At 36.9% G+C, this 144,179-nt stretch overlaps 12 protein-coding genes, 1 non-coding gene and 1 pseudogene across 16 annotated transcripts; 8 read left to right on the top strand and 6 right to left on the bottom strand.

The window, feature by feature from the left end:
• Positions 1-2,263: 2,263 nt before the first annotated feature.
• LOC119986923 lies at positions 2,264-6,016 on the bottom strand. Its single transcript, XM_038831612.1, has 4 exons — positions 4,837-6,016; positions 3,921-4,113; positions 3,358-3,719; positions 2,264-3,111 (listed from the first exon to the last, which is right to left on the bottom strand). Exons 1-4 carry the CDS (start codon positions 6,014-6,016, stop codon positions 2,264-2,266), a joined length of 2,583 nt encoding a protein of 860 aa, XP_038687540.1.
• A 66-nt stretch (positions 6,017-6,082) lies between these two features.
• Positions 6,083-7,588, bottom strand: LOC119986921. Its single transcript, XM_038831611.1, has one exon. It carries the CDS (start codon positions 7,586-7,588, stop codon positions 6,083-6,085), a length of 1,506 nt encoding a protein of 501 aa, XP_038687539.1.
• LOC119987592 lies at positions 6,969-7,077 on the top strand. The gene has a single exon (XR_005465480.1). It is a non-coding gene; the product is annotated as a small nucleolar RNA R71 (small nucleolar RNA).
• Positions 7,589-17,980: 10,392 nt separating the features above from the next.
• LOC119987251 lies at positions 17,981-18,567 on the bottom strand. The gene has a single exon (XM_038832110.1). The coding sequence runs from the start codon at positions 18,463-18,465 to the stop codon at positions 18,223-18,225; it is 243 nt and encodes an 80-aa protein (XP_038688038.1). The 5' UTR covers positions 18,466-18,567; the 3' UTR covers positions 17,981-18,222.
• Positions 18,568-37,966: 19,399 nt separating this feature from the next.
• LOC119987232 (protein JINGUBANG) lies at positions 37,967-39,379 on the top strand. Its single transcript, XM_038832086.1, has one exon. The coding sequence runs from the start codon at positions 38,157-38,159 to the stop codon at positions 39,360-39,362; it is 1,206 nt and encodes a 401-aa protein (XP_038688014.1). The 5' UTR covers positions 37,967-38,156; the 3' UTR covers positions 39,363-39,379.
• Positions 39,380-41,229: 1,850 nt separating this feature from the next.
• LOC119986722 (ribosomal RNA small subunit methyltransferase G) lies at positions 41,230-46,816 on the bottom strand. The gene is made up of 7 exons (XM_038831396.1): positions 46,510-46,816; positions 46,114-46,306; positions 45,874-45,983; positions 43,138-43,216; positions 42,963-43,030; positions 41,999-42,065; positions 41,230-41,506 (listed from the first exon to the last, which is right to left on the bottom strand). The coding sequence occupies exons 1-7, from the start codon at positions 46,741-46,743 to the stop codon at positions 41,394-41,396; spliced, it is 864 nt and encodes a 287-aa protein (XP_038687324.1). The 5' UTR covers positions 46,744-46,816; the 3' UTR covers positions 41,230-41,393.
• Positions 46,817-50,935: 4,119 nt separating this feature from the next.
• Positions 50,936-59,938, top strand: LOC119987471 (alpha-mannosidase I MNS5). Of its 2 annotated transcripts, XM_038832395.1 has the most exons (15): positions 50,936-51,201; positions 54,075-54,117; positions 54,215-54,280; positions 54,358-54,419; positions 54,561-54,660; positions 54,821-55,003; positions 55,826-55,874; positions 55,964-56,143; positions 56,372-56,492; positions 57,504-57,585; positions 57,677-57,762; positions 57,930-58,030; positions 58,811-58,952; positions 59,083-59,233; positions 59,537-59,938. In XM_038832395.1, exons 1-15 carry the CDS (start codon positions 51,074-51,076, stop codon positions 59,765-59,767), a joined length of 1,725 nt encoding a protein of 574 aa, XP_038688323.1. In that variant the 5' UTR covers positions 50,936-51,073; the 3' UTR covers positions 59,768-59,938. The 2 variants fall into 2 exon arrangements, with proteins under 2 accessions (XP_038688323.1, XP_038688325.1); XM_038832397.1 differs by lacking the exon at positions 54,075-54,117 and having other exon boundaries at positions 50,941-51,201.
• Positions 59,939-67,879: 7,941 nt separating this feature from the next.
• Positions 67,880-74,988, top strand: LOC119986734 (calmodulin-binding protein 60 A-like). Of its 2 annotated transcripts, none has more exons than XM_038831413.1 (8): positions 67,880-68,021; positions 68,269-68,368; positions 69,158-69,224; positions 70,521-70,573; positions 70,722-71,212; positions 72,637-72,797; positions 73,472-73,678; positions 73,773-74,988. In XM_038831413.1, exons 2-8 carry the CDS (start codon positions 68,286-68,288, stop codon positions 74,385-74,387), a joined length of 1,677 nt encoding a protein of 558 aa, XP_038687341.1. In that variant the 5' UTR covers positions 67,880-68,021; positions 68,269-68,285; the 3' UTR covers positions 74,388-74,988. The 2 variants fall into 2 exon arrangements, with proteins under 2 accessions (XP_038687341.1, XP_038687340.1); XM_038831412.1 differs by having other exon boundaries at positions 67,896-68,158.
• A 281-nt stretch (positions 74,989-75,269) lies between these two features.
• LOC119986735 (UDP-glycosyltransferase 74B1-like) lies at positions 75,270-78,097 on the top strand. Its single transcript, XM_038831414.1, has 2 exons — positions 75,270-76,025; positions 77,109-78,097. The coding sequence occupies exons 1-2, from the start codon at positions 75,387-75,389 to the stop codon at positions 77,856-77,858; spliced, it is 1,389 nt and encodes a 462-aa protein (XP_038687342.1). The 5' UTR covers positions 75,270-75,386; the 3' UTR covers positions 77,859-78,097.
• A 6,204-nt stretch (positions 78,098-84,301) lies between these two features.
• Positions 84,302-85,455, bottom strand: LOC119987496. 2 transcript variants are annotated; one of them, XM_038832419.1, is made up of 3 exons: positions 85,076-85,455; positions 84,886-84,992; positions 84,302-84,696 (listed from the first exon to the last, which is right to left on the bottom strand). In XM_038832419.1, the coding sequence occupies exons 1-3, from the start codon at positions 85,353-85,355 to the stop codon at positions 84,580-84,582; spliced, it is 504 nt and encodes a 167-aa protein (XP_038688347.1). In that variant the 5' UTR covers positions 85,356-85,455; the 3' UTR covers positions 84,302-84,579. The 2 variants fall into 2 exon arrangements, with proteins under 2 accessions (XP_038688347.1, XP_038688348.1); XM_038832420.1 differs by having other exon boundaries at positions 84,886-84,989.
• A 20,026-nt stretch (positions 85,456-105,481) lies between these two features.
• Positions 105,482-113,773, top strand: LOC119987414. Its single transcript, XM_038832316.1, has 4 exons — positions 105,482-105,938; positions 108,269-108,640; positions 108,717-113,154; positions 113,303-113,773. Exons 1-3 carry the CDS (start codon positions 105,804-105,806, stop codon positions 113,112-113,114), a joined length of 4,905 nt encoding a protein of 1,634 aa, XP_038688244.1. The 5' UTR covers positions 105,482-105,803; the 3' UTR covers positions 113,115-113,154; positions 113,303-113,773.
• Positions 113,774-121,807: 8,034 nt separating this feature from the next.
• On the top strand, positions 121,808-126,673 carry LOC119986397 (protease Do-like 9). The gene is made up of 9 exons (XM_038830943.1): positions 121,808-122,535; positions 123,046-123,245; positions 123,337-123,517; positions 123,653-123,844; positions 124,294-124,526; positions 125,785-125,886; positions 125,975-126,025; positions 126,120-126,224; positions 126,326-126,673. Exons 1-9 carry the CDS (start codon positions 121,974-121,976, stop codon positions 126,428-126,430), a joined length of 1,731 nt encoding a protein of 576 aa, XP_038686871.1. The 5' UTR covers positions 121,808-121,973; the 3' UTR covers positions 126,431-126,673.
• A 1,520-nt stretch (positions 126,674-128,193) lies between these two features.
• On the bottom strand, positions 128,194-130,135 carry LOC119987508 (WAT1-related protein At3g28050-like). The gene is made up of 7 exons (XM_038832434.1): positions 129,901-130,135; positions 129,733-129,795; positions 129,512-129,628; positions 129,188-129,428; positions 128,922-129,080; positions 128,654-128,805; positions 128,194-128,532 (listed from the first exon to the last, which is right to left on the bottom strand). Exons 1-7 carry the CDS (start codon positions 130,086-130,088, stop codon positions 128,382-128,384), a joined length of 1,071 nt encoding a protein of 356 aa, XP_038688362.1. The 5' UTR covers positions 130,089-130,135; the 3' UTR covers positions 128,194-128,381.
• A 5,252-nt stretch (positions 130,136-135,387) lies between these two features.
• Positions 135,388-141,961, top strand: LOC119986920 (annotated as a pseudogene).
• Positions 141,962-144,179: the final 2,218 nt, after the last annotated feature.

Here is a 144,179-nt window from a genome sequence, read left to right as displayed (position 1 = left end):
AACATATGTAATGTGCAAGTATAATTGTTAACTAAAAAGAATAAATGAAGCAAGACCCAGCCTAAAGGGACCTAGATGTGATGGTGTGTTCCCAACTTTCATTTATTTGAGTGCTCACAGAACTAAATAACTTCAAATCTGTAAAGAGAAGACACATGATGTTATGCATAATTTTTTTCTTATTTTTTAAACAGGTTATCCACCCCCACACCTAAACCGTGCATTGTCCGCAATGAACCATAACTGAATCGCAAACAAAACAGAATGTAAAGGGAGGAATGGTACAACCTGACGCCAACAATGTAGGGATGCAGGTGAAAAAAAACTCAATCGTTGCCCGAGCGATTATTCACATTCCTAGGTTCTTGCAGTCGGGCGAGAATGGTTTGCTGGTTCCGGAGAATCTGTTGTTGCCCTTCTTCTAAAGCCTTGAGTCGCGTGAGAATGTCACTCACATAAGGTGGAAAATCTGGTACAGGGGCATTAGTGTGTGGAGCAGCTGGTATGGTATTCTCCTCGGCCACTGGATCAGGTTCTCGAGCGGATCGCATATGTATTATGCTGGATTTGAATTGGGACTCCTCGAACAGGATGGGCTCATAATCTTGGACTGGAGTAGGAGTCGGCAGTGACACTCCCAAATGGACAAGTAATCTGGTTATCAATCGAGGGAAATAAAGTTTACCTTTCTCGGTTGTTTTAATTCGAGCAACCTTGTGGTGAATTTTGTGAATACTGTCAAGGTAAACTTCACCAATATTGAACCAAATGTCTTTGTAGATGTAGTACAAGATAGATAGGTACGGTTGATGACGCTCCTGCCCATGACCAATGGGACAAAGATTATGGTGAAGTAAAGTATCCATGAGCCACATGTCTGGAGGCAAGTGAGCTCGCCTGCTACCCAATCCATTCTTCGTACGGCGACCCCCACACATGTCTTGGATCATCTCTTCAGTGGAAACTTCACGTGGAGGGCCAAAGCCAGTCTTGCGAGAATATTCAGGTAGTACCCCTAAACAGAGGCAAATGTCTTTCGCAGTGAATTGCACCTCCTTGTCGCTTATGCGCACCATATAGCGATCAAATGCCGTATCCTGATTTCCAGCTTGTGGTAATTTTGTGAATGTCTGATAAAATGTGCGCACTAAACAAGGATAGACAAGACATTGGCCATATGGGTCTGGTTCGCTGAGAAAGTTCATCCCATGTGTAAGTAAAAAGCGTAGGGCCCAGCGGCCTTCGTCCATTTGTAGAATTGCTGGGTCAATCGTCAACTCGGGGATGATTTCTGCATTGTGGAAGGAAGATTTGGTAGATTTTCCAGTAGGAGAGGTCGGCTGCTGTGGTGGGGCTGAAGGTGCAGCGACATTCCGACGTCGTTTGGACATAGTACCTAAAAAAAATACGTCCATTACTATCACTAATTAATCAGTTGAAGCAAGTGACAAATAACATGAAATGTGCTGGCACACACAAACATCATAATCAACACAATGTATGACCCACAACATAACTTTGTTTCTTATTGGCATTTCTACGAACACATTATGGGCATACAAACACTGGCCAACTCTGCTGCACAAAATAGGAATAGGGTCCCACCAATATGATCCATGCAGTGATGCAAGCAGGTACTTATTCTCTGATTAGTCATAAAGTCGGAACACATGGAACCATGACTTTCTTCAACCGAGCCGATACAACCAGTGCTTACGGTAAGGCAGCATGAAGGTATGATACTGGTTTGTGATAATGGAATTACAACTAGATCGGAGAGGAAAGTGGCACATACCTGAACGAAGAGTGAACTTCTAGCAAAGAAAATGACAAGCGAAACTCATGGCAAGGTAAAGACTCTTAAGTCGGAGGAGTGCCCGGGCTGTGAAAGACTAAGGGTGCTGTGTGTGTAATAATGTTTAACTTGACTTAATTTAAACCCATCGACAGCCTTATTGTGAATGTATAGCTCGAGCTATGTGTACATTATATTACCACGTCCAAAAAGTGACTCGAGCTACTTGTTGTAGTGGACTCAGTACCACAAGTAATACCCAATACCTTACACTTCCATAGACTCGCCTTAGGACCAGTGCAAAGAAAAACCTGCAACACCCCAAATTGAACATGTCAGGTCTCTAAAAAAAAACTACAATAATAAAATAGAATACAAATAAAAATAAATTAAAAATAGAGGAAAGAAATTGGGTTGCCTCCCAAAAGCGCTGGTTTTATAGTCCACAGCCGGACTCTGATAATGAGACTAAGTGAAATCAGTTGGCTCACTCAAGTAGAGTGAGGTCTTTTCTGCATCAAAAATTCCTGGGGTTTCAAGATACGGCTTCAAACGATGGCCGTTAACTTTGAAGATTGTCCCGTCCTTTACATTCTGAATTTCAACAGCTCCATGAGGTAATACCTGTACAACAAGAAAAGGGCCATACCATCGTGACTTAAGTTTACCCGGAAAAAGACGTAGTCGGGAATTGAACAACAACACCTTTTGTCCAGGTAGAAATTCTTTGCGAAGGATGATCTTATCATGAAAGTGTTTAGTTCTCTCCTTATAAATATTTGCATTCTCGTACGCATCATTACGAATTTCCTCCAGTTCGTTAAGTTGCAATTGCCGCTTCTCTCCAGCAACTTGATAGTCAAAATTTAATTTCTTGATGGCCCAGAAAGCTCTGTGTTCCAGCTCAACTGGTAGATGACATGCTTTCCCATACACTAACCGAAAAGGGGACATTCCAATGGGTGTTCTGTATGCTGTCCGATAAGCCCACAAGGCGTCATGAAGCTTCGTAGACCAATCCTTTCGAGAACCATTCACTGTTTTTTCCAAAATCCGTTTGATTTCCCTATTCGAAACTTCAACTTGTCCACTTGTTTGGGGATGATATGGCGTGGCCACCTTGTGCAAGAAGTTATATTTGGACAATAGAGATTTGAAGGCCTTGTTGACAAAGTGTCGTCCGCCATCACTAATAATTGCACGAGGAATACCAAATCTTGGAAAAATGGTGCCTTGTAAAAACTTTAATACAACCTTGTGATCATTAGTCGGGGCAGCCACTGCTTCTACCCATTTGGAGACGTACTCAACAGCAACTAATATGTATTGATTCCCACACGATGACGGCAAAGGTCCCATAAAATCCACACCCCATATATCAAATAATTCAACTACTAAAATTCCATGTTGCGGCATTTCATTGCGACGTGATAAATTGCCAGCCCGTTGACACTTATCACAAGTGCTACACCATTGATGAGCATCCTTAAATAAGGACGGCCAATAAAACCCACTCTGAAGTACTTTGTCTGCTGTCCTCCTTGGTCCAAAGTGACCTCCGCACGCATGGTGATGAGAAAACTCCAGCACACTACTTTGTTCAATGGCTGGTACACACCTTCGGATTATTTGGTCAGCACAATACTTATACAAGTATGGTTCATCCCAAAAATAAAATTTCACATTAGCTAAAAATTTTTTTCTTTGCTGAGTGCTCAGATTAGGTGGTAACCTGCCACTAGCCAAGTAGTTGGCGATATCTGCATACCATGGTGTTTCATGTTTAAGGACAAACAATTTCTCATCAGGAAAATTTTCATTCAAAGGTAAGGTATCCTTTTCTTCATTGTGAGTGAGTCGAGATAAGTGATCCGCCACTAGATTCTCAGCACCTTTCTTGTCTCGCAACTCTACATCAAATTCTTGCAACAATAACACCCATCTAAGAAGTCTTGGCTTGGCATCTTTCTTAGTCATAAGGTATCTTAATGCTGCATGATCGGTGTACACGATAACTTTAGACCCAATTAAATAGGACCGAAACTTCTCCAATGCGAAGATCACAGCCAACATTTCTTTTTCAGTTGTGGAATAATTTTTCTGGGCATCATTCAAAGTTCTGGATGCATAATAGATCACTTGTGGCAGCTTGTCTTTCCTTTGGCCCAGCACAGCACCTACTGCAAAATCACTAGCATCACACATTAGTTCAAACGGCAAGTTCCAATCTGGAACTGTGATAATAGGAGCTGAAATAAGAAGTTGTTTAAGAGTGTGAAATGCATGCAAACAAGACTGATCAAACTCAAACTTTGTATCTTTTGCCAACAAATTGGACAATGGTATACTGAGTTTGGAGAAGTCCTTGATAAACCGCCGATAAAATCCAGCGTGGCCAAGGAACGAACGGACCTCTTTAACAGAGGTTGGTGGTGGTAAACCAGCAATCACATCAATTTTTGCCTTGTCCACTTCGATACCTTGGCTAGAAATCAAGTGTCCTAACACAATACCATGCCTAACCATAAAATTACACTTTTCCCAATTCAAAACAAGGTTAGTATCTCTGCATCTCTCCAACACCAAAGCTAAATTTTTTAAGCAATCATCAAAGGATGAACCAAATACCGAAAAATCATCCATAAAAACCTCTATTATGCGTTCAACCATGTCCGAGAAAATACTGAGCATGCATCGTTGGAATGTGGCTGGCGCATTACACAATCCAAATGGCATCCTTCGGAATGCAAATGTGCCAAATGGACAGGTGAATGTTGTCTTTTCCTGATCTTCCGGTGCTATGGCAATTTGATTATAACCTGAATAACCATCCAAAAAACAATAATGTGAGTGACCAGCTAACCGTTCTAACATTTCATCAATGAAAGGAAGGGGAAAATGATCTTTGCGAGTGAAAGAATTCAACTTCCTGTAGTCGATACACACTCTCCACCCAGTTGCTTTTCGGGTAGGCACCGATTCCTTATTTTCGTTTTCGACCACCGTGATCCCTGATTTTTTTGGAACCACTTGTGTTGGACTCACCCATGGACTGTCTGAGATAGGATAAATTACCCCAACATCTAGCAGCTTCAAAACTTCGGTTCGCACAACTTCCTTCATGATCGGATTCAACCTTCGTTGTGCATCAATTGTTGGTTTGGCACTTTCCTCCAGATAAATTCTATGCATGCACATGGAGGGACTTATACCTCGTATATCTGCTATAGTCCACCCGATTGCCTCTTTGTGCTCTCTAACGACCCTCAAAAGTTTTTCTTCTTCAGTATCACTCAAATCAGAAGCGATAATTATGGGTAGAGTCTCTGCATCTCCAAGGAATACATATTTCAGATGAGTTGGCAGCGGTTTAAGTTCCAGCTTTGGGGCTTGTTGAATAGATGGTACTGCTCGTGGGATAGGTGGTCCTAAAGGTTCAGCAGTTCGTTTCCATTTAAGAGGCGGAGTAGAACTTAGCACAGCCACCACGTCTGACACTTCATCAGCTATAGCTCGAGTCAAATCGGGATACTCAATACTGGTTTTTAATTCATCATTACCAGCTTCAGCGATGAATTTGCTTTGTACAAGCTGATCAATTATGTCCAATCGGTTGCACTCCTCTATGTCCATTGGTCTCTTCATGGCTGCAAATACTCGAAATTCCACTGATTCTCCTTCAACATTCATTGTCAATAACCCCTTTTTTACATCAATTATTGTTCCAGCAGTGGCCAAAAATGGTCTTCCCATAATGATGGGAATATCTCGATCTTCTTCCATGTCCAAAATAATAAAGTCTGCTGGCAGCAAGAATCGATCCACTTTTATTAAAATGTCTTCAATAATCCCAAGTGGAAATTTGATGGAACGATCTGCAAGTTGTAAGCTTATTGATGTTGGTTGCATCTTTCCGACACCAAGTTGCTGAAAAACAGATAATGGCATTAAGTTAATACTAGCTCCTAAATCAATCAAAGCTTTTTCAATTTGTAAATTGCCAATAACACAAGGGATTGTAAAACTCCCTGGATCTTTCAACTTTGGAGGCAATTTGTTGAGGAGAACGGCACTGCACTCTTCGGATAGCATCACTTTCTCATGTTCCATGAACTTTCTTTTGTTAGTGCAAATATCTTTGAGGAATTTGGCATACGATGGTACTTGTTTGATTGCATCTAACAAAGGAATGTTTATATGAACTTTCTTGAACAGCTCCATGATATCCAGCATATGTCTATCCTTCTTTTGCTTCTGAAATTGTTGAGGGAAAGGCAGTGGAGGTACTTAAACTCTCTCCTTTAATGGTGCTTCTGGTGCTGTATTCGGAGAAGTTCTTTCAGCCAGCTTTGGTTCTTCTGGTTGCCTCTCTCTTGCTTCGACAGATGGTGATTTTTCTGCTGTATCTTCAGCTGTTGTAACCTCCATATTATCACCAGGGTCTTCATCTCTTATGTCATAAGGCTTTCCACTACGTAAGGTTTTAATTGCCTTTGCTTGTTCTCTCCCTCTTGGATTTGCTTCAGATTGACTAGGGAATTCACCCTGCTTCTTCTCACTCATCACATTAGCTAACTGTCCTATCTGCATCTCAAGTTTCTGGATTGAAGCCTGTGTAACTTGCATGAATTGAGCAAGTACGTCTTCAATCGGAGACTGTTTGGGCTCAGGTGTTTGTGGCGGTTGTGGAATTTTGGAGAACTGTCCTTGCTGATTTTTCCATGAAAAATTTGGATGATCTCTCCAGCCCGGATTATAAGTGTTAGAATAAGGATTGTATCCTGCTCTATTCTGTGAATATATTCCAAATGCAGATTCTTCTTGTCCTATAGGATTGTGTGGACACACCTCAATAGTATGCATAGTGCTAGAACACATAACACATATCTCCTTCTTTCCAGCTAGTAGTTTCAGCTCGTGTCTCAATTTTGCCACTTCCGCCTCAAGAATTGAGTTAGAATTAATCTCGTAGACACCTCGCTGTTTAGGGGCTGCTACTTTCTCTTCTGCATTTATGTCCCATTGTTGTGAATTCAAACACATGGTTTCAAATATTTCAGTAGCTTCAGCTGAAGTCTTCATCGACAAACTACCTCCAACCGTAGCATCTACGGTTTGACGAGTTTGAGGTGTTAATCCTTCGTAGAAAAATTGGACCTTCTCATACTCATTAAAACCATGATGAGGGCAGCGAATAAACAAGTCATTGTACCGATCCCAATATTCATAGAATGGTTCCCCTTCGTTCTGAGCAAAGTTACGAATCTCCCTCTTCAAAGCATTGGTTTTCTGAGCTGGAAAAAACTTAAGAAGAAACTTTTTAACCAGCTCATCCCATGTAGTGATTGATCGAGGAGGAAGGGAATTTAGCCATGCTTTTGCTTTGTCTTTCAATGAAAACGGGAAAAGACGGAGTCTCACTTGTTCATCTGAAATCCCTGTGTAGTGAAAAGTGGAACATAAATCAAAGAATTCCTTCACATGAAGATATGGATCATTATTGCCATCTCCTCTGAACATGTTCAACATCTGGATATGTTGTATCTTTAACTCGAATTGTCCAGTTGCTGGAGCAAGAACAATACATGATGGAGCATTGTATACTATTGGCGCTGTGTAATCACCAAGAAGTCTTCTTTCAGGTTGTCCTTGGTCAGCCATGTCTTCCTTAATGTCCTCTTTATTAAGCTCGTCTCGTTCTTCTCTTTGCTTCCTTCTTATATCCCGAAGTTTAAGCTCAATTTCAGGTTCAAATTCAATCAGCTCGTTTCCCCTTGGTCGAAGACCAGTCATCCACGAAAGGAATCTGTTCGTTGGTCGTATTAGCACGAGCTATAGAATTTTGACTCGAGCTAAAACGCACTGATTTTTCCACTGCAAAGAAAAATTTAACAAAATTAAAACTAAGTAGAGGACAATTAATTAATCAAATTGAATAAACAATCCCCGGCAACGGCGCCAAAAACTTGATAGCAATTTTCGATCGCTTAAAATAAGCAAACAAAAATCCCAAATTAAATTACTCGCAAGCGCACAAGTTCGTAGTAGAATAAATTACACAAGTACGAGGTCGTACCACAAGGATTAACTATTCAACGCAATTAATCATTGTACTTATTGAAATAATTCAGAATGATGATTGTTTGTGATTTCAAAAAACATAGAAAATAAGAAAGTCGTAACTTGTCAAGCTGGGTTGTAAACAATGTGATGAAAGCACTAGGACGATGAATCCATCTTAATAATCCTCTCTAGTTGTTTCTCACCTTACTCTTAATTCACTCAATTGATGTCGTTGACAGATTCACTAAGACGTGAACTACCTATGGTATCTAGGCTAGTTCGTTTATCTTAACATGCAACTTGGTTATGGTATCTAACTCAAATATGACCATGCAAGACGTCCTTAAGTGCAAGAATCCCTTAATATGCCATGTAAACCCTAGGAGTATGGTATCTACCCTGAGTGTTTCCAATTTCTAATCACTAGAAGCTGGTCTCAAATCCCGTATGGTATCTACGTGAATTTGCAACAGATTACTTATTTGAAAACCTAGTTGGTGATCAGTCATCTATGCATTCAAACAGTATAACATGGTGATTAAAAATCCAACATCAAAAGAGTAATTAAGAATAAAAGCAATAACAACTAGAGTATCATATTAAAATTTCATCATGCCCTAGCAAACGTATTTAGTTACACATCACCATAGAAGAAAACTCAAGGAAAAACATGAAAAGTCTAAGATTGCACCAAGGTAGAACTGCCGGCTGTCGTCCAAGAAGTCCTCCAAAAATCCCTCTTAAATATCTTTTCTCCCCGTTACCGACCTTCTAGGAAATTCTTCCATCAACTTTAGTTTCCTTACTAACAACAGCTAATGGGAGATCTCAATCCTTCATTCAACGAGATTGGTAACAACTGTTTTTATTTCCAATTTTGATCATGTTTCATTAATTGGAAAAATCCCTAAAAATATGCAATTTGAAGCTTGACATCCTGGCTTTCCAAAGCTATATCCCGTGCCTTTAACAAAAATCTGAGGAATCTTCTAGACCCAATTCTTTGCAGGCAGCACAGTCTTGGTGATTTTGCACTTCAGCTCAACTTTTCTTCAAAATCTGAGTTAATTGGTTCCACGAAAATTTCTGAAAATATTCTCCAAGAAACTTCAAGGTCTTCACTTTGTTTTCCAATTGACGGTTCTTCAAAATACTCCACATTGGCTGTTTTTCACCAAAAACCATCCAATTGCTCCAAAAAGCTGAAAATGCGAAAAACAAAGTATTAAGCCCTTTTTAAAACCAATTTCCCAGCAAAGACATGTTTAAAAGGTATTAAAATGTAAGAAAATATGAGCTTATCATCTCTACATCATTTGAATTGAAGAGGAAAAGAAGGGAGCAAATTTACTAAGAGGAGATTGAGCCAACAAGATTTTTACTTTAAAAGCACTAACATGTGGGGCCAACTTTGTACTTCATTCTAAAATTCGTATACTCGATGTTTGTTTGCTTAGGAAAGAAGACATATTGATGTGAAGAAGTTCAACATCTCTCCAAACAAGCCTTACCAAAAGAAGATATTATTTAATTCTTGAAGCCAAGATGGATGATCAAGATTTGATAGAACAAGTGCATCAATGGTTCAAATTTAAAGATGTACATGATGGTCCAAATTTGAGCTTTCTTTTAATCAAATGGTGGAGCTTGTGACGACCTCTTTGCTTGTGCAATTGGACATCCTACTCACACACACCAACGGCTATATTGTGAATGGACGAGATTTCATGTTGCTTGAATTTCAATGGACAAGATTTAATGGAAGATTGAAGGCCAAGATTGAAGCTAAAGTTTAATCTAACGGTCAAGATCATTTGAGGATATTGAATCAAAGGAGGGGTCTTTCTCTTTCCTCCTTGGAGAAGCAATTTGTGAAAGTGTGAAAGAAAGAAAGCTCTCAAGCTTTACAAGCATCTATACCCGAAAATTCATTGTTGTCAAGCTTCTATCCTTGTGTTTCATTAGTTCTTCTCAATCATTTGCTGCTGCAAAGATGAGAGACTATACATCATTTGTTAGAGAAAGCTTCTCCACCCAAGCCTACTACTACAAGTTCTCACCATTGATTTGCTTAGTGCAAAGTGTGAGGGACTCTATCTTTAGGCTCTTGCCTTGTTGATTTTTCAAACACCTCTCAAGCTTGGAATTCCTATTCTTACCCGTGGGTTTTAGAGGTTGTATTTGTTAGTGTTCTCCACCATATAGTTGAGTGCTTGCTGGTGAGAACCCTATTTCATACTCTTTGTAAAAGTCTTTTATTATGAGGGTAAATTGTAACCTTGTGAGGTTGAGTTTGAGAGTGTGCTTTGAAACCTTAGGAGTTTGAGGAAGCGCTTTGACATCCTAGGAGTTTGAGGGAATGCTTGAAACCCTAGTACTTTGATGGAGTGGTTTCAAAACCCTTCGTGTCAGAGTTTTGTCGAGGTCTTAGAAAACCACACCTTAGTGGAGGTTGGAAAGTCCTAGGTTGGTAAACCTAGGTAGTGGACATAGGAGAAGGGTTTTTTTTAATGAAGAGAACGATATATTACCAAAACAGAAACAGAAGACATAAACAACAGGGCATCAATATGGATGGCCTGACAACAAAAAAAGAGCAAAGCAAGTGGTAAAGCAGATAGATGAAGGAAAAATAAAACAAAATAACAAAATACAATGGAGATTAAAACCATATAACAGAGTCAGATGATCTCTGCACACCTTCCTTGACAAGCAAGTCTGCCATATCATTTCTCTCCCTTAATATGTGATGAAACTCAAGGCTCTGGAGTTGCAGTTTGCAGAGGTTGATCACATTAATGGTATGAGATATCTTCCATGGGACTTCTCCAGTGAAGGTGATCCATTTATATGCATTTAGGGAATCTGTTTCTGATGCAAACTTACGTCCCATTACCTCTGAGGATGAAACTGATAATTCTAGGGCTTTTTTGATGGCTTGCAACTCAGCCTCATTTGATTCATAGATGCCAATATTGCAGGAGAAAAGACATATTAAGTTTCCATGCCCATCTCTTAGTACACCCCTAATACCTGTCATACCCTGCTTTCCCAAAGATGAACCATCCACATTCCACTTTAGTTTTCCATTAGATGGAGGAATCCACTCCAATTGATTGGAGTTCCTGGATTTTCTGATAGGGTTTCTAAACCACTCTAAACTACTTGTATCGATTTTCTTGATTGCTTTGCTTGTTTATTTGTTTCTTGATTGACTAAGTGTTTATAGCTTTCAAAATCAATTTTAGGTCTTGGAGGACCTTGCATTGAAATCAATTTTCTGTCCTTATGTGTTGAACATTTGTGTGAGGTGCTTTGCACTCTTACAACTTGTGCTATCTCTTACAAGTTGTGCTCTCTGTTGTACTCTTGCACTCTGTTGTACTTAAACCTGGCAGCACAGAACCCATCTCTGTTGTCAAAACTGGGTCCATACGCTTCTTCTCATTAAGCATTAAAGCCTAACTCCTATTCACTTGCACACGAGATCACTTGTGAAGCTTCCAAACATTATCAACCATTTATGTAGCATATTTGCTACTAAAATTGTCTAGCATTTCTGCTATCACCATTTCTACTTGCATATATACTACTTTCAATATGCTTTACCAAACGTACCCTTAGATTGTGTTTGGATTGAGGGATTTGGGGGAAGGGAAAGGGAAAGGGATGAAAGAGAATGGAAGAGAAATGAAAGTAGAATATTTTACCTTCTCCCATGTTTGGATAGATAAAAAAATGAAAGGAAATAAATTTGGTTTAATTTACTAGTTTATTCTTATTTTTATGTTAAAATATTATGTGCAATGGTGAAGTAAGTCTTTTGCTTATAAATAACTTAATTAGTCATCTTTTCCCTCCAAATGACCCCATTTTGGGAGGAAGTATTTTGATAAAAGTTTAATGAAATTTTCCCCTCAATTCCCCCTAACCCCTCCCCTTAATTTTTTTTCTAAACTATCCAAACAATAAATTTGGAAGGAAACTTCATTACTCTTCTTTTCCCTCCCCCAAATCCCTCAATCCAAACACAAGTGTATTTGGATTGGATTGAGGGATTTGGGGGACAGGAAGAGAAAGGAAAGGGAAGGGAGATAAGGGAAGAGAAGGTAACATACATTTTTTTCTCATGTTTGGATAGATAAAAGAAAAGAAATGAAAGAAAATTGATTTAATTTATTAATTTATCCTTAATTTTTATGTTAAAGTCTTATATACAAAGGTAAAATAGGTTTTTAACTTATAAATAACTTAATTAGTCATACATTCCCTCCAAATGACCCTATTTTTGGAAAGAAGTATTTTGTCAAAAGTTTAATGAAATATTCCCCTCAATTCTCCTTAAATCACTCCCCTTAACTTTTTCAAAACTATCCAAACAATATAATTGGAAGGAATATCTATTTCCATTCTTTTTTCTTCCCCCAAATTCCTCAATCCAAACACACTCATAGTGTTTGAGACAATTTTGCCTCTTTCCCATTGTTCTTTTTCATTTCTCTTTCGATAAATGTAATTTAGGGAAAATAATTTTTTTAATAGAGAGGTTCCACATACATTGATCCAAACAAAATTTTACTATGCTTGTTCATCCAATGAGATTTTTTTTAAAGGCCCACAGGCCACACACGCTAAGCCATGCCCGAGGGGCATGAAGGCCACCACAGCGAATGGAAAACTACCCAAACCCAAACCCTCTGGTAAGAATAGAACCCTGGACCTCAAGGTCCTGGGCAGACAACCTGACCAATCAGGCTATCTCTCATTCTCTCCAATGAGGTTAGTTACAATGTCAATAGGTTAAAACATGAGTTTTATGCAATAATTTTGCGTGTTTGTTTGATGGATCCGGGGGTCGTCCGGTTCTTATCTTTCGGTGCTAGAGACTGGTACTTGTTTCAGCCATTGGATTTGTACAATTAAATCCAACGCCTGAATGTCACTTGACCCACTTTTAGGGTAAAAATCTCAAATTCAGATATCCATCTCTCTCACCAGCTCTCGTCGGAGGCAGCAACCGAGGCGGCAGCCCATCTCTATCCTTCTCCTCGTCGTCGATTGAGGCAGCAGCTCATCACCATCCTCATCTTGTTTTCATCGTCAACAGTACCAGGAGTATAACCCAACATTGGATACTTTGATTGGTATGAACAGTGATCACCAAACATAAACAAAACTCATATGGGTCTGTGAATAATAGATATATATCCAATTATCCAAATGGTCAACTACTTTTTTGTTCTCCAAAATAGACTAAGGGCTAGTTTGGTAGAGCATTTGTAAAGTAGTAGATATGCTAGCAGAAATGGTGGTAGCAGAAATGCTGGACAATTTTAGTAGCAGATATGCTGCTTGAATGCTGGGTAGGTGTTTGGTTGAATTTTCACTGTTAACATTTGTACTGTGTAGCATATTGGATAAATTACGTGCAGGGGTAGCATACATTTTACTTGTATACGTTGTATCTAAACATACAAATTAATTCATAAAATTAATATAATGAATTTGAATTAATTAAAGATAATAATAAATTATCAATTAATCAATTTAATTTAATTTATTTAATAAGCTCAGGGTTACGTATTATGCATTTAAATTGTAATAAATGCATATAAATATAAAAAATTAATAATTGATCATTTCTAAAATAAAGTTAATTAATTAATATTTTATAAACATTTTAATTAATTATCTTTATTAAAATATGAAGAGAGAATGACTTTTTAGGGATAATATGGAGATAACACTAAAATAATGGGGACAATATGGGAAAATAAATCAAAATGCTAGTAAAATGGTCCTTCAAGGTAGCTTTTCCATTTGACAATAAAATGCTAGCAAAAGTGTCTAGGAATTGACGCTGGAAAATTGTTGTTTGGCAAGTGAGTAGCATTTAGGCTACATGCTAGTATAAAAGCTGGTAAAAAAGCTTTGCCAAACGGGCCCTAATTGTTATTATGCCAAGAGTGAACAACTACAATATCTTTTGATGTAGAAAATAAGCTTTTCACTCCATATGGGATTCAATCTTTGTATTTCACTTGGGTTCTGAGACTCTGATTCTGAATCTCTTATTTGTGTCTAAGAGATAGACTAATTTTGAGAGGAATGCGTGGAGAGAGAGGAAGATGAAACAAAATTATGGGGAAAAAAGTGAACCGTTGGATTTACTTTGTAAAGTCTTCCACCTTTATTAGATCACCTCTCAATTTATTTTCATTTGACATTTTTTTTATTTGGTTGTCTTTTGCAGGTAATTTTTTTTAGCATGGATACTTCTATTGGCACACTTGATCCTTCAGTGATGGAAGATCATTAGGTTTCTCCAAATCTCCGATACTAAAACAAGTATCGAAAAGGTATACTCCTAGATTTTTTCATCTCTTCAAAGAGGAATATGGTTGTGTTGATTCATTTATAGTGAAGGATGACATACAAGAGACAAATCTCTATATTGTTTCTCCACATTGGAAAAAGGAGAAAGAATATAAAGTATTTTGTGACACTAACAATGATGTGATGACTTGTAGTTGCAAGAAGTTTGAAAGTGAGGGGATGTTGTGTTGTCATATATTGAGAGTGCTTAGTCGACTTAATGTAATGAAAATTCTGGAGAAATATATTTGCAATAGACTTACGATGGTTGTCAAGAGTCGGATTGTATCAGATGAAGAGAAGCCAAATGAAGAAGAAGATTGTAATGATTGGATTCGAAGAGTACAATCACAACTCCTACGGTTAACATATCAAGCTTCAATGAACAAAGATTCGCGTATTTTTATGAGGTGGAAGAAACTTGAAGATTTTACAATGGGTAAGGAGGTGGAAACCGACAAAGTGCTTGAAAATAAGGTTAGCGATTGAATGGAAAATGTCAAAGGATTGAAGAAGAAGGAAGGTTGAAAGAGAAAGAGAAGAATGAAACCGCAACATGAGACGCGTTCAAGAAAAGTTAAAAAAACTTCAAATTCTAATGTGGTAATTTAAAATTTAAATGCTTTTATTGTACATAATTGCTTTTTTCATGGTTGAAACTTGAAAATTTATTTTTTTTTACATGTAGCAGGATTGCTCGAGTCCACATATATCACAAAGTGTTCATTTACCAAGACCACCAACTTTTGACCTTAATTTGACATCAAGTCAAGAAATGATGAGTCTCTCACTATTGATGAATTTGCTGCTAAGATATTTTGCCCAGATGTGATAAATTTGTTGCTAAGATATTGAACACATTTTGCAGGTAATATTACCTTCTGTTGTCCCACCTTATGGTGCATCATCTCATGGACAACCTGAAGATTTTGCCCCACCTTATGGTGCATCATCTCATGGACAATTGAAAATATTTTGAATGCGTTAGAGTTGGAGGAAGACTAGATGTTATAGTCCTGGGCATGGATTGAATGCATTAGACTTAATTTTTCATTTGTTTATGTTAAGACTTTAGCTGGATGGATTGCTACTGTTTATTGCTAATTTTGTAGCTGCTTAGCACAACCGGAATGAGAATTGCCTTAATACTAAAATATTTTTTTGTCAGTGGTGTGTTAAAATTTATTGGGTTGTGGGATGGATTACTTAAAATTGTTCTAAATTTTATCTCTGTAAGTGTTCATTATAGTTGGAGTAAAAATCTTGTTATCTTATTACTCATGTTGATGATAACCATCTCACTACCCCAATAGTACATCCAGTAATTTGAACAAACTCTAGTAATTTAAACAAACTCAACAAATACACAAGGAAACCTAGGAAAGATAATCCTTAATATGAAAGCAAGATGGACAGATTATAGCACAAGAGGGGCAACGAGAAGATTACAAAAAAACCTCAATATGATAGCAACATGTATTAACTGTTTTGGATCTCCTAATTCAAGGCAAAACAAACAGAGAATCAAATACATCATTCAAGACTAGAATATAAATAACCCAAAATCAAATACATCATGCAAGACCAAGATTATCAAACTTGAGAGAAGATCTAGTCATAAAAATAGAGATACAGATGAGGAGACGCTGTCTTCAACTACGCAGAGTCTTCAACGAAGGTGAGTCTTCTTACTTCACCGATTTGTCTTCTATTCAAGAAACTTGAGAGGCGATCTGACTTGAGAGGAGATCTGGTTTGAGAAGGAGATGTTTGAGAAAGTGGACCGGATGATGAGAGCTGTGTGCGTGAGAGAGATGATATCTGATTTTGGGATTTGCCCTAAACTAAAAGTGGGTCAAGTGACATTCAGTCGTTGGATTTAATTGTACAAATCCAACAGCTGAAACAAGTACCGGTCTTTAGCACCGGATGATAAGAACTGGACGAACCCCGGATCCTTGTTTGATACCATCACCCTTATTGCCCACTTAAACACATCAAAACAAAAAACAATTAATATCATATCTTCTATTTATTCCAAATTAATTAACTTCGTAGATATCGAACCACAAAATAGTTAATGGATATTAATAACATGTGCCCTAAGCGCATTTGTTAAGAATTCACTATAGCAAACCTGTGTAATTAATACTCTCTCACCTAATTTTTAAAACTTAAAATATATATCTTTTTCACATTTCAATGCACATTTTTCCAGCCTTATCTAGTACCTTAAGGGCACACATTATCATTTTACTTAGTTAATTACTCAACTAAATTCCTACCTTCAGAACTTAGAAAAGATGATGATCTACCCACCAGTAACCCAACAATAAAATACATTACATATTGTGAAAGTTGGGCTCAAGAGTTAAAGACTGTGGAAGTCAGACATAGGCATAGGTGTCGATCGATCAATATCGTTTGATGCTGGTATGCCTCAAGTCAATGGTGAAGTTGATCGATCGACATCGGGACCATTTGTTTGACAGTTGTAAATTCAGTAGAATTCTTATTAGATTTTGAGTTGAAAACCCCAAAACGAATTAGAGTTTCCTTCTCATATGTTTCATGTAACCTATAAGAATTAAGATTAGTGCAACTTTCTAATATGTGGTTAGGTAGAAGGGTTTGAGGTGTGAGAATGAGAGAGTCCAAGAGAAAAGAATTTAGTGGTTAGTTCTTGAGTTCAAAAACTCATCTTTTTTTCTGTAAATATTCTTCATATTAATGGAATTCTTTGTTGTTGTTCATTCGAGAACGTAGCTAAGGTTTGTCAAACCTCGTTAAATATTGTATCTTGTTTCTCTCATGTTTTCGCATATTTTTTATATTCGAATTTTGTTCGTTGTATTAAAGAATTATGACTTTGGCACTGGACATTCCAAAAATAGATAGTATCGAGTCAGATGAATTCAATGATAGATGCATATTGGTATTTCAACCTTCTTCCTTCCAGGATTTATCTGAAAGTGAATCCAATACTTCTTGGTCATGAGTAATGAAACGCCCCATAAATATCTTTACTTTACAACAAAACTAGGCCCGATCAACTGGAATGTGTATTATCATATAACACTTCCCCCACAAAAATAATGGATTCTAAGATGCAAGCAAGTACATAATATGGATTTTGAAGACGTAACATCATTACCAATTCGAGTTTTTTTGAACATGGACAGAACGACACAACCTTATTTGTTGACATTTATGTTTAAAATCCCAAAGTCTAATGTATTGTTGTTTTGGATTATCTTGATTGAAATATATTATATAATTATTCAACGAGCCAACGTCTCCACACCAACTTTTTTTGAAAATCCTGAAATCGAGTATCCGTGTCGAGTACGTATCCCGTTTCCGTATCCGTGCTATATAGCTGCATATATGCTAGCACTTATAACAACATATATATTATTTTTCAAATTGTATATGGAACCAAGTCCATGTCTATATATATTATTTCAAGGCTATATATATTTTTCATCTAGATGTACGTTTGTTTTCGAATAAACAGAGCAACATTTTTCCGGAGCCTCAATTTTGAAAAAATGTTGGGAAAAAATGAGATGATCCAAAGATGGTTTATAGAATCGAAAGACACCGCGAGTTACTAATTTTTGGCCCATGGAAGCAATAATTTATTTATTTCTTGTGTTTCTGTACCAATTCAAGGTTTCACAAATTAAAAAAGGAGCATGAACACAAAATCATAAGTTGATCCCATAAAAAAAACAACAAAAAAAATCAAGAACAATTGAGCAAATATGAATAAGAGAGAGAACAAATCCAGGAGATTTTGACCAAAAAAAAAAAAATCCACACAATCCTATAAAATCCAGTAAATCAATTATCTGTACTACAAGTATAAACAAACAAAGGAAAAATTAAAGAAAAAAAACGATCATAATCAAATATGAACAAGGAGCGATCGAACACAGAGTAGTCGTAAATGAAGGCATGATCATCTCTATATATAGAATCAGCTATTATTTTTTCTGAGTAGTTTTGTGATACTTGTCTTTGATCCACTGAAATCCGACGGCGGTCCCTTCCTTGACCTTCTTAACGCCAATCGACGCCACTGCTTTGGTCTTCCCGAGGCCTTCTCCGACCTTCTGCTTGTAATTACTCGTGTTGTTCCCGCTCTTCTTCTTGGTATCGGGTACAGAGACCGGGTCCGGGTTGTAGTCCCACTGATCAGCCCACGTAGCGCCTCCGTTCTTCTCCATCGAAGCCCTAAATCACAAGATTTCAATTCGAAATAGAGAGAGATTTGCCGATTTTGGGAATCTGTTTTGATGAGAGGAGAAGACGAAACTGCAAGAGCATGAGTCGTCAATGTTGGTTTATATAGTAAAAAAAGAAACACGACCAATCTAGGCATTACACGTGTCAATCAAACCCATTCTTTGTTTCTTAATGGACAAGAATACCCTTCTTTTGATTTTGTCACCAGTTTTATAAAAAAGACTTGTTTGACCAGACTTTTTCGACTAATATTTAGTCTATTAAAATCATCCCACGTCAGTTCGAAGAAATGCATTGAAATCTTATTTTATTTGGATTAAATAAAAATGTTTGAAAAGCGTGGGAGAGTGTCTAGAAGTATCTAGAATACTCGGAAGATTGGGTTGCCGTGGGCGAATCATGGTGGGTTCCCAGAAGCTTCTCCTTTGAATTTGTGCTGGTGGGGGACATGTATTTACATGTCATGACGTCAGCTGTTAGTCTATACATTCGTTTTATTTTTATTTTTTTAAAATCACCGATGCGGTCAAACTTACACAGGTGAGCTACCACGAAATTGAATTTTTTTTTCCTTCTTCTTCTGGATTTTAGTCCGGCTGTTTTATTTCTTTAATTATTTCATTACCTTTGCTTCTTATGGTTGGCTTTAACTTCTTGTGAGCTGCATTCCTTTGACAAAGCACATTGTTAGTGATAAAAATGTTTTTTTTCTTAATAAATATTTTGAATTTTCGCTAAGGATAGTTAGACACGGAAGAGTGCTGGAGAGTTTGACATTGTGGATGGATGGCGAGAAATTAGAAAACCAGATTCTTCTTCGATTATGAGACAAATTGTCGACCGGCTAAGGAAAACAGAGAGACAGGCAAGAATCGAGAGTTGGAAACGAATCAGAATATAGTGCTTGTTTGTTTGTTTCTTCATCTCAACTACTCTAGAATGGTCAAAGTGATCATGAACTGATCAAGTCTCTCTAATCTCTGTTCAGAAGGGGGTCCTGAGTCTGATTGAAGCCCAATATGGCATAGTTTGTGGGCTGGATCCGTTGCCGGGCTCGGGGGTTCGAATTTTCTGTGAGTACTATTCAGTAGTTTCCTCAATCAAATTGATTAGTCCATGGATCTCGAATTATGCATGATACCTGGGGAAACTTAAGCCCTAGGTCAACTATGGCTGCGATTAACTCATGTACTCATTAACACTAAGGCCGTTCTCTAGCGGCTTGGAGGCCCTAGACAAGTTAAGAAAATGACTCCCTCATTCCTCAAAATATTTTTTTTTTTATAAAAATGAAATCCAGCATATCTAATAAATTCAAAATACAATATAATTAGTTCTTGAATACACATAAATTATCACCAATATCCAATAAATTAAGCAACTCAAACTTATAAATTAATTACATCAAATGAGACCAAATAACGTTAAACTAAATCTAAGAAGAAAGGATTGATACTCTTCTAGCCTTTTGGTGTGCAAAATTGTTAATTAAATTGTTGTGATCAAGTTTAGCTATCATTTTTTTCTCGATAGACAATATGGCCAAAGGTTCAATCTATCTTGTGACATAGTTGATCGGAGATACTTTTTTATTAACTTCAGCTTGGAGAAACTTCTTTTTGTAGTAGCTACTGTAACTGGTATAGTCAATATTATCCTATAAGCTACCCAAGCATTAGGAAAAGCAAGACGTAAATTTTTTATATACTCCAACACTTCAATTGGTTTTGTTAACCTCTCCGGCAATGATTTTCTCAATAGCTGCAATTCTGAAAATAATTCAAGCGTGTCAATATCATAATCATCCCCATGTTTCAAAAAATCTTCAAGCGCGTCAAAAAATCACATTCTCAGGCAAATTTTCATCATCATTCACAGAGTTCAAATTTTTGGCATTCACAATCACATTCTCAGGCAAACTTTCACCAGCAGTCACACTCTTAGTTAAATTTGGTAGCATATTTCATATTTGTAGAGTTTACATACCTATTCATAGATCCCGTGAAAGATTGTGTGAGTTTATCTTGTCTTTCTTTCTTCTTCCTCTTCGAACTTCCCGATTTGAATTTTCTTATACCTGTCATGATTTTCTAATCACACGCAAACCTAACAGAAAAAAAAGAAAAAGAAAAAGCAAATTAGGGTTTAGAGAAACAAATAACAATTTACAATTTCTAATTAAGTGTGCCAAAAAAGGCCAAAGCAATAGAAATATATGATAGGTGATTTACCGGTGGTTTCCCTTTTCTTTCAATCTCTGACTCTCTCTCAAAACTCTCAAAACCTTTTTTCAATAAGACTAGTAGACCGTAGACGACAAACAACAGAAGTGCATAACAGGTTTTCTTAGTCTTTGGTCTTTACTAGTGTTCTTTCAATTCTTTAATTCTTATTTTACAATTATGACCCTCACTTGTCATTTTGTGTTTGGGTTAATGGGCTTGTTTTCTTAATTTGCTAAAGATTAGGATTTTTTTTCTTATATCAATTCATTCAATTGATAAGTACACTGTACTGTCTTGTACACACCTAAAAAACTATACAATTTAATAAAAAGTGAGGCCCCTCCCATGAGAGGCCCTAGGCAACTGCTTGTCTGACCTCCCTTTGGAGTCGGCTCTGATTAACACCCGATTACCCGAGCCATTAATTGGAGTGATAAGGATGGTGTGTATCACTCTGTTGACCAGGGTTCGAATCCTTATTCTCCGTTTAAAAAAAAAAAACTTATATACTCATTAAGTTAGATATATCGTGCCTCTTATACAACTGTGAGCATCCACAGTAGTATAATATAATACAGTACTTCAAAATTATTCTCTCTCTTCTCCTCTCTCCTATGTGGCACAATTTAATTGGATGAGTGGGTCCCATAATAATACTATTCATCAACACTCCATAAATTCCAACACTCTATATTCATTTTCTCTATTTTCTCTCTCTTCCTTTTCATCATCTCTCTCTTCCTTTTCATCTTCTCTCTCTTTCTTTTCATCACCTCTCTTTTCCTTTTAATCTCTCTTTCTTCATTTTCATCACATTTCTCTTCATTTTCATCATCTCTCTCTTCACTATTCATCAACTATATATATACTCCAACTCTCAAGTATCATTTTTCCACAACTAAATTTTCAAGTGTCATTTTTCACCCATTGTGTGCATGTAGCGCTATATTTATCAAAAAAGTAACATTTCCAGTACTTGAAATACACTCCATTATATCTATTGTGAGAGTATAGCACTATATTTATCCAAAAAGTATTGTTAACAATGTTAAATATAACACCATTGTGGATGCTCTAATGTACTAATGTGTCATTGCTAGTTGTCACCTTATGTAAAATACTGAGGACATGTAATCCGCAATCGTAAACACTAAACAAGTTTGTCATTTGCACATTCAATATGAGTCTAAACTCGAGCCGTCAAGTTTGTCATTGCTAGTTGTCACCTTATGTAAAATACTGAGGACATGTAATCCGCAACCGTAAACACTAAACAAGTTTGCCATTTGCAAATTCAATATGAGTCTAATCTCTAGCCGTCAAGCCTGTGCACACAGAGAATTCCCACCAGACGACAATGTAAATTAGGTCAAAAATCCAACATGTGACCACAAGAATATTACTCCACGTGGAAACAACCGTAAACACATCATGATCAATCTATAGAAGCATACGACTAACGGTGAGTGATGGCTGTCATTCATAATACATGAGGGCTCTTGATTGTAGCCCAATATGAGAATGTTTATGGGCTTAGGGCCCATTATTGAAGCCCATGGACTTGGAATTATAGCAAACAGGAGCTTTAGGGATTTTGATCCACCGGAAAGAAGAATATGATTGATTGGTTTTGTTTCCAATTTTGGCAAGGCTAGTAGCTGTTTTTATGGATCTGGCAGCCATGTGAATTCCAAGAATTGTGGTCGTACGTACGATTCCAACATTACTTTTCTGGTGCACGTTGTTTGTTTTCTACTTCTAAGCAGACAGACAAACTCATGGATTCCCAAAAGGTTGGTCTTTATTATTCATAAATTCCATCAACTCACATGCACTGTAATAAATAATTTCTGTGAAAGCGAGGGGATGCGGGAGACCTGCAGTAGTATTTTTTTTTTTTTTTATAACTGCAGAGTCTGAAGTTTTAAGCACAACGTTTCGATGTCATTTTTGAATTGAAAAACTCATGTGAGTCTCAGAATAGAAACTAACATCAACGGATATGATTAAGAATTCAGACTCTACAATTATAACAACAGGCCCAGAGGGAGACCCTGACAATATGATCAAAGGACAAAATTGTAACAGTAGTGAAGGGATTGAGAGCAGGGACGTAACTAGGATTCAGAACGAGAGGGGGCACTGTGAGGCCCCATAAATTTTTTCTTTTTTTGCTTTTCTGTATTTGTTTGTTAGTGATAAATCTGATAAATATAATTAGTTCTTCAGGATTATAACCCTATCAAACATAAATTATCATATTGATATTACTTATACAAACAGTTACAAATTACAATTTTTGTGAACATTTTTCATTTTTTGAAAGTGTTGTATGATTGATTCATTACTGATATTATTGGCATAAAAATCATATGTATCACGTTTACAATCAAAAGTAATTTCCATTATGATAATGCTTGAGACCCCCAAAAGACCCCCAGTTAATATGGAGTGTTGGATGTAAAGTGGGCCCTACATGTATGTTTTTAATCAATAGCTATTTTAATGTCACATAGATTTGAGATACAGGTCAAATTTTGGAGGTCTCTAGCATTGTTCTTTCCATTATAGTGAAATCTTTGGGATAAAAAAACATATGAGTTTTTTAAGTTGCATATCTAACATAGTATAGAATAATGCAATTGAATAATAATGTAAATTGGATCGGACGGTATAAACAATGTCACAGTACTTGGGTTACAACATTTATGACTAAGTTCAACTAAAACTCTTGGGTTTGGGTTGGGTCACAAATTCACAATGTTTTTTTACTGGGGTTTAGGATTTCAAGTCGGACAATAACAGGTGTTTACGAAATATTTACATAACTTGCATTCGATTTCGAAAATACTTAATTGACCAAACCTGGATTGGTTTAAATCTGGACAAGTTAATCGGATAATAATATAATCCGGGTTAGGGTTCAGACAAGTAAATCAGACAATATTTTTGTGTTTGGACTTGGATTTTGGACATATAACTGATGTCTAAATTTGATTTAATCCAAGTCGATCGAACATATTCGGTCATCCGAACCGGACAAAATTTTGCTACCTCTATATATTTATATATATATATAATTTTTTTTTGAGAAAAACCAACTTGCTCTCCATATAGCTCCGCCCATGGTTGAGAGCATTAATGAGAATATAATTCATGAATGAAATCATCATCAACGTCTATCAAGCCTTGCTGATCCAATTGGTGTTGTTACCAACAGACAACGAGTGGATAGGTCTTGCAAGTTGTATTAGTGAACATACAACGAATGGAGTCCTTACAAGAACCCATTATCATAACATGCATCAATGAAAGTTGATGACGTCAAAAGTAGGGCTGACCCTACTGGACGAATCAGTTAGTCAAACCAATACCTTCCTTCCTGATCGATTGTCTTCTTTCTTGTACATGGAGCAAACGTAAGCTGCTGTAGAGCCCCGAGGGTGTGCTTGGGGGACCCCTCCGAAGCTCAAGTCAGTTCTGAACTTAACTAGGGAGAATGACTTGCTATTTGGAGCTCTGCCTCTTACCCATTAAGTAATTTAGAGTGTAGGAGTTAGAATGTTTACATGATGGTGGAGGTCCTTTTTTTATATGAGCTAAGTTATTTGAGTTGCAGTAGTAGTTAGACTCTCTCTCATTGGTTTTCCTGAGGATTTCTCGGATGGTAGATTCCCTCCGTATTCCTCTCCAAAAGGGAGTTGGATCCTGTTAAGAGTTGGTGTCCTATTGGGACATTAATTCATTAAGATTGTACTTCACCTTGGTCGGATGGGTTGGATCCACCTCGTTCGGGTAAAGGAAACCTACCTCGATCGGGTAGTAATTATTGAGAATTTGGATCGGGGGTGAGCCTACGTTACATGGGCCTAACACATGTGGGTTTACTTGGCATAGAAGAAAGTTCATCTTTACTCAAAAGCTTAAACCAATGAGTTGGATCTCCCAAAGGCCTTTTAAGCCACACACTTTATTTCTATTTTTTCAATGTGGGACTTTGTGTGAGTTCCAACAGTAATGATGTACGCAGGTCGGTGGTGAGCGAACATGCTCTTAATTTGGACAGTCTTTTCGGACAGTGTCGAGCAAGGCACTTCGGTCAATTCCGAGATACTTTCTCATTCTTGCCTAATTGGTTTACAGGTGCCACATGACTATTTATAATTGGTGGGGTTATTTTGGTATTATCAAAAGCCTACCATATATATATATATACATATATATATATATATACATATACATATATATATATACACACACACATTGGTTTTATTAATTTTGATAATTCTTCGTTAATTATTAGTGATGGCTTAAGAATGAACTCACGCTTGTTATATAATTTTCCAAATCTTTGACTCGTAATTTCCATGTCTCTATTTCTAATGCCAAGAGAACGTGAGATGCCTTAAACCTTTGAAGTCAAATTGATAGTGATTGCTAACCTAATCATTTGATATATAGCTTAATAATGATTACTTTGAAAATATGAACCAAAAATATCGTACTCTAAAAATCTACTATCGGGAAAATTATGAACTAGATTAGGTTGCAGAAAAGTTGTTTCAGAATTCTTAGACTGTACAGGAAATTAAGGATGGTTCGCGACAGTTATGAAAGAAATGATTTTGGAGAGTTTTCATAGAAATTATATAAATTTCTATTAAAACCCTTTCCTCCCCAATCACTACGAATCATTCTCCGAAATCTAGCCTTAAAAATTGCATTGGATGGTTCGTTTAATTCAGGCTTTGGCTTAGTTTGATAGTTTCTTTATTAATAAAGTAACCGTGTTTTTTTAACTATGGAAAAATCTTTGACTACTTTTGAATTATTCTATCCTTTTCAAGTAATTAGACAAATGACTAGATGTTAATGTGAAAAATCGTACTCTAATCCCTACTTAAGAGGTTTCTTTTTTAGTTACTTAATTACTCCTAGGTGGATTAGGTTATGTAGTTAAATTAAGAATGTGGTCCATTTGATTGCATAAAGTAAATAGTTTGTTCTTAAAATTAAAAATTATTTATACAAATTAATCAACAATAATGTACTCCCCACAATAAAATATCTTGAATCAATGGCCATGATTCTTTATCTTCTTGTCTGTACATTTTTTTTTTGAAACAAGAATTTGGGGAGGGGGTAGGATTCGAACTCACGACCTAATGAGTGGATGATATTTTATATGCAATGTGATTGTCGTTCAATCAACGGCTCACTCGCTTGTCTGTCCATATTTTAATGCAGTGTCTTGACTTGTAAATAGTATCTAGCTATGTGTACAGTTCGAGTTTTTTACCAAAATAACACTCTCACTCAAAATATGTCCCAATATAACAATCGGGTGAAAATATTTCCCAAAATAGCACTACACGCCACTGTTAGTGGCGTGTTCTTTGTAAATTTTAGACGATCACGCCATCAAAGATGGCGTGAATAGTGTATAAAAACCAGTCACGCCAACCAAGTTGGCGTGACTGGTGGATTTATAAAGGTCACGCCAACCTTTAAAAAAAAAAAAACTAGTCACGCCGTTAGTAACAACGGCGTGACTAGTTAATATCTGATAAGAATTAACCCCAGTCACACACGCAGATCTTCTTTCTCCCTCCTCTCTCCCGTTTCTCCTCCCAACCCGTACCACACACAGAAACCACTACTCAAGCCTCCGACCAGTGAGACAACCACCACCAACGACCAGCCACTGCAAATCCGACCGATGAAGTAGCCACCACACCCTGTCGGACTGCCGATCCGTGAAGGTGGAGTGCATACACACCTCACACTCTTGTGATCAACAAGAGGTGAGAGAGAGTTTATTATAAATTTTGTTATTATATAAAAAATGTGATATTTGTATATGTGGTATTTGTGTATATGTGGTATTTGTTCATATGTTTATGGATATGAATGTGAATTTTTGTTTTAATGGTTATGCTCATATTAAAATATATAGAATTGATAATAATGTTTAAAAATGTTGGACAAAATACACAATATTTATTTGTTTTATGACACAATTATTATAATCTAATGTAGATTACAGAATATAATGACGTCAAATTGGAATCGAAATGCAAACTTCCAGTTTGAGGATGATTCTGATAATGACGAAATGCAAACTTCTAGTTCATATCAGCATTTCTCACCATCCGTGAATCTAAATTTAATCCCAGAAATGTGTCATAATGAAGATGATAGTCAGTTTGAGGGCGCAATTGGGATGATAGACTAGCTCATATCGCGCAGGAGCGATTCCCTCGCACGAGCATTGGCGAGTATATGCATTGGTATTACTCGATCACCTGACGGATTATTAGCGCTACATCGACTGATAGGCCACAAACAAATTTGGATTATGCGCCACGGGGGAGTCGGATACGACAAGTGGTAAGTACGCCGACATTTTCATATTTTATTTATGTAAGTTATATTATATTGTAATGTAATAAACATTAATGCAGGCTGCTTTGGCATTAGAGGGAGCAAAAAAAGCTGTTTCTGCATTGCGTGATGCTCTTAATAACTCTACTGCTGCCATTGCAAATAATTGGTTGGGAAATTGTCGTGACATTCTAGACGAGGTTGGTGAGGGACATCGATTTGAAGAAGTTATAGGCCCTGATGTTCAAGCTACGCCCCAGCATGGTGGTAGATATCCTCTTGGTCCATCACACCGACGTGGTCACATTTCCCGAGCAATTGACTTTACTATGCATCCATCCCAGTTGACGCAAGATGATGTTGGTCCATCAACTACTCCTACCGAATGGAGTAGGCACAGGACTATATGATTTCTCCAATTTGCTTGAACCATATTACTATTTTATGTGTTTATTTTTCATATGGATAGTTCGTATTTGATGAAATATTTTGCTGGATATGGATTTATGGATATGGATATGGATATATATATATGTATGTGTATTTTTGGCAGGTTGATTTTTTTTTTCATTTTTTGTTTCTGTGTTTACTGATCACGCCAAAATCGTTGGCGTGATCGAACAAAAATTGATGATCACGCCAACTGTGTTGGCGTGATCATCATAAAAATATGATTCATGCCAATATAGTTGACGTGAATCAAAGTATCCATTGGTCACTCCATTGGCAATGGAGTGACCAATGTTAACTAGATCACGCCATCAGACGTGATCGTTTAAAATTTACAAAGAACACGTCACTGGTAGTGGCGTGTAGTTCTATTTTAGGAAATATTGTCACTCAGGTGTTATATTGATTGGGTTTTGGTTCCAATTTTGGCAAGGCTAATAGCTGTTTTTATGGGTCTGGCAGCCATGTGAATTCCAAGAATTGTGGTCGTACGTACGATTCCAACATTACTTTTCTGGTGCACATTGTTTGTTTTCCACTTCTAAGCAGACAGACAAACTCATGGATTCCCGAAAGGTTGGTCTTTATTATTCATAAATTCCATCAACTCACATGCACTGTCATAAATAATTTCTGTGAAAGCGAGGGGATGCGCGAGACCTGCAGTATTTTTATTTTTTTTTATAACTGCAGAGTCTGAAGTTTTAAGCACAACGTTTCGATGTTATTTTTGAATTGAAAAACTCATGTGAGTCTCAGAATAGAAACCAACATCAACGGATATGATTAAGAATTCGGACTCTACAATTATAACAACAGGCCCAGAGGGAGACCCTGACAATGTGATCAAAGGACAAAATTGTGACAATAGTAAAAGGATTGAGAGCAGGGAACGTAACTAGGATTCAAAACGAGGGGGCACTACGAGGCCCCCGAATTTTTTTTTTTTGCTTTTCTGTATTCGTTTGTTTATGATAAATATGGTAAATATGATTAGTTCTTGAGGATTATAACCCTATCAAACATAAATTATTATATTGATATTATTTATACAAACAATTACAAATTACAATTTTTGCGAACATTTTTCATTTTTTGAAAGTGTTGTATGATTGATTCGTTACTGATATTATTGTCCTAAAAATGGTATGTATCAAGTTTATTTTCAAAAGTTATAATTTCCATTATAGTGAAATCTTTGGGATAAAAATATATGAGTTTTCCAAGTTGCATATCTAACATAATATAGAATAATGCAATTGAATAATAATGTAAATTGGATCAGACGGTATAAACGGTGTCACATGGACTTGGGTTACAACATTTAGGACTTAGTTCAACTAAAAATCTTGGGTTTGGGTTGGGTCACAAATTCACAATATTTTTTACTGGGGTTTAGGATTTCAAGTCGGACAATAACACATGTTTGTGAAATATTTACATAACTTGCATTTGATTTCGAAAATACTTAATTGACTAAATCCAGATTGGTTTAAATATGGACAAGTTAATCGGATAATAATATAATCCAGGTTAGGGTTCAGACAAGTAAATCAGACAATATTTTTGTGTTTGGACATGGATTTTGGACATATAACTGATGTCTAAATTTGATTTAATCCAGATCGAACATATTCGGTCATCAGAACCGGACAAAATTTTGCTACCTCTATATATTTTTTTATATATATAATTTTTTTTTGAGAAAAACCAACTTGCTCTCCATATAGCTCCGCCCATGGTTGAGAGCATTAATGAGAATATAATTCATGAATGAAATCATCATCAACGTCTATCAAGCCTTGCTGATCCAATTGGTGTTGTCACCAACAGACAACGAGTGGATAGGTCTTGCAAGTTGTATTAGTGAACATACAACGAATGGAGTCCTTACAAGAACCCATTATCATAACATGCATCAATGAAAGTTGATGACGTCAAAAGTAGGGCTGACCCTACTAGACGAATCAGTTAGTCAAACCAATACCTTCCTTCCTGATCGATTGTCTTCTTTCTTGTACATGGAGCAAACGTAAGCTGCTGTAGAGCTCCGAGGGTGTGCTTGGGGGACCCCTCCGAAGCTCAAGTCAGTTCTGAACTTAACTAGGGAGAATGACTCGCTATTTGAAGCTCTGCCTCTTACCCATTAAGTAATTTAGAGTGTAGGAGTTAGAATGTAATTTAGAGTGTAGGAGTTAGAATGTTTACATGATGGTGGAGGTCCTTTTTTTTATATGAGCTAAGTCATTTGAGTTGCAGTAGTAGTCAGACTCTCTTTCATTGGTTTTCCTGAGCATTTCTCGGATGGTAGATTCCCTCTGTATTCCTCTCCAAAAGGGAGTTGGATGACATTAATTCATTAAGATTGTACTTCACCTTGGTCGGATGGGTTGGATCCACCTTGTTCGGGTAAAGGAAACCTACCTCGATCGGGTAGTGATTATTGAGAATTTGGATCGGGGGTGAGCCCACGTTACATGGGCCTAACACATGTGGGTTTACTTGGCATAGAAGAAAGCTCATCTTTACTCGAAAGCTTAAACCAATGAGTTGGACCTCCCATAGGCCTTTTAAGCCACACACTTTATTTCTATTTTTTCAATGTGGGACGTTGTGTGAGTTCCAACAGTAATGATGTACGTAGGTCGGTAGTGAGCGAACATGCTCTTAATTTGGACAGTCTTTTCGGACAGTGTTGAGCAAGGCGCTTCGGTCAATTCCGAGAAATTTTCTCATTCTTGCCTAATTGGTTTACAGGCCACATGACTATTTATAATTGGTGGGGTTATTTTGGTATTATCAAAAGCCTACCATATATATACATATACATACATACATATATACATACATACATATATATATACATATATATATATGTGTGTGTGTGTGTATATATACACATTGGTTTTATTAATTTTGATAATTCTTCGTTAATTATTAGTGATGGCTTAAGAATGAACTCACGCTTGTTATATAATTTTCCAAATCTTTGACTCGTAATTTCCATGTCTCTATTTCTAATGCCAAGAGAACGTGAGATGCCTTGAACCTTTAAAGCCAAATTGATAGTGATTACTAACCTAATCATTTGATATATAGCTTAATAATGATTACTTTGAAAATATGAACCAAAAATATCGTACTCTAAAAATCTACTATCGGGAAAATTATGAACTAGATTAGGTTGCAGAAAAGTTGTTTCAGAATTCTTAGACTAAACAGGAAATTAAGGATGGTTCGCGACGGTTATGAAAGAAATGATTTAGGAGAGTTTTCATAGAAATTATATAAATTTCTATTAAAACCCTTTCCTCCCCAATCACTATGAATCATTCTCCGAAATCTAGCCTTAAAAATTGCATTGGATGGTTCATTTAATTCATGCTTTGGCTTAGTTTGATAGTTTCTTTATTAATAAAGTAACCGTGTTCTTTTTACTATGGAAAAATCTTTAACTACTTTTGAATTATTCTATCATTTTCAAGTAATTAGACAAATGACTAGATGTTAATGTGAAAAATCAAACTCTAATACCTATTTAAGAGGTTTCTTTTTTAGTTACTTAATTACTCCTAGGTGGATTAGGTTATGTAGTTAAATTAAGAATGTGGTCCACTTGATTGCATAAAGTAAATAGTTTGTTCTTAAAATTAAAAATCAACAATAATGTACTCCCTACAATAAAATATCTTGAATCAATGGCCATGATTCTTTTTCTTCTTGTCTATCTATATTTTTTTATTTTTTTTTAAACAATGATTTGGATAGGGGTATAATTCGAACACATGACCTAATGAGTGAATAATCTCTTATATATAATGTGATTATCGATCAACCAACAACTCACTTTTTTGTCTGTCCATATTTTTAATGAAGTGTCTTGACTTGTATATAGTGCCTAACTATGTGTAGAGTTCCTATATATTATTATATTTGTTTGGGTCAAGAAACACTATGATTTGGACGGCAGAGTTAAAGCAAATGTAATTTGGATAAAAAGTGGCGACAACAAAATTAGGTTGCTTTTGGCTCTTTGATTGATCCCCTCAAGTGGGAACAAAGTCAATGTCCGTACATATTTCAATTAATTAACAACAACAATAATAATAAAAAATATATTTTGGTTTTGATTGTTAGTAATAACTAGCAGTTAACATTTGGTTATCATGTAGTAATTCGTTTTTTTTTTTATTCTAAGATATTACATAAATTTGGGACAAAAAGTACTTTTCATCACTTATTTATAGGCGTGGTTTCATTTTTGTCCATAAACCTTTTTTTTCCCCAATTTTGTGTCCCAACTATAGATAAGTACCCCAATTACGAAAATGATATATAGTCCAACAATTTGTAGCCTAAGAGAGCCCAACAGGTTTATTCCATTATTTTATCTCAGAATTTATTGTTCAAAACTTATTGTTTTAATATAAATTCCATTGTTTTTTAAAGCACAGTCTAGAATTCATTGTTTTAGTTCTGAATCCATTAAAAAAAATAATAGAATTAAGATCCACCCGATAAAACTTATTGACAATGCATCTTGTTAGAAAGAGATTTATGCGTTAATTCTTATTTATCAAAAAAAAAACTTAATACGCTAATTCCGAATATGTAATTTATTAAAAATCTAACATATATTTTAATAATTAAAAAAGGTTAGTTTTAAAATTCCCTAAACCCATGTGGCTCGATTCCTCCTATCTTAATCTATATAATATGCACAACTAGGGTTGTAATTTTCCAAAAGGAAATGTGTGACACTGCCTTCCAATAGGTACCTCTTGCCCAGAAATATTAAATTCGTGAACATTTCAATTGATTTCAGTAATTTGGAGGTACCTGCCCAACTCTCCAAAATTACCAAAAAGGGCTTCTCTTTTTATGATATGGATGGATGGCTGTCTTCCACTAGTTGAACATGTAGGTATAAAGGTTTGGAATCATGAAAGTAATCACATCATTATCAAATTTATATGATCTGCCAACAATTCAACCACATCATGTCCTCCTTGGCCTATCCAGGGATGTCTCCTTTCTTTTTTTGTTTCTCAAGTACGTACATGGGCTTCATTATTGCATGCCTCACCTAGTATATACGTCCATGAAACAAATTTAAGAAACTCATGTATTTATTGTTGTAGATGAAAAGGATAAAACTTAAGAATTTGTTCATAGGAGCCACCTCCAACCTACAAAAAGTATAGAGAAAGTGACAATCAAAAAGTCTTTGACCTCCGACGGTCAAGTTAGTATCGACCGTAGACAAGGAATAAGAGATTGACAAAGAGAGTAGAGTGAGATTGTCATGACCGTCATGGTGGGCGCAACATAGAATGTTTCGGTGAGCATCTCTGAAGAGAGGGTTGCGTAGAGTGAACATGATCGAGGGAGTGCTAGGGGTGTCCCCTAAAATGTACAAGACCAAGGGAGTGCTTGAGGAGTTGCATAGAGTGAACATGATTGAGGGAGTGTTAGGGGCATCACATAGAGTGGACATGGTCAATTGACTTTTATGGGCGTCGCGTGGAGTGAACATGACCGAGGGAGTGATAGGGGTGTCACGTAAAGTGAACATGATTGAGGTAGTGTTATGAGTATCGTGTAGAGTGAATATGTTCGAGAGAATATTATAAGTGCCTTTGCAGACTGTGTGATAGGGTTGCCTCCGCGTGAAGCGTAGCTAAATGAAGTGATATCGAGTGTTTTCATAATGTTTTGTGGTAGTCCATTGATGTACGTAGATCAAGAAAGTATATTATAGAGAAAGAGAGCTTGTTAGCCTTCTGGTCTTGAATAAAGTTTTCCTCCAGATCTTGTCAAAGTGTGAATCCCTCTATTTATAGGTATTTTGTGGGACCTACTAGGTGATGTAAGTCATATCAAAACCTTTGGGCCTATGAGGTGACGGTTTGGGGTGTTGGACTTTGGCTCTGGGCAAAGCCTTTGTGTAGTACTCGACCAGCTCCCGTGGGCAGGGCCTCAAGTCTCTGCATAGGCAAGCTTGGGAGGGTGTTGTCAAGCTGCCGAGTGGTGAGGGGGCTACATCTCATAAATCCCAGATCACCCAGGGGATGAGGGGAAGTGCAGAATATAATAGGTCAAACTCTCAAACAACCGGTTTTCCTTGGAGTGATGACATTACATCTCATAAAAACTCTGCAGTTAAGCATGCTTCTGCCAAAGCAATATTGTGATAAGTGACCTCATGGGAAGACAAAGCCGTGAGGGCCAGTTGGGTCCAAAGCAGACAAAGTGTTATTGGACTTGAGGGGGTGAGCTGTTACACTTTGAGCCTACGGAGCCTCGTGAGGCCTATGAGTTTGTCCGTACTTGACCTAAAGAGAGTTGTTGAGCTAGACTTGGGTCTTGTACCAAATTTGGCCAAAACAATTTATCTCACTCTCTAAATTAAGAGGCTCTTGGCTTAAAGAGCACTTTCACTGTTGCTATAGAGCGAGTAAGCCATGGTCAACATACTGCATCATTAGCGTAGATATGGGCAGTAGGGCGGACCATGTCTGTCGAGATGCATCAAGTTGTAGGGCGGTTGGATGGTTAGATAATAAATTTTATGACCAGTCGAGTTGACTGAACATAAGGGATCAGTTGAATGGAATAATAGATGCTAGAGGCATGTTGGGATGCATCTGAGGCCATGGACCTATTGAAGTGATGGTTGCCTAGGCCTTGAGCTTGTTGGACTTTTGTGAAGATCGTAGACCTGTTGAGCTCTTGAGAAGGTCATGGGTTGTAGAATGAATGCCTACTCCACGTAGTCGACCAAGTGTCGAATGGTGATCACGGCCTCCATGTGTCTCCCATGGGATGTTGTTTGTTGGGATAAATTAGGCATTTTCAGAGCATGCTTGTCTCTCGATTGCTACTCGTCAATTTGAAACAAATGTTAGGACAAGCGATGGTAGAGCCATCGATCCTCCGACATCTTAGTCAGTCAAAGTTTGATGAGAGATGAACTAAGCATCAAAGGTCGATAATACTTATGTGTCAATTGAGGGCACCTGCGGCATCTTCGGTCTATTGATGTTGGATGTCAATTATGGCTCTACTAGTCAAATGACGGTGGATGTCGAGTGGAATCAAACTCTACTAGCGTGATGATTGTCAGGACCCCACGATGGGTGTCAATTGGACAAAAATCTACAATCAAGAATTTATTGTTTGGGGGTCATCGACAAGTGACAATCTACAAAAAAAAAAAAAAAAAAAAAAAAAAAAAAAAAAAAAAAAGGTGATAGTCGAAAAGTCCTTGATAGGGGGTGCTAACCAATGAACCTCCCATGGTTAGGTCAGTATTGAGAGTAGGCAAAGAACACAAGACAAAGAAAGTAAAGTGAGATTAGCATGACCTTAATTATCAAATTTATAAAAAAAAGTAGAACATCATTATTAGGGGTGGAAGTTCGATGGTTCAGGATTCGGGTTCAATCCAGGTCCAGTTTTAGCCAAACCGAATTTTTTGGTTTCATTTTTAAGTAAACTAGACCAGATCAAATAACATACAGAAACTTAAATAAACCAAACCATATATTTGGGTTTTCGGTTTAAACAGAAATTATAGAAGAGAATTCAATTAAAGTGAGATGACGGAATTGTAAATAGAGGAAACTTTAGGATAGAATGGTCTTTTGAGAGAGAGACAAAGAGGGGAGAGATTAGAGAGACGAGAGAGAGAAGACCTGACAGTAAAGTAATCAAGTGTTTTTCTTTTTTTGAGGAGTAAAGTACTCAAGCGTTGTAAGATATTTTGGTTAAAATAATATTATATATACTATATATAAGTAATAAAATAAGACATGTCATTTAATTTCAATTGTTCGGTTTATAACCGAATTAACTTTTTTGAGACCGAATCGAAATCGAAAAACACCAAATTCCAAAAACCGCAAACCAAAAAACCGAACCAAATAAATATTTTATGTTTGGTTTTCGGTTTGGATTATGGTTTGGTTTGGTTTTTACAACCCTAATCATTGTCAAATTTATATAATCTGTCATCCATCCAACCACAACATGTCCTCCTTGGCCTATCTATGGATGTCTCCTTCATTTTTTGTTTCTCAAAGTGCATGGCCTTCATTATTACATGCTTCGCCTATATACGTCCAATTAAAATCCTCAATATTTCTTCTCCTTTTTTCTTGAGATATGTTCAACTTTAAGGTTCTATTTGGATTAAAAAATATGGGGGTTAAGTGGGATTAAGGGAATGAAAGTTAAGTGAGGGCTTAACTATAGTGATAGAGTTGTTGTCAACTGCAGTTGAACACGATCCCTCATTGAATGTTGATTGAGACATTTCACGTTTTCTGCAATGTCGAGTGGAATCGAACTCTACTAGCGGAATGATTGTCAGGATCCCACGGTGGGCGCCAATTGGACAAAAATCTACAATCAAGAATTTATTGTTCGGGGCCATCAACAAGTGACAATCTATAAAAAGTAAAAAGAATGTGATAGTCGAAAAGTCCTTGACAGGGGTGCTGGCCAATGAACCTCCTATGGTTAGGTCAGTATTGAGAGTAGGCAAACAACAAAAGACAAAGAAAGTAAAGTGAGATTAGCATGACCATTATCAAATTTATAAAAAAAAATAGAACATCATTATCAAATTTATATAATCCGCCAATCATCCAACCACAACATGTCCTCTTTGGCCTATCTATGGACGTCTCCTTCCTTCTTTGTTTCTCAAAGTACACGGCCTTCATTATTACATGCTTCGCCCATATACGTCCAATTAAAAACCTCAATATTTCTTCTCTTTTTTCTTGAGATGTGTTCAACTTTAAGGTATGTTTGGATTAAAAAAAAAATATGGGGCTAAGTGGGATTAAGGGAGTGAAAGTTAAGTATGGGAACCACCCTTACTCATTTTTGAAGTTATTAATGAGGGAAGATGATAAGAAAAAACGAGTCATTTATTTATATACTCTCATCCCTAATTTAGATTAAATAAGTACTTAAAAAAATTGGGGGACAAATATGAAAAAATAATACTATTTTCTCTCACCTCACAAACACCCTAATTTAGGGGTATGAAATATATACAAATGAGGATAGTAAAAGGAGGAAATTCACCTTTTTATCATACCTTACTAACTCTCCTCTAATTCAAGCAAATCTCATAAAATGTTATCCAAACAGAGTGTAACAGTCAGAAAATTTTGGATTTGTTTGGAACTTTGATAACCAACTTTGTAAAGTTTGTATATTGCACGTCAATCAAAACTCCACTTATTTGTCCCATACTTTTACCCATTACACGTGAGACAAAGTTGACTCGAACAACTAGTTATGTCTTTTCCTTATAAAAATGTTTTTAACCTTGGGCCCTTTATTGAGTGATAGAGAGCGAAAGAAAGAAAGGGGCATTATTCCTAATTTTGCGTAGGAAAATAGAAAAAAAGGAAAAGAAGAAGAAGAAGAAGAGTGATGATTACCAACTAGAGTTGGCTTGATTTTAAATCAATTGAGTTAGGTATACGTGTGTCCAAAGTTCAATTCTAACTACAAACATAATTCTCTGTGATATTTCAAAAAAAAAAAAGAGAAAGAATACAAGTTAATCAAAAGAGTTACCTACCTTCTTATCTCTTTTATAAGAGCATCCACAATAGATGCTACGTTCAACACTTGAAATTACACTTTATTGTCAAAGTGTAGTGCTAGAGCACCACAATGAGTGCAAAACAACACTTGTGTCTATCTTGAAACCTTGTACATACTCCATATATCAAGTGTCTATTCAGTTACCAATTTGGACCCACAAAACCAATAGAAAAATGACATGTAGGGTGGGCCCTTGACAATATAGTTATGCACAAACACCAAGATAAAATGGAGAACTTGAAACTAATACCCATTGAAGTTGCTCTAAGCTATGTAAGTTTTTGATTGATGGGACCATTCATTCAAAAAAAAAGCCAGTTTTATTTTTATTTGGGAGAAGTTTTCAAATAGCCCTTGTACTTTAATGAAATGATCATTTTGGTCCCTGAACTTTATTTAGGATCAATTTAATCCCTCAACTTCCAATAATGGAGTCTGTTAGCCCTTGAGCCAATTTTCCGTCAATTTTTGTTGATGTGACAGATGTTTTTTGTTACTTATATGACACATGGTTTTCAGATTTGCTACGACATCAGCTAAATAGACGAAAATTGTAACGGAATACAAGTTTGAAAGTTCAGGGACTAAATTGATCCATTCACGAAAGTTCAGGGGTCATCTCAATACTTATCCTTTTTATTTCTTTAATTCATAGTGGAAGGTCAAACAAGCTTATGTCAACACTGAAGACAAAACTACCCTCACAAATTCATATATTTATATATATTTATATATATGTGTGTGTATATATGAGAGAGAAGTTAGAGAGAGAAGTGCAACAAATGTTAACAATAATGGCCTCTGATTGTGCACAACCAATGCCCATCCTTCACCCCTAAACTAGGGCCATTATTTACTTCACCACTATTTGAGAGACCTTAAACCACCATTAACAAATCCCTTTACTTTGCTAAACCAGTACTTCGATTCTCTATAAATTTGGTCCACTCCACACTCTCTCTCGCTCACTATATCACAAAACAATGCATTTCTACCAAACCACTGTTCCAAATTGTGATTCTGAATCACACTACTCCAACTACCTTTCTTCACAGCCTAGCCTGCCTTCTGTTCCTTCTCTAACTTCACAACCCCAACAACTACACTACTTCTTCACCAATGCTTACTGTTCTACCACTCTCAAAGGTCACAATAGCTACATATCCTCTCTAACTCTCTCCGGAAAATTCCTCTACAGCGGCTCCTCTGACAACGAAATCCGGCTGTGGAACCAAAATCCTTTAAATTCTGAGCCAGATGATGATGAGGAACAAAGGTTAATCGACAACGTTGTCGCAGTAGGAAAGGGTGCTGTGAAGTCATTAGTTGTATTGGCAGATAAGCTATTTAGTGCTCATCAAGATCACAAAATCCGGGTATGGAAGATCAATAATCAAGAACAAGATTGCCCAAAATTATATACCCGTTTAGCGACGTTACCGACGCTAAATGACCGAGCATCGAAACTTCTTGTGCCGAAAAATCATGTTCAGATAAGAAGGCACAAGAAATGTACATGGGTTCACCATGTTGACACAGTCTCTGCACTTGCTTTGTCAAGTGATGAGACTCTGCTTTACTCTGTTTCATGGGACAAGACACTCAAGATTTGGAGAACAAGTGACTTCAAGTGTCTGGAATCAGTAACAGATGCACACGACGACGCGATAAACGCGCTGGCCTTATCGACAGACGGAGATGTTTATACAGGATCAGCAGACAAGAAAATCAAGGTGTGGAGGAAGAACAATTCAGTAGACAAAAAACACTCTCCTGTTGATACACTTGAAAAACACAAGTCTGGGATTAATGCACTGGCATTAAGCAGCGACGGGTCGATATTGTACTCAGGTGCATGCGATCGATCAATACTGGTTTGGGAGAAGGAAGATGGAGGCAGTATGAAGGTCACAGGTGCACTCAGGGGACATACAGAGTCCATATTGTGTTTGGTGGTTGTTTCAGACTTGCTGTGTAGTGGTTCTGCAGATAAAACTATAAGACTCTGGAGAAGGGTTGATAGAAACTACTCTTGTATGGCAGTTTTAGAAGGACATAAAGGCCCTGTCAAGTGCTTAACAGCTGCAGTTGACCATGGTACTAGTATATCTAATACTTCTTATGTTGTTTATAGTGGTAGCTTGGACTGTGAAATCAAGGTATGGAAGATTATGGTTCCTCTTCTTTAGAGGATTTTCTTTCTTCTCCTCCTCCTCACAGAGTGGTCCATGAATTACGTATCACTGAATCAAATCTAACTATGTGTAAAACTATTTCTTCATGAATATTTGAACAGCCAGGAAAGACAGAAGACAAAAGAAGGGCTTGAAGGAAAAAGATAATCAGATTATCAAATCAGTTAAAAAGGCATTCCAATGAATTTCTCAAATAAGTGATGGGTATGTGTGTGTTAATGAAATAATAATAAGAGGATGCATTGAACAGTTGAACTAATAAAGCCACAAGTGCTTACATCCTCTTAAAGAACATAAAGTTTAGAGTAAAATGCAACAAGATCCCTTCCGCACATAAAGTCGATGGAAGGAAGATATACGGAGAGAGTCTCATGATGTAGTTCGAATAATCCAAGAGCGCACAAGGGATTAATTAGTAAACTCGATCAAATTCAGGGGATTTAGGTACTTTTTTTCAACAAAGAAACCTTTTAACTGTGTAAAATATGAAGGGGCATATTAAAAAAATATTCAAAGGCCAGCCAAACTAAGTAGAAAGATGAAAAATGCTTACATCAGATGTCATTTTATGATATATAAAATTGTTAACAGAGATATTCATCACATACCTGACATCAAATGAAGCTTTGTTAGAAACTTGAGTGTCATCTAAAAACAAGTGGGAGTAGTAGGTAAAGGTCATTTTTCCCAAGCCAAACCTCTGTTTAATCACAATCAACGCTTCTATATTATCCAAAAAGCAATAAAATGACCAAAACAGAGAAGATGTATAAGATCAATCTAAGACAACTTGAATATTAAGCAAATAATGGTCCCGAAAGGGGCGTTGTGTCTACATATGTTTTTGCCACGTTAGTTAGCAGAACATAAAAGATAGATGCTTTGACACTTAAAAATACCTAAACCTGGAAAACTTATGCATGAGAAGAACTAGTCAACACAAAGGTATGAATCATGAGATTCATATATGTATTTTTTGGTAACATGGAACCCACTTAGTTGCTCACCAGACAACTGACTAGTAAAACCCGGGTCACATGAAAGACCCCACAACCCCCATGGACCAATTGAGACTTGGGCCTAGGTTTATAAATCTCCAGAATCTATTGGAGATTCATATATGTTAATCTAATATAAATCCCTTAAAGTACGGACTGATTTCTGATGGACAAAGAAAACTATTTAGTGGTCAATGCTTTATTATATATACATCATCAGCTACATACACTGGTCCCTAAGAAATGATGGATTTTTCACCCAATTTGGTTGCCCAAGTTAATGAGCCAAAGGGCAAATAAAAAATACCAGTAAGAATAAGAGTCTCAGAACCAGACAGAGTTCAATATTGGCTCATAAATATTAATGCAGATATTGTAAAGCAAATCAAGAAATAACAGCTAATAGGCTAGTTTGAGGCAAGATTCTCCAAGATGTTATATGTATCCATCACTGCTAGACTTGACTATTTCTAAATTATAATACCACGAAAAAGAATTGAAAGTCTGAAATGGTAGCTGAAACAGTTGAACTAATGACTCCTTACAATACATGCTACCAAAAATGAATTTACCCAGAGACTCATTGCATTGCAGGATAGAAGGTGAACCTTAATCACAACGTAAGCTGACGGCTCACTCTCACATCAAATTTTTATTTATTCTTCTTTGTCACAATTTGTCTGATTCCGTAGTCCAGGGCAAAGAACGATGAAATGTAACCCATAAACTCACTCACCATGGAAAGAATTTAAGTGGGTTAACTATGAAAGCTCATTCCATACCAAAGAGATTGAACTTCAATGGCTGTTGCACATCCTAACTTACAAGCATATCCACAATACCTTTGCCGAAGACACCAAAAAGAATGGAAAAGGCGAAACTTCACAAGGAGGAGTTACCCAATTAATAAAACATAACATTTGATTTGCAAATATCTAATTTGCTAATTGTGTAAAGGATTCAATATACAAAATATTAGCACAGGAAAGGAAAGTAGAATACAATAAAACAGAAGGTGGAGAGGACATCACAGAGGCTCTTTTGCTGGTGTACCTGGATCACGGGGATACCTCCTAGGGGTAGGGCGATCTTTGAAACATACCACAGCAGTTCGTTGTCCATATGGGCTGTGAGATTCAACTAAATACAAAAAAGAAAAAAAAAAGACCACCTCAGTCGAGAACCATATGGATAAAGTTAAATAACAAGGCTAGATTCGTATTAAGAAAAATAAAAATAAAAAATTGCAAAGAGGAGGATGATACTAAGAATGATTCTATCTAAGCAGTCAATAAGGTTCTGTACTGTAGTTTTTCTCAACATCCCAGCTTAATAGTTTGAGGACAGGGCACATCTATTTCTACATCTTCTCTCTTCCTTCATCCTTGTTATTAAGCAAGTAAAGCATTACCAGTTCAGGCTTTGAAAATCGTCTTAAGCCAATAATCAATAACAAGAAAGGCATCTTAATTTGGTTAATCAATATCTGCTACTATAGCAAAAACTGCTAAAAAGACAAAAGTACAACTTGGGCTACAGTTCTTCATTTAGAGCAACTAACAAGCTTGATATAAATGAATTAACATGTCAAATGTGTGTGTCTGTGTATGATGCACAACCCCACACACCCACCTGAGCACAGTTGCAACACAGATGCCCCCATCAACTGGATTGCTCTTTCAGCATTTCTAACTTCCAGCTGTCAAAATAAACAATTTACAAAAATGAGAGGAAATGAGAGACAAAATGGAAAAATATTCATGTTTGTGGAGGCATTTCAAAAGTCTAGATAAATCCCAACAGATATTTGCAAATCCCACAATAACATTATGGCTATAATAAAAATATTTGAAATTGACTCAAAATTTATTATGCAAATCAATTGAAAAAAAAAAAAGAACTTTTATGTTGCATGTATAATCTTAAAATAAGGGGCACTTGTTGTCAACATTTCAGCAAGTGATGTATGGCACATCTTGTTTTCACTAAGGACTCTTTCACTGAAGTTTACCCCACAAAACACACAGACAAACATCAACATTTCATCTTGAAGTAACATCCTAACAAAGTCAACCATACATTAATTGCTCGTCAGTTCCAGTAATTGCAGTATAATCACAAACTAAATCCCCTTAGCGTATAACATTACAGCTCAAGTCCTAAGTCAGCCTGTTTTCTCTCCCTTCTATCTCTTTCAAATTTCTTCCCCTTTTCCAAATTTCTTCTCGTTTTCCAAATTTCTTCTCCTTAACTAAAGTTCTAGCTCTTAATCTAAATATCTATCCATCCTAAATCAAGAATACGAGTTAAAGTTATTGTCTTATCATTTTCCCTATTAAGAGTCAAAGTACTTATTTACAAATTACAATATAAAGATTAACAAGCAATACATACATAAACATGCAGCCTAATTTTCCAAAAAATGTAATGAAGCTTTGTAAGGCAATCAACTTTTTCTGATGGGTACGAATATTCTTCTGTTATGGCTAAACAAATCCAAAAATACCACCATATTAGAACGCCATCATATAAACAATACACCAGAAAATTGTAATCATCATGTGGAGGACAATTCGAAATAATGACATGTACGTGCCTGAGGGTCATGGCCCTTTGCTGCAACAAATAGTCCACCAACACGAACAAGAGGAAGACAGTACTCGGCTACCAATTAGAGAAACCAGAAGTTACAAATTAGAGTGATCAGTCACAATGTTAAAAGTTGAAGATACATAAAAGCATTATCGAGATAGAAGATTAATCAAAATTACCTAATATTCTCATTTCAGCTACTGCTCTGGCCACTGCTATATCATATTGTTCTCTGAAGGAAAAATTCTGCCCCAAATCCTGCCCTATCACAAGTTTGGAAACATGATTCTGATAAGCACTGAATCAAACAAAACACAGAAAACAGTAGCTAGCATATGGAAATAAAGAGGAAATTGATAGAACTATGATTGATGTAGAAAAACAAGATAGTCATGGCCACGACCAGCTAGCTTTCAAGGAGCTAGCACGGTAGCACCTCCAATTCACAAGCCAAATGATAATTCTAGAATCCACGATGATCCTCCCCCTCCCTCTCCCCACACAACACTCTTTATCCTAACAACATCCACCCTCATAAAAAAACTCCACACTGCTCCCTTTTATCCTAACAAACTACCCTCTATCCCTCCTTGTGTAAGCCTGCAAGGCTCTATCATTACCTCCTCTACAAGAGCCACCTTGTCCTCAAGGTGGAAATGAGGAAATTGTTGGGAAATGGTGTCAAATCCTCACGTGGTATCACAAGCAAGGGAGATTTTGCCCCTGTATGAGCACTTCACGCTTCCCATTCATCAACCACCGCACCAGAGAGCCTCTTATGTCGTCAGTGAGTCCTGCTCCCCTTCCATTCCGCCACCCCCATCTTTTTCCCCCGAGTCCTCAGAGCAATAAGTAATTAGCTGTCGATTCTTGCAACGGTGCCTGGGATGGAATTTCTCAAGGCAACGAAAGCACAGCCCATGCTCACACTTGTACTGTTCCTCCTTTGTGAGACGTTGGAATGGCTCTCGGCGGTGGGTGACGCCAGAATCAGCCGAATGGACTCACGCTCCCTTCTCAAACCTCCCTTCTCAGCATGCTTCTCCACTGGGCTTCCGTAGGTGGCCAAGCCTTCACCAAGAGGATGGATTCGTTAGTAGGGGCAAAACGAGTGATTCCTTCTCCAGTCCCTCCCTTCCGCTTTATCGGGACCATAAGACTTGGCCCATTTCTAACATTCAGCCCGGGCCTCTTCCAAGGCCATATTTCTTTCTTCGACTTTGTGAGCTATCTCCACTTCACTGAGTGTTCCCAGCCTCACCATCCAGATTTCTACCCGCACCTCCTTCAATCCCTTGATGAATGCTCCCTTCAACACAATGTATGGTGCATCGTGAATGGGAGCCGATAACATCTCAAACTTCTTATGAACCTTATCGACCGTCCCATCCTGCCTTAAAGCCATCAACGCTTCATATCCCACCTCTTCTTGCGACGAACAGAAGCCATCAGAGTTCTTGAATCGACCCACTGGATAGTAAGGGCCATAACCAGCTAGCTTTCGAGGAGCTAGCACCTCTAACTCACAAGCCAAATTATGATTCTAGAATCCAGGATGATCTTCCCTCTCTCCACACTACTCTCTTTATCCTAACAACCCCCACCTACGTAACAAACTTCCCTAACAACCTACATGACAAACTTCCCTAATAACCTCCACCTTCATAACAAACTCCACACTACTCCCTTTATCCTAACAAACTACCCTCTACCCCTCCTTAAGTAATCCTGCAATGCTCTATCAGAGTCTCAACCAGAAGAAGTAGAACAACTCTAATGGATAATCAACTGAAAACAATAACTCGTGGTTTTTAAAAAGAAAAGAAAGGAAAAACAAATAAGAAAGAAAGATTATAACATCATGGGGAAACCACTCGTTTTCACTTGCTCTGAAACAGAGAAGTCCCAATTCAAGCAGAGAACAAAACTGCTTAAAACAAACTACAAATGCACCAGATACGGACATTAATTTTTTGAAATACAAGGAAAATCAAATGTGAATAGCGAGGAGGAATTACACGAGCCAAATTGAACCCTAAACTAGGAAACATGTTGATGCAGAGTGAAGGTAGATAAAGTCACTAAAGAAGAACCTTCAATCATCACCAAAAATTGGACCCAATTTGGAGGTAGATCAAAGGGGTTCTTGAATCCACTGTTACCATATTGCCAAAAGCAAGTGAAAATTTTAGAAGAAAACCATCAACCTGTCTTGATCCTCCTTGACACATCTTGCGTAATTCTAATGATTACATTCACTGTCAAAACTTGCTTCTTTAGAGTTTGGATTCATAGGAAGTTTAGAAGAAGTCATCTCCAAGGAAATTCTTCAATATCCTAGGAGCCACAGCAATCCCATTTTTCTCCTTTTCTTACGCCCATTTCCCATCTTTCAATGTCATTTTAGAAAATTTATAAAACCCTTGAAATCCTTTCCCTGAAAAGTTGCCCACAGCTGGCTGTTGAATTTCAGAAGTACTTGTACCATTTGGTGGTTCAGCAGCAAAACTACCAGGGGCAATTTTAAATCACTCAGTAAATTTTTCAGCAATATCATGTACTAATCTCCCTCTCGCTCTCTGTCTCTATACCGATTCTGAGAAAACGTCTTAGCTTTTTCCCAAAGTAATTGTTAGATTGGTAAAAACTATCCTCCCTCTAATTGTCCAAGCGGGACTGACTGATGCAAAATTCCAGTACTATATGTTGGTGTGTTAATGGTGTTTCAAACAAGAAGTGTTAATAATCAGGAAAAACTAACCACCCTCCAATTGTGGGAGAAGAAATGACTAACTGCAATTCCAATACTTTATTTTGGTGTGATAATGTGGTTCTTCAAACAAGTAGCTTGTAAATAATCATAGAATCACATATATGTAAGAACATTACTGAAACTAGGAGGGGGGAAACGGTACCTCTGCTCTTCCCCTCACAACTTGGACATTTGATAATCCAGTAAGATCAACCACATGCTCCAAGAAAACACAGCGCTTGTTCATCGATTCCAGAAGCGTCACCTCCCAACCTACCATTTGAAGATTGAAAAAAAAATAAAAACCTCACCATACAAAATGAAAGCAGATTCAAAAATAACAACAACAAGCAACTGAACCAATGCCACATAAATCACTTTGGAGTAAATCAGATTTGCTCACCAGGGAAAGCTATAGCTAAAACTAATCCAGGCAGCCCCTGTCCACTTCCAACATCAACAAGGCTGAGCTTGTCACATGCTTTCTTACAATGTGAGATATAACAAGACTTCATAGGCGGCATGATTGCAAGTGAGTCCTCAATATGCCTTCCCATGATTTCAGTCGCATCTTTAACTGCGGTCAAGTTCATTTTCTGCAAGTTGTAGAACACTATGAACCTCTTCGTTCACTATTACAGTAAAAGAAATGATATTTTTCTGCACCCAAATTACTACAATCAACTTGTTTACGAGAAATCAAATTCAAATCATACAAACAATAAAAGGAAAAAAAATCAATAAAACATTTTTAAAAATAGATACTAGAAGTGAGAAAACAAAATACAATACAAGAGACCTGGTTCCAGTCGAGAAGAGCGTCGACGTAGAGATGAATCTGTTCTTTTTGACGGGAATTTAAGTTCTTGAAATGGGGAGAGCCTTCAACGCTGATGATGGATTCGAGTTTTGAGCAGATTTTGTGAGTCTGTGAACGAAACGTTATCGGTTTCGAAACCGGGAAATGTTCGACAAAAGTCTTGACAGAAAACGAAAATGGGAGGGTAGGTACTCTGCTTCGCCAGAGCAACATCTCAACCCTCTTACTTTGTCTGTGGTCGGTATGTCCGAAGACTCCGAACCATGTAACGAGAAAATTCTCACATGGAAAACTAAAACAAATAGTAGAATATATATTTGGAGACATCTATGCAATTTTTAAAACAAATCAAATACGAAAATGATTAAAAAACCCCAATAATTGTTATCCCAATAAAGTTTATTTTTTATTACAAGGGATGAGGATAAAAATGCTCGAACTATAGACCTCTATGAGATACTATACATGAATGTCATATAAGTTAGGTTCTCATCCTAACAGTTGAGTTTGACGCACAAGATGCAAGTGAATTTGTTTGGCTCCATGTATCTCCAACATGATTCACATAAAATTTATGTGCATACAACTCAATAACTGGGATAACTGGAATACAAGCTGTTGGGATCTGTACCATTATTGAATATAAATTGAGAGACATCTATGCAATTTTTAAATTTTTTTTCTTTTACATTCAAGTTGGGAATGAGGCGTTTAAACTTTGAACCATACAAGAGATGATGGAGGGTTTTTTTCTTGAGAATTCTTGATAATCGATTTTTGAATAGGCATTGCACAAAAAATTTCATACATGGTATGCGATGCTGTGGGGGTGCGCACTCGTATGTGTCATTACAACCCATACGGGCACTATGGAAGTTGCCACCAGTTGATATTTACAAACACAATTGAATGTCTGATAATCAAGGCATGGCCTGTGTGTATACCAGAGATATGTGAGGGTCTGATTATGTGTGGGGAAGGTGTTAAGCACCCATAACATCCGTTCAAATAGAACGGTTGCCATCCGAGATATGGGGCATCCCGAGTGCTGTCGTTACTACGAGAGATAGTATATGTATAAATATGCAAAATAAAAACGCATGGGGAACGGATTGATGTTCCACTCCAAGCCTGTACAACTCTATGGATAGAGAGTGGACGTGACTTTCAAGTGATGGCGCAGGGTCGTTGTTGTCAGGGGATGTTTCGGTATCGGATGAGATGATGTGCATGCATGATATGGTGGTGATAGGGAATGAATTATGAGTAAAGATTGTAGTAGAACCATGAAAGAATGTTGGTCTCGCGAGACACTGTCTATACCCAAGTGGGTGAATAGGGGAAACGGACGCAAGCAATGCTTGTCAGGTGCCATCTACCATGATGCTGGTATATGCATAGGGATATGAATATGTGATAAATGTAAGGACGATAGAGAAACCATAGGAGAATGCTAGTCTAGTGAAAAGCTGCCTATACCTGAGTGGGTGAATAGGAGAAACGAGTGTCCGCAACGTTCCTTTGGTGACATCCACCATGATGTGAATATGTGTGTTCATATGGATGGAATGTGAATGCATGATGTGATGATGAGTGATGCATGGATGATAGCGTAGTCATCAAAGGTTGGTGGACGTGAGACACTGTCTATTTCCAAATGGATGAACAAGGGACACGGACATATGCGGTTCATGATATGAAAGTAGATATGATATGGACGGATAATGGATGGATGAAATGAGATGCAAGTATGCAAGATACTGTCTGATTCCCACCTTTATGATGAATTCGATGGTCATCAGAGTACCCCCTATTTATGCGATTTACCCACATGTTTATGGGTAAGTTTAGAGCATACTTACCTGAAGGGTAGTTGACCATCAGTATGGGTTCTGGCCTTCCTCCTCCTTTCATTTGGCGGTCTTTCCAAGCCTCTAATCTAACTTTTTAGTGCTCCGCATGCCCTTTTTATTTTTGCCCCTTTCCCGCCTTTTTCTAGGATTTTTCCCTCTCTTTTTGTCTCTCTGCCTATTGGGCCTGATTTTTGTTGGGTTGCATCTGGGATCAGCGAATAATGGGCTGAGCCTGACTTTTGGGGCTCTCCCTTGTTTTGGTAGCCTAGGCTTAGTGAAAAAGACAAATGATAAGTTCATATATTCGCTCATTTTAGTATTTTCTAAACTTGGTTTTTGTAGAGGAATTGGCTCCAAAAAGACTTATTACTTTGTTTTCTTTATTTTCAGCTTTCCAAAACAATTAAATTATTTTTGATGAGTCGATTTTGAGTATTTTGAAGAACTATCAATTGGAAAATATAGCTAAGACCTTGAAGAATGATAGATAATATTTTTCAAAATTTTTGGTGGAGCCAATTAATCCAGATTTTGGAGACAAGTTGATCTGAAATGTGAATTTGACAGAACTGTGATGCCTTTGAAGAAGTAGGTCTAGAAGATTCCATAAAAAAATTTGTTGGAAGCACGTGAGATAGCCTTGGAAAGCTAGGACATCAAGCTGTAATGTGTATATTTTTCATAATTTTTTCAATAAGTGGAACATGGTCGGAATAAGTAAAAGATGCAGCAGTCCAATTCCCAAGTTAACCTAGGAATCAAACTTTCCTTCTATTGTTCTTTACTGTTTAGGAAACTTGGGGTTGTCGTGAGGTTTCCTTGGGGTTCTAGTATTGTTTTAGAGGGAGTTTAGGTTTTTGGGGAAGAATATTTAAAGAGGACTTCAGACGAGCAAAAGACACACTGGAGCGAATTTTCCATTGACAACTGTTCTTCTCTTCTTGGATATTTACTAGACTTTTTTATGACTTCCTTTTGGTTTTCATTCATGATTATATGTAACTAAACACTTTTGCTAGGGCGTGATGAAGTCTTAATATGATTCTCTAATCACCATGTTATATACTTGTTTGAATATTTGGATGATTGGCCACCACATGTTGTTATATTAAGATTAGGAGTAAGTACGAAATTAGCCCATGTACTTTGCTTTTTGGATTAAAAAAACCTTTAATCTTTTTTTTGATCAATAAAGCCCTTGCACTTACAAGAGTGGCACAAGTTAGCCCTTCTATTAAACTTCTGTTAAAAACAACTTATATGGACTCTAATATCTTATGTGGCTTTGATTAAAAAACAAGACTGTATAAATGACATGTCATTTAAATTAAAATACCTATTAAATCTAAAAATCCTAAATTAAAAATCAAAATATTCTCAAACTAAAAAATCCTAAAATAAAATTTAAGAACCCTAACTATTTTGTCTTCTTCATCATTGTCTTATCCGGCGACACCTTTTACCCCTGCATCTGTCAACGCTCTAGTTAGCCGTCATCCTGTCAACGGAGACCGTTCTGGCAAGTGGTGGTGGCGGCAACGCTGGGAGCGCGGTCAGTGGAGCTGATTAACTTCCCTTTCTCTCCTAGAGGGAGTGGGTTATTAATTGAGATTTATGTCATTGATGAATTAGGCAAAGAACCATTTAATTGTTTGATTTTGATTTTGGTGAGGTAGAGATGGAAAAGGCTACTCCCTATGCTCAAAGACCAATACTCTCCGCCTCCTCCCTTGTTCTCTACGGCAAAGATCAATCAACCCAGTTTAAAAACAAAGGTCGAGCTCAACCAATCGAATGATCAACAATCCAGTCAGGAATTTTATCAAACACTTCCACCACAACCACAACCTGGAGTCGCTGCTATTGGGTCTGAACCAACTCGAGTCCCCCGGCAGTTGAGACTCGCTCTTGCGATAGCTGTAGCGAGTTGTTGGAAGATCTATGGATGCTCAACGATGTGGACCAACATCGACTTTTGTAAACCCTGTCGCCAGAGATGGAGCTCTTTGCTTGAGAAGATGAATCTATTTTCAAATTTTTTTAATCAGTAATTCTCTGATATTTTTTAAAAACATAAGTTAAAATGAGAGCCACATGTCATCATTTGATAGGTTATGTCCACATGTACACCACGTAGGAAATGAAAAAGAAAATAAAAATTGTACTTAACCGCCACATCAGCGTTTTTTAACAGACCATTGACGGAAGGGGTAACTTGATCCATTTTGCAAGTACAAGGACTTTATTGATCCAAAGAAAAGATTAAGAGCTTTTTTGATCAAAAGAGCAAAGTACATGGACTAATTCCGTACTTACCCCTAAGATTAAGAGAATACTTAAAAAGATGGACAGATAAGAAAATAGCATTTAATTTTTCAATAAATTATTTAAAAACTGCGCGCCTAATATTTTGCTCCACTTTTGACCGTGGTAATTCTTTTTTATCTGCGCAGGGTGATTGGTGGATAATTTATTTACAGCAGATATGATTGGTCGCTTAACGACATGCCACCTCAGTATTAACTATTTAACTCGCGAGCCAGAGAGTGGCGTTTTCGTATTTTTGCTCAACTTGGACTGCGACAGCTTCATCTTGTTCGTCGTCGACACCAATATCTCAGTCATTCATTCTTTGTCCACCAGATCTATATATCTCCGTCTCTCCAGATTGTTCCGACTAATTCACGACGATGACGCCTCACAAATCTAGGACATGGGCTCTCGTGCTGCTTATGATCTCTTCCATTTTCTTCGACCCCTCCATGTCGAAGCACTGGGCGGCCAAAAGAAGACTCATGAGAGAGAAAGTGCGTGGGATGTAAGTTTATCCCTGATTATGTCCCTCTTCACGATTCGACTTTGATGCTCTTATCGAATTTTCTTTTGTTTGGGCTTTGCGAGTTTTCAATTCTATCATATTTGACTTAAACTCTCTTTTGTTCCATCTGAACTTTTTGTAATTGTAGTTATTAGGATTTGGTATCTTAATACTTATTTTTATCATCAGAGTTTAAATTATAATATGCAACTATGTGGATTGTGGACTACCTAGTTTGTACATTTGAATTTGTTTATAACACTCATGATGATATTTGCCCACCATGAATTTGGTTGGACATTCATCAACTATGTTTTGCTATCAGTGTGAGTCTGGTACTTCTTGAGGTATTAAAATCTTGTTTACTTTTTAATCTTAAGAATACTTAGTTTTCCACCCACATAACATTATTCAGGCAATTCTACTTTTTTCTTAGAGAGTAAAAGTTCCATGGTTGGTCTTAAAAGCTACCTAGAGTGCCTTGTGGATATGGGATGTGGAAAGCTCTTAGAAAGGTCCATCAAGGCGGGCATTGAGAAATGTGTCCATCAAGGCAGGCAATGAGAAGTCGTTAAGCTTTTGGCTTGATGCACTGGTAGAAACAGCTCCTTTAATATCCCGCTTCGTGGATATTTTTTGTATAAGAAGCAATAAAGTATTAAAAAAAAATTGTCAGCAAATGCAATGAATTGGGAAATGATACATTTGATGCATTTTGGGTGTCAATTCATAAAAATCTCATTAATAAGGACAGGGGGTGAACTAACTATGGAAAAATACCAAAAGAGGCGTTTTTGAAGTCAAAACTTACAACATAACACTTGCGGAGGACTCTCGAAAACGATGGGGATGACTTCTATGATTGGAAGATCTTATTGGAATCCAGAATTCCTATGAGGGTCCTTTTGTTTAATTGGTAGTCTTTGTGGGTAGGAATCTTGATATTTAATAATAGGTAAAAAATTACCGTGCACAATATTGCCACAGTGGGCGGGGTTAGGGACATGCAATATGTATACATACTTTACCGCCATATAATATGTGGAGAGACTATTTTCAGGAATTGAACCTGTGACCTCTAGGTTGCAACCCTGCAACTCTACCACATGATGTATTCTTCTTCTTCATTGCTCTTGGTCTACAAGAGTGTTGGATGATGGGTTTTTATTGCGTACTGGGTAACTCTAGGAAATCAAAATGGTTCCATAATCCATAGCTTGGAATATTTGTTTGGAAAGAAATAAGCAAGCCAGTGAAAGCAAGCTAGTGACGGTGTTGAATGTTAATTAGTCCTTGCTCTTGATGAAGGGATTAAAAAAAAAGTTTGCAAATCCATGTGAGACTGTGATTTTGACATATGTTCTTTATTTGATATTATGATCTATCCTTTAAATTGTGAAGCTTTTAAATTTTTAGAGACGCTAACTTGGTGCTCCCTTAAGTTATGTTCTCTGTTCAGAGAACTAAAAAGCCACTTTATCTTGAAAAAAAATTATTCGCGAAAATGGTTGTTTGGATGTATATATGGTAAGACAAACTATCAAATATGAAATTTGTTGTTAGCAAGTAGAGGATGATGTACTATCAGCAGACACGTTGAGTTAGATAAATTAAGACGTTCTGGTTGAAATGTTTACAATGTTAATGTTATAGATATTATTTGAGAAATTTGATCTGATAATCTGCAAGTAATAAAGAGTGGGCAGGTAGACCTTAAATCGTGTGCGTTGGAGTGATTATGTTGCCCTTTATGGAATTGTAAAGTAAACAACTCAGTGTGCAAGGCTTCCGCACTCGGCGGGGTCAGGGACAAACGAGATGTATGCAGACTTTACTTCCACATAATATGTGGAGAGACTGTTTCCAATAATTGAACAGAACCTTTACAGAATTGAATGGAAAAATAATGATTTGTGTCCTTGCCTCAACAAATTTGCCATGCAGAGTTGTTGAGTTGAGAAGAATTCTGACTCCATGGTTTACTGCTGCTGATGGAGCATGCTGGCAGCGGTATTTAAAAGTGTATAAGAGGCATAAAAGCCTAATTCTAATGTTCAAGCACTAATATGGCATGCTATGGATATGGGTGTCTTAATAGTCATTATTGAATCTTAGTTTATGCTTTCCTAAGGTAGTTTACTATTGGGTCAGTTTCGAATAAGTTTCCTCTAATTTTGATTCTAGTGTTATTTTCATAATTTACAGAATTATTGGAATTTCGAAATTTGTAGGAAAGAGTCTTTTTATTAATCTTTTATTGTGTTGACTCAAGCCCTAGTTGAAGTTGCAGTCCTATTGCTTATCAGTTTACGTTTTGAAGCTATTAATTTCCTTCATAATAAAGTCCTAATGACACTATGAGTTAGACTCGGATTATGAGTTGGTCTTATAAATAGCTATGTAATCTATTTATTTTGATCAATGTATGAATCTAAAGGTTTGAGAGAATTTGTTAGCAAGTGATTTGCTTTCCGATTGTGTGATGCAATCAGCAATCTTCCTTTGGTGTGATGCTGAGGAACCCTAGGTGTGATGCTTAGGTTATGAGGTTATCTTTTCTTTTCTTCGTTTCTTCTACTTTTCTTAAAACTTCAGACCTGATTCTGCTATTCTAATCACCAATATCATAACCTTTAGTTGCTGATCTACATAAGAACTCTTCTAAACGGGGATTGCGAAAGTCGTCCTACGTCAGCTGCACTTTTCTATTTGGATATGATATGGGTTCCTAAGCGCAAATGCAGTGGGTGATGTGGAAGAGAAAATGGAACTTAGCTGATGAAATTCCTTATTGTTGAAGTTTTCTTTTTCTACTAGACCAATTGGACATGGAGAAAATGTTTTTCATTTCATTTATTGCTTTTACATTACAGGTTCTACCATGCATATGAAAACTATATCAACCATGCTTTCCCGGTCGGTTCACTTCCCTGCCAATTGCTATAGTTTTCTATTAAATAATTTATCTGTTTACTCTCAATCACGTAGTGGGTAATTTTCAATTTCGTCACAGCATGATGAGCTGAAGCCTCTTACCAAAACTTTCACCGACTCCCTTGGTGAGCTTGGAAACCTGAAGGTAATTATTTACCAATAGAGAACTTGATAGATCATAGTTACAAAAGGACTAATGATGATCCATCATCTCCTGCACAGCTGGAACACTTACCACAAGATTACAATGGTTCTGCTCTCACACTAATTGAATCATTGTCCAGGTATGACTCGCGATTTTAAGTAGGTTTATCTAATCTATTCATCGCTATTTCCATGGAAACTTTACTACTGCTTGTTGTATTAGTTTCTTTTTAATGTTCTGGTGGATTATTGTTTGGACTCAAGGTTTCACTCTCTCTCAGCCTTGTCATCCTCGGTAACAACACGGAATTTGAAAGGGCAGTTCTCTGGCTTTCTGAAAGTATAAGATTCGATGTTGATGCAAGAATAAATCTTTTTGAGGTATCTACTATAAAGTGTATTTAAACTTTTAGTTGACTCAAAGGTCGTGTTATGTGGCTTGAGATTTAATAAGATTTGTGGCCAGTATTACTATTAACTTTGGGCTTTTTTACATCTGAAGCTTTAATGGTGATATTTCCACTTGATTTCTATTGTGTAGTGCAACATAAGAGTTCTTGGGGGGCTTGTCTCTGCTCATATTCTTGCCACTGATTCTGCAAACAGATTGATTAAAGGACATTATAAGAATCAGCTGCTTATTCTGGCAGAGGATTTGGGGCGACGCTTTCTACCTGCGTTTGATACACCAACTGGATTGCCGTATGCATGGATTAACCTGAAGGTACTTGCGAAAAATGTTCCTAACTTTAAGAATGTGTTCTTTTTATTCGAATTAACTTAGTATATGATATCCAGCATCTCTTATATATTCTGTTTAAATTCAGGATGTCGTATTTGTTTCAAAAGACTAACTTTAGCTTCCTATACTCATATATTCACAAAAGATGTGAATACTATCTTATGTATTATGGATCCAAGATTGTTGTACTAGAATGTGTATATTTGAGTTATAAGTAAGAATTGGAAGAAACAAAGAAGAAACACTGTCCGGTTTTCATTAATGTTCTACCCTAATCAAAGTTCTTTAGGCTAAATGTATGGGAATATACTATATCTTTTACTTCCATATTAATGATTTTCTTCAGAAAATAAAATAACGAATCAGATAGGACTCTTACTGTCCATGATGGTTGAAGGATTTCATCAGTCTTCATTTGAAGTTTTGAATGAAGCTTAGATTTCAGACACAAGAGAATGCTTCTTGTTTATTTTTGTGGCGTAGATTATCGGAAGGGATTTGGCAATTTCATTATTCCAATTAAAATGCCCGAGAGTCTAATACTCTATCCATGAGCATAAAACAAGGCCCGAGGGCTGAAGAATTAGAAGTCCCTTCTAAGTTCTAAATGTACTGTGGCCTTGTCGGCATCTTTGTGGACAAATGGCATTGAAGCCATTGCTGGGAATTACTTACATCATATTCTAAATTGACATTTCTTTTCTTTTTTCTCTTTATAAAGTTTTGCGAAGTATAAGCATGTTGCATTGTTTTGTTTGTAAGAAGGATATATGACTCCGCAGCAATGCAAAATTGTATGGGCAGTATGGAGTCATGAAGAAAGAGACTACTGAAACAAGCACATCTGGCTGTGGTGAGGACCCATGTACCTTGTTTTAAGAAGAGGCCATAATAAAAGTTGTGCTTTACTGAGATTGGCTTATTTGATTTGCCTGGACTCAGGGTCCTTGATTCTTGAAATGGGAGCATTATCACGATTAACTGGTGACCCTAGATTTGAGGCTGCAGCTTTACGTGCCCTTCGTAAGTTGTGGAGCATGCGGAGTTCTTTAAATCTATTCGGAACAACACTTGATGTGGTAACTGGAGAGTGGATAGAGCATTCGTCTGGGATTGGTGCTGGTATGTGCTTTCTTGGCTTTGACATTCTTTAGGTTCTTATCAGCATTTCATGGAATTTTTTAGTCTGTTCAAGCATCTTAGCTTTAGTTACTGCAGATACTCTAAATTTTCAACCTTCTGATACCTTGGTTGTGCATGATTGCATTACATACCAGCAATATCCCTCTCTTCCTCTCTGTTTCTTAACATTGATTTTTCTGATTCTGGACTGTGCAAAGCTTCTCTCAGGGGTTGATTCATTTTATGAATATCTATTCAAAGCTCACATTCTCTTTGGGAAGGAGGAATATTGGAGAATGTTCCATACTGCTTATCTTGCTGTGCAGAAATATTTCAGGCACGGTCCATGGTATTGTTCTGAGCATGCATCTCCCAGTATAATTGAACTCGACTTTAGAATGTTTTCTCTTGGTCAATTGTCCTCCTCTATTGGTGCTCGTCTTAAAATTCCTGTCAGGAACTTCACCGAAGTGTTTGGTTGCTTCACTTGGTATTGCGTTCAAAATTTACTTAACGAAACAGTTTCAATAAACCTGTTTCTTCAAATAAACTAAAGGTGCTATTGTTGCCACTTGTTTGATTCATCCACCTTGACCATTGCTTTCTAATACATTACTTAGCAGGCGTTGTTTTGGGGTCAAATTTTTTGTTCAACATTGAAAAATCTACAATCAGAAAGAAGCTGATTAATACGAAGTTTGATTATAATGTCGTATAATTCAGATAGGATCTCCCTAACATATGCCCTAATAGCAGCCATTCAATGAATTAGTCTGACATTATTGACTGTCTGCAAATGAAATGGTACAAATGGTTGTATACGAGTTTCAGCTGCCAATCTAAAGATGTGGACAAATACTTTTCAATTTATCTCAGATTGTTGAATTTTAGTGAACTTGTGTAGACTCTCTTGGCTGCCTAGTTAGACTGTACTATCACGCAGATGTGATAACTGGGTACTTGGATAAGGAGATATTGTGAGGAATTATTACAGAAGTGGTTGCAGCCATCAGGAAACGAAGTCCTGGGAATTATTTTTCAAAATTGGAGGAGTGAAGCATTAACCCTTTTGTTAATGTTTGTTCTATTGCTTTTTCCTACCTTGGTTAAATTCATTCCCTTTTCAGCTTTAAATTTCAAAGCTTGTTGTCACAAATAGACATTGCTTATCTATAAATGGTACTCATGTATGTTCTCCTTTAATAATATTTACACTTGACCACTTCTATCCAATATAAAATAACATCTATTAAATTCTTAAAGGACAAAAAAGAAAACTTAAATCAATTCCTGACCTAATGGTTGAATGTATTCCGAAAGTAGAAATACTAGTCATTTGAAGCAATCTACTATTGTCCAGGTACCATGATGCTGATATGAGGACTGGAAAAGCAACTTACTGGCAACTTACAAGCCTTCAAGCATTTTGGCCTGGTCTGCAGGTATAAGTAGCCAAAGTACTTGAGATATTACTTAACGATACATTGCATCTTGTCGATAATATTCTGATCTATATACTTGAGCTCTTATTAGGTTCTTGTTGGGGATATTTCAGCTGCTAATTCTTCGCACCGTGAGTTTTTTAATGTGTGGAAGAAATTTGGGCTGCTGCCAGAAAGGTATCATGTTTTTTTAAGTTTCTGTGAGCTCCATTATCAGTTGCCACACCTAATAATACCTTTTTGGATTTGTTTGGTTGGTTTTATCATATCAATTTAACTTTATTTCTTCCACTAATTTTTTTAAGAAACTTTATTTAATAAGTAATAAGATCTCAAAATTTTAGGTATTTGTTGGATCATCAAATGATACACCCAACGGAGAAGTATTATCCTTTGCGCCCTGAATTCGCGGAGTCGACATTCTACTTATATCAAGCAACAAAAGGTATGCTGTTATGGCGACCTTCTCAGAAAGTCAGTCATCCTCAGCTCAGCCTTTTTTTTTCCTGTCTAATATTCTGCTAATTCATTTTAAAATGTGTCAATGTGATATTTGGCATCCACAACATCCATTACTTGTGCCTTGGTTGCATTTGACAGGTTATTTTTCCTTAATCCTTTTTGAATTCATACATTTGGTATCTGGTCATTCCGCAAGTGAAGTTATTGACTTACAATATTAAATATTCACCTGAGAAAAGATTAATTTATTGGGTTCCTTGCGGCAACTTGGTCTTAGAGGTTGAGGCTTGACACTTTCTCGCATCCAACAAGGCCAAGCACGATTTTTTGCTCTCAATTCTTCAAATTACTTGTTGGTTAATTTGGAAAGAGTGCAATTCTAGGATCTTTCAGGACAAAGAATGCTCGATTGGGTTTTTTTTTGGATAGTTGGCTCTCTGAACTCAAGCTTTGTTTGAGTGGTTCTTGTTCTAATATTTTCGCGAACCTTAAACCTTGATTTGTTTGTTCTGTGGGTTGCACCCCCTCGGCGCTGTTAATAAAATTTTTTCTTTCAAAAAAAATGGAGAAAAGATTAATTTATGAAAAGTGAAATTTCTACTATTCTAACAATCATGTATGCTTCGAGCAGAAAAACTGAGGAAGGCAACTTATATTCATGCATGCTTGTAGACCCACAGTTTTTCAGATTATTTTAAATTTGATTATATCGTAATATACGTGATGTGCATATTCAGCTGATCTCCATCTTTTGTATTCCTAGATCCATGGTACTTGGAAGTGGGTGAATCAATTATTGATTCTCTTTGTTTATATACCAAAGTAGAAGGAGGCTTTGCAAGTATCAGAGATGTAACAACCATGCAATTGGAAGATCATCAGCATAGTTTCTTTCTTGCCGAAACGTAAGCTTTGCTCTTCGCCCTCTAACCCAGTCAATAGCGGTCGCCATGCAAGTGGCTATATCTTGCAGCCACAAATTCATTGTTTTGAGACTTTTATGTTGTATCTGAGATAGTATCTTTTGTTCTTTAGGTGCAAATACTTGTATCTTCTCTTCGATGACTCATTTTTGGTTGATGAAAACTACATTTTCACAACCGAGGGTCACCCTCTTCCAGTGTTGAGTGATTGGCATGAGAGGCTTCCAGAGGCTTATATTCCAACGAATTGGACTTCCGTCAAGGTATTGCTTCTCATCCTCTTTGATGATATATCACAAATAAGATCGGTCTTTTCCTGCAACTTGCTCCCCGATTCAATTCAAAATTACGAACAAATTGAACTTCAACAAAACCGGCAATGCATTGTTTATTTCCTTGAAACTTAATGTGTTCTTTATTTTTTGTTTCTGTAGGTAAGTGGGGAATATGGAAGGCGATACTTATTGATTTTAGTTACAATTTAATACCACTATATTTTGCCATTGAGTGAATGATGCATATATCAAACCTGAGACACATAGGTTGATGGATTTGCTATGGTGCAGAGTGGAAGACAAACAAGACCAGCAAGTGCAATGTCTTTACAAGTCTGTCCTGCTACGACCTTGAATTCCGGAGGGCATGGTGGCCAGAAGGCTGAGAGTGCTTGTCACGTCCTTGATGCTCGTAGTGACCACAGGTGTTTCAGTGATGAAGAATGCGGAGTTGATGCAACCAATTGTAGACGAAGATCATGTAGCATCCCTGGCTACTGCGGGCTATGGTTACTTACATAATACACACACAAGTTTACAAAATCTTTTGTAGACATAGACAAGGGGAAAAAACAGGGAAAATTCTGTTGTTCAAGTAGCATTTGCAGAAAAATTTCCCGGAAAGATATTTAATTACACCTGTTGAAAGTTGAAACAGGAAAAAAGAAATACAGCTTGCAGTTCTTTGTACTCTGGAATGTGGTGTCTGGGGCTCTGGTTTTTTCACTCAGGGTAACTGATGGACAAAATTATGGGTTTGGGCTAGTTTTGTGGAAGGAGGGATAGGATTTTTGGATGGGCTGGACTTAATTGTGAATAGAGGGCCTAGGTTTTTGGTAACAATGACAAATGTCCTTGAAATTAAAACCACATGTTGACAACAATTATAAAAAAAAGGAAGAAGAATTAACGATGCTAATTCCTTTAAGTAAGAGAAAATGAAGGAAAGAGAGTTAGTTTTTTTATTAAGTTAGCAAATAAATTAGGTAATTGAGGTTTGTAAACACTCTAGGTAATTGAGATTTATAAACACTTGTGTCGGTGTCACCATAAAGATGGAGTACAATAAAGAAAAACAAGAAAAAAAATTGAAAAATATAAACACAAAGACAGTCATTGTCGGACACTCCTAGACGACACCGTATTACACCGGACAATTGTCAAATGATTCCTTACTCCATCGGTCTACGCCGAACAATAAAGACTGAACAAAAAAGCCAATACACAAATTACAACTTGGATGTAGAACAAGAATTTTGGCTTTCCTTTCAACAAAAGAGGTCGATCTCCTTTAGATTTGAAAATCTCATCACTAGAAAACCGGATATATGTCTTCGGAGCACACTAAAAACGTCGATGACCGGTGATCCGTGAATGATGGAGGAGATCTATAGTTGGAGAAGAGAAAACCCAGGGGAGGAGGAGGAGGAGGAGTTAATCAACCATTCAAGAATTATATTTTTATTTTCATCAGATACATCTATGGTCTTTTATTACAAAGTAATCATGGAAATAAATTTGAAAAGATGATAATTATTGAAAAGCAATCGTTGAATTAATTAACTAGTTAACTTGGGACAAATCATGTTAATTAAGAAGTTAACTTGAGGAACATGCAAATGCCAACATCAGAAACAATTATCCCGACATTGAAATGTCATGGATTAGCAATTTGTTTGGACAACTCACGAAGCTACGTCTACGCCATTGTGAATGAGACCACAACCACCATCCTCTTGGGATCATCATCATCATAATCATGAATAACCAACCAACCAACCAACCACGCACGTGATGATCCACAGTCACAGAAGCTGGACAAGACCATACAGAATCTCTTGAGTCATTGTGGGTCCACTTTTAAACAAGTTCCGTTGATTAAAAAACCATACGTACTAACTAAGACTGTCCACAACAAATACTCTTAACATATTGTTTGTACCACAATTGAGCCGCAGACGTCAATCACTGTGTCAAGACGGGCCCCACAATTTGCAAAGGACGACAAATCTCCTGGTGACAAGTGACAGATGGTGGGCTTTTTTTTTACACTAACAAGTATTCGTTTTGCAGGTTTTTGTTTGGTTGTTAGCCTGAAATCTAGGAGGCAGTTTCCAAAAACGAGGATTGTTTGAGATGTAGTGTCGAAAAGGCTACATATCAGGGAATGTGGTCGTTATTCTTTTCAAAAGTGGTTCGTTGAGAGATAAATGAGATTTCAACAAGATTATCTCAAAGAGAGTTAAGGAGAAACAAAAGTTTGTTAGATAAATGTTCTTGATTTTTCTCAAATTTGTTCCAACTAAAACACGACGCCACGAAACTCAAGCCACATTCATCTTGCGTATCAAAGAAGAACACATTTTTACACGACCTTTCGTGCAGAAGCATCAACAGAATGATCATTGTTAGCCATGTTCCCGTATATATATACAAAAATTCTCCTCTACATAGGCAAGCTTGGGCGTGCTGTCGAGCAGCTGAGTGGCGTGGGGGCTACATCTCATAAATCCTACATCACCCAGCAGATGAGGGGAAGTGCAGAATATAATAGGCCAAACTCTCAAACAAGTAACAATTGGTTTTCCTTAGAGTGGTGGCACCAAATCTCATAAAAACTCTGCAGTTAAGCGTGCTTTTGCGAGAGCAATATTGGGATGAGTGAACTCTTGGAAAGACAAAGCCATGAAAGCCAGTTGGGCCCAAAGCGGATAAAGTGTTATTGGACTTGAGGGGGCGGATTGTTACAAAGAGAGTCTTGGAGAAACAACAGTTTGTTAGCTAAACGTCCCAGTTTTCTCTCAAACTTGTTTCTAGCTGAAGCACGACTCCATGAAGCTCAAACCACATTCGTCCTACACAACTCAGAAGGTTACATTTTTACATGATCTTTCGTGTAGAAGCAGCAATGAAATGATCGCCATAAGCCATGTTCCCATATCTTCGACCATGAAGCCTAAAGACTCGTGAAGCAGAGACTACCACGACTTCCAAGAGAGTTCATTTCCTCTTTAAAGAAGAAGCACGATCAAAGAGATGCTGCTATCATCCCCAAGTTCAAGAGAAGATTACGGTTATGAAGTCCACTAACCCAGTCACTCCAACAGGCAACAAGAAAGCGATTTTATCACGACCCCCCATGATATCCCACGATAGATACCTGAAGAAGAACAGAAGAAGTGTCCATCACTTGGCACTATAAAAGGCCACTTTTCTTTTTATTTAGCATGACTCGACGCCAACTAGTACTTAGATTTATCTTTTTAGCCTTTGCGGTTATGTTTTAGTTTAAGCTTGCAAAGCACGCCTACATCCCAGGATGTATACCTTTTCAATAAAGATCTTGATGCATTCCAGTAATGCGTTGTTTTCCATTTCATTCCAATAGAAACTCTTTTCATTCCAGTGATAATCTATTGTTTTCCTGCTTTTTTTCATATTGACACTCTAGGTATTTTATGTCCTTTTCCTGAAAGGCAAATCTTGAACCAGTAGCCTTGTGTTCTCTTACTGCACAATCTATTTGGTATAGAGGTCAAATTAGGTGCAGAACCCTACAAACAATCCTATCAAATCTTTTGGGCTGACAGCAAGCCTTGGTACACCTACAAATCCAACATCCATATTCACAAAACTCTGTTCCCAACAGTCAGAATTATGAGAGCTCCTATCTAGAGCAGAAGATAACCAACAGTTTGATATGGTTATAATCATGCATAACTAATTATATTTTATCAGACTTATCGTTACCAAACGATATATAAATAGCAAAAAAAATTCAGGGGTGTTATCCCTAAACTCCCGCAATGCCTGCTCATTATGTATCTTGACTACGTCCATGCATGTTGACAAGTGTTAATGCATTATTATAGGGAGTTAGAATTTGAATTTTCTAATTAAAGGAATTCATTCTCAACTTATTCGACTGTCTATAGTGTATTATTATAGAGAGTTAGAATTTGAATTCTCTAACTAAAGGAATTCATTCTCAACTTATTCAACCGTGAACCATAGTTTTTAAAACCGACCCGTGCATCGAACCGTCAAGGCTGAAGGGTCAAGGGTTTCGAAGTTCAACCATTACGATGGAGGTTGAACCGCGGGTTTTTAATAAATAATAAATATTTATACTTTAATATAACTATATACTATATAGCAAGTTAGAGGAGCATACTTGTACAATTTAGCCTTAATTTTTCTTCAAAAATTTACCAAATTCTATAGCAATAAGCAAATCAAATAGGACAATGTTAGAGACATTCAAAAGTCCCCCAAATCTATGTGACATTAAAATAGTCATTGATTAAAAATACACATGTAGGGTCCACTTCACATCCAACACTCCATATTAAATGAGGGTCTTTTGGGGGTTACTTTTTGGGGCTCTCAAGCATTCAAATAAACAATTCATAAATCAAACATAAAATCCAAATTCATTAACAAAAATAAAATATTTTTGTGTCCGTTTAAGGTAAATTACATATTTGGCCTCACAATTCATTAACAAAAATAAAATATTCTTTGTTTTTAAGTCATTTTACAACACATGTGGGTTTTCTTTTAACTCGCTGGGTCACGGGTTGTCGGGTTTTCCAGGATAACTTGTGGTTTGACACGAGTTAATGCACAAATAGTCTTTTTCCAGCAACAAACCGCGGAAACCGTCGATTCGCGGGTTTCACGGTCCACCGTCGAACCAGTCCGGGTTTAAAAACTATGTTGTTAACTATCTGTAGTACATTATTATAGAGAGAAGAAAAGGACCGCCTTTGAAAAAAAAAAGGAACTCGTATAGAATTTGAATTCTCTAACTAAAGGACTTCATTCTCAACTTATTCGACTGTCTATAATGGTCCTATTCGTGTGTTTTTATTTGATATGGCAAATCAATGATAAATTTGAAAAACGAAAACGATGTTGCACATGTTTTTTTTAATGAATTTAATTAACAGTTTATATATATATATATATATATATATATGAAGATGGTTTTTTCCAACGTTAATTATGGGACTAAGTAGAGAGACATGACTTCTGTAGTAAACTCCCTGAGTGTTGCCGTGAGAATACTTATTCGCTATGAAACATTCGAATTTGAAGTATAACTACTATTCAGAAGACGAGTCTGTCAACCCATCAAAACCCACATTTGAAAAAATCTCTTATCCAGACATTTGGTTCACAAAAGTCAACCTGACTATAAGTTAATTTTAAGTTAGGTACGCAATTAAACCTGTGAGTCTGTGACCAATAACTTTGGCTGGTTTAAAATTTTAAATCAACACGTGAATTGAAGTATATATAACTACTATTTGGAAGACGAGTCTGTCACCCCAACCCACCAAAACCCACATTTGGAAAAAAAAATCTCTTATCCAGACATTTGGTTCATAAAATTCAACCCGACCATCAACTTATGTTAATTTTAAGTTAGGTACGCGATTGAATCTGTGAGGTTGTGACCAATAACCTTGGTTGGTTTAAAATTTTAAATAAACACGTGAATTAAAGTACTATATCTATATGTGAGAGGTAGCATTAAAAATTATACCTTTTTACGAGATAAAACAAACAAACAAACAAAAAAAAGTAAAAAAGACTTTGGGACAAAGGAAGATTCGAGGAAGAAGGTGATCAGCGCGCATCTTTCCCGATTAAGACATTCTTAATTTGTCAAGACATAATTATTGAATCTTATAATATACATGCAACGATTATCATAACTGATTCTGCTTTCTGCATATCAGATTTCGTCCATACAAATGTAGACAAATTATGTGCATTTCCTAGTCAACTTTACCAAAGACAGCTCTCCTACCAACTGAAAACGAAACTAACCAGAAGAGTTAGGTATATGATGCTTCAATATATATATATATATATGTAGACAAATTATGTGCATTTCCTAGTCAACTTTACCAAAGACAGCTCTCCTACCAACTGAAAACGAAACTAACCAGAAGAGTTAGGTATATGATGCTTCAATATATATATATATATATATATATATATATATATATATATATATATATTGTTCATGGAACTTTGTCACCAAACTTCAAAACTAGACATTCCACGTGTTTCAATTTGCGATATTGCTCTTTTTTTTATTTAATTTCTAATATCATCTATATAACATAATAAAATATATATTGAAAAATCATATATTTATCTATATTCTCTTTAAGGATGGTTTAGTTCGCGGATTTAGAGTTTTCCTAACATTCTCATTCAATGTTTGGATCACACTGTCGTACCACTTTCTTGACATAATTGGTTTTATTGACCATGTTTAGTTAGAGAGAAAATTATAAAGGAATGATACTTTGATTAATGAAATATTCTTATTATCATATCAATATTAAGTATGTAATAATATTCATATGAAATTTCATAACAAACGGAGTAGATATGAGCAACCAAACAAGTGTATACTAAAATGAAATTTATTTAAATCAATGAGATTTTCACTCATAACAACGAAATCTCTTTAGGTTTCAATCATGATAAATCAAATTAAGCACATAAGAATGTTCATATGAAATTCATAACAAACGAAGTACATATGATCATTTAAACAATAAATTTCTCTGTTGATATAATTTTTGCAGTTTTCTAGAATTTCCTACCAGGATCTCTATCTTTTGCCCATAATATATCGGTTTTTTCCTCTTCGAATCGAACGAAAATCGAGATTTCAAAATTGTTTTCCTCCTACAACACTTGTAAATATCAATAATACATCCAAATCTTCTACAATTATCCAAATTCATCCAGAAGCCCATATCTAGAAACAACCAAATAGAAAATAAAAAAAATGAAGAGAGAGATTCATGATTCCAAAGTAAAATAGAGATTGAAGAGAGAGCATGATAGTCAAATCTTGGAGAGGAAAAGAGAAAGAGATGCGTGAGGTGGAGAGAGAAAATAGAGATGTGAGTTTAGAGAGAGAAATGAGATAAGCTTTAGGTAGGTGTTCGGTATCTTTTACTTTGGATAGGAGATATCTAAAATTCGACTGTTGAGAACATGAGTATTAGGGTTGTTGATGATGAAAATGTAGGTGTGCTAGGATTTACTGTTAACCCAAAGTTTTGATAATGTGTTGCACCAAGTCTGGCCTCTTTATCAAACAGACTGTGTGCAGTTAGAGAACACAAAACTGCTAGCTCGAGACTTTCCTTCCAAAAAAAGGACTTAAATTTCGTGTAGTGTTAATCTATAAAAAATAAGAGACAGAAGACCCTCACTGAAATGAAAAGATTTCTAATAGAGGGAAATGAAAAACAATACCTTCTTGAGATGTATCAGGAATTTCATTGAAAAGGGGGTACATCTTGAGATGTAACAAGACGTGCTTTACAAGCTAAATTAAAGACATAATCGCAGATGCTTTTGTGAAAGGAAAAGACAAATCTAAACTAGTTGGCCTGAGCTATGCTAATTGAAAAGATAAGTGGTTTGAACCATGCCTAAGTAAGTAGTAAATGATTGAAGACGTTGGGTCTGTGGTTGACGTGGGGTGCTTGTAAACTTCTATTCTTTCTTCTTTTATAGTATTCATGGTAATCATGGTGACGTCTCTCATGTTTCCCTGGCACTTCCCTCACATAATATGTTGTGGGGAATCATGGGAAACCACCTTCTTGTTGCTTGATGGGGTGACTAGGTTAGTGGGTTTTATTGCTGCAACCTTTTCTTGGAAATGAGGACGATGATAGCATCTCTCTGGTCGTGCTTTTTCTTCAAGGTGAATGTAGATATTCTAGGAAACCATGGTATCTTCACCTTCCTGATTAGCAGGCTTCGTGCTTGAGATTATGTAAACATGGTTAAAGATCGTTATTTTGTTGATGCTTCTGCATGAAAGATCGTGAAAAAATTCCCTCTTTATTTAGATGCACGACGAATGTGGCTCTAGCTCCACAGTGTTGTGTTTCAGCTGGGAATATGTTTGAGAAAAGTTAGGGACGTAGGGCTATAGACTCCAATTTAGCCTAGACTCTTTTTGAGATAATCTTGCTAAAATCTTGGTCATTCCTCAACAAACCAACTTTGAAGAGGATAAACCATTACGATAAAAATCTCCTCAATTATATCATTTTGGACATTGATTTTCAGATAACCTTGATTTTTAGTAATTGATCCCTGAATTTCAAGTTAATAAACACCAAAAAATCCTACAAAATGAACAAATATTAGAAATAAAAATCACGTCCTTGCCACGTATCACTTAGAGATTGATTGTTTCTTACAAAGTGTGTGGAGTAATCTTGACACAGGTCAACTCATGTGTAAGGATCATTTTAGGTATAATCAGAAACGAATAATAATATGTTTGATTTCAGTGGATTTGCTTTATATTTTTACCAAGTGGGGTCCACTCAAAGTAAAATCAAGGACAGTCAGTCAAGTCCACAGTATTTCTGATCAAACGGCTGCGAAAACAGAACCGGTAGTGGTGGCATCTTAGGGGAGACAGCACCAGAACCAAAGCAAGAGCCAAGATACGTTGTTGTCGTGTTACGGATGCTGGACCCACTTTTTCTGACTTCGTAACGCGCTTTCTTTGGGCCCCACAACGCCTCCGTACGCACGCAACAAGATGCTAAAACTGTGACGTTTTGATAGCGAATCGCAGCTGCAAACACAGAGAGAGAGAGAGAGAGAGAGAGAGTAGTACAGATGACGAGAGGAGTTTCACGGCGAAGAAGCATCGCAGACGCTGCCAAATTCAGATAATGCAATACATATACATACGGAGAGAGTAGATTAGGTCAGATTGATGGATAGATAGACAGGTGAAACACACAGTAATCGAAAGTCCATTTGGATTTTTGTCGTTCATTTTTATTATTTATTTTCTGGTGTGGGGGCACAAAGTTAATCCTCCTTCCTTCTCTTGTGCTGCATGTTGGTCTCTCTGTCTGCTGTTCTTGATCGTTCTGTTTTTTTTTTTTTTTTTGGAAATTGAACTGTTTTTGTTGATGGTTGATGTGGTGGTGGTGGCGGTTTTGGGCTAGTTTGGGGATTTTTGATAATGTCGCAGAAGAGGCAGCAAGAGGATGGAAAGTCTCAATCACAAGGGAATTCTTCAGAGGATAAGAGGCGAAAATTGAAGAAGTAAGTGTGTTAATTGTTGGCAATTGTATGTGAAATCATCTTAGTTCAATGTGGTATATCATGTGCATATCAGTTTTTTTGGCATAGAACAATCCGTGCATGATTGATAGGAGTAGTTCGGAGATTAATGCAAACTAACCTGCATTTTCTTGCTTAGAATGGAATGGACTCTGTTCGTTTGATACTGTGATCACTTCCTTGCCTTGTGATATAATTTGCATATGCTAAATTTGATTGAACATTTTTAGTGCTGTTCCAAAACTAATGGGTAAGTTTAGTTTTACTAGAAATAGTCAAGAAATGTGCTTTGTCTGTGTCAAAGTTGATTGATTTTGAATTGAAAATTGAGAGGCAGGAGATAAGTGCTTTTATGCAAGTTATTTTAAATTGAATTGATAAAAAATTTTGTTCTCGTCATTTTGGAGAGAAGATGGTTGGTTGGACATGTTTTATGTGGGTAGGTAAGAGTGACATGTATGTAAGTTCTCTGCCCAAAATGTAAGAATCTGGTTTTCTTAGAGCTTAAGATGACTGAATTTAGCAGCATGCCAGCATACCATTGTGAAATGACATTGTACTTGTTCTCTTGAATGTTGCTTGCTTCTTTATTTTAACTGTGGGAATATAGATATGCGAAATGTATGATCTAACAGAAATGAAGTTGTTTTGCCCGGATTGCTGACAGGAAATGAATTTGCATTTTTTTGACAATTGAACTGTTTATTGAACTATGCTTTGAAATGTAGTTTTCTTTGATTTGGTTCTGATATATTTGTTAATAATGTTTAGTGTGGTTCAAGATGTTATGTGGATGCAGTCACTTCAGCGTCATCTAGAGCCATTGATTCGTAAAGTGGTATGTTTATTCATGAGCCTATTTACATTACAACCATGGTTCAAAACAATATTTGTTTCTCAAGAAAGAATCGACTAGTTCTTATTCAAATGCCCATTTCAAGATATATGCCAAATGACTACTTGCTTATTTTTTCCATCAACTCCCACATTATACAAGTCCTCAAAAAAATGATAACGCATCAATATAGATGCCAAGTTGAAGAATAAAATGTAGTGTCTTTGTTTGTGGCTAGCAAAAAAAGCTCTGCAATTGCTTCTTTGAGGGGAACTGCCACCGCGCTAGTCATGCCACGGCATGATAGATCTTTCTTTCTAAGAAAAAAATAAGGGACTATTTTGAAGTTTCCCAGGAGAATTTAATGCATCTCATTTACCTTTAATTCACTAATAACTGAATTGCAAGCCTATTTGACTCCTTTACAATTTCTGAAAGGAATTGGTGATGTTTTAGTTTTCATATAAAGCAAATATTTCATAGCATGAGGGTATTGTTTCCTCTTGGAACGTTAGGGCCAATCTGGCTATTAGGTATTTAAGTCCTCTATACCAGCGGTAGTCTTATATTCCTCCTACACTCTTGAAGTAGTATGCATAGACAATCATATGGGAGGAATTTGTTGTATCCAATAAAATTTTTGGAGCATATTTTCTAGATAGTTGGTGACCATGATGAAAGAGAACTGAGACAAAAGCAATTGAAATGTGGAATTGCCGGTTAGCATGTTTCATCTGTGAAAGTTAGTTATGTGACTCCAAGTTCAATACGTAGGCGCTAGTATTATGGTAGATATTTGATATTCAGGTCTACTTCTAGTTGCCCATTGCGGAAGCCTTATGTTCGGGAGCTATTTAACCTTTTAACAAGCGAACATATGGCCTAGTGGTAGGGTTGCATGAGTGCAACCTAGAGGTCACAGGTTCAATTCCTGGAACAGCCTCTCCACATATTATGTGAGAGTCTTGTGCACGAGAGTTATTTACCTTTTTTTATAGCATTGGAAATAAATTAAATGATATACATACAAGATGGGACATTTTTTATTTGAACCAACACAATCTTTTTTTATATAAATTAAAAAAAAAACGCAGTTTATGATTATAAAAAATCACCAAACCATATGGCCAGTTTCCGGTTTTCCCTATCCAACAGTCGGGCCGGTCTGGTATCAATAACTATGATACACATACATCCGCAAATGCCTACGCACATATACATTATATTTAAACAAGCATGTGTAGAGTTCAATCAATTTTGCATAAAGCTGGTCCAAAATTTCATATTATACTTTTACAGGTCAAGGAAGAAGTTGAGACTGCTCTTAAAAAGCATCTATCCAGCATTAAACAGTAAGATCACTATCTTTTGATTGGAGTTTCATATACATACATTGGCAAGTGATAGGAAGACAATAGCAAACATCTACAGTTAGAAGTTCTAGGTTGACCACCATTGGCATTGGAATTGCATAGCTGAAGTTTCATATGCATTGTGCAGGGAGAGCAGGAAAGAGATGAGTACAACTGAATCTAGAAGCGTGCAATTGCACTTTCTAAATAATCTCTCACTTCCAGTATTCACTGGGGCTCGAATTGAAGGAGAAGATTGTTCTGCTATCAAAGTTGCTCTTGTTGATGCTAATACTGAGAAAATTGTAAGCACCGGTCCTGAATCGTCTGCCAAGGTGGAAATAGTAGTCCTCGAGGGTGACTTTGATGGTGATGACAGCAACATCTGGACACGTGAAGAGTTCACAAGTAATATTGCTAGAGAGAGGGAGGGGAAAAAACCCCTTCTCACCGGAGATGCATTTCTGATTCTTAAGGAAGGCATTGGTTTCATTGGCGAGATCTCATTTACAGACAATTCAAGCTGGACAAGGAGTCGGAGATTCAGGCTTGGGGCTAGAGTTGTGGATAACTTTGACGGAACTATAGTTAGAGAGGCAACGACGGAATCCTTCATTGTCAGAGATCATCGCGGAGAATGTGAGTACCATATGTATTTATATTTGGTAAATATGCATAATATGCAGTAGCATATATAAACTCTCTTGCTGTTTAAGATATCCATGAAATTTCAATTCTCAGCATAAAAGACAGTATCACATTGATGAGTTCTATCAGGTGAAAACATAAATTTCATGTCTTGTTGAAAATGTTGATGCAATGCTTTTGTGACAACCATTGCATTAAAGAAGTTAGAAACTCGAATGTGAAAAGAAACTATGGCTATTCCCTCAGTAAATTGGACACTTAGACTTGTGGATATTGTTTTGCATATGTGAAGATGTTTGTGTTTGTTGAATTGCAGTCTTGATAGAAGAGGATACAATGTTTTGTCTTGACCTGAAGTACCTATTGCTTGTTGCTAGTGAAATATTGTGAACTTTTACTTTGAGTTGCAAATTTATTTGAGCTCTGTTTATAGAGAAACATATACAGAATATTGTATGGAGATGTGAACATGAGTTCTTTGGATTGGACTGAAGCAAGGAACATTAAGAATTGTTGGTTGAGGTCCTCTAAAACTCATCATTTTTTTTAAAATTTTTATAGTTTGTGATTCTTGAACTAGTTACTGTGAGCAACTGGAGAGGAAATTTAATTTGAAAGGATGGATCCCCCCTTCCACCAACTAAAGAAAGAAAGAAGATCCCTCTCTTTGGATTTACAAATAAATAATGACATGTATTACAGCTGTACTTATCTATTAACTTCATGAAGAATATCATGTAAAATATATATATTCATGATCCCTGTTTCATGCTGTAGGATAGTGAAGCTTCAACAGCCCTTGTTTTAAGTTTGCATCTCTTTGTAAACATTAAAGCAATATCTGCTTTCACTAATTTAATGGAAATGATTGGTTTTCCTTGGCTGTTGTGGTCTTCTTTTTTCTATTCTTTTTTCCTCTTCTTTAAAGGAACATTTGAGCACATGTAGTGCTTTTCTAAAATGTCCGTGTCTCTCTCTTTCAGCAGCTTGGTGATGCGGACTTTTTAATTTGAAAATCAAATTATTATCGATCGTAGAAAATTTTTATGCTAAAATTTTAGATCTTTCATGTTTAAATATTCTTGTTATATACTCTAATTTGCATGCTCTGAACTTTTCTTATCACTTGCTCTCTCCTTTTTGCAGCGATTTGTAGTTTTCGTATATAGGCTGAAGATTTAGTTTGCTGCTCTGTTACACATTTACACCTCTTAGAAATATCCTGAGTTTTGGATTTGCTAGTTTTTGCATCATGTGATGGGTTTGTCTTTTTATTATGTCCTTTGGGACTCTCGTCATAATTCTAAACCTGTAGGTTTAAATTGAAAGCAGGTAAATTCAAACATTAACAGTGAAAATTATAAAAATAACAAAGACATAGGATGAAGAAAATAACTTTCGGTATTTTGCTCTAGTGTACAAGAAGCACCACCCCCCATCTTTGTTCGATGAAGTATGGAGATTAGAAAGGATCGGAAAAGATGGAGCTTTCCATAGGCGTCTGAATCACGAGAATATCAAGACCGTGAAAGATTTCCTGACCATGCTTGTTATAGACACTCCAAGGCTCCGGCATGTAAGAACTCACTGCTTTCTGTTTCCCCCTTGCAACTTTACAGTAATCCTGTTTTGAAGGCTTTCAATTCAAAGTATCGTATAGAATCCTAGATGTATTTTTTTTTTCTATTTCTTTTTGAGATGACATATTATAGATTAGCCATTTTTTCTTCAAATAAAATTACTTTTTTGATCACCTTGTTAGCTACCTCCTGATGGTCAAGGACTATAAAATACATGGAATTGTTGTTGTTCATTGAGTGAGAAATAGCATTTCTAGAAAGGTGGAAATCGGTAACTAGATCACTCAAATTCTCTTTTTTTGAATGACATACAAGTTCCCTTTTCTGTGTCTGTTGTACGCATCAAATATACACTCATTAGATTTGGTTGAAATTGAAATTGTCATAGTTTTCCTTTTCAAATTTTCCGAGGTTAAATTAGTGAATACTCTGTACCACGTAAGAACACCCTCTGCAGTGACATTGTTGGCAAAGACTCCTTTATCAAGGAGGTCCTTTTCAGCAAAATGAATAACAGAGCTGGTGTATTCCAACCGCATCAACTCACAATAACATTCATGCTTTGTCTAGTCTTCATTAAGTTATGAGGAATTTTATATCATTGATAACCACCTGATATACTGCTTATTTGAGGGATTTATTCCAATTTTGTTTGCCGGAACATGTGAAGATCCTTGGCACTGGAATGTCTGCTAAAATGTGGGAAGTTACTGTTGAGCATGCCCGAACATGTGTCCTTGATAAGAAAATGTATATGTATAGCCCTCCTCTTTCTCCACAGAAAACTGGCGTGGTCTTCAACATTGTGGGTCAGGTGCTGGGGTTACTCTCAGAGTTCCAGTATATTCCTACAGAACAGCTGTCTGAAACTGAAATGGCATGTTTCTCTTATCTCAGAGTTGGCTTCTTTTCTTTTTATATTTCTAGAATGCTTTGCCATTTTGGTATTCTTATGATTAATATGCTTCCAGGTTGATGCTCATAACTTGGTAATTGCTGCATTTGAACACTGGGGGGGAGTTGCCTCTTTTGATGATGAATCCGCTCTAACAGGGGGCATTTCGCAGTTGTCTAATGTTCTTCTCAGCTCAGGCTCACCCACAACAGAGAATTATAATACAAGCACGATTTGGGCCTCTCATAAGATGGGTGGATTTGATTATGCTCAACCAGATCCCTCTTCTCCAGATATCATGCCGTCAGCATATACTGTTGGGAATGCAAGTGGCTTGGATGATTATACCTTGCATCGTATCCAAAATATTGATCTTAAATATGATGAGACTTTGAGTTTTGCTGGCCAACTTCCCAACTCCCTCATCTGTGACATAGAATCTCTAAATCAAGCTTTCTGCGATGATGACCATCTGCAGTTTTTCGATACTGATCTACAGTCTCAGAATGCCAGTTTGGAATCAGAAGCTGATTTACAAAGTGCACTCGATAGCTTCCTCTTGGCACGTGCTATTGGTAAAGCTCAAACGAGATGGACTAAAATCTCAAGTGTATTGAAGTGGTTCTCAATAAGGAAACTTGTGGCGTTAAAACGGAGCCGTGTCCGAGAAACTCCAATTTCTCCAAGGTGATGTGGGTCGTAAAAAGCTAAAAATAATTGGTGTGGAAATATATCACCAATGTGCACTGTCCGGTTAAAATTTTTGTGCAGTTGAGTGAGACTGGTCAGGGCTTCATTAGATGTAGATATAGCTGGTTCATAAATTTTGACTCTGCTGGCAGCAGACGAGGCAATTCACAAAGTTATACTCTTCTGGGCTGTAGTTGCTTAGCTCGAATCCAGGCACACAGGCACCTGAAGTTGGTGTGCTTGAAATTCTGAAGCTTCCAAGTTATTTTTCGGTCACTGTAGCCTTCTAGTAGGAGTATTATTCTGTATGGTTGCTTCATTTGAATTTGTCTGTCCTGTCATTGATTTGTATATAGTTGGTATAAGTTGCTTATCTGCCTGAGTTAGGCTTTAGATAATGTGGATAATCTTTTGGCAACACATTTGTATCATATAATCTCATACAACAACAACGGATAGTTGAGAGAAATGGTGAACTTGACCCCTGCAACTCTTAGAATAAGTGGGAGATGATAAGTTCAAGTCTCAGTGGCCGTAGATGTTTTCATTATTGCGAGATGTTGCTTAGTCCAGCATGTGAATGTCACCCTGTGTTATCTTTCTGCACTGGTCATGGGTGTTTTCATTATCGTTATTTGCGAGATGTGTCCTTATTCACTCCAACATGTGAATGTCACCCTATGTTATCTTTCTGTACTCGACCTCAGCTCAAGTCTCAACTGGTCCATGGGAGTTGCGAGATCTTCCATGTGGCTCAGGATTTACCAGTCAATTGTCCGATGCTATCGGATTTCCGGGGCGATTATGGAAATGCACATGTAAGTACTCAAGTGTATCTCCCCTCTAAATTTTAAACAGCAAGTCAAGATAGGCAACTACTTTTCTATGCTTGCTTGAACCACAGTTTTCAGTGTTGTGGTTGGACAAGGAACCTCCCCCAGTTAAGGCCTATGAATATATCTTTATCTTCTACTCCCAGAGCAGAGAAGAAACAAAAGAAATGCAGAATTATAAAGGTCATGTGGTTGTACTCACATATCCTGCCCAAGGACACATAAGTCCACTCCTCCAGTTTGCTAAACGACTGGCCAACAAGGGACTCAAGGCCACTTTAGCCACCACCTATTACACAGTCAAGTCCTTTGATGCAACCACTGTAGTAGGCATTGAGCCGATCTCCGATGGTTTCGACGAAGGTGGGTTCAAGCAAGCAACAAATGTACAAGCCTACTTGGAGTCATTCAGATCTGTTGGTTCCAGAACTCTGGCAGAGCTTGTGCAAAAATTCAATGACTCTGCCTCACCTGTAAACTGTATTGTGTATGACTCTCTGCTCCCTTGGGCTCTAGACGTAGCGAGACAGTTTGGAATTTATGGAGCTGTCTTTTTGACAACTTCAGCTTCGGTCTGTTCTTTTTTTTGGAGAATTGAACATGGTTCTCTAGCTTTGCCTCCCAAGCAAGAAAACATGCCTCTGTTACTGCCAGGCTTACCTCCGCTAGGATTCTCAGACTTGCCCAGTTTTATTGCGAAGCCGGAGAGCCAAACTGCTTACTTGCATGTGATTTTGGAGCAGTTTAGCAGACTGAATGAAAATGACTGGGTTTTCAGCAATTCCTTTGAAGAGCTGGAAAGTGAGGTACACAATTTATTTGTAACCTTGTTTCTTGAGCTGATTGTATTTTATCCGCGTGCTTTGACTCTGCGTAAACCCCTCAGGGGTTTGATACTTTGATCGTCTCACTCTTTCTAAAACGTCTTGATTAGTCGTAGAATATTAACATGGAAAACTGAACATGAGTCCTCTAGAGCCATTGACAGAGTAAATCAAGTTTTTTTTAGGGAGTAAATCATGTTTGAGAATTCAGAGTTCAGATAGAACCTGTTGTGTAGTATCCAACAAAAATCATACCTTGAAGTTACGACCGTAGACCTATGGCTATGGGAGAAGAGAAACAACTTTCTGTGAGGGGGCTGTAGGCAGGGGTATAAGAGAGCTTCAACCTCACAGAGTATTTTCATTCAGGGTGGGGTTAACATATTTTGAGTTTTTCTTTTTTATTTAAATGATTTGTGTTTTTTTTTTGTTTTTTTGGGAGTCATGTCACATTTTACACATAATTTGCATTTTTAGTCAAATCAAAGCCATGTCACATATTATAATCCACTTAAGCTGTTTTAATGTCAGTTTGTTAGAAGGATTAACGGAGACCAACATTCATAGTAGATGGACTTGTTTAGCTCGAAACAAAGTACATGGGCTCAGTTGATCTTTTTCCGAAAGTACAACGGCTTTTTGGATACTTATACCAGACATAAATGGATGGCTTTTTGGATACTTATAGGGTTCAATAGTGCAAAACAAGCATATATCAGTACTCACGAAGGTTGATTAAATCATGGAAACATGTTAGAAATTTGGACAGGGGGTGAGCCCACGTTACATGGGCTTAACACATGTGGGTTTACTTGGCAATGGAGGAAAACCTATCTTAACTCAAAAGCTTAAGCCAATGAATAAGGTCTCCCCATGCCTTATAAACCACACTAGTTCTTTCTATTTTTCCAATGTGGGACTCTTGTGTGGGTTCCAACAAAACATATGATACAGTTGATTTTCATTTGCTTTCTGATAGATAAAAATCTTCAAAGAATTGCAAAATGTCGTAGTATTCTTCACTTATAATTTCGTTTTTTCAATTTTTGGCATGGACTATAAAAGCTGGTGGAGGCTATGTTGGGGCTGTGGCCACTGATGATGGTAGGTCCAATGGTGCCATCAGCCTACCTAGACCAACAAATCCATGGAGACACAGGTTATGGGGCAAGTTTCTGGACGCAAAACAGCGACAAATGCATCAAATGGCTCGAGAAAAAGCAACCCAAGTCAGTGATATACTTATCCTTTGGAAGCATGGCAGACATTGTTGCTAAACAACTGGAAGAAATCGCATGGGGCTTGAAAGCAAGCAACAAGCAGTTTCTGTGGGTGACAAAGGAGTCTCAGAACAAGCTGCCAATTGAGTTTGTGAATTCATTAGGAGAGGAAGGGCTACTTGTGGAATGGTGCAACCAGCTAGAGGTGCTAGCTCACCAAGCCGTGGGTTGCTTTGTGACACACTGTGGATGGAACTCGACGCTCGAAGGCTTGAGCCTCGGCGTGCCGATGGTGAGCATTCCACAGTGGAGTGACCAGCCTACTAATGCTAAGTTTGTGGAGGAGTGGAGGGTTGGAGTGAGAGCTAAGAAGGATGGAGAGGGCATTGTGACTAGGGAAGAACTAAAGGTTTGCATTGAAGAGATTATGGTTGGAGAGAATAGTGAAGAGATTAGGAGAAATGCCAACAAATACAGAGAGCTAGCCAAGAGAGCTGTTGGGTTAGGAGGGAGTTCTGATAAGAACATAAGCCAGTTTGTAATGAAAGTGATCAAGGACAAGGAGAAGGGCAAGAGCAAGGGCCAGCAAGCTTAATGGTAGGTTTTGGCTGCTTGTGGTAATAATAATAATAATAATAATAAAAGGAACTTTGTTGTTGGATAGTAACATATGACACATTTTCTGGTCAAGACCCTCTCAAACCATACATGGATTCCTACCATGATGAACTTTCATATTACACAAGGTTCTTACTATGATGAGAATAATTCAGTGAGGATTCATCCACTTATGTAAAGAATTTGCATGGAAATTATGGAGGTCAAAATTTGATATCAGTGACTAAACCGACATGTTCCTCAATTAAAGTTTTCTTAGGCTCTACTGCCTTTAATTTTAAAGGAAGTGAAGAAAGGGTAGTGAAGAGCCACTAGAGTCTTATGGGCAATTTGGTTGGTATTTAAAGGGTGGGAATCAACAATTCCCTTATTTGGTTGATTTTGGTAGGATGAAATTCGAAACTCATTTCACCCTCATATTCTCTCTTTGTGCAGAATAGACAAACTCATCAAAATTCGAATATGGAAAATCTATGAAAACAAAAGAGAGAAAGCATACACAATTTAATGATGCTCGGCACAACTTGCCTATGCACTCGGGTGAAAAATAATGAAAATTTTCACTAATGTAAAGAAGATTACAAAAGAGATATGCTCTTTAACTCAAGAACTAACGTACAAATCTCTTTCTTTAGATTCTCATACCTCAAACTCCTCTATAGGACTCCCTAGACACTAAGAATTTGTCGGACACCTTAGACAGTTGCACAAACTTTAACTCTTATAGGCTACCCAAAACACAGGAGAAGAAAAATCCTAATTCGTTTTGGATTCCAACTCAAAATCTAATAAAATTATGATTTTGCAACTTAAAAAAAAACTTCAGGCCCATGGGTTCCTAGAGCAGGGCCAAGCCTTTATCAAGAAAAGGCAATCTGATCTGAACGAAAATTCAACTTTGAGTCAAAAACTCCACAAATATTCACCTTGGATCAAAGTTGAGCATAACAAACCTCATAAAACACTGCAGTGCAACCTAAAATCTTTTTTTTCCTTGTGAACATCCTTCCTCGTGTTATCTTCTTCAAATAAATCTCAAACTTTAGAGATAAACTCCGGTCATGTCCAAACGCTTTTTGAACTTGTCTGCCAGTTTCATAACATTACATACTTCAAGGGAATGATCATTCATACTAGGGTTCATTATACTTTTCATCACCGAAAGATAATGATTGTTCACTTTTAGCACCCAAAGATTTTTTGTTACAAAGTCATCACCCATTTTTCCAAAATGACACTTTTTACGTACTTGGGTAGAATTGCTACTGTATCGGTCAGGAATCTTGCTTATGTGACATTTTGTCAATAAATTATGGTCAACAAATGCTTATGTGGCAGGAAAACCTACTGACTTTGATATTTGGTTTTCTTAAAAAAATTAATAAATGAATGACATGTCATTTCTCTGTCTAAAACTTCTTTAAAAAAATTAATAAATAAATTACAGCCATGTGTGTGATAAGAGAGAGTGGTGTTGGCCGGTATCATCTTCGTCCAGCCTCAAATGCCCATTCCTCTTTGTTATGATATGCCCAACCTCTTCAATCTTCTCTGCAATCCAACCCAAACCCAACCTCTTTCGTCGTCAGCTCTCTGTTCTTGACAAGAACAAATTGAACTCTACCCCAAGGGGCCATATGTCCCCAAAGGTGACAAAATAAATAAATCTAGATCCGCCTGAGAGAGACAAAGAGAGGAGATCTTTGACGATTGCGGGGATCATGCAACACACTCGAGCGGGTCTCCACGGCAACGTCTTGCCTCCACTGTGGCGGTATAGTAATGGTGGATTTGGGGACTTCGGGAGAAGCCATAGGAAGTTCGAAAATGGAGCTCCTCTTCCGAGACGACTATTGCTGGTGAAGAAAAACATCAGCTACATCAAGATGTTGACCCAAATTTCACCTGATTTGTGGCATCGTTACCCCTAATTTCACTTGATTTGGGTCTGGTGGTAGAGAGAGTTAGGTTTTAGAGAGAGAGACATGAGACTATGACAGAGGAGAGGTAGAGTTACAGAGTTCTTTTTTTTTTTTTAAATTTAACTCATTTTTTATTAACGTCACATGCCAAATAAGCATTTTTGACCAATAATTGTAGATTTAATGCCACATCAGCAGGTATCTTGACCGTAATAGTGTTTAATCTACCCGTATGACCGAAATGTCTCATATTAAATCAATAGGTAATGACTTTGTAACAAAAAATCTTTGAGTGCTAAAAATGAACAACCCGTATATTTAGGTGATGAAAAGTATAATTAACCCTTCATATATTACCATGCTTCTCAAACCAGCCAAACATGGGGTTGGTAATAAAATGATATAGGGTCCGTTTGGCGCATAATTTTGATAGTAGCATATATGGTAGATAATAAATGATTGTAATAAATGGTAGCAGATATGGTTATTGAAATGCTGGTAAGCAAAAATGACATGTAGCCCATGGCTTTGGTAGCCCATTACAGTCCAAGTCTAGGTGGCATGTCCAGTCAACAATCCTATGTGGATAAATTTTGAATTTTGAAAATTAAACACAAATACTCTCTCTCCTCTCTTTCATCCTCACGTTTCTCTTTCTCTCCTCTCTCTTCTCCTTCTCTCCTCTTTTCGGCGACCATCCGGCCATCGATTTACGCCATCAACCTACCAATCTGAAGCCCCGGATCACCATGACTCATCCTCAATCTTCGTTTACTGCTAACAGCCGCCTATTTCGTCGGAATCTCGCCTTGAAGTTGCGGCTAACGAAACTTTTAGAGCCCAATTTGGCCAACATAGGCCACCCCTCCGTTAACCACCACCATCGTTGAACTTGTCTTGATGAGCTCTACATGTTTCAGCCCTTAGATGACTGAAATAGTCATTGAAAAGTTAAAACTCATTTGTGACTCGGTTGTAACCCAGTTTTGGACCATTAACTAGGTCTATTTTTTATTTTGCCTTCATGTTCTGAATATATAGATGATTTTATTTCAGAATCTATTAATTTTGGTGTCATTCTATTGGTTTTAATATGAGACAAATGGTTATTCCACTAGTTTTAATTTGAGACAGATGGTTAATCCATTGTTTTTTATGGTTATTCCATTGGTTTTAATCGCATACAGATACAGATTGTTATTTCATTGTTTTGAATATTAGACAGATAGTTATTCAATTAATTTGATATCATTCCACTATTTTTTCAATGATTTAAAACAATGATTTAATTATTTTTTTGTTTTTAATTTCATTTCAATGATTTTTGAGTGTTGATAAATGATTTTTGGATTAGTTATACTTTTCATCACCGAAAGATGTGCGTCATTCACTTTTAGCACCTAAAGATTTTTTGTTACAAAGTCGTCATCCATTGATTCAAAATGAGACATTTAAGGGATTCAATCAGAGTTCTGCTGCCGTGACATTAGGTTCGGTCAGGGGTTCCGTTGACATGGCATTAAATTAAAGCTCATTGGTCAATATATGCTTGTGTGGAAAAAAAATAAAAATAAATCCTTACATATTGCTACATAAATCTCCAAAATTCTCAACATACCCCCTCCCCTTTTGTCATCTTCTTCCTCAGCGGACACCACTCCCTCCTTCAAAAGCTCAACTCCCCCATCTCACCATTTTTGTTATTCTGACTCCCATATTTTTACTTTTCCATTACATCTGTTCAAGAGCCTTAAAGACCCAATATTCAAGATCTTTCTATGTGAGCCTCCATTGATGGGTATTTCACGATCTATTCAAGATCTCTCCATTGATGGGTTTTCAAATGTTCTTGGAATACATCACACAGAGCAGAGGCAAGATTTCAACAAGTCGTCGAAGTTTCAGCTCGATTTCAACAAGAACCAGTTGGTGGAATTGGAGAGCAGTTGAACCACTCCAATCTTACATTTGAAGTTAGGGTTTTTGATTTATGGTAGTGGTGGGTTATCAGACATGACACCTTAGCGTAATCTGAGTTTAATTCATCTCCTATTTGAGTCCTAGGCTTTAGCTAGCACAATATGATAATATGAGTGCTTTATTTTTGTAGAGATTTGGCCGGAGAAGATGGAGATACGTCCGGAGCAGGTGTCGAATGGTGGCAAGGAGAGAGAAATTGTAGATAAGGAGAGAGAGAGAGAGAGAGAGAGAGAGAGAGAGAGAGAGAGAGAGAGAGAGAGAGAGAGAGAGAGAGCGAGGAGAGCGAGGAGAGAGAGTAGCATGTTAGGATTTTTTTTTAAGTTCATTTTAATGACATGTCTTGAGCTGGATGCCAAATAAGCATACACATCAACACTTCAAATGTTACAATACTTGACCATATGCCAAATCAGCTTTGACCCTGCCCATTACTGTAGCAAATCTGACTGAATCCCTTAAATGTCTCATTTTGAATCAATGGATGACGACTTTGTAACAAAAAATCTTTCTATGATAAAAGTGAACAACGCTTATCTTTCGGTGACGAAAAGTATAATTAACCCAATGATTTTTTTGTAGATTTCAGTTACAATATGATGGTTAATAATGAAGATATTATGTTAATGGATGAATAAGGTTGTTGATAGGTTAAATAACAACAACACTAAAGTGGTTAAACGAATAAACAATGCAATTTAAATAAATCTCAATGGATTTCAAGTAAAAAATAATGATTTACTTATTCCACTATTTCAAGTCAATGAAATAAGCATTGCTCTGGGACGAAATTGAGTAGAATCAATTATTTCATTGTTTTAATACAGTGAAAAAATCTTTGGTCTGAGACAAAATTGAAAGGAATAAATTATTCAATTGTTTTAATTCATAGAATAAACATAGATCTGAGCCGAAATTCATTATTTTTTTAAAAAATAGTACATAATCCATTGTTTTTTGAAAACACAGTTAATCAATTGTTTTTTTGAAAGCGCAGTTCAGAGTCCATTGTTTTTTTGAAATACAAGTTCAGAATCCATTGTTTTGAGTCCAGAAGCAAATATTTTTTAAACTAGAATCAACTGTTTTTAGTCTAGAATATACTTTTCGAAATTCCATTGTTTCCAAAAACAATGGAATTAAGATCCGTCTGATAAAATCTATCGACAATGGATCTTGTTAAAAAAAGATTTATGCGCTGATTCTGAATATGTAATTTTTTTCTAAATATAATATGTATTTTGAGAGTTAAAACGTTCTAAAATTTCGTTTAAGAAAGAGAAAAAAAATGATATTATAAGATTGCCATGCCACATGATGAGTCATTCTGTCACATGATGAGTCAATGTGCCACATGAGATTGGGCTACGTGGGCTATTACTATATGGACTATTTAGCACTATTGGCTGGTAAGTGTTTGATTGTATTTTTATTGGTAGCATATATGATGTTAAAATTGTTGAGTAAATTACATGCAGTGGTATTATGAATAAATTGGTAATTGATTAAAATAAATATAAAATAATTTATAATTTATAATTATAATAAAAAATGATATCTTCCATGCCCACTAGTGCTCTCTCCCAAAATCAAATGGCACTACCATGCCCGGTCTACAGCTACTCCGCCACTGCTGCACCACCTCCGGCCTCACATCCCAATCCATCAACATAAACGACGACGAGATAACAGGTCCAATTCTTGTCCTCTCTTCAACCTCTACGTTCTGGACCTAATCTTCTTCGATAAATCCACAACGAAGTCTCCGAAAAGATTGGAGATATTCTAGGCGGCATGTGTAGAGGGTGGAGAAGGTTGTGATAGCAAGTTTGGGAGTAAATATTTAGAGAAGAGACGGTGAGGAGCTGGTGACGTTAAGGGCCAAGGTGGAGAGGATTGATGAATTATTGTTGTCGGAGAGTGGGTCGGTAAGAGAGGTGTGAAAGAATAAGAGATGAAAGGGTAGGTATGTAACTTCATTAATAATGGGGTATATTGGAGAGAAAAGTCAAAATTGCCCCAAAATTGTCCAAAATGGAACAATTGGAAAAATGACAATATATTGTTAACAAATTGTCTCGGTTTTTGGGCTTGAATATTGTTGTTTGGTTGACAAACACAATTTATTGTCAAAATACAATATATGGTTTTTGGGGTTGAATATTGTTGTTTGGTTGACAAACACAATTTATTGTCAAAATACAATATATGGTGCATCAAACGGACCCTATATAATAACCATTACCATTCCTTAGTCAAAATGTGTACCATACTCTAACAAAAAAAAAAGTGTACCAATGTTATAAGTATCTGTACAATCCATTGAGTAGTGAAGATAAAAATATACTTCTCATAGCTTTTTTTTTTATTTCAAACCACTCTCTTTTAAACTTATTGTGTAAAATATCAACATTTCTAAATTTTCTTTGGACTTCATTAAGCTCTGTTTTGAGTCATTAATTTTTCAGAAAACAAAATCTAGAAACACCCACAAATCATTAGGCTATGAGAAAAGACTTGGTGAAGTGAAAATTAATGTTGTGCAAACCAGCACCTTGATCTATGTAAATGGGGGAAGTTAATTGTGTTTCAATAACAGAACATTACTTAATTAGAACTAGCTACTTTGGAGACATTAGCCTCAGCTATACAGTGTTGCAGTACACTGCTGTGCTAGTTCCTGAAGCAAATTGATTGCTTCCATCAATGGTCTGCGTTGAATCAATGGGGAAGTCCATAGCCATGGACTTGGGTGTCTACTTCTCTGACTCTCCAGTACAGTTTACAGATTTTATTGACTCAGCTTCCAGCCTCAGAGATGCTTTGTAGCTTGGGTTGCCATGTTCTTGATCTGGCAGTAATGGCAGAGTTAGCTGGGCTTGCTGTCCTTGTTGTCCTTCTTCTCTGTTTGGTCACCTGAAAGAATAAATGTATTGTATAATCAAGATCTACCCACCTAAAGCTGAGGAGCCATTAATTTATTTCTTCAACTTCAAGCAGAAACTAGAAAACTGTTCCATTTCTTATTTATCAAATCAAACACTTGCAACCAACTTTCTTGAATAAAAATTACAAAAATGATGTGGACTGTTGAACCCAACTCACCTGATTTTCTTCCTGTTCAGATCTTCTTGTTTCAACCTTCACTGCAGAATCTGACTGGGTCTTCTTCATCTTTGCAAATTTCTTAGCAGACAAGCCCTTCATCACTTCTAATACAATACACAGAGACCCACAAACCCAAATCAGACTTACAAAAAACCCCCATAAATAAAGAACAAAAGAATTAACAAACCTTGGGTGGTGATGAGCTTATAAACTTGTCCAAGAACAAGAGTATCAGTGGGTCTGAGGAGCTTAATCCGGGTTACCCGAACTGGGTTTTGTTTGATTGTAGTGTTGCTGCATTGATCAGCAGAGGGACACAAGGCTGTGGAGAGAAGAAGAGCCACATAGTGACCTGGGTTCAGCTTCATGAGCTCAATAGCAGTGATAGGCCAGTAAAATCTGTCTACCTTGCCATTTGGGTGTTGTATGACTAGTGTTGCAGCATCAATTGCTTGGCAATTCCCCATTGTTTGTTGCTTTGACCAAACAAATGGAGGAGGAGGAGGAGGAGAGTTGATGTGTTCAATTTCTCTCTTTATATCCAATGGCTTCCCCTCTGAACCTTTGTTTCTTCTAATTTGATTTTAAGGGGATACAGTCCTCGATGCAAGAAGAGAGGGTGGTTTCGTAATTTTGTATAGATAATTGTGGTCACGTGGCATGATGCGGTGAGTTGTGGTTGACGGCAAAAATTTAGTTCTAGGATAGTTTTGGCTCAAACGACATCATGTATTACAAAATATTTAAATGTTCGGACTTTAAGCGGATTGAATTTCGAATACAATTAATTAATTAAATTTAAATTGATTTAAATTCGGATAATAATCTAATTTGGGTTAGGTTTCAGACAAGAATATCGAACCAGATTTATGTGTTCAAATCCGAATCCGATTTTAAACGAACAAAAGGTGTTTTGAACCATAGCCATGTGTAAATTGATGACATCTGCTACTGCTATTAACTCTGAAAAATATCATGTGGTTTCCGGAGGTTGAAAGCATGCGTTGGAGTGGTGATGAGACGTTTCATATTTGGCCACCGAAGCAACACAACTCAGTTTGTGTGAAGGAAAACGTGAAGCTGCCACCTGCCACATGAACAGGCCGGGTTCCCACACTCCACATGTAAGAACTGCAGACAAGTGCGTGTCGCTTGCGAGAGGTCTCTTTTTTATGATCAACTGCTTCGTAAAAAATCGGGGAAAAAAAAAATGGAGTAAATGTTGTCGTTGGCCATTGAACTAACACAATGGTCAAATTTTGTTGGGTCAGTAAAAATATATTAGATTTTATGTTTTGTTAATGTGATTATATTGAAAAATATGTTTTGTTGATATGATTGTATTGAGAGACGTGTTTTAATGATGTGGTTGTATTGAGATTTTGTGTTTTGGTGTGTTTTATTGGAGATACTATGAAGACATGGAATGTTGTTGGCCTCCATATTGGGTGGGAATGGATACTGTATAGGAATTTATGTTTTACTGATGTGATGGTATTGGATAATTTGTTTTGCTGATGTGACTATATTGAGATACATGTTTGGCTTGACTTTTTATGTAATAAATGTGATATTTTTGTTGATCCAACAAAATTGTTTTATTGCATTTGCTCTTACAAATAAGTTTATGATGTTCCAAACATTTGAAATTGGTTTCTTATTTTATTGAATCATGTCACGGTTAGTTTTTTTGTTAGTTCGGTCAATCAAAGTGTTAATGTGACATAAAAATACTAAAAATCTTATGCATCAACAATTTTTATACAAAATTTTCACCTATGAAAATATCAATGTAAAAACAGTTTTTTTGACTTTTTATGCCATGTCAGCACTTTAATTGATCGAAGAATCAAAAAATCCGACCATGGCATGACTCAGTAAAGTTAGTGGTCAATTTGAAACGTTTGGAATGCTAATTAATGAGTTGTAACATAGTCTATTTGTCATTGGCCAAAAATAACATTTACGAGAGAAAAATATAATAATATGTTATTGATTATGCTACATTAACAACATGTGATACGACATAGCAAGACCATTGAATATTCTCTCATGAAAATAAATAAAATCATTTTATTGCGTGCTCAATATTCGATTCCAACCACGAGCGTAATTTCTACAATATTTAAAAAAAAATGTGTGATTTTTTATTTTTAAATTTCCACGCTCGGTTGGTGATTTTTTATTTTTAAAAATTTATTTATTGGGTCCCAAGAATTAAAGTAATGCCAAATCATGCATATCATATCGCATACAATTAAGCATCCCATGATCCCTTAACCAAGGTTCTTAAAACCGGACCGGTCATCAAACCGGAAAAATCTTCGGTTCACGGTTCAAAGGTTCAACCGGGATTCAAACCGGGTTCGAACCGGTTTTAATGTAATGAATTATTTATATATATATTTATATTATATGCATATAATATGTAAGAAAACTTCATAAAAATACAATATATTCAAATAAAGTACCATTTTAAACAAAGAAAATCTCATAGCCTAGTGGTTAAAACCTTTTTTAATGAACAAAAGGTCATGAGTTCAAACCCTACAAATAACAAAATTTCAAAAATATTTTATTAACATTAATAAATGACCGAACCGGTCAAAACCGGTCCGGTTCTGACCGGTTCAACCGAAGAACCGGCCGGTTCAACCGGAAATATCCCGGTTCACCAATCACCGGTTCTGGCACCTCAACCGGACCGGACAAGTGGCCGGTCACCGGTTGGACCGGTCCGACCGGCCGGTCCGGTCCGGTTTTCAAAACACTGCCCTTAACCACTTCCCACTTTTGTATTTTATATTTGTCTATATAAGTAGTTATGTGGCTTTTTATTTGCCCTTTTTTTTGTTTTATGGATTCTGTATCGGTTTGTGCATGAATGTGCCCATAGTTCGTACTCCAATCACAGTACTATTCAGGTGTTGAGTTATGTCAGACTAATATGGGATGTCAATTTTCTCGGGAATTTCAGTCTTCCCAGCGATTGAAGTGGTATTTTTTAGTTTACGCACAGAATGTATATTCTTTTATACATTTGATTGCGCATTAATTTTGTAACCACCGTAACGATGCTCAACCAATTCAAATATAGAATGAGTCACATGAGCCAGGACGTCGGGTCAAGTCATCACAGATGACCCAAATCCAGGTCCAAATTTTCTACACTCACAAAGAAGTTAGCTCAGTCACATTATGATGATGGTAGCTCATATAAGTGGTGAAAATTATATTATATTTATTTCATTAAAATGAAGCTTTTGTTTTGTCAGAGGCACTGTTGACTTATATATGCTGTTTGGTGGAGCGTCTCCACCTGTGAGACCGCCCCACCAAACAGACACTAAGTGACAATAAGACATTATTAAGTATCTCTTAATATTTATGACACCATCTAACCATAGACCAATTTCTTTAGTTATCCAACCTAATTATGTGTAGTGCCCAAGATAATATACTCCTAATCTAAATGGTAAAGAGATAGTCTTTCTTTTTTTGAGGTTGTGGGTTTGATTCTTAACGAGCTTGTTGACAAAATTATCATACATTTACCAGGCAAACGTGGTTTGTGGCATAGAGCTAATGTGCAACCCATGAGTTTTTACGAAGTACACACCTAAAGGATAATAACAGTAGATTTTCATGTCATAAAAAAAAAAAGTGAGATTTGAAGTTTGAATATAATAACCACTTGTAAATTGTAACTGATCGGATCCAAACGTTTATATGGGGATGTACAAATAAAATAGAAAGATTGTATTATAAATTGTTACATCGGGAAGTACAAATCAAGTACAAGTCCATAAAAAATTCAAGTACAAGTAGTATTACTATTAAAAAAATAGTAATTATTTATAATTTATTAGAGTTTTCACCCCGGCTTAGAGCGCCCACAGTGGCTCTTGTAAACTCACCATATCTGCCATTTTAAAGGATCAATATCAAAAAAAGTTGAAAATTTTCTTCCCAACGGTTCCTATAAAATACAGGAACTCACACTAGCGGATCTACAATGGTCCGCTTGGTGTAGCGGACTATTGTAGATCCGCTACTCTTTTTTTAATGTACAAAATATTGGAATGGGCCCACATATGACAACTGCAATCATAATTATTGACAACGCTACATATCCCTAACAAATTTAGTCATAACATTTAATTAGACAACGTAATAATGAAAGTCAATTGTAATTAGACAACGTAATAACGAAAGTCAATGTAATTAGACAATGTAATAACGAAATTCAATGTAATTAGATAACGTAATACTATTATGGTCGATTATGAAAAGAATTGTTAGGGATATATAGAGTTTTTGTTATTTTTCTTTCTTTATTTCTTTCTACTCTCTTTGTTCGTGAGAATTACATACAATTTTACTTCTTTATTTTTCTTTTTATTTAGTTTGTGCTCAAAAAAATCATGAAATATTTTTTCCGTTTCTTTATTTCTATTATCCCTTGTTATTGTTATTTCTTTACTTTTCATAATTTTCTTTTATTTTTTATTTAAAGGTGTGTTTGGCACACCATTTTGAGTAGCATTTAGGCTACCTGGTAGCATAAATGCTACCTGCTTGCCAAACAACCATTTAGCAACTAGCATTTCAGGTACAATTTTATTGTCATTTCGAAATTGTGGTCATTTGGACCATTTTGACACAATTCAACTTTTCTTTCCCATATTATCTTTACCTTTTTGTTGTCTTGACCATATTACCCTCTCAAATTTAGGACTACACTAGTTTAATTGTATTTAATTGTATAATATTATAAGTACTTCTATTTATATGTACAAAATATATGAAAATGTTAATTATAATTATTAATATTGGTTTAAATTATTTATTAATTTAATAAATTATTTATTATTTACTTCAATATTTATTTACATATCTTACAACTTAAATACATAATACCCCTGTAAGTAATTTGTCACTACAATTTTAACAGCTTTATGCTACCACCATAATTACAACCAAACACTACCAGCATTTCAGACATCATATAATCTACCACAATATATACTACCACAATATATGCTACCATATATGCTACTATAAATATTCCATAAATGCTCGATAAGATCACTTTGGAGCTGAGAATGAACTTGTCTATCTCTGATTTGAAAATGTTGATCTATGAAATTCTGAAGTTCATATGCATGTTCTTCTGGCACTTTTATTGGTGGAGGACATTCATCGATTTGATCATATATGAAAGACATATTTGGTTGAAGGTGTAAATGTCGCTCATCTTCAATGATCATGTTGTGCAATATGACACATGTAAGCGTAATCTCTTTAAGTGTTTCAGTCTCAAAATAACGAACAGGTCTACATACAATTGCGAATCGAGATTGTAGCACTCCAAATGCACGTTTCACGTCTTTTTTGGCACCTTCTTGACACCTTACAAAATATTTGGTCTTCATAGTTTGTGGCAGCGGGATTGATTTCACGAAAGTAGTCCATGAAGGATATATACCATTGGCTAGGTCGTATCCCATTGTATAGTTTTGACCATTGATTGAATAATTAACTTAGGGGCACACCCTTGAGTTAGTTCAGAAAAAACAGGGATCGTTCTAACACATTGATGCGTTATAGGACCTGGTAGTCCAAAAAATGCATGTCATATTCATAGATCATATGATGCAACAACTTCTAAAATGATTGTTGGTTCATGACAATGTCCAGTGTACATACCTTTCCATGCAGTCAGACAATTTTTCCACTTCCAATGCATACAATCGATACTTCCTAGCATCCCAAGAAATCCACGAGTTTGGTTTAATGCTAACAGTATTTCAACATCGGTTGTTGGGAGATCTCAAATATGGTTCACGCATTTCTATTGTGGATTGAATGCGAAGAAATAGAGCTCGATTCATGTGAAATCTCCTTCTAAACATAGCATCATTATAGACTGGTGATTCTGCAAAATAATCGTTGAAAATGCGTATGTGACCTTGTAGTCGATTACAATTAATAATCGAATGTTATCGATGAGAATCGGTACGTGACGTTGATCCTCGCTCGAATTGTTTTCTTTCATACTCCAAAAATAAAAGATCTTCAAACTCCTCCTCAGAGGACGAGTTTGAGGATGAATCATCATAAATTTTTTGTATACGCTTAAAAAGAGAATTCATTGCGAAAATATAATATAATGAAGAAGAGTTGAGAGAGATGAAAATGAAGTTGAGAAACACTAGTTTTTTTTATAGTAAAAGTATGTGACCGTTGGAAAGTAACATTTGAAATTTTGACCATTAGAATATGCCGTTAGAATATTTTGATCCTTTGGAATATAACTTAGAATATTCTGATCCTTTACAATATGCCATTAGAATATTCTAGTCCATTCGAATATGCTATTAGAATATCTTGTGAAATGTAGTCGTTGATATATGACCATTGGAATATTGGGTGTTGAGAATATAGCCGTTTGAGTCAACTTTTAGACTAAATTGAAAAAATCAAAATATATTGTGAAATATATATTTAATATTTTTTATCTTTATTTTATCCAAAATGATATGTGTCCATAATTTTGGTGTCTATAATCTAGGAGACATGAGGAGAAGTTTGGGGGACCACTTAATACAAAATGGTCCCCCACACTTCCCCTCATGCCACCTAGAGTATGGTAGAGTATGGACAATTATGGACATCAAAATTATGAACATGTAGTGCTTCCGTTATTTTATATATTATTTGTATTTTAAAATGATACTCAAAAATATATTTGTTACTGTATAATGTAATTGATAAAAATGAAACATAAAAGATTTTAAAAGTGATTGAAGAAATGAATATTTTAAGTTGTAGAAGATGGTTTAGAGGAGCTGTTGTGGAGTGTTGTTGACTTGTGATTCTGTAAAATGACTCATTTTACTGTATTTTAGAGAATATGTTAAGAGGAGCTGTTGTGGATGCTCTTACTAACCAACACAGCACCACTTTTATTAATAAGTCAATAATAATGTTAAGTAGCTCAAAACAAGGTAGCCCAAAAGAATCTAAATTTAGGTGGCAGGGTGACTCAGTTGCTGACTAGACAAATGAAACAAATTTTGAAAATTTCAAACAAATACCCACACTCTCCCCCCTCCCCTCGCACACCCACGTTCTCTTTTTTTTTTTTCTGTCTCATTTCCCTCTTTCTTCCCCTCATTATTAGAACCAAGGTTGATCGTCTGACCATAGCAGAGGGCTACTAATCTGAAGCGCCGGAGCATCATGACTCACCCCCAACCTTCATTTGTCGCCAACAGCCATCTACTTCGTCAAAATCTTAGCTTGAGCCCTGGCCAACCGAAACTTTTGGAGTCCGATCTGATCACCATAGGCCACCTCTTCGTGAACCATCACCACCATTGAACTTGCCTTGTTGAGCTCTACAAGTTCCAGCCCTTCGACGGTCGAAATAGTTATTCCATTGAATTAGTACGTCATTGCATTGATTTTTTTATTCATACATTTGGTTAATCAATTTGTATAAACCAATGTTTTTAGTTATCCCATTAATTTAAAAGAATGATTTAATTATTCCATCGATTTTTATCTATGGAATGGGTAATTCAAGATACAGTTATGGTGCCAATCTCATGTTGATAGAGAGATGTTCTTGAATCATCATGTTGTTTCCATTTAGTTTGTGGGTTTATTGAAATGATATAGTAACCATCCTTTTGATGTTTTAGCTGTTTTGAATCCAAAGTAGAGGGGTTGAAGTTGATGCAATGGACATACCCATTTTCTAAGGGTACGTTTGATGTATTATCACAAAAGCACTAGATAAACCAGTGATCTAGCTATATTCCATTTATATTAATCAGTAGATTTAATTATCCCATTGGTGTCCAAATGAACCAAGACACAACCCCAAATTGATGAAGAATACTGAAAGAGTCTCTCTACAGCAGTTCAAATCTGTGGCAACCTCATTGTCGGCAACGGATCTCCAACATTGAGACACTTTTCCGATCATCACCACTCCCAAAAGGAGTATCTGGTCCCTAAGAGCAAACCCCGGCTGTCACCCACCGTTGATAGCTGCGTATTTTTTTAGAAAATCATCTAGAAACCGTGGGTTTCTACTGGATAAATTGGCTCGATCCGGCCATTCCTGACGTCGTTGGAGGAAACCACCACCGCTTTTAGTCTTCCAGAAGCAGGGTGCTTCTATTCCACCATCTTCCGGCCGATACAACCACCGAAAAGAGAGATGGAGAGAGAAAAAGTAAGGAGCCGTGGGTGCCGCCATTCACGCACCTCCTTTACCCTAATATGAGATTTTTGAAATTTAAAAATTGTACAGCTTGACAAATGATATGGCACTGCCAACTAAACTTGGGCTGTTTGGACTATCAGAAATTTGAGCTTTTTGTCATTTTTGATAAGTCAATACCACATATGAAGTGGCCATACTTTTATGTTTCTATTTTCTATTTCTATTTTCATAATTTTTGAAAGTGATACTAAACATGACTTAATGTTTATATATGACTTTTACGAATTTATCCTATTATATATTTAAATTGAATATGTCTTATACGTGGGCCATCTCTGCATGATATTAAATGGAGAAATTTTATCTACACACAATCAAACCACTAAGTTTGCTCCAACCTTATAAGTTTACACCCAAAATTTAATGAATAGACCAAAATGTCATTTACTTGGTAAAAACAAAACCAATAACCCTCACCAATTCAAGCATATTTAGACAAACACATCCATCCGTTTCAATCCACCGCAAATTAACCTGCGCAGAAATGTTATTTTCAAAAACAAAAGTTGGAGGAACCAAATGTTGCTCAAACAAACTTCAAGATTTCTTCAAATTTATCCTCAAAGAAAGAAGAAGGGAAGAAAAAGCCTTTACAGATTGATTAGGTCAGAGAAAATGGCTTGACAAGTGCAGAATATTCGGCTTTTAGGAAATACTGCAAGCGAACTTCAACAGAGAGGAGAAGAAAACCTCACTCACTTGGACTTCAAATGACAAAAATAGCTCATAATCCTTCTATAACTCGTCATCTTTCAAATGAAATCGATCTTGCTTTGCGAAGTTTCTTGACGTATAAACTCTACTTTTTTCTTTAGAGAATTGTGGTGTAAACATAGTATTTTTCTAATTCAATATATAAATATATTAATTTTTAATTTTTAATAAAGGGTTTTGGTATCATTCTAAACATGGGTATATATGTAAAAGGAAAAAATTAAAAAAAAATGGTGTAAACTTAGTAATTTGATGGAGTGCAAATAAGATTTCTCATGAATGAAACATGTATGCTTTATATATAATCATAAAGTTATTGAAAGCATAGAATTATATTATGCGGATTTATGTTTATCTGATCATATAACTTATTAGGATTTGTTCAAAATTCTTCAATATTATCTGATATAATAATAAACTCAAAAAAAAATTATGATTTCACGTTTTACTCCATGATTATAACTCTTATTTGTATGCTAATACAACATGTGAAAACTTTCTTTTAACAAAAAAAAAGAAGAAGAAGAAAAGTTTCACTTGTGCAAATTACTTAATATTATTGAAAGCCAAGAGATTAGTGGGGCAAAATCACTTGGGTGATAATTTAGTGGTCAATTTCTTTGGGACGAAATCATATGGACTCAGAAGATTCTGAGTTCAATTTCGACTAACGTAATGCCCTTGTGGCCATGTGTGCAGAGGGCTTTGACCCAATTTATCATGTCGTTGGGTGAGAAATTTGTGTATGTCCAGGTCTAACAAACTAAGTTTAGACCCACATTGAATGTACTTTTGGGTAAATTTGTATGATGCGATTATTGTTAGGGGGAAAAAATTAGTGGGCAAAACCTTTGACAGTGAAAAAAAGGGATAAGTATCAGGGAAGCCCCTGAACTACCAAAAACAGACCAGTTGAGCCCCTTACCTTTTTGTTGTGCCAAAACAACCCCTCACCTTACAGATATGGTTCACGTTAGCCCTTTCTCCATATTGCCGTTAAAATGGTGGCTACGTGGCAGTTAAGTAATGACATGTAATTTTTATTAATTATACGATATTCCACGTGGCATAAACGTGGAATTTGCCAATTATATAATGACACGTGTAATCAATTACTTTAGTCATATATGTAGACCTGATCAAACTTTCTTACTGGTCGAAGTAGTTTTTGGACGTATAAGGCCCTTATTCTTGTGATTATGGGTCAAATAAGCCCATTTTTAAATAAAAATTGGGTCAATCAACACCTTATCAATAACAGAAACCATAAACACCTGCAATGATGATGGATTCACAAACAATCAAATAACAAGTTTCCAAATTTCATCAAAACAAACATATAAAATAACAATTTTTGAAAGCAGCAGTAAAACAAACAACCAAATAACAAGTTTCCAAATTCCATCAAATGGAACATCAAAATACACATTCATAACAGAGAATAGTTAACATGGTAACACAGTCCATGACACTTCAGTCTTTAAGAGCCACCAACACTACTGCCTTCATGTTGAGAAGACTTCTTCTTCGAGTTCTGACTTCCACGGTTGACGACTCTAGCCATAGAAGTTCCAGCTAAAAAAATACATATAATTTGTTTTAACGTTAGTTTTGATCACATACTTTATTAAGAACATAATACAAGGAAGTTAAATTTTTTACTTACATTGAGAATTGACCGACCAGTGTCAGGATTGATATAAAGCCCAAGTCCTGTTAGCAATGTCCTCTTCCTAGGCTTGCTCTTAGGTCTGCAGTCTTTCTGAAATGGGCTAACATATGTAGTAGTTTTTTACACCAACTCAGTTGCATTTTTGGCAGTAGCAGTTGTGAGGTCAGTGATTTGGCTGCTGGAAACACCAGTAGCTGCTGTGAGGTCAGTGATTTGGCTACTGGAAACACCAGTAGCTCTCACACCTGGACATTTCTTGCTCCTTGCATTATGCCCTTTTCCTTTGCAAACACGACAAGTCACCAACATCCCTGTCCTAGACAGCTTGTTCTTCAATGTAACCTCATGTTGTTCCCTCCTTCTCTTCTTCTTAGGTCTACCAGGCATTCTCCTTAGTTGAGGAGAACCACAACATCCTGCATACTTTTTGGCCACATATTCTCTCCTCGAATTGGCTCTAGTGGTTTTTGATATGCCCTTAAATATGTATTAGTCTTGTACCAAAGATTAATGTAGTCTTCAGGCTTCTCACCATTGTCGTGTATTGCACGAATGGCATGGGGACAAGGAATTCCAGAATGTTGCCATGCCCCACATGTGCACTCAACATGTCGTAGTCGTACTACATATTGACTCCTCCCAGACCTTACCTCATAGCTGCCTCCACCATTCCAATCAGCAACCCATACATGACTCTCATTCACATTGTGTTGAACTTTTTTGTGGATGAGTGGCCCATAGTCATTATTGCATAATTGGACACAGCTACTTTAAACTCTGCATTACTGTTAAATAACATTCCAAGCTCAAAGGAAGGTATACCTTTTCCCTTTTTGAATGTTGTATATCTACTCTTCTTCCTCTTTGCATCTTCTTTCAACTCAGGGTCCTCATCAGTGCTATCCCTATAGCTGCCAGGATCAGAAGAATCATAATACTCACTGCATGGACCATCAGAGTCATCCCCAGTTTGTTCAGCTTCACTAGTCTCACCAACAGTTGCATCCTCACCAGACTCAAACCCAGAATCCTCACCATCCCCAACCCCAACATCCTTACCATCCCCAACCCCAACATCCTTATTTGTAGCATCATTCTGATTCACCACATTGTTCTCATCAGCATCACTTTCTTGTAAAAGAGCGACAGACTTTCATCCTCTGCTGTAATTCAACACTTTCTCTCTCGCAGCGATGACCTCCTCATCATCCTCAGAAGAATCGTCCCCAGGGAGAACTTCTTCCTCAAACTCTTCAGCACTGCTATTCTTACTGTCTGTGGCAACAACATACTGTCTATTTGTCCTAATAGCTCTGGCCTTCCGTTTCACCATCACGGGTATGACAGATCAATGCTGAAATTAAGGTAAACATGAAATAAGAAGCTTGTATCTAATCGTAGGCCTAAACAGAACATTGAAGATAATATAGATCGAATCGAACACGAATGATACCCAAAAATGAAACCAGACACGAAATCGAACAGGAAATTGAAAATCGATACCCAAAGACGAAAAATCGACACCCAAAGATGAAACCAAACAAGAAATCAAAGGTCAAAACACATGAGAGAGACCCAAAATCGTGCCTTGCAGAATCAAAATCAACAATAGAAACAGTAATCGAAATAGGAATCGTACCTTCAGAGAGTGGCAGTGATGAGAGGCTATCAAGAACCCTAGAATTGAGACAATGGAGTATAACGTATCTTTCATCTCAGTCTTTATGTCATCTATACGAAGCCATGTTAACCACTTCGCATGTATTTTCGTATTTCTAATTTTTAAAAAAATTAAAGACATGTCAGATAATAAATTCCACATCAGACCATTTTAACGGCAATATGGAGAAAGGGCTAACGTGAACCATATCTGTAAGGTGAGGGGCTGTTTTGGCACGAAAAAAAGGTAAGGGGCTCAACTGGTCTGTTTTTGGTAGTTCAGGGGCTTCCTTGGTACTTATCCCGTGAAAAAAAAATAGTCCACTTTATTTCAAAGAATCCCATTGAGGATACTTTGGACACAATCATGAGAGCATTGTTGAGATTTTTTTGCACACTCTAAAAGAAACTCTACTTTTTACCCATTAAATAAATGCAACAAAAATCCTTTGGAAACATGTCAAATAAAAGAGTTTGGTATTATTGCTGCCCACCTTGAATGAGCTTCATACCATCCTCCCAACATAAAAAAAAAAAAAAATGTGGTTGTGATTGGGACTACCACCAAAAAGCATTCATTCACCCTATGAAAAAATTAGTGGTTTTGTGCTTGATTTGTATGATATAACTATTGGGTATCATTGAATCAAAGTGGGCAAGAAGTATAAGCAAAACATTAGGTACATATTGTAGGTCCACATTGCCACAATAACTATTTTCATTTGTGATTTAGCAATTCTAATAGTCTCCCCCCACCAAACAACGTAGAGGGCTTCTAGGGTTCTTGTGACTTTTGTCTCTATTCATCTCAATTAGGTACATATATATATCATACATCTAGAGAGAGGAGATTAGGTGCTTCCAAATGTGTGTTTTTAGTCTACAAATTAGTAAATCATCCCCTTTTTCATTGGAAGTACTAAAGATAATCAAAGAAAATGTAGGGAATACTCTGTGTTATATATATATATGAACCTTGATCACTCTACCATATTTGTTGGATGGGTATGTTGGATCCGATGTATCAAATAACATGTTTTCTGTGCTTAAGAAAACAAACATGTTAGCAACGTTCACACAATAAACATAACTAAATCGAATACAAAATCTGAGAATGGAAAACAAACCAAGTCGAGGTATTCACCTCTGACCTTAAAGTGATTAATTGTCACTCCTCTGTGCTTGCAGTCCCAGTAATTTCACCTCCCAAACCTCCTTGGTAACACGTTAAAGTAAGTACATCGTTAGCATAACGACGAACCAAGAATCGAATGATACCCTCTCTCAGATGAGACACAAAGATAGAAGAATAAAGGACACATGGATGGAAAGAAGAATTTCCAAGAAAGCTTGGAACTGTCAGTAAAGACAAAACGAAGGAGAAAGCTACTATCTTACTCCCATCCGAAAATCGCATTAATAAAGGACAAGGATTCAAGGAAGCTCCACAAATCGTGGGCCACCACTCCTAGAAATCAGGTCGACCACAATAGTTGTTATTTGTTGGGGCATGAGTTTCAAAAAGTGGTATTCTAATGGGCGATTAAAAATTTACATACTCCAACAATGTCAATATGTTGGCCTAATTTTACTATGGCATGGATGTGGGCATGATGTTTGCTTTTAGATGGGCCCCACAACACATATACACACACCTTACACTAAAATTAATATTGGATATCACCTCTATTAGACAAAAATCAAGTCAGCAAATTTATACCATTGTATCAATATATTTTGTTGGCTCAGCCACATCAACAAAATACATATCCCATCATCCCAATACATTTTGTTGGCCCCCTTGTTGGCTTTATTTGGGGCCCACTTCATTTACCACTCTAAGAGCACTTGCAATGGTACAAGTTTTGTTGGGTCAACAAAATTGTATGGGATTGTATTTTTTTACTGATGTGGCTGTATTATGAGACGTGTTTTGCTGATGTGGTTGTATTGAGAGATGATGTTTTAGTGTAGTTTTGTTGTCAACAACATGGAGACATGGGATATTATTGGCCTTCATGTTGGGTGGGAAGGAATAATGTATAGAAATTTGTGTTTTGTTGATGTAGTTGTATTAAGAGACGTGTTTGACTTGACTTTTTGTGTAATAGAGGTGGGACCCAATATTAATTTTTGTTGGCCCAAGAGCACTTGCACCATTACAAGTGCTCTAACAATCACACAAAAATCAATACTGGGTTCCACATTTATTACACCAAAAATCAAGCCAACAAATTTACACCATTGTAGCCACATCATCATATTACCCAACCACATCAGCAAAACACATTCCCAATGCATTTTGTTGAACAAATATCTAACAATAGACACGAATGATCTTAATAAAGATTCATATATGAGATTACAAGTACAAATAATGGTGTTAGTTTAAGACTAGCATTCTATGATTACAAATTTACAATAGTGGTGTGATCAGGGCTCATAAATGGTTCCTCTTCCAATTCAAATTGGCTGGTCATTAGATTACTACATTTCATCCCATACAAATAAACATATATGCTATTGTATCCCATATTAATCTTTTAATATTAGATATGTTGTCTTCTGTTAGGGGTAAAGTGTGTAATACCTTTTTTCCTAGTGAGTCACTAATTCATAGAAAGGTCACTAATATTTACAAGAGAGAGTTATCTCCTCCCAACACAATGATGCTTTTCCAGAACTCATTTTTTTAGTAAACAAAAATGATACCATACAAGTTTGTTCTTTAAACGTCCGATATGAGTTTAAACTTGGATCGCCAAGCTTGTACACATCAAACTATTCCATCAAAAACTCAGTGTTTGACCACAAGGATATTGCTAATCCCTTTTCAGTATTCGCAAACTCTTGCAAAATCTGTGATCACATTGAATAGTCAATGTACTCATCACCATGTCTTAAACCAATCAAGTGGGTTATTGAAATGAACATAATAGACTCCATTGGGCTGTTAGGCGTTTGCAAACATGACTTTGCCTCAAAGTTGTGGGCTTGGTTCGATGGGTTATTTATTTCTCATAGAAAAATTAAAAACCCATAGGCAGTTAAGAAAATGATTTAAGTTAAGTGATTATACAAAAAATGTTTAAATTAAGGTTGTTAAAATTAAGGGCTTCTTTTTCATGACAATTAACTATAGATTTTTCGACATATCTAAATTTTAGGTAGTTGGATCACTTACCCTCTTCAAAGAGCTTGATAGCGGCATTGTCATATACGAGTTCAAACTCATAATCTTCAGAGAGGGAAGACTTTTATTTTAGTGTTAGGCTAGGAGTTGATTAATCGATAATAATATTAGTTAATTTGTACGAGGAAGATGGATCCCTAAATCATCCTCTATGAGGTCTAACATTCGATTGATAGGGCACCTTGGGCTCTACTACATGGCTTGGCCTTAAGGTTGTGGAATTTGATTGATGGACCATTTCACTACTAATTTTAAATACCATAATAACACGACGTTAAAATTAATGGCTTTATTATGACAATGAGCTGTAGACTTTTTTGGCATATGTAAATTTCTTAGGTAGTTTGACAAATTATAACCTCTGAGAATTTAATGGGAGACCTTCTCTTGCATTTCTTTCTAGTTGCACTACTTTTGAGAATTAACAGTTACAAATGGGGTTGATCTATCAAACGTGGAAGACATGAATTAAATAGCCGAAAACATGGAAGACATCAAATAAAACGTTTTTATGTTTTGATAAACGTTTATGAAAACATGGAAGACATGAGTGAGAATGTGTATGGAATAATGACCCAATTAATGGATTTAATTATATGGTAACGTTTAGCAATTAAGTGTGAAAGAAAAATAAAATCAACATTAATGAAATGAGTGAGGTTATGTATGGAATAATAGCCCAATTAATGGATTAAATTATATGGTAGCCGTTTAGTAATTAAGTGTGAAAGGAAAACAAAATCAACTTTAATGATACAAATCAATTGATCAATTGAAATGGGAAAGAAATTGTTAAATTAGAATCATTCTCTAATGGTTGTGCATGATACTTTAATGACACAAATTAATTGATAAATTGAAATAGGAAAGAAATCATTAAATTGGAATCATTCTGTAATGGTTATGCATGATTTAATTTGTTCTAACTAAATCAATAATTAATACATGTTATTTGTGTGTTTGTGTATAACTTGAATAAATAAAAATTAATCTTTTCCACTAATCCACATGGCAATCATAGAGTTTTCCTAAAAGCTTATGTGGCTGCATCCAAATCATTCTCTTATTCAGTAATCATACTATGTATATGATTAATGGTTTTGTGCTTGATTTGTATGATATAACTATTGGGTATCATTGAATCAAAGTGGGCAAGAAGTATAAGCAAAACATTAGGTACATATATATTGTAGGTCCACATTGCCACAATAACTATTGTCATTTGTGATTTAGCAATTCTAATAGTCTCCCCCCACCAAACAACGTAGAGGGTTTCTAGGGTTCTTGTGACTTTTGTCTCTATTCATCTCAATTAGGTACATATATATATATTATACATCTAGAGATAGGAGATTAGGTGCTTCCAAATGTGTGTATTTAGTGTACAAATTAGTAAATCATCCCCTTTTTCATTGGAAGTACTAAAGATAATTAAAGAAAATGTAGGAAATACTCTGTGTTATATATATATATAAGATAATAAGAACCTTGATCACTCTACCATATTTGTGTTGGATGGGTATGTTGGATCTGGTGTATCAAATAACCTGTTTTATGTGCTTAAGAAAATAAACACGTCAGCAACGTTCACACAATAAACATAACTAAATCAAAACAAAATCCGAGAATGAAAAACAAACCAAGTCGAGGTATTCACCTCTGACCTTAAAGTGATTAATTGTCCTGTTTTTGTACTTGTAGTCCCAATAATTTCACCTTCCAGACCTCCTTGGTAACACGTTAATGTAAGTATATCATTAACGTAATGACGAATCAAGAATCGAATGATACTCTCTCTCAAATGAGACACGAAGATAGAAGAATAAAGGACACACGGATGGAAAGAAGTATTTCCAAGAAAGCTTGGAACTGTTAGTAAAGACAAAACGAAGGAGAAAGCTATTGAGCCTGTTTGGGAGTGCTGTCAACTGCTGTGAAGTGTTGTGCGGTGATGTGAGTTATAAAATTGTGGTGCTGTGAGGTGAGTTGGAACGCAAAAGCTGCTTGGCGCATCACTTTTAAAATTGTGGTGCGGTGCTGTGAGGTGCGTTTGACGAATCTAAATTACGGTTATATTAGATGACTAATAATATTAACATAAAATCACTTAATGTTTACATTGTATATTAATCTAAAATAAAATAATTGACCTAATTTGATTATGTGAGACAATTCAACATATATTTGCAGTGAGGTGAGGTGTGGTGCTATGAGGTGAGGTTAGTTCTGCTGTAAAAGCGTTTGACTTGTCACAAAAAACTATGGTGCGGTGAGGTGAGGTGCAATTGAACGCAGTGCAAACGCACTGGCAAACATAAACACTATCTTACTCCCCAAAAATCCCATTAATAAAGGACAAGGAAGCTTCACAAATCGTGGGCCACCACTCCCAGAAATTAGGTTAACCACAATGGTTGTTATTTGTTGGGTCATGGGTTTCAAAAAAGTAGTATTCTAATGGGCCATTAAAAATTTACATGCTCCAACAATGCCAATACGTTGGCTTAATTTTATTGTGACATGGATGTGGGCATGATGTTTGCTCTCAGATGGGCCCCACAACACATACACACACCTTTTATACTATAATTAATATTGTGTCCCACATCTATCACACAAAAATGAAGTCAACAAATTTATGTCATTGTACCAATATATTTTGTTGGTCCAACCACATCAACAAAACACATATCCCAATGCATTTTGTTGGCAGTTGGCTTCATTTGGGGCCCACTTCATTTACCACTCTAAAACAATTACACAAAAATCAATATTGAGCTCCACCTTTATTACATCAAAAAATCAAGCCAGCAAATTTACATCATTGTACCAATACATTTTGTTGGCTCAAACACATCAGCAAAACACATTCCCCAAAGTATTTTGTTGAACAAATATCTAACAATAGACAAGAATGATCTTAATAAAGATTCATATATGAGACTACAAGTACAAATAATGGTGTTAGTTTAAAACTAGCATTCTATGATTACAATAGTGGCGTGATCAGGGTTGATAAATGGTTCCTCTTCCAATTCAAACTGGCTGGTCATTAGATTACATTTCATCCCATACAAATAAACATATATGCTATTGTATCCCATATTAATCTTAATATTAGATTTGTTGTCTTCTGTTAGGGGTAAAGTGTGTAATACCTTTTCTCCTAGTGAGTCGCTAATTCATAGAAATGTCACTAATATTTACAAGAGAAAGAGTTATATCCTCCCAACAATGAGGCTTTTTCCATAACTCTTTTTTTTTTAAACGAAAATGATACCATACAAGTTTGTTCTTTAAACATCCGATACGAGTTTAAACTCGGATCGTCAAGCTTGTACGCACAAAACTATTACATCGAAAACTCAGTGCTTGACCACAGGGCTATTGCTAATCCCTTTTTAATATTCGCAAACTCTTGCAAAATTTGTAATCACATTGACTAGTCGATGTACTCATGTACCACGTCTTAAACCAATCGAGTGGCGTATTGAAATGAACAGATGCAATAAACTCCATTGGGCTGTTAGGCTTTTACGAACATGACTTTGTCTTAAAGTTGTGGGCTTGTTTTGATGGGTTATTTATTTCTCATAGAAAAATTAAAACCCATAGGCAGTTAAGAAAATGATTTAAGTTAAGTGATTATACAAAAAATGTTTAAATTAAGGTTGTTAAAATTAAGGGCTTCTTTTTCATGACAATTAACTATATATTTTTTGGCATATGTAAATTTTAGGTAGTTGGATCACTTACGCTCTTCAAATAGCTTGATAGCGGCATTGTCATATACGAGTTCAAACTCATAATCTTCAGAGAGGGAAGACTCTTATTTTAGTGTTAGGCTAGGAGTTGATTCCTCGATAATAATACTAGCTAATTTGTACGAGGAAGATGGATCCCTAAATCATCCATTATGAGGTCTAACATTGGATTGATAGAGCCCGTTGGGCTCTACTACATGGCTTGGCCTTAAAGTTGTGGAATTTGATTGATGAACCATTTCACTACTAATTTTAAATACCATAATAACACGTTGTTAAAATTAAAGGCTTTATTATGACAATGAGCTATAGACTTTTTTGGCATATGTAAATTTCGTAGGTAGTTTGATGAACTATAACGTATAAATATGATTCAAAATATGACTTTGAAATAGGTTAAATCAAATGTATGACTCTTTAATTCATATGTTCCTATTAGAACAACTCCAATGGGAGTTATGAGTTGATATATTGGATTGGTATAATTGTACTATACCATCTTAAATAGTGTTAAAATGGGTTGGTAAAATTTTTTCATTTCAATCGGAGTTGCTAAGACATTATTCAATGTAAGCCCATTTAATTGAGGCCCATGTTTCACTTTTTTTTTCCGTAAATTAGTAAATTGTATAAAAGAAATTGTACTCTTTTTCCGCTAAAATATAAATCGTCAGAATTTTTCTGAGAACAATTTTGCCGCCAAATTTCTTCTATAAATATGCTACCTATCTAGTTGAATTTCATCATTCCTATTAAGTTATCTGTTATTTAAATTTCCGCTTCTCTATACTTTTTTACGTTATGAATCATTTTCCAAATATTCTCGAAGATATCCTCAATATTGAAGAGGATTCCGATGACAACTTTGATTACAAAATAGGGAAAATTAGAGATAAGTCCCTTCACTAAAAGTTTCATTCGTCGGCGGTAAGATCAGACACTTTTCTTCATGGTTGGTCGCGACTTCAAGGTTAAATTTCGATGGAATCAACAAGTGACGACGACAAATGATGGTTGGGGGTTGGTCATGGTGCTCCGACACTTCTATTTGGTGGGTCGACGGCCTTGATTAGTGGTCGGATGATGATGTTCCACCATGTCCACGAATCTGCGTCCTATGTTATCTATTTCTTGCAAATGAGTATGATGAACCTAATCGGATTTAATTAGGGTAGAATATATAGAATGTGACAATAACCTAATCGGGTCTTAATTATCGGTGCGGGTTAATTTCCCTGCTCCACGGTTTGACCAGAACCGCATTCAAGTACTTCCCTTCCTTTTTGCCATTTCGTTCTAAATTCTGACTCCGTAGATCGAAAGGTAGCTCGGTTTCTTTCTCTCTTTGCAGCGACGGATCTGACCGTGTGTTAGATTGGTTTTTCTTAATTGTTTAGAAGCGCTAGAATCGCAATTCGATCAATTTCGCGGAGTCGAAGGTTAGGGTTTCGGGTGTTTGCAGCTGATGGTCGACGCTAGTTTCTTGCTGGGTGGATCTAGGGTTCAGAATTGGTGAAATTTAGAAAGGGTTTTGTCGTTGAATAGGAGAGGATTGATGGTACTCGCTGCGATTGAATTCAGATACGAGGCTGGAATTGGGGAAAATGCTAGGCTATGCGTGGACGGGAAGGTGAGGAGAGGAAGCGGGGTCTGCACATGTGGATAGGACCTTTGCCCAGCACTGCGAGTGTAGCTGGTGATGGTTCTTCTTCGTCTTTGTTTTCCTCTCCGCGTAATTCGTTTTCAAAGGTATTATATATATTTTTTTGGTTTGGCTTTCAAGTTTTTCTTTTGTTGGTTTTCTGTCATTTTATGGGTTTGTGTCAAAGACAAAAACGATTTCTATATGATGTTGTGATCAGGATTGGTTAGTTGGGCTGTTGCCTTGATTAGCGGAAAAATGGGTGCTGAACATCATGCATCTGTGGCTTTTGATGGTCTTACCAAATCAAAATTTTGATAACAATTTTGTTCTTAAGAATCGTATATTGGGGATTGATTCACGAATAATGATTTTATCCATTTTGATCGTTTCTATCAATTTTATGGTTTTTAAATCATCTTTTGAATTGTTGATGGGATGTCATGTTGGCCCCAATGCAAAGGTCGGACAGGGAATGAGAAGTTGTTCTATTCACTATTGGGATTCTTGGTAGATTCATAGAAGCTTCTTATTTATGGGGAACTTTATTGGCCGAGGTATAGGAAGGTTTTATGCTGTTGGATGTTGTTATTGGGTTTTAGGACTAATGTGAGTGTACTGAATTGATTTCATAATTCAATTCGTATGAAAAATTTTAATAAATTACAATAAGGCTTAGGCTTTGTTTGGCGTTGCTTGTGCTTATTGAAACTGCTTAAAAAATCATCTTATAAAATCTCATTGTATGAGCAAGTTTGTCATAATTTTTTTGATGCTTCTCCTGTTTCTTATGGGAAAGGTTGTTTGGTAGTACTTGAATTGTGAATTTTGAAAGCCTTCATATGAAATTGCTATTGTGATTCATGATTCTTTTTTTATTTAAAATTTGTAACGTGGTTATTGTACTCTTATAAGGCTTGGTTTCACATGCTAAAAAGCAGTGTGATAGTATGCCCCTAGACAAATACCATAGCAAGACACACGATGAATTTTCGGTAATTTTAATATGGATAGCTGGTTGAATTGATATCATCATCTTCACGACTTTATCCCAGTGTTGTCACGAGGCGGCCGGGCGAGCGCCTAGGCGCTCCAGGCGAGGCGAGGCGAGGCGCAGCATGAGAGCCTCACGTGGCCTAGGCGTGCGCCTCAGACCAGGCGCATGCCTAGGAGAATTGAGGTCAAAATGATCTCTTTTTTTAATTTCAAAAGTATTTATTGATTGTCAAAATGAGGTCCAGTAATTATATGGCTTCACATGAAGGCTAAATGAGGTCCACGTGTCAAGACCACTATCTTTGGTGACTTACAGAGCAACAACACTTGCGTAGGTGTCTGTCTCCCCTTTTTGCTATATTTTTTGCAATCACAGGTCTATCAGTGGTGTTCCTCAATCCTAAAAAATGAGCCTTTATATGCCTTTATCACATGAATGCTAAATGAGGTCCGTGTGTCAAGGCCACACTATCTTTTGGTGACTTACAGGCTTACAGCAACCAAAGCATTTGCTTAGGTGTCTGTTAATTTAGTACACCTGTTCTTCAAAAATGAGCATTTCTTGCTGCTAATATATTATTTAATTTTAACCTATATTAGTAAGAAGTTCATATCATATTATCCTTCAAAATTAATTAATATTTGATCAGAATTAAATGGGATAAAATCTTTATATTTAAAGGAATAAAATTTCCCTTTTTCGCCTAGCTTTGCTCGGGCGCTCGCCTAGGCGTGCGCCTTGCGCCTCGAGCCTCAAGCCTCGAGCGTTTGATGGGTAATGCGCCTTTCGCCTTTAACAACACAACTTTATCCTAAATCTCTGGAAACATTGATACATTAGTAAACATTATAAAAAAAAGATTGCTTGGATGTCTGCCTGTTGACAGGTTGAGGGGGAAGAAGTGGCCGTTAAGGTTCAGCTTATTCAGCGCTTAAAGAAGAATCATAATTTGTATATCATTTTAAATTTGGACTTGTTTCCTTTGCGAATCATTATATATAGCTGTAAAAAATTATTGTATAAATTTGTCAATTGTATAAGCTGCTCTGCCTTTATCAATTTCATCTATAATCCAAATTAGCATAAAGCATAGGTTCACCATTACTTAACCGTTTATTTTCTATTTGCACTTGACTGTTTATTTTAAATTTGGATATGTTCATTAAGCCGGCCATGACTGTTTATATTAATGACTCGATGGTTAGTAAGTGCTATTGATAGATCTGTTCAATGAGATGTTATTGAAAACTGAAAAGAATGGCTGATCAATTGTAGTCTGTTGTAATCCTTTTGCTTTGTTTCATATGATGCAGAATCTGTATGGCTTTTCCAACCCACTTCTCATCTTATATGATCATCTCTCCTGGAAAACTTTGTTTGGGGGTTTTTGTACATAAGTTCATTTCTTGTTGACTAATTTTTCACTTCTTTCCTCCACAGGACGGACGCAAGATAAGTGTTGGTGACTGTGCTCTCTTCAAACCACCTCAGGATTCCCAACCTTTCATTGGAATAATTCGCTCACTTATTTCTGGTAAAGATAAAAATTTAAAGCTAAGAGTGAATTGGCTTTATCGACCTGGTGAAGTAAAGCTTGGCAAAGGCATCCTGTTGGAAGCTGCGCCAAACGAGATATTTTATTCTTTTCACAGGGATGAAATCCCAGCTGCATCCTTACTTCATCCGTGTAAAGTTGCATTCCTTCCAAAAGGTGTTGAACTTTCGTCAGGGATTTGCTCACTTGTGTGCCGTCGTGTTTATGACATTACAAACAAGTGTTTATGGTGGCTAACTGATCAAGATTTTATTGATGTGGGTTTTTCTTACTTTTAGTAATGATGCATTAAATTATGTATTTTTTTGTTGTTAACATGCTACTTGTTTACAGGAACGGCAGGAAGAAATAGATCAATTATTGTACAAGACTCGTGTAGAAATGCATGCAACAGTGCAGCCTGAGGGTCGTTCTCCAAAGCCAATGAATAGCCCAACACCAACATCACAGTTGAAACCTGGTTCTGATCCCATACAAAACAGTGCTCCCTCCTTTCCTTCTCAAGTTAAGGGCAAGAAAAGGGAGCGGGGAGATCAGAGCTCTGAGCCTGTCAAACGAGATCGTTCAATAAAATATGATGATGGAGATTCTGGCAATTGCAGAGCAGATGGCATCTTAAAGTCTGAGATTGCTAAAATTACAGATAGTGGAGGGCTTGTGGATTCTGAGGGGGTAGAGAAGTTAGTGCAACTCATGCGACCCCAAAGAAATGAGAAAAAAATAGACGTGGTTGGGCGTTCGATACTTGCTAGTGTTGTCGCAGCTACAGATAAGTTGGACTGCCTAAGTAAATTTGTGCAGCTCAAGGGCTTGCCTGTATTTGATGAATGGCTACAGGAGGTCCATAAAGGCAAGATTGGTGATGGTAATAGCCCCAAGGATAGTGATAAATCTGTCGAGGAGTTTCTCCTTGTTTTACTCCGTGCCCTAGATAAGCTTCCTGTTAATCTTGATGCCCTGCAGATGTGTAACATTGGCAAATCTGTCAATCATCTACGTTCACATAAGAACATGGAAATTCAGAAGAAAGCAAGGAGCTTAGTTGATATTTGGAAGAAACGTGTTGAAGCTGAAATGGATGCAAAGTCTGTTTCAAATCCTGTAGTCCCCTGGTCGGCAAGACCCCGTATTCCTGAAATATCTCATGGAGCAAACAGACAGTCGATTGGAACTTCTGAGGTTGCTGTAAAGACGGCTTCTAAACCAGCATCAGTTAAGCTTGTTCAGGGTGATGCCACAACCAAACCGGCCTCAGCTTCTCTGGGATCAATGAGATCAGCACAATCACCTGTATATGCAAGTACGAACATAAAAGATGGACAGGCCCGAAGTTCGGCTGCTGCTGGCGTCTGTGATATTCCATTAACAGACAGGGATGAGAAAAGTAGCAGTTCTAGTCAGTCACATACTAATAGTCAGTCTTGTTCTGGTGACCATGCAAAAAGTGGTGGAGCTGTTGGTAAGGAGGACGCACGAAGCTCAACTGCTGGTTCAATGACAGTGAATAAGAATACAGTTGGTTCTTCAAGGAATCGTAAATCAGTCAATGGATTCCCTGGGACAGCTCTATCAGCGGCACAGAGGGAAGCTGGGTCAAGTAGAAGTTCTGCAAACAGAAATTCTACAGAAAAGGTATTACAGTCCAGTTTGACATGCGAAAAGACACTTGATGAGCCTCTGGTTGAGAACACTACTCAAAAACTTATAGTCAAGATTCCAAATCGAGTACGTAGTCCTGTGCAAAGTGCTACTAGGGGATCCTCTGAGGATCCTTCATTCATGAATGGAAGAGGTACTTCTCCTGTGCTTTTGGAGAAGAATTATCAATTTGATCGTAACTTGAAAGACAAAGATGATGCTTATCGGGCTAATGCTTTCGATGTGAATAATGAGTCATGGCAAAGCAATGATTTCAAGGATGTACTGACTGGTTCTGATGAGGGAGATCCGTCGCCTGCTGCTGTTCCAGAGGAGTGCTGTAGGGCTGGTGATGATTCCAAGAAGTTGACAGAAGTGTCTAGGGCTGTTTCTTCACCTTCAGGAAATGAAGAAAAAATTGAGAAATTGAATGATGTTTCTTTTAGCTCCATAAATGCTTTGGTTGATAGTTGTGTAAACTACTCTGAAGCAAATGCATCTGTGCCGGCTGGGGATGATGTTGGGATGAATCTGCTTGCGAGTGTGGCTACTGAAGAGATGTCCAAATCTGAAGTGATTTCACCATCTAATTCGCCTCAGAGAAACAACCTTTTGCTGGATAACTCTACTTCTGGCCATGTTTCGAAATTGAAGTCATCAGCTGGAGATGACTTTGGAAAAGTTGGTAGTCTTACTCCTGATGGCCCCTGTGATCAGGAGAAGTATTGGCCTAGATGTGCCGATGGAAAAACTGCTTCTTTGTTCTCTCATGGGAATTCCACCAAAGAGCTCAATGGACATTCAAATTCCTCTGATATGGATTGGCATCAAACTGTAGACTCGTGTGCCGAAAACAACGGGAAAATGAAGGAAACTGGAGCAACGACTTCTATTAATGGGCCCTCTGTGATCTCTGTGGAGAAGGCCTCAAACGGTGAAGTAAGTGAAGAACCTAATGAGAAAATTGCAGGTGTTGAATTGAGCACAGATTGTGATCTAGATACTAAACCGGATGCAAGCAGTTCTTTGTTGACGGAAGAAAAATTAGATGTGTCAAGTTTGGATTTTAAGCAGGTAGCTGCTGGAGGATCATCCTTGTATCATTCTTTAGAAACTGATGGTGAGAGAAAAAATATAGCTGAAGGGTTGAGCAGCATTATGCAGACAGAGCAGAAGCCATATTTCGTGATGACGAACTCCGAGACTGTAAAAGGAGTGGATGAGGAAGTTCCTCATCCTTCTGGTTCGGGTAAAGATATGAACAATGTGGAAAATTGTAATGAGAAAAAGACTGAGGAGGAAATCAATGTGGGCAGTCATGTCAATAGCTGTCAAAAGCAATCAACTGCGCCCGATGAAAATGCAGATTTAAATCCGGAGCATTGTACTGGAACTGGTGAGGGTTCACCTATTATCGATAACAAGGGTGAGCATTTAAGCAGGATTGACCAAGGAAATGATGTGAGTGACCTCCATGGTTCTGGACCTGCACCTCCCAAGCCAGAAGCAGAACGCTACGTAGGGTCAAAGGGCTCTAAGTTGACTGCTAGTGGAAATAATGAAGCTGAGGAATGTATGTCCTCCTCTGCTGATGGTTCTTCTCTGTCTCCTACTGGTGGGGTTAATGCAGATGCGAAAGTAGAGTTTGATCTGAATGAAGGCTTTAATGCTGACGATGCAAAATATGGGGACACAAATAACTTAATATCACAGTCATGTTCTGCTTCTCTTCCATTGATTAGCCCTTTCCCTTTTGTGGTTTCTTCTGCACATAGTGGCCTGCCTGCATCGATTACTGTTGCTGCTGCTGCGAAAGGGCCCTTTGTTCCACCGGAGGATTTATTGAGGAGTAAAGGAGAACTTGGTTGGAAAGGATCAGCTGCAACAAGTGCATTTCGACCAGCTGAACCTAGAAAGGTTTTAGATATGCCATTGGGTTTACCTAGCATCTTTCTTCCAGATCCTACTGTTGGCAGGCCCAATCGCCCTTTACTGGATTTTGACTTGAATGTACCAGATGAAAGAATCATTGAGGATTTAGCATGTCAGTCTTCTGCTCAAGATACAGGTTCTGTGCAAGGGCTAACAAATAGTTGCAATATGGTGGGTGAACTCATTGGTTCTGGCCCTAGTCGTTCCTCTTGGGGACTTGATCTTGATTTGAATAGAGTCGATGAGCCTATTGATATGGGGAACAGCTTAACAAGCAGTGGTCAAAGAGTGGAATTTACACCTCCGGCAGTCAAATCATCATCAGCTGGTTTTCGTAAAGGTGAGGGGAATACCCGCAGGGATTTCGATTTGAATGATGGGCCTGCTGTTGATGAGATGTGTGCAGAATCGTCACCATTTAGTCAGCATGCAAGGAATACTACACCATCACAGCCACCTGTGCCTGGGGTTCGGATGAACAATCATCATATGGGAAACATTTCAACATGGTTTACTCCGTCAAATCCTTATCCCGCAGTAGCAATTCCACCAATCTTGCCTGAGAGGGAGCAGTCTTTTCCAATAATTGCTCCTGGTGGGCCTCAGAGGATGGTAGCCCCACCTAATAGTAGCACACCATTTAGTCCTGATTTTTACAGGGGACAGGTATTATCATCTTCTCCAGCGGTTCCCTTCCCTTCTACTCCATTTCAGTATCCTGTCTTTCCTTTTGGGACGAGCTTTCCTCTTCCCCCAGCCACATTTCCTGGTTGTTCGACGGCACATGTGGATTCATCATCTGGTGGGAGGATTTGGTTTCCTGCTGTGCATTCACAACTATTAGGACCTCCTGGCGCAGTCCCATCTAATTACCAAAGGCCTTATGTTGTTACCCTAGCTGATGGCAGCCATAATGGTGGTGCTGACAGCAGTAGGAAATGGGGAGGTCAGGGTCTAGACCTCAATGCAGGACCTCTGGTCCCAGATATAGAAGCGAGAGAGGATATGCCTTCTATTGCTCCAAGGCAACTGTCAGTTGTTAGTTCACAGGCTCTAGTAGAGGAGCATGCACAATTTTATCCGGTAGCAGGTGGTAGTGCTTTAAAGAGGAAGGAACCAGAGGGAGCATGGGAGGGTTACAAGCAGTCGTCATGGCGATAGGAATTAACAATGCCGGAATCCGGAGGATCCATCAAAGCTTGTAAGTTTCTAATGTATAACCCACCTAATTTTCAGGCACCTTTTTCATTAAACGCTCTTTCTTCACCCCCACTTCAGTCAAAGTTGTGCTTAATTCTGTCATTAGGTGTACCTCCTGTTCACTTAGTTGTGATGTTTTTGTATGTCAGTTTCTTGAGGATGGGGCTTTGTTCAACACCTAAAGATCAACATCTAACTTATGTGCATACCAATGATGGGTGGTAAGTGGGTTATTTGATTTTTTCATTGTCTCCGTTCCCCAGCCCTTTTGATGTATCGGTGTATCCTCCAAGGAATCTGTCTGGGTCATCAAGCTTTTTATTGAATTGATCTGGGGGACTGCGGATCACTTGCCCCTTTGTAGATATTTTAACAGTTCGAAAGCATGCCTTTCTGAGTTTCCCAGACATAATTGGTGCTCATACTGTTCAGTGAATCGACAATTTATACCTTTGGATCAGAAACAAATCCTATCAATAATGATGTTGGATCAGAAACCTGCTTTAAGCAGAATCCCTTTTCTAAGTGCTCTTGTTACTTTATGTTGTTTTTACCTTCTCTGTTTTCCACAATTACACACACAGTGTGGTTGGCAAATTTTGGTGCTTGTTCTGGGTTGCTGTGCTTGATGTTGTGTTTAATAGATTTTATTTTCAGCTAATCGTTGAAAGTTTGAATGCTCGTGTAATCTGGCCAACAATGTTCATGACGACGGTCTTTTTTTTTTGTTAATTTTGCAAGTTTTAATTTTTTTTATATGACGAGGAAGTGTAGGCCTTTTGTCCATGTAAAATTTGGATCAGCGGCTTTTCTAGGAGTACCTATGCAAGGAAAGGGTATTGTTTTATTCATCGGTGCTCCTTTTATGGGTTATGTTTCCTATATTGTGAAGCCTGAATTCTTTATACTGGGGTGAATCAAGGGGAGTAATGTGTGAAATGCTTCTGATACCATGTGGGATATGCAAATGTTCTCTGGTCTGAAGTAGCTACGAATTTTCAGTTGTTTTCCAATATTATTTTGTTGATTTTTCAGCACTATTGGTGTATAAAAATGCTCGAAAAATGTTCGAGTCTCTTAATTTACGACCCGTAATTTATGTAGAGTGTTGGATGTTAAAGTAGGTCTTTTGGATTGGGCTCAAAAAATTTCCCCGAGCCAGGCTCAATAGTTGATCACCTTTAGGCTTTTGGCAGACATTCCACATCAGGGTTTTTGGGTTGTGTTGGGACAAGGTAGGATAATATTAGAGTGTATTTTGGTTTATTTTTCATTTTCATTTTCTATTTTCTATTTCTATTTTCTAAAAAAGAAAACATGTTTGGTTTGAAGTTTTAAAAAACTCTTTCTATTTTCTGTTTCCATATTCAAAAACAAACATTTATTCATCAGAGAGACCAAAGAAGCCATTGAAACATCGCATCTAAGTGTTCTTGTATTCGAGTTTCAAATTAGGCTTAGAACATGCTACTTGAGAAAACTAAAAATATAAGAAGTTAGAGTAATGTCTTTACGTGCAAACATAGAGAGACCATAAATACAATGGGGGATGAATTGGATTCAAGTCTTTCCTTCCATTTAGTGTCTTTAATATTGATGCAAAAGAAATTGACACTATTATGTATAAGAATACTCATACGTATAGCTAGCAAAAATCTAGGGGGTGGAACTGCATAAAAGAAAGTCAAGACATAATGTGCTAATACCATGAATTTCAATTTGCCTGTCTCGAGTATAAAATTCTGAAAATGGAATGGATGTACATTATAATCGATCTACCATTTTTTTTTAATCAACAAAGAAATACCACCCAGAGTGTTAGGGCATAAAAACAGAATGTCATTTCCCAAAACCTCAAATTGAACATCAACCACAGGGTAAATCTCAAGAACAACTTGAATGTCATTTCGTATGAATATATACTCTATTTTATGCATTGAAATTGAGTCTACTTGATTTTACATCATAGACCGCATCTACTAAACTTTCTATATTCGTTATAACTCCGTGTTATCTGTGATGGATATTCCCCCATGAGGTAGGCCGGCCAACAAACACATAAACCTCACGGATTTATTTCAGAAAAAGATTCCGCCTCCCCCCACTCGAACCCATGACCTCTTAATCTGGTATGTCAAAATATTGATAAAGAGAAGAGTTGACAATATTCCCGACCATCCGGTACCACCGAGATTGACAAGGTAAGTCTTTTCTCTGTTTACATGACTTTAATTTTAGAATTGGAAGCTTGGAGTTTGTTAGGTAAATGTGTATGATGTGATTGGTTACCGATCAAGATACTTGTAGAGATCACTATATAGGATCCGTTTGGCAGACAATTTTGACAATAACATTATTGTAGACAATATATGTTGATAAAAAATGGTAGCAGATATGGTTCATGAAATGTTGGTAGGTGTTTGGTTGTATTTTTGCTGGTAGCATATTGATGTTAAAATTATTGTGACAAATTACGTACGGGGTATGAGAGATGGAGTAATGAGAGTGGAGGGTAGGGGTCACCATTTTGCCCACGGGCCTAGGTCCGGGCCCATGGGCCAAAGCCCTGCCTGACCCCTTGGGAGGGCCTGGGCTCCATTTTTGGGGCCGGGCCCTGCTCGATGCTCAACACCTAGGCCAATTTTGGCCCGGCCCGAGCCCGACCCAAGCCCGATATTATTTATTTATATATATATATATAATATGTATATATTTACATATATTATATATATACATATATATATACACACACAGACACAGACATAGACAGTGCATGCACTGTCTGCATATATATATATATATATACACATATATATGTATATGTAAATGTAATATATACATATATATACAATATATAATATATAATATAATATATATATATATATATATATATATATATATATTATTGCAATGTATGTGTGTATATATACATAATACGTATATATTACACATATGCATATATATAATACATTTTCCATAAATAATACATATATAAATATTATATAGTAAAAAATTCGGGCTCGACTCGAGGCCTTGGCCAAAAGCCCGAGCTTTAAGGGCCCGGGCCGGGCCTAGGCCTCATTTTGAGAGTCAAGCCCGGCCCGAAGCCTGATCCTCAAAGTAGGGCTCAGGCTTGGGCCGGGCCTGGGCCTCATATTTCCAGGCCGGCCCAGACCGGCCCAATGCCAAGCCCTAGTGGAGGGGTGAGATTGGGATGTTTTTGGCACTTCAATAAAAAGTGGAGGGTAGTTTAGGCATGAAAACCAATATTGCTCCAAAATGGTCCTCAAAGCAACAATTCCAGATTTGTCAAAAAATGGTGCCTTTATTGTCTAGGAATTTGAGCCTTGATATTGTTGTTTGGTGTGCAACTGCAATATATTGCCCACCAAAATGGTGTGCCAAACGGAGACATAATATATGTCTAAAAAGCTTTGCGCACTATGTTTTGTGTTCTTTATTGCATATACAAATGGCTAAAGAAATGTACCACGAGATGACAAATACACACTTCGTGTTTGATCATTGTTGGAATTTATTGAGGCATCAACCAAAGTGAAACTTGCATATGGGACAATCTTCATCAAAAAGAAATCAACCTGGTGGGAACTCAAACAAGGTTCATGATGCAATAAATTTGGATGATGATAACATGTCAAGATCTTTTTCTGTTGATCTAGAAAGACCAAATGGTCGAAATGCTGAAAAACAATGACGAAAGAAAGGGAAGACAAATCAAAAAGACCTTACGGAGATCGTAGGACAATTGATAATCGATAAAAAACAAGAGCATGTAGAGAGAATGACATTGACTGAAATTGAGAGAGTTAGAGCTGAAAAAGAGTGGTAAGACCATTTAGCCATTGAAAATGAGAGGCTTCAAGTTGAAAAACTCAGAGTAGAGGCTGAGATACAGAGAGCAGAAGCTGAGAGGCATAGGGCATTTGCAGAGATGGAGAAGGTGGAGCAACAAAAGAAGGAGAACGAATTTCAGATAATGATGATTCATTTGAGTATACTAAATGAGATGTAGTGTGAATACGTGAAATCATTTTAATCTGAGATCATCGCTAAACATCAAAACTGATTTGGTTGCTTTATATATATATAAAGCAACTGTAAATAAATCTGCGAAAAGTGTACTTTTATTGTAAATTTTGAGTTTTTGTTAAGGGTTTCTGTTGTGGATGACATAAGGGAGAGATGTCAGGTTTGTTAAGAGTTCAGTATTCAGTTAAGATTAGAATTCAGTTATAATAATCCCTATTCATAAGGGAGTCCTACTTTGACCTATTCCCTTGGTATTTACCATGTCCATGGTTGTATGGATTATGTGAGTTGTTTTTCCTTTATTTTCTGTGTTCAGTTGTAAGGCTTTATAAGCCAAGTTATCTTCATTGAATAATATGAGAAAGCATTCTCTTATTTCTGTTCTTCAAACAATATATACATACTTATTACCTGATATTTGGTATCGGAGCAAGTGAAGGCAGAAACGACATGACAACAGAAGGAAGCTTTGTCCAGCAGACAATTCCCAAGTTTGACGGGCACTATGAGCATTGGAGTATGCTCATGGAAAACTTTTTACGTTCCAAGGAATACTGGACAATAGTTGAGCAAGGAGTACATGCAGCAGCAGAAGAAGCGACTCTCAGTGATGATCAACGTAAGGCTCTTGAAGAACATAAGTTGAAGGACCTCAGGGCGAAAAATTATCTTTTTCAAGCTATCGATCGATCCATTCTTGAAACCATCCTGGACAAAGCAACTTCAAAAGATATCTGGGATTCTTTGAAAAAGAAGTATTAAGGCAATACACGGGTGAAGCGCGCACAACTACAAGCTTTACGTAAGGAGTTCGAGGTTCTTCACGTGAAGGATGGAGAAACAGTGGATGAATTTTTTGCTAGAACTCTCACCATTACTAACAAGATGAGAAGTCATGGTGAGAAAATGGAAGATTTAATTGTCATCGAGAAAATCTTACGGTCTATGACTCCCAAGTTCGACTATGTGGTTTGCTCCATAGAGGAGTCCAATGACTTGGAAGTCTTGTCCATTGATGAGCTGCAGAGTAGCTTATTGGTCCATGAGCAACGAATCCAAAGCCATACCGTGGAGGAGCAAGCTTTAAAGGTGTCTCATGCAGATTCTTATGGGAGAAGAGGAAGAGGTCGTAGTTGAGTTCGAGGCAAAGGTAGAGGAAGAGGGAGACAACAACAATTCTTTGACAAATCTGTCATTGAATGTTATCATTGTCATAATTTAGGACATTATCAATATGAGTGTCCTAAGAGAAAAGGAGAATCGAGGGAAAATTTTGTGGAGGCCAGTGAAGAGATGCTCTTGATGGCCTATGTTGATGTGAAGAAAGAAGATGACGAGGTTGCATGGTTTTTGGATTCCAGGTGCAGCAATCACATGTGTGGACACAAGGATTTCTTTCATTCTCTTGATGACTCTTTTCAGGAGTTTGTGAAGCTTGGCAACAATACATCCCTAGCAGTGATGGGAAAAGGGAGCATAAGGATGCAAGTAAATGGGTTTGTTCAAGTTATAGCTGAGGTATTTTACATTTTAGCTTTGAAGAATAGTCTGCTTAGCATTGGTCAACTGCAGGAGAAAGGAGTTGCAATTTTAATCAAAAGCAATAAGTGTACGATCTTTCATTCGGATAGAGGTCTGATCATGGAGACTAGCATGTGTCTGATCATGGAGACTAGCATGTCTCTCAACAGAATTTTCATTTTGCTTGCAAAGTGTCAATCACAAAGTCAACATTGTCATCTTTCGCTTGCAGATTTGGACATCTAAGTTACAAAGGTTTAAAGGTTCTTCAAGACAAACAGATGGTGAATGGTTTACCAAAGTTGAAGGTTCTACCTCGGGTGTGTGAAGATTGCTTGGTGGAAAAGCAACGAAGGGATCCCTTTCCAAGAGAAAGTACATGGAGAGCATTAGAGATTCTTCAGTTGGTTCATGCGGATATTTGCGGACCTATCAGTCCTATGTCCAACAACCGAAAAAGGTACATTATAACTTTCATAGATAATTACAGTCGTAAGACATGGACATATTTTCTAACTAAAAAATCAGAGGCCTTTACTACTTTTAAGAATTTCAAAACATATGTTGAGAAGGAGTCTAGTGCATGTGTAAAAGGCTTACGGACTGATCGAGGTGATGAGTTCACTTCATTAAAATTCTCTACTTTTTTTGGTTACTCATGGCATACGAAGACAATTAACGGTCGCGTATACCACAACAAAACGGAGTTGCAGAATGAAAGAATCAAACTATCATGAACATGGTCCGCTGCATGTTGTCAGGGAAGAAAGTTCCAAAGAGTTTTTGGCCGGAAGCTGTTAATTGGACAATCCATGTGTTGAATCAAAGTCCCACGCTTGCAGTTCGGAATATAACTCCAGAAGAAGCCTGGAGTGGAACAAGGCCATCTGTTGATCATTTCCATGTGTTTGGTGTTATCTTATATGTACATGTACCAGATCAAAAGAGGACTAAGTTGGATGACAAAACTATCAAATGTGTTTTTCTTGGAGTCAGTGAAGAATCGAAAGCTTACAGACTATATGATCCTATTTCAAAGAGGATTATCGTGAGTAGAGATGTGGTGTTTCATGAAGATGAAGCTTGGACTAGGGATGAAATTGATCAAAAGGATATTTCTGTCAATTTAGATTGGGAAGATGTCAATGAAGATGATATGGCAAATGATTTCAATAGTGAAGATCTCGTTGAAGCAGCATCTAATGAGGATGAGAATGAAGTGAGTACAGTAGGGGATGATGCAACAGATGAATTTTCAGAGGACAACATTGGTGAGCGACGGCTTAGAAGGGCACCTACGTGGATGAGAGACTATGAAAGTGGTGAAGGTCTTTCGGAGGACCGTGCTCCTGTCACCTTTGAGAGTGCAGTGAAAGATAAGAAATGGAGAGCAGCTATGGATAATGAGATTCGTGCTATAGAAAAGAATGCTAGTTGGGAGTCGATGGACTTGCCGAAAGGAGAAAAAATAATTGGGGTGAAATGGGTGTTCAAAATCAAGCTCAACGAAAATGGTGAAGTGGACAAATATAAGGCACGCTTGGTAGCAAAGGACTACTCACAACAACATGGAGTAGACTATTCCGAGGTGCTTGCTCCAGTGGCACGGATGGATACTATACGGTTGGTTCTTTCACTTGCAGCACAAAAGCGATGGTCAGTGTTTCAACTTGATGTCAAGTCGGCTTTCTTGCATGGAGATTTGAATGAAAATATTTTTGTAGAACAACCTCCTGGATACAAAGTTGTGGGTGAAGAGCACAAAGTCTATAAGTTGAAGAAAGCTCTATATGGACTAAAACAAGCCCCACGGGCTTGGTATAGTCGAATTGAGTCGTACTTTCTGAAGGAAGGTTTCAAGAAATGTTTGTATGAGCACACACTTTTCATAAAGGAAGGTGAAGGAGGTGACATTCTTATTGTGTGTCTTTATGTAGGTAACTTGATCTTTACGAGAAGTAATGAATCTTTGTTTTTAAAGTTCAAGCAGTCCATGATGACTGAATTCGACATTTCTGATCTTGGAAAGATGAAGTACCATCTTGGCATTGAAGTGCAACAGAGGGAAGATGGAATATTTCTTGGTCAAAGGAAATATGCAGAGGAGATACTCGAAAGGTTTGGCATGGGAGATTGCAAACCTATGCACAATCCAATAGTTCCTGGTTTCAAATTGGTGAAGGATAAGGCTGGGATAAAGGTGGACGGCACTATGTATAAACAAATCGTTGGGAGCCTAATGTATTTAACTGCTACAAGACCAGATATCATGTCCTCGGTGAGTCTCATTAGTTGGTATATGGAGAATCCAACACAAATGCATTTATAGGCTGCCAAAAGAATTTTGAGATATCTGAAAGGGACACTTGTTTTGGGGATATTAAACAAGAAGGGAGGAGATCTGGAGCTTGTTGCTTACACGGATAGTGATTATGCCGGTGACGTGGAGGATAGAAAAAGTACCTCCGGCTATGTATTTATGCTAAGTTCAGGGGCAGTTTCATGGTCCTCAAAGAAACAATCTGTTGTCACATTATCTACCACGAAAGCAGAGTTCATCGCGGCTGCATCATGCTCATGTCAAGCAGTTTGGTTAAGAAGATTGTTGGGTGAGTTAAATCATGTACAACAGGAAGCCACAGTTGTATATTGTGACAATAGTTCAATTATCAAGCTCTCCAAGAATCCGGTAATGCATGGTCGGAGTAAGCATATCGATGTTCGATTTCACTTTCTTCGAGAGCTTACACATGATGGCATTGTGCGGATGTTACATTACCGCTCAAGAACAAGTGACTGACATAATGACTAAGCCCTTGAAGCTTGATGCATTTATGAAGCTTCAGGGTATGTTGGGAGTTTGTTCAGATGCTGTAAATTGATTTCTTATGGAAATTAGTTTAAAGGAGGATGTTAAGAGTTGAGTATTCAGTTAGGATTAGAATTCAATTATAATAATCCCTATTCATAAGGTAAGGGAGTTTTGCTTTGACCTATTCCCTTGGTATTTATCACATCCATGGTTGTATGGATTATGTAGGGTGTTTTTCCTTTATTTCTGACACGTGTCATCTAGTTAGAGGGGTTGGGATTCGGAAAATTTCCTTCTGTGCAGCTCCATAAACAAGACTAATAAGGTGACATGGCCTGACGAGCGGAGGAACGTTTTGTGAGCACTTCGAGCTGCGGATTTGTTCTCTTTTTTCGAGTTTCCGAATCAACGACCAATTAACGGTAAAGAAAACCCAAATGGGCGATAAGAACCGCAAGAGAGGACGAAAACCTAAAAATTCCGATGCATCCACCACCGCCGTTCCGCAAACCCTAGATACCACCGCGACCGACGACGTCGTTGTAGACCCCGCCTCTGACAACGACCGCCGGCCGCGCCTCAGGGGCCGCCCTAAGAAGCATTCCAAGCTCTCTCCCGACAAGCCCGAGAAGCGTTCCATCTCCTCCAGTGGTCCTGCCGTTGAGAATGGGAGCGTGGAGTTAGCCCTGGTTTCTGGAAACGGTGTTACTTTAGGGTTTTCTGGGGATGGGGTGCCCGGGGGAGCTGTGGAGAGGGTGGTGCCGGCAATGGACGCGGTGGTGAAGGTGTTCTGCACGCACACGGAGCCTAATTTCTCGTTGCCTTGGCAGAGGAAGAGGCAGTACAGCTCCAGCAGTAGTGGCTTCGTTATTGGTGGAAGGAGGGTCTTGACGAATGCTCACTCTGTAGAGCATTATACTCAAGTCAAGCTTAAAAAACGTGGTTCAGATACTAAATACCTTGCTACCGTGCTGGCTATTGGTACCGAGTGTGATATAGGTAAAGAGCTATCTCCTCATGATTTTTTTTTCTTTCTGTAAGTGAAACTCGCATTGTTTGAAATCATATGCCGTGACTTAGGATTTTAGATTCTTTAATTTGATGGGAGTTATTTTCATGTTGATCCTTGTTTAGTTGAGGTTTTGTAGTTATAAGCTATTTTTAAGACATTATGGTGACTAGAGAACAGTTGAGAACTGAATTAGGAATCCTCTATAGGTACATGAAATAGGAATGTGGATCAAAAGCGTAAAAAAAGAAGAAGAAAAGATGCTAATGTAGTAATCGTCGTATTTGTGTGATACTATTGAAGGATGAATTCACACTAACATTAAGTCGGTTGCATGTGAAAATATAACATTGGAAGGGGTAAAGTAATAATATTTGTGGATATCACACTTGTGTAGTCCATTGTTCATATTGCAGGAAGTAAATAACTTGTGAACAATTTTCGATTGTGAGACAGATAGTTTCATTTATTATTAGAATTTGTTTTATGTGATCTTGCAGCCATGCTTACTGTTAATGATGATGAGTTTTGGGAAGGGATCTCACCTGTGGATTTTGGAGAATTGCCTGCACTTCAAGATGCTGTGACTGTTGTAGGTTACCCAATCGGGGGAGACACAATTTCCGTGACAAGTGGTGTTGTATCACGGATAGAAATCCTGTCATATGTTCATGGATCCACTGAGCTTCTGGGTCTGCAGGTTATTTGATATGTTTCTAGCATTTCTTTTTTGGTGTGTATTTAACCATTACACTATCCTAATATCACTATTTCTTTGTTGCTCTCTCCAGATAGATGCTGCCATTAACTCAGGAAATTCTGGTGGGCCTGCCTTCAATGATAAAGGCAAATGTGTCGGTATTGCATTTCAGTCACTTAAACATGAAGACGCAGAGAATATAGGGTATGTCATACCAACACCAGTCATCATGCACTTCATCTTAGACTATGAGAAAAATCGCGCATATACAGGTAGTTTGATACATCTTTGACGTGTTTAGCTGGTGTTGAAAATTTTAATCGGGCCATTTTACATTGCATAATTAATGTCAACAATCTCAAGATGTATTTAAAGCCTCATTTTTTTGATCATCAATTATGTGATAGGATTCCCTATTCTTGGGGTTGAGTGGCAGAAAATGGAAAATCCTGATCTCCGTACGGCAATGGGTATGAAGTCTCATCAGAAGGGTGTCCGCATTAGAAGAATCGATCCCACTGCCCCGGAATCTGAGGTTTTGAAGCCATCAGATATTATTCTCAGCTTTGATGCTGTTGATATTGCAAATGATGGAACAGGTTTGTGTCTATTTTCCTTTTTTTTGGTGTACTTATGAAGACATGCCTGGAAACGTACATTTCTATATACTTATGCTTTCTACTTCCTAATGGCAATTGAAAAAACTGTCAGCATTATAAGAAGACAAAAGCTTATTATGGTTCTTGACTTGCTTGGTTGTATCTTTAAGCATTGTGTGATACATAATCATAACCAATGTCATTAATGAAAGTAATCTTGATAATAAAGAGGATCAACAAGTGTTGCTCTAGATTGAATTATCTCTAACAACAATGTCATTAATCACGATAATCTTGATAATGAAGTATTATCTTATGCTGTTCTAGATTGAAATATTTCTAACAACTTTGTTTGGAAGCAGCAAGTCCAGTGATTCACACTTCTATTTTTATAATATTGTCCCTGACTTTTTCTGACATTCATTTTCCCTGTGTTTTTGATTACTTAGTACCTTTTCGCCATGGAGAACGCATAGGTTTCAGCTACCTTGTCTCTCAAAAATATACTGGGGATAATGCAGCAATTAAGGTTCTTCGTGAAAATGAGATCCTAAGCTTCAACATCAAACTTTCATCTCATAGAAAGCTCATTCCATCACACAACAAGGGGAAACATCCCTCATATTATATCATTGCTGGATTTGTGTTTACATCTGTATCTGTTCCATATCTCCGTTCAGAGGTATGGGGTCTGCTTTGAGATTTAGATGCTTTTTTTTTGTGTGAAGAATTACTTGGTGTATTTGTTTTCCCTGTTTGTTTCTCTTTGATAAGTAAATAAATTAAAATAAGAAGGCACTATCAAATCCTTGAAAGCCACTCACTTACATGTTGCAAAAGTAAAAGAAAAAGTCGTTGAACAAAATGAAATCCTAATGAAAATCTCGATAAAAATATGGTTGCCACATATTCAAACTTTCCTATACGAGTGATTTGAGAGAGGAATGTCAAGAACTTGGGGAATCTTCTTCATTCTTGTATTCTCCTCTTTTTCTTATTCTCTCTTTCGGAAAAAAGAAAGAAAAAGAAGTGAAAAATTAAGATACATCAAGATACCATTAATACATTCACCTTTTAAGTTTGTTGCTCTGTGTGATTGGTCCATACATGTGCTGTCAACTGGGTTATGTGCTGTCAACTGTGGAATTTAAACTTGTTGGTTGAAGCAAACTATAGCATTGGTGGGTGTAATGATAGTTTGGTTGTTGTCGCGGTGATTTTGGTGTCGCTTGAATTGTGCTTTTTGACGAAGAGAAGAAAATGGAAATAAGGGGAAGGGAAGAATCAGATGGTTTGGGATAAGAGGATGAGGAGGGCGCCCGGGGGTGCGGAGGGTGGTGGGGGGGTGGGGTGGGGTGGTATGGAGGGTCCTTGTTTTGGCATGAAAGTCATAAACAATCAACGAGTAATGGAGAAACTTATAAAGTTGGATAAAAGTTTTGACGAGGATGATGCTGCTCATAAAATCTACAGAAGTCAACCAATAAATGAGTGAGGGAAATCAAGTCCCTAGCTGACAACTAAACAAAATAAGAAGAGATCTATTGTTGATAGTCTAACAAACAGGGTTGCACCCCCTTGGTGCTGTTAATAAAGTTTTCCTTTGAAAAAAAGAAAGAAAGTCTAAAAAACAAAAAATCATAGTTCACTCAAATTTCTGTCCTTTTCTTTTGGTTCTCCATCGAGGCTGTTGCAAATGTTTCTCTATCTTTTGCTCCTTTCCTTTCTACCCTTGGGTGTATGTTGTTTTCTGTTTGCATGTTCCTTATGTTTTTTCTTGTGTTGATATGCCATTTAGATACTTTTATTAAGATGTTTACTATTTTGTTCATCTTGCATTTATATGATTTCTGTCAATGCTCTTATGACTCAACATTTCCTGATGGTGAATTTGCAATTCACAATCTCATTGTATTTCAAATTTCATATTATGCATCCAGTACGGGAAAGAATATGAATATGAAGCTCCTGTCAAGCTTTTGGACAAGCTTATGCATTCCATGCCACAATCTCCAGATGAGCAGCTTGTTGTGGTTTCTCAGGTTTGTTGTCTTTCTTGCACTCTCAATGTTGTAAGCAGAGGCGTTCTGGTTCTGCATTTTCTAAAATTCCTTGGCAAACTTGTTGAAGGTGCTTGTCGCAGATATTAATATTGGGTATGAGGAAATTGTGAACACACAGGTAAGGAATGGCTGCTTGTTGTAATGATTAGCAATAGCTCAATGGCTTCTCCTTTCAATGCCAGTTGATACTTCCATTTCTGTCTGATGTGCAGGTTCTTGCGTTTAATGGTAAGCCGGTGAAGAATCTGAAGAGCTTGGCCACCATGGTGGAGAACTGTGATGATGAGTTTCTGAAGTTTGATCTAGACTATCACCAGGTACTCTCTTCCTGTGTGTCTATGGTGCATGTATTTGTGCTATGCCTGTGTGCTTGTACAGCTGTAACAATCTCTTTTTTCTCCTTCTTTTTTCTCTGCAGATAGTGGTTCTGCGGACAAAGACTGCCAAGGCAGCTACTGTAGATATTCTTACAACTCATTGCATACCATCTCCTATGTCGGATGATCTTAAACCAGGAATTTAGGTTTAGTATATATAGCAATACTTAGTCATAAACCTGCGTATAATCCCCATTTTGTTTTATAGATATGGATTGTTATTTTATAAGTTACCCCGGTGACTTGCTACATTAATTGTTTTCTAGGTTCTTGCCTCCCTAGATGGCACTGGGATATCGATTGTTTTTTTTTTTTTTGCCCTTTCTAAAATGGTGTAAACTTGACTTCAATTTTCAATCTCAAGAGAGGGGGGCAGCTTTAAATCCTCAGACTGAACCCGGTGTGAGTCTCCGGTGAAAAAAAATTGGACCGAAACCTTCTATTACCTGTTGGAGACCATCTATTTGAAGCAAATAAAGTCTAATGACATTATAACCGGGCCTTGGAGTTAGTTTGGTGTTTCATCTAGTTTATATTCCTTCACCATTGTTGAACACCTCTTACTACAAGTAACTCTCTCAAATTTTATTGTCCTCTTTGATGATTTCATTCATCAAACCCACCAGATTCCGATTGTGCTGTCTAGACACTTGCTTCACAATTGAAAACCAGAGTCCAACGAATTTCAAGGGCAAAGTGTTCGGACACCATATGTGTTGTCCGGATGCCTACAGGCTAAATTGAAGACGGAGACTTCCCAACTTTCGAAGAGCTTCAAGTGTCCGGAGACCCTTCATAGTTGTTTGGACACCACACTCAGACGTCTGGACACCTCACGGCAAAAAGAGAGTCATGGGCTTCACCAAACCTGCTAAAGACATGAAGTGTCTGGACACCTCTCCTAAATGTATGAACACGTGTCATGATTTTGCAATTTTCTACACAAAAGTTTCAAAGGTATTTGGGGCAAATCTTATTTGTAACCAATAAGTGACGACTTTGTAAGGGTAGTTAGCAATTTTTCATTGTAAAAGGAGGGCAAAAATCCGATGCCAAAGGTTTTGCCCTATTCATTCATTCTACGACATTTATAACCTCCTTGTAGTTTCTCTCTAGCTTTTGCTAAACTTCTTGTGATTTTGATTATAAATACTAATTTTCTTCTATAAAATTGGATGTTTATCTTCATTATGATGAGTGACTAAATCTCTTTTCTAATTTCTAGTCCCGAACGGTGGATGCAAGTTTTCGATTACTCAAGGTATTCTTCAAGAGTCGTGGCTTCGATCTCTCCTTTAATTTCATAATAGTTGTGTCATTGGGTGGGTGTGTGAGAAGAGCATGTTTGATTGTCTAGTATAGAGATTCTATTTAATGTGTTTGATTTGGAATTTTAAAATCCCAATGCATGATTTCCTTAATTAATTGAGTTTTCCATTGTATAACTAACAATTATGTGTATGGATGATCGGTTTTGGGTTAATTACAGAATATGCATGGGAGAGTTATTGTTTATTGGCATTTGAGTATAAAACTAGGGTGTTAGCCAAGCCGAGTCCCAAGGGGAACATTAATCCATAAAATTAGATGTCTACCACTTTGCGTTCATCGTAAAACAAGAGGCCCGATGGCCTCAATGTAGGAATCGAAGTCTTTACGCCCCAATTATCTTTGCATATGCATGATTGATAGTGTCGCACAATGCATTGGGTATGATTGTGCATGTTTACAATGTTACATTGAGTATGAGAACCGAGTATGCACGGGGACGGATTAGAGATTACGTTTTTAATTAATTGTTTTCAATCCAAATCTTGCTTACTTTGATGACAATTTTGTTTAAATGCTACCAAGTCATTCGGCCATCCTTCTCACTTGTCTTTATTTTGATATTCATTACGTTTAGTAGTATTTGCTAGTTGTTTGCATACCATTCACCCTCAAATTTGCATACCGCTTCCTCGTGGATTCGATACTAGTCTCACTTACACTTAGAGGTAAGTACACACATTTTGGTGTCGGTCATCAATCTCTTATTTTACCCAAGAAAAACCTTTTTCATGGTTCTTGTCATTGTGGGGGAACCATAATAGTTGTTTACACATCCATGCGATTTTCTAAGAGCGGGGATCTCTGAGAAGATAATCGCGATCCTTCGACTCGGAGGATCCTGCACTCTTCCTCTTCTTTGGATTGCGACCACACCACTCCATAGAATCCGACCACAATTATGATTGTTCCAATGATACTGCACCAACAACAATTCACAAAACCAAATGCAATGCTAAAACCAGAAGTTCATTTTTAGGACTTCCTTTCATTGTTGCGGGAAATGAGAGATACTGATAAAAGAGACAATGTGGGGTTACCTTCCAACATGGAGTGTTTCGCCAAGGAAGATGACACTAAGAATTGCAGAAATAGCAATGCCAACAGGATTGAACATGGCCACAAACACAGGACCTTTCTTCCTTATGCACCATGTTACCACACTAGATGTCACCGCAGTCCCACATACAGCCTTGATGAAGAAACAAATGGGGGGAAAACAAGGGGAAATACACCTCAAATTAGAGGTAAACTTTTTGAAGAAAACCCCAAAAGAAACTTCCTTGAAATGTTTTGTCGAATGCTTACCGAGAATATGACAGATATAAACTCAATATTATGCCTCAACTTCCAAGCATTTGGGTTTCTCTCAGCAATCAAGGAAACAATTACACATTGAATAGTACCAAAGAAGCAATAGAAGGTGACCAGAGTTGTCTGTGATGGGTAATCTTTTAGAACAACCGCCTTCGATTAAAGCATGTAACATTGTTAGTTCCATCTCAGAAAGGCATGAATAAAACCAGAAGTTCAATTTTTGTTTTCCTCTGGGGCTCATGGGAGTTGCAAAATACCTGATACGTCGTATTTATTGAAATAGATAAGCAAGCAGCTGCAAACAAAAAGCCTCCCAATACCCAATTGTTCATCTTTGCAGATGAAACGGAGGGGAGTGATTCCTGTTGTGATTGAATGTCCAAGGCAATTATAGGAGCACCCTTGTAGAGGATCATGATCAATGCTCCTGAAGTCGATACGATTGTGCTTATGATTTTGATCTGGCTTTTAGAGCTTCCCAAATCCAACTTCTCCATCCTAAAAATGCCAAAACAAAGTCAAGAAACTGAATTATATACCATTTTTCAGATTTTGTTCAGGAATAGTAAGAGGAAGAGAACCTGAGGATGACTGCGAGCAAGAAAGTGAAAGCAGGGATTAATTGGGACATTGCAGATCCAAGGGCAGGGGAGCTGTAATTCACAGCAGTCATCACACAGTTCTGCATAATGGTGATCCTGCACCAACCCAAATCACATCCCCCAAATTCTCCATCAATAAAGCAAAACCCACTTTCCAAAATTGAAAAACAATGAAACCCTTGACCTGAAGAATTACACACCCAAGCAGGCTGAGGAGGGAGAATTTGAATAGTATGGAGTAAGTGAGGGGCGTTCTCCCTTTTCTGCACACAAAATACAAAATTCAACACCAATTTTGAAATCACAATAGAAATAAAATAGAAAAAAGATAAAAGATGGGTAAAATGTAGAAGAAGAAGATGATGAACCTGTTGAAGAAGAAAGAAGGGAGCAGGAGGAGAGTGCCAAGAGCATTGGAATAGACAACAAAAACATAATGACTCATTCCTCTAGACATGGCTGCTTTACCAAGTGTAGTCAAACCCACATCCAGGAATTGCAAACTCACCATTGCTGCAAAAGGAAGCACTGCCATCAACCATGACTTCAATCCCATCTCTCTCTTTCTCACTCTCCTTAATGTGTGGAGCTTGAAGCAATATAAATGTGTGGGTTTTGTGGTATAATATAGATACGATAACAATAATGATGTGGCTTCATATGTAGGGTCCTAGACTGCATGTAATGCAGAAGACAGTAGTCACTATCCAGTCCAGCATTGTCCACTTGCAATGGTATTTGTTATTACTAATCCAAACCGTCGTATTGGGCCTCAATGAGTTTGACTGGTGGAGGGTATCCAAAGCCCAAATCATCAACTAAGCTCATGATATGAAAAGGTTCTATGTCATTATTCATTAATTGGACGAGCTGCATCTCTTAATCTATGGTAAACGGGCAATCTTCCTCTCTCGATTGCTACTTGGATTTTACAGTAATGATAGAGATCCTCGTAGCTTATATCTCAATTATCCAACTACCTAATTGTACGCATGTGATTTCATATGTATTACTTGGGACCAGTGGTGGACCCAATTGTAAGGCACCGGGGGCACATGCCCCCTAGTGAAAAAAAAAATGTAGTTATATTTTTATATATAAAACAAATGTGCGCCCACTAATTAAACCTTGGGGCCTCCAATGCTCAAGCCCAACCAATATAAAACAGTGAAAATGTATTTTATTCTAACTTATTCAACCATTCTAGCCTAATGGCCCATACTCTCATCCTTGGTCTCTACTATCCCATTCTAAAAGAATGCACATATGGTAGAAAACATTATCTATCACTGAAAACATTATCTATCACTGAAAAAATGTGCATGACTTTTGAGTACCAACTAGAGATATACATTGCAATCAGATTGATGACCAATTTTTAAATAATTGTTTTGTATGTTTCATAAAAAAAGTTGGTTGGATCTATTACTAATCATGTTGTAATAGGGTGTTTTTGTTGTGTGCGAAAAAGAAAAAAAATACCACATTGGTTAAACATGGGAAGATGGTTGAGTACATAAAGTATGGATTATCTCCATTGGAATAAGCCCTTTTGGGGAGAACCCAAGAACAAAATCCGTGCGGGTTTAGGTCCAAAGTGGACAATATTATTCCAATGTGGGACTGTTGGAATTTTTATCATTTTCGTGGATTTTATTTTCCTCCTAAACTGGTTTTGAACCTAAAATGGTCTCTCACCTAACATGAGGTACCCAGTTCACTAGTGCCGATTCACGGGGCCAACATATCAAAGGAAGCGCCATGGGTCTGCCACCGAAGCAGCTGAAAGGAAGCGTCATGAGTCTGCCACTGAAGGCCTTCATTTTGTTCAAATCTGGTTTTTTTTTTCGTCTTCATCTTGCCTTTCTTTGCTTGGGACCTTTGTGATTAGCCCAGTCATGAACCACCTGGTTGGAGTTGTGAAATCAGGAGTGCTTGTTGCGGTGTGAAAGAGAATGTGATTTCAATTTCGGGTATCCAATCGTGATGAAGGAAAATGTTCTTGGTGTTCTTCGCGAGCAATATGTGCGATTTTTATTTTTATTGTTTAATTAGTTATACACGTCTTAAACGAATTTTATTTTTATTTTTTTAATATACACGTGAATGCCACATCAACATCGGAAAACTGACTCAGGACGGAAATGATGCGCAAAATAATAGTTTAAGGATAGAATGAAGAAACTTTATAGTTTAAGGACATAATCAAAAAAATGTGATAATCTAAGAATATATATATAATAATTTAGCCCAAATATTAAATATGAGGGGCATAGAAAGGTGATTAGTTCGAGCAAATAGTCCCCATCCACCTTTTACACTTGTAAAGTGCTCTTATTGTTAAATCAGACGAATTAGTCCAAACCAACAATATCTCAAATGACATTTATAGTGTTTATACGAACGTCCTATAATTTTCCCACACCCTACTGTTGGATTTTGTATAGCAATAAGAAAGTCCCACACTGAAAAAGTATAGAAAGAAATAGTAGTTTATAAGTGTGGACTTAACACACTTACTAAATTGGATAAACATACATAGATGGGTTTGGGCTGCATGATGAGTGTATATATATATCTCAAAAGATGGGCCTTGGGCCTTGGGCCTCTTGGGGTCTCATTGACTTAGGGAATATTCTTTATTTTTTTATCCAATTACAGTTTATTTTTTATCTTAACAGTTATGTTTTGTCTGAAGAGTTGTGTCTGATCAACACAACTCCTCTGTGATAACTGCTTCTTTGATATTCTATAAATACAAGGAATGACATGAGCTTTATATCATCAGAAACTCTTGACATTAAAACCTTCATCACATACATTTTGATATGAGAGAAAAAACACCTAGTAAATTCACTAGGACCAAGAATCAAGTGCTCGATTCTTGGTTAAAGATTGTTGAATCCTGGTGGCAGACGCTCATTGAACTACAAGCACAAGAGTAGGGGTGAATTTCTGCTATAGGACATAGCATTACGCTATCCTCAATCTCAATTCAAATCAATATTTTGATTGTATCTTTGTTGTATTTATTTTGTTCTTTACTGTATTTATTTCGTTTTAATAAATTCTTTAAATCTAGTATTCTATGCACGGTTATTCCTGATTGTTTCTAACAATCTATAGCAGAAATCGAGATTATGGAACAATCTATGAATGGCGTGAAACCTCATGTTGAGAAGCCAGATAAGTTCAAGGGATTGGATTTTAAACAATGGCAACAAAAGATGTTGTTTTATTTAACAACTCTGAACCTTGCTCATGTTTTCAAGGAATAATGTCCTATGGCTGAAAGAGATACTGTTCTTGTGGGCAACCTGAATACAATTGATGCATGGAAACATAGTGAGTTTTTATGTAGAAGTTACATTCTTAATAGCCTTGATGATACACTGTATGATGTGTACAAATCTTATAAGACTGCAAAGGAACTCTGGGATTCGTTAGAGAATAAATGTCAGATCGAAGATGCTGGTTCAAAGAAGTTCATCATTGGGAAATTTTTGAAGTATCAAATGGTGGACTGAAAGGCTGTTGTCAACCAAGTTGAAGAATTGCAAATTATTATCCATGAACTTGCTGCAGAAGGAATGGTATTACCACTTCCATTCTCTGTCGGATATGTGATAGAGAAACTGGCTTCATCTTGGAACGATATCAAGATACATCTCAAGCATAAGAAGAATGATATGTCAATGGAGGATCTGGTTCTCAAACTAAGGGTGCAAGAAGATCACCGCAAGAGTGAAGGGCTGAATGTTTTAGCATTCGAAGCCAAAGCCAATATCATTGAGGGTGGAGAGACGTCCAAGCCTAAGCCTAAATATCAGAAGAATAAGTGGAACAAAAACAAAGGGAAAGGTTCAAATGTTCTTGCACCAAAAGAGAAGAAGTTCAAGGCAATAAAGGGTGCTTGTTGGGTATGTGGAAAGCCTGGACACAAAGCACAAAATTGTTGCCAAAAGAAAGAAAATCTTGCTATAAACAACAACAACAAGAATCAAGTCAATGTTGCAGAAGAATTTGTTGGTGTTATTTCTGAAGTTAATATGATGACTGATAGTAAGGAGTGGTGGATTGATACTGGTGCTACAAAGCACATTTGTGGAAACAGAAACATGTTTCACACCTACACTCCTATCAATGGTGACGAGAAGATGTTCATGGGCAATGCCTCTACTGCTAATGTTTCAGGAAAGGGAAAAGTGGTTCTAAAATTCACATCTGGCAAAGAACTTACTTTTTTGGACGTGCTACATAGTCCTTCAATCACCAAGAACCTTGTATCTGGCCCTATGTTAAGCAAGAAAGGATTCAAACTTGTATTTGAATCTGATAAGTTTGTTCTCTCTAAGGGGGGAACATTTGTAGGAAATGGCTACTTGGCTAAAGGGCTCTTTAAACTCAATGTATTGGATTATGATGTTATTAATAATATAAATAAGCCTTCTATTTACTTGCTTGAGTCTTTTAATTTATGACATGCTAGATTAAGACATGTTAATTTTAAATCTTTGCATAGAATGGTTAATCTTGGTTTGCTGCCTAAATGTTCTATGGATAATACGCATAAATGTGAAACGTGTGTAGAATCAAAGTCTGCTACAAAACCCTATAAATATGTGGATTATAGGACAAATGAGCTGTTAGGGTTAATTCATACAGATTTGGGTGATTTCAAATCAACACCAAGTCGTGGAGGAAAGAATTATTACATTACTTTCATAGATGATAGCAGTGAATATTGTTATGTATATTTGTTACATAGCAAGAATGAAGCTTTGAATATGTTTAAGACATATAAAGCTGAAGTGGAAAACCAATTAAACAAGAAGATCAAAATACTGTGATCGGATTGAGGTGGAGAATATGAATCCAATGCCTTTGCAGAATTTTGTGCTTCTCATGGAATTATTCATCAAACGACAGCATCCTACACTCCTCAACAAAATGGGGTGGCTGAACGCAAAAATAGAAGATTGAAGAACATGATGAATACCATGCTAAGTAGCTCAGGTTTACCACTAAACTTTTGGGGTGAAGCACTACTTACCGCTAATAAAATCTTGAATAGAATTCCACCAAAGAAAAGTGATCAATCTCCATATGAAAAATGGAACAAGAAACCACCAGCCTTGAAAATTATGAGAGTATGGGGTTACTTAGCAAAAGTTCAAGTTCCTTTACCAAAGAGAGTTAAACTTGGACCTAAAACTATTGATTGTGTGTTTATTGGATATGCCAATAATAGTGCAGCATACCGATTTCCAGTAATTAAATCTGAAATTTCAGATATCCAAGTAAATACCATCATTGAGTCTAATGATGCTAAATGGTTTGAGCATATATTTCCATATAAGGACAGACTCAATGGAAATAAAAGAAAGGTACATGATTTAAGTCATGATAATAATGGTGCTTCATCATCTGGTGTTCAAGACAAGGACTTGGAACCAAATGAAAATACACCATCTACTCAAGGAAAAGAGAGAGAACCAAGAAGAGAAAAAAGAGTGAAGGTTGCAAAAGACTTTGGACCTGATTTCTTGACCTTTCTCGTTGAAGCTGAGCCACAAACATATAAAGAAGCAATAACTTCATCTGAATCTATTTATTGGAAAGAGGCAATAAATAGCGAAGTTGAATCCATTTTACAAAACAACACGTGGGAGTTAATAGATTTACCACCTGGTTGCAAACCAATAGGTTACAAATGGATTTTCAAAAAGAAATTGAAGTCTGATGGTACTATAGAGAAATATAAAGCATGACTAGTAGCAAAAGGTTACCATCAAAAACAAGGGTTAAATTTCTTTGATACATACTCACCAGTAACTAGAATTACATCTATAAGGATGTTAATTGCTATTGCGGCTGTTTACAATTTGGATATACACCAAATGGATATAAAAGCTGCATTCTTAAATGGTGAGCTAGATGAAGAAATTTATATGGAACAACCTGAAGGTTTTGTGGTGAAAGGGCAAGAGAAAAAAGTATGTAAACTTGTAAAGTCCTTATATGGACTTAAACAAGCACCTAAGCAATGGCATGAAAAGTTCGATCATACAATGTTATCACATGGATTTCGGATCAATGAATGTGATAAATGTATATATATTAAGAAATTTGAAAATGGTTCTTGTGTAATTGTATGTTTATATGTAGATGATATGCTCATCTTTGGACCAAAGCTAGATGGTATAAATTCCACAAAGAAAATATTGAATTCGACTTTTGAAATGAAGGACATGGGAAAAACCGATGTTATCTTAGGAATTCGAATTCAAAGGAGTAATGATGGTTATGTACTTAGTCAATCACATTATGTGGAAACAGTTCTTCAAAAATTTGGTCAATTTGATAGCAATCCATGTAATACTCCTTATGATCCGAAGTGTCATTTAAAGAAAAATAATGGAGATAGTGTGTCTCAATTAGAATACTCACGTATCATTGGGACATTGCAATACATTACGAATTGCACGAGACCTTATATTGCTTATAAAGTAAATAGATTGGCAAGATATACAAGCAATCCATCAAAGGCTCATTGGGAAGCTTTGGTTAGAGTGTTAAGATACTTAAAATATACAATAAATTATAGATTGCATTATACAAAATATCCTCCAGTTTTAGAAGGATTTAGTGATGCCAATTGGATTTCGAATGATACGTCAAAAGCCACAAGTGGTTACGTATTTACACTTGGAGGGGCTGCTGTATCATGGAAATCACAAAAGCAAACGTGTATTGCATGTTCAACAATGGAATTGGAATTTATAGCCTTAGATAAAACCGTGGAAGAAGCAGAATGACTTAAGAATTTTTTGGAAGATATTCCAATATGGCCACAACCTGTGACAACCACATGTGTGCATTGTGACTGCATGGCGGCTATTAGTAGAACTAAAAGCCATATGTATAATGGAAATTAAAGGCACATAAGACGTCGACATAACACTATAAAACATATGCTCTCAAGTGGCATTATTTCCATTGATTATGTGAAATCAAAGGAGAATATTGTAGATCGACTTACAAAGGGTATACCAAAAGAGCAAGTGTTATATTTATCGAGGGGAATGAGCTTAAAGCCAACACAATGAGGAGTAACTTGATGCAAACCTAACCTAGCAAATTGGTTTTCCAAGTCTAGGTTCAATAAGGAAAACTAGTTGGGTGAAACTCAAAGAATAGAGCATATAATCCTACTCATTCCTATTATATGAATCATATGCTACCTGTGATGATAAGGGTGAATTATTAATAATTCTTAATGACACTAACAAAAGATAAGAGAATATAGCAGGGTATTCTAATTCAAAGTGTCACCTATATGGGAGTAATGTGGGTCGCATTTGTGAGAATGACATGGCTAAATTCTCTAAAGCTCCTATGAACCCGGGATTGTTCAAGACCAAAATGAACACAACCGTATGAATTGAAAAGTGTAAAGATTTGATATGTGTGATACTTGTTGTCTAGGTTTACTAAATATGGTGAACAGTTCAATGTCTCCCATACACACTGACTCACCAGTAAATCCGACAAGTATTTACTACGGAAGGTTCAAGTTCAAAAGACATCTGTTCTAATGCATATTAAATATAGTTTTTCTTCAAGTCATTCAAAACATTGTGATAATTCTTTTTGCTATACAAATGTGGGGTATTGTTGGATTTTGTATACCAATAAGAAAGTCCAACACTGAAAAAATATAGTAAGAAAAAGTAGTTTATAAGTGTGGACTTAACACACTTACTAAATTGGATAAACATACATAGATGAGCTTGGGCTGCATGATGGGTGTGTGTGTATATATATATCAAAAGATGGTCCTTGGGCCTTGGGGCTCTTGGGGTCTCATTGACTTAGGAAATATTCTTTATTTTTTATCCAATTATAGTTTATTTTTTATCTTAACAGTTATGTTTTGTCTGATCAACACACCTCCTCTGTGATAACTGCTTATAAACTGCTTCTTTGATATTCTATAAATACAAGGAATGACATGAGCCTTATATCATCAGAAACTCTAACATTCAAACCTTCATCACATACATTTTGGTCTAAGAGAAAAAGCACCTAGTAAATTCGCCAGTACCAAGAATCAAGTGCTCGATTCTTGGATACAGATTGTTGAATCCTAGTGGCAGACGCTCATTGAACTACAAGCACAAGAGTAGGGGCGAATTTCTGCTATAGGACATAGCATTACGCTATCCTCAATCTCAATTCAAGTCAGTATTTTGATTGTATCTTTATTGTATTTATTTTGTTCTTTACTGTATTTATTTCGTTTTAATAAATTTTTTAAATCTAGTATTCTATGCACTGTCATTCCTGATAGTTTCTAACGCCTACTCCAAAGATGGTGTTTACATTGTTACAATTAGTATTGTTTACCTGTGGATGCGTAGTTTATTTCTTGAATGAAAATTTGCATAGTTTATTTCTTGAATGTGAATAAATTGTCAGGCTTATAATAAACTAGCATGCTCATTGCGTTGATGGCGCAGCAAAATGCTCTCATGACATGAATTTCACCCCAAACTTTGGTTGATTCCCCCCACCCCCAACTCTTGACCATATAAAATTGATACAGCCGCAGCAAAATGCTCTCATGACATGAATTTCACCCCAAACTTTGGTTAATTCCCCCCACCCCCAACTCTTGACCATATAAAATTGATACAGCTGCAGCAAAATGCTCTCATGACATGAATTTCACCCCAAACTTTGGTTGATTCCCCCCACCCCCAACTCTTGACCATATAAAATTGATACAGCCGCAGCAAAATGCTCTCATGACATGAATTTCACCCCAAACTTTGGTTGATTCCCCCCACCCCCAACTCTTGACCATATAAAATTGATACAGCTGCAGCAAAATGCTCTTATGACATGAATTTCACCCCAAACTTTGGTTGATTCCCCCCACCCCCCACCCCCAACTCTTGACCATATAAAATTGATACAGCCAAACTCATCGACAAACAATTGTCCCAAAAAATTTCTATTTTTAAAAAGTCAAACCTACCCTTCACCAATTCATAAAATTCCAATCAAATCCCAATCAAATCCCACTTAGAAAAATATAAGACAGGTGTTGGTAAGCTGACTAGCCACGTGTCAGCAAGCCAACTTCCCTCATTCACTTTATATATAGTATATAGATAGATATATAGATATAGATGAGTAACTACTACTATTATTATTATATGATTAACTCGAGTTTAGCTTTTGCATGATTAAGTATGTACTAGGCTGGAGTTTGAGCTCAAGGTTTCATTAAGCTCGCTTATTAATTCGAGCTTGCTTTTGAAATTCTAGCTCAAATATCAATTGAACTCATCCCAGGATGAACTCAATTTGAGCTCGCTTAGGCCATCCACAGCAGAAACTCTTAACAAAAACTCTAAATTTACAGTAAAAGTACACTTTTCACAGATTTACGTACACTCTAAATTCACAGCAGACACTCTAAATTCACACGACAGACACTCTAAATCATTTAAATATTTATTTCTAGAATCAATTTTTATTAATTTAAAGTTAATACGTTTTACAATTATTATAACATAATAAATTACTATATTAAATTATAATTGATTGACAATTATTAATAGTTGTAATAATTATTTTAATAATATATGATTGTTGAATTCTCAAAAAAAAAAAATTGTTGATGAATTGTGTGGTTATTTTGTGGTGGTTGGGTTGAGTGGCTAAAAATATGGTTGTTTGGGTTGTATGGCTATGAATTGGTGGTTGAATTGTGTGGTTATTTTGTGGTTGCTGGGTTGTGTGGATAACAATGTAGTAGAAATTGTCTATATAATCAATGAACTTCTGATCTTTTTAAATACTCTCAAATTATCATTCTCCAATAAATTCTCATATCAATGGATTGGTTTTAAAGGCATAGAAAGAAGAAGATAACAACATGAAAGAATCTAGGTAACACAAGAGGGGGGGGTGAATTGTTTTACCCTTAAAAATATGTCAAATTTGAGTTTAAACTTACTGATTTCAGATTACTTTAAATCTTATAGAAACTTGATATTAGTGAATATAAGCTTGAGGTCTAGGTTAGTTCAAGTAGGAATCAAGTACTAGAATTAAATACAACAAGCACACACACAAATAAACAAGTAAAGAGTAGGGTAAGAGAGTGCAAACAGATTTATAGTGGTTCGGCTACGTATAGTCCTACATCCACTCCTCAAGGCTCCTCCTTGAGAGTTTGAATCCACTATGATTTGCTTGTTGAAGAGCCAAGCCTCTCTCTTTACACCAGCTGCTGTTTAAAGTGCCAACTTCACTTTACAATGGCTGTTTTGGCTTACCAAGTGCCAGCCTCACTTTCTTGTGATTTTGTAAGCTAACCACCAGCACTTAGACTCTTAATTGTGTGTACAAAGTGACTCTATAATGATCAAGGAGTGTACAATGAAGCTTGAGTATTTTCTGAGTAAGAATGAAGGCTTGAATGCTTGTAAAACTCTCAGAGAATTGGAATCAAGTTCTGTGTTTTTCTATGAAGTATGTATGAGCATTTATATGCACTAGAATTTCTAAATATGTCCGTTGCATTGAGCTATACCTTTTTGACCTCTAAAGCTTTGTGATATGAAATATTTCAGCTCCCTTTTATTTCTTTTTGCAGCTGTCTTTTACTTCTTGTCTTCTCCATTTATTTCTTCTTCTTATCTCTTCAATAATTTCAACTTCTTTTACAGCCAACTTTGACTTCTTATCTCTTTCACCTACTTCATTGCTTTTCTTTTCAACAATTGCAGCCATCTTTAACTTTTTGCAGTAACTTGAACATGTGATGTTTGTAGGTGCTAGGAAAGTCTTCATAATTTAATTTTCAGCATGCTTTGCTAGCTGCCATTTCAAATCAGTTGCTAATCTTTCTTTTCTGCACTCATTCATTGAATTTCAGCAAGCTTTGACTTTATAGGATGACAACTTGTGATATGCTAAATTGTGTAAGAGTAGCAAAGGCCAAAACAACAAGACAATTCATAGTGAAATCTGGAACCTGAAACTTAGTGACTTGTAAGCTTGATTAAAAGCTTCATGTGTTGATCTTTGTTAGCCTTGCAAATTAAAGCATTAAAGGATAGAAACAAGTTCAGAATATAATTAAGAATGCATAGCAAACATAGAACACATATTTTGATCAACATATAGAATGCACACTTCATCATTAAAACTCATATCATAACACAACAAACCCCCTTCAGATGACGATGTAGTGGAAACACTAGTCATTGGGTTAGCTATGGAGTTTGAAGGATCGTCTTCTAATCGTGGATCTGGACAATCTCGATTATATATCGATCGTAATACTTTGTCAAGCCATGAATGTTTGTTTCACAATTACTTCTCAGATCATCCAGTATTATCTCCTGAAATATTTCGAAGGAGGTTTCGCATGAGTCATACTCTATTCCTTCGAATCCAGATTGCTATTGAAGCATATTCACCATATTTTCAACAAAGGCGTAATGCGGCTGGAAAGTTGGGCTTAAACAACATCAATACGGATGCTCGCATATGGAGTATTTGTTGATTTGACGAATGAATACATTAGAATTGGGGAGACAACAACACTTGAAAGTCTGAAAAAATTTGTCAAGTGTGTAATTTCTGTGTTTGGTGAGGAGTACTTACGATCACCAACTACCGAAGATCTTGTCAGGCTACTTGCAATTGGTCAAGCCCGTGGTTTTCCTAGAATGTTAGGGAGCATAGATTGTATGCATTGGAAGTGGAAGAACTGTCCAAGCGCTTGGAGAGGTATGTACTCTGGACATGTACATGAACCGATTACTATTTTGGAAGCTGTAGCATCCTATGACCTTGGGATTTGGCATGCGTTCTTTGGGATGCTAGGATCTCATAATGATATTAATGTCTTGGAACGATCTACTGTGTTCCAAGATCTAGCCAATGAGATGTGCTCCAACTATCAATTATACAGTCAATGGGCACAACTACACAATTGGATATTATTTAGCAGATGGAATCTATCCTACTTGGGCTACGTTCATGAAAACAATTCCTGCACCACCAACACGCAAACTTAAGCATTTTGTTAAATGTCAGGAATCTACAAGGAAGGATGTTGAGCGTGCATTTGGAGTTCTTCAAGCACGATTTGCAATTATGCGTGCTCCTACTCGATTTCTTAAAACTGATACACTAGACGACATAATGATGGCATGTATCATATTACATAATATGATTGTCGAAGATGAGAGAGAATCATATCAGCAAGTTGATATCTCTGTTTACGACCAAATCAATGAAAGTCTTCCTTTAACAGAAACATCAAATGAAAAGCCTGAAGTCATGAACTTCATTAATCGTCACCATCAAATAATAGATAGAGAAGTTCACTCTCAACTCTAACGCGACCTTATTGATCATCTTTGGAATCTTCCCAGTGAAGAACGAAGTGTTTCTATGTCAACTACTCTTTTTTAATATCTATTAGGGTAATTGCTTGCTTTAATATATTAAATAAAAAACTTGATCTATCTTATGAATCATAAATTTAATACATTCTATATTTGCTAAATCATGGAAGACAATCCACAACATATTCGAGCTAACAGAAAGGGAAAGTGACAAGTCTATAATCACGATCACACCAAACACCATTAGACAAAGTTAAAAACACAAGTCCATCACTTTAAGTTACAAATTCCATACATTGGTCTGCGTATGTGTGTGTATATATATATATAAAGTAACCAACTCAGTTTTGACGTTTAGCGATGATCTCAAACTGCAATGATTTCATGTATTCACACTGCATCTCATTTAGTGTACTCATATCAGTCATCATTATCTGAAATTTCTTCTCATTCTTTTGTTGCTCGACTTTCTCCATCTCTGCAAATGCCCTATGTCTCTTAGCTTATGCTCTCTGTATCTCAGCCTCTGGTCTGAGTTTCTCAACTCTAAGACTCTAATTTTCAATGGCTAAATGATATTGCCACTCTTTTTCAGCTCTAACCCTCTCAACTTCAGCCAATGCCATTCTCTCTATTGCTCTTGTTTTTTATCGATTGTCAATTTTCCTATGATCTCCGTAAGGTCTTTGTGATCTACCTTCCCTTTCTTTCGTCGTTGTTTTTCAGCATTTCGATCAATTGGTCTCTCTAGATCAACAGAAAAAGATCCTGAGATGTTATCATCATCCAAATTTATTGCATCATGGACCTTGTTTGAGTTGCCGTCATGTTGTTTTCTTTTTGATAAAGATTGTCCCATATGCAAGTTCCACTTTGGTTGATGCCTCAATAAATTCCAGCAATGATCAAACACGAAGTGTGTCTTTGTCATCTCATGATACATTTCTTTAGCCATTTGTATCTGCAATAAAGAACACAAAACTTAGTGCGCAAAGCTTTTTAGACATATATTATATAGTGATCTGTACAAGTATCCTGATCTGTAACCAAGCTGAATTTTGGTGATCAAATAAAGAGAATACATGTATAACTCTATATAGAAACAAATAATGAAAGAGAATTTAAATAGTGACCACAAAATTACAAGAAAAATCAATCTCAACAGATTATGATAAAATAAATATACGGCCTATCAATCTCAACATATTATGATAAAAACTCCAAGCTTCCAATTCTCAAATACGAATCCTTTACCTTGCCAATCTCGGTGGTACCGGATGGTCGAAAGTCCTGTATTTGTGATAGGAATCCACAGAACTTGTTGAAAACAAGTTGAATGACTCCTCATCGGCTACTTAACGATCAGTCCGTTCGCTCGATATGATTAGGGTCTTTATTCGCATTGTATGTTGCTCCAATTCTTTGCCAAAACGTCTTGGCCTTTTGATCTGTACCTTGCACCGAGTCTATGCTTGTATTTAGCCAAGTTGAGACTATATTTTTATCCTCCTCAATTGAGAAGTTACCACCATGATTGGCGCTAGCTAGCCGTCTCTTTTTAGGAACTGTTGCTTCTTCACAGCAACTTATATTTTGAACATTCTGGGAAGTGTATGATGCTCCATCAAGGAATGGCTCAAAATCTTCAAATTGGGCTTCCATTCCTAAAAAAATTATTGAACAAATCTTCTGCCACTCACACATCCCTAATCTTTGACTCATAAAAAAATTATGAAATTCCGCAACAAACATACCAGTAAAAAAATGTCCAAATATTGTTGACATGCAAATCATTGGTTATTGCAGTATTCGACAAAACATAGAACTGAACCTAAAAGAAAAGGTAGAGAAAAAGGAAGGAAGATGCCAATTTACAGCTTTTCCCCGCTAGTGCTGACTCTTTGTTAATTTATTGAAAGCCCTAACAACACCTTTATTCATCTGAAACACAACTCCCCAGATTAAATTGTATCAGTCACACCAATTATTTATGAATCTCAATACCTAGATGCAAAATCTTACCTCTTCCCAAACCTATATGAGAGTACACAAAACATATCAAGATTACAAGTAGCAGCAAATTAAATTCAATGAAGCTCCAAACGGCAACAGAGAGAGGGATAGAAAGAAGTACCTAAAATAGGGCTGAGGAAGGTCAGCTTTGGTCGGCAATTGGGGCCTCTGGGCGAAAGAGGTTGACGGAAGATTTC

This window comes from Tripterygium wilfordii, chromosome 20 (assembly GCF_013401445.1).
Source record: "Tripterygium wilfordii isolate XIE 37 chromosome 20, ASM1340144v1, whole genome shotgun sequence".
NCBI lineage: Eukaryota > Viridiplantae > Streptophyta > Magnoliopsida > Celastrales > Celastraceae > Tripterygium > Tripterygium wilfordii.
The sequence above is the reverse complement of the archived record's forward strand: the minus strand, read 5'-3'. Positions and strand labels throughout refer to the sequence as shown.

Bases quoted from the DNA above. Each gene is read 5' to 3' on its own strand.
- LOC119987251 (XM_038832110.1), bottom strand. From the start codon at position 18,465: ATGGAGAAGAACGGAGGCGCTACGTGGGCTGATCAGTGGGACTACAAC.
- LOC119987496 (XM_038832419.1), bottom strand. From the start codon at position 85,355: ATGGGGAATTGCCAAGCAATTGATGCTGCAACACTAGTCATACAACAC. The intron at 84,993-85,075 runs GTTTGTTAATTC...GTATTGTATTAG, and splicing joins TAAGCTCATCACCACCCAAG to AAGTGATGAAGGGCTTGTCT. The intron at 84,697-84,885 runs GTGAGTTGGGTT...TTATTCTTTCAG, and splicing joins CTGAACAGGAAGAAAATCAG to GTGACCAAACAGAGAAGAAG.
- LOC119986722 (XM_038831396.1), bottom strand. From the start codon at position 46,743: ATGTTGCTCTGGCGAAGCAGAGTACCTACCCTCCCATTTTCGTTTTCT. The intron at 46,307-46,509 runs GTCTCTTGTATT...TACAACTTGCAG, and splicing joins CTCTTCTCGACTGGAACCAG to AAAATGAACTTGACCGCAGT. The intron at 43,217-45,873 runs GTACCGTTTCCC...GTGATAGGGCAG, and splicing joins TTGTGAGGGGAAGAGCAGAG to GATTTGGGGCAGAATTTTTC.
- LOC119987232 (XM_038832086.1), top strand. From the start codon at position 38,157: ATGCATTTCTACCAAACCACTGTTCCAAATTGTGATTCTGAATCACAC.
- LOC119986734 (XM_038831413.1), top strand. From the start codon at position 68,286: ATGTCGCAGAAGAGGCAGCAAGAGGATGGAAAGTCTCAATCACAAGGG. The intron at 68,369-69,157 runs GTAAGTGTGTTA...AATAATGTTTAG, and splicing joins AAGAGGCGAAAATTGAAGAA to TGTGGTTCAAGATGTTATGT. The intron at 69,225-70,520 runs GTATGTTTATTC...ATACTTTTACAG, and splicing joins AGCCATTGATTCGTAAAGTG to GTCAAGGAAGAAGTTGAGAC.
- LOC119987471 (XM_038832395.1), top strand. From the start codon at position 51,074: ATGACGCCTCACAAATCTAGGACATGGGCTCTCGTGCTGCTTATGATC. The intron at 54,281-54,357 runs GTAATTATTTAC...TCTCCTGCACAG, and splicing joins GTGAGCTTGGAAACCTGAAG to CTGGAACACTTACCACAAGA. The intron at 57,586-57,676 runs GTATAAGTAGCC...AGCTCTTATTAG, and splicing joins CATTTTGGCCTGGTCTGCAG to GTTCTTGTTGGGGATATTTC.
- LOC119986921 (XM_038831611.1), bottom strand. From the start codon at position 7,588: ATGACTGGTCTTCGACCAAGGGGAAACGAGCTGATTGAATTTGAACCT.
- LOC119986397 (XM_038830943.1), top strand. From the start codon at position 121,974: ATGGGCGATAAGAACCGCAAGAGAGGACGAAAACCTAAAAATTCCGAT. The intron at 123,845-124,293 runs GTTTGTGTCTAT...TTGATTACTTAG, and splicing joins TATTGCAAATGATGGAACAG to TACCTTTTCGCCATGGAGAA. The intron at 125,887-125,974 runs GTTTGTTGTCTT...AACTTGTTGAAG, and splicing joins AGCTTGTTGTGGTTTCTCAG to GTGCTTGTCGCAGATATTAA.
- LOC119986735 (XM_038831414.1), top strand. From the start codon at position 75,387: ATGCAGAATTATAAAGGTCATGTGGTTGTACTCACATATCCTGCCCAA. The intron at 76,026-77,108 runs GTACACAATTTA...GGACTATAAAAG, and splicing joins TTGAAGAGCTGGAAAGTGAG to CTGGTGGAGGCTATGTTGGG.
- LOC119987508 (XM_038832434.1), bottom strand. From the start codon at position 130,088: ATGGGATTGAAGTCATGGTTGATGGCAGTGCTTCCTTTTGCAGCAATG. The intron at 129,796-129,900 runs GTTCATCATCTT...TTTTGTGTGCAG, and splicing joins CCTTCTTTCTTCTTCAACAG to AAAAGGGAGAACGCCCCTCA. The intron at 129,629-129,732 runs GTGTGTAATTCT...GGGTTGGTGCAG, and splicing joins TCCCTCCTCAGCCTGCTTGG to GATCACCATTATGCAGAACT.
- LOC119986923 (XM_038831612.1), bottom strand. From the start codon at position 6,016: ATGGAGCTGTTCAAGAAAGTTCATATAAACATTCCTTTGTTAGATGCA. The intron at 3,720-3,920 runs ATCCAGAACTTT...GTTATTGTTGCA, and splicing joins CCACAAGTGATCTATTATGC to AGAATTTGATGTAGAGTTGC. The intron at 3,112-3,357 runs GCGGAGGTCACT...AATACATATTAG, and splicing joins GTTTTCTCATCACCATGCGT to TTGCTGTTGAGTACGTCTCC.
- LOC119987414 (XM_038832316.1), top strand. From the start codon at position 105,804: ATGCGTGGACGGGAAGGTGAGGAGAGGAAGCGGGGTCTGCACATGTGG. The intron at 105,939-108,268 runs GTATTATATATA...TTTCCTCCACAG, and splicing joins CGCGTAATTCGTTTTCAAAG to GACGGACGCAAGATAAGTGT. The intron at 108,641-108,716 runs GTGGGTTTTTCT...ACTTGTTTACAG, and splicing joins CTGATCAAGATTTTATTGAT to GAACGGCAGGAAGAAATAGA.